Raw genomic sequence first — 104,163 nt, forward strand, 5'->3', positions numbered from 1 at the left:
GAACATTTCTTGCTCAATGCAATTCATAACTTTACATTTAGGCATGCATACTCACACACTCACAATATAAATGTGTAAAAACATGCGCGCAGCACTGGAGCCTCAGACATTACACACACACACACCTACACACAAAACCAAGAGGAGCCTATTAATTGTCTATTAATCATTTTCCAAACAAAGTAATTTGGCAAGCTCCCATGCTGAGTCCTTTGCAGACTGACAGTCTTCATAACAACGTGCTCCTTTTATTATTAATTTCTCAACTCCTCTTTTATTAATTTCTCAACTCCTCCTTTTAATTATTGAGTTCATCCATCTATTCTGCCTTTTGTCAGGTTGAAAATTCAGATGTAAGAACGGAGCAATCGAAACTAGATCAAACCCACATCGTTAACTTAAACAAACGCGTGCGTCTAACCCCAAGGTTTTCCAGAAGACTGTGATCATGCTTAGTTTTTCAACTGAAATCGAAGGTTGATGTAATATACGTAATAGATTGATGGGATTACAGTAAACTTTGGAAAGAAGAGGATTAATTGTGGTGATCTGTGGGATGATTTCTGAAACTAACGCAGAGAACATGGGAATAATAGGTCATAAGAGGAATTCTTGAAGCGTTGCATCTTCTGTCATGATGATTTGTGATGAAATTTGGAGGAAATAGTGTCCCAAATGGAGCCAAACTGTTTCCTGAACTAACAGATTCATCTGTCTGATGCTAAGGCTGCTGTCAGAGTGAAAATCGTTTTCCTTCAAGACTCAACTTTTCTTCTTTAGCATTCCTCAAAAACTGGCTCAGCATCATCAGTTAGGTCACCAGCTCATTTAAATGGGTTATAATGTTATGCTGGAGATATTGGTGTCAGACAACTTTATTTTTAACGTCCTTTTTATAAACAGCCTTGTCAGCATTTTTTTTGCACAGAACAAAGGATTATAAATGCAGGTTTGCGTGAGGAGACAAGATAGATAGTACAAGAAATAGAACAAAACCTGTACAAAAAAGAGATGGCAGGCTTTTGTTGGCAGGTTTTAGTTTGCATCGTGATAAAGTAAGTGTTTGTTTTCGTATTCTTTCCAATTCCATAAAAGTACATTGCACAGAATCAGCTTGGGGAAGTAATTATAGGCAACAGCCAATAAATGCTCGTGAATTTGACTGCGGTTGTCAAGCTTTGTCTACTTCTTCTATACCTACATCAGCCATGGAGGTTGTCTTAACGCACAAAATGAGTTTGGCTGCTAGAATAATGGAGGTGACTGATGAACTTTGGGATGCACAAACCACTGTGTGAAAAATCCCAAAGAGGATTTGTATTCTGCCTGGAACACATTTGAGTAGGGAGTTCATGCCGTTGCATATAAATAGACACAGCATATATACATGTACAGTAGTTTAGTCACCACAGGGAAAAAGTTTGAATGGTGTTTCTAACCTTGAAAACTAAGTGTTGATTCACACAATCTAATGCAGAAGTATATCACATATAAGGAAATATATACTTTAAAAAAATATTATTACATAGTACTACTGTTTTGTTAAATATGAAGCTATACCTAGCAGCTGGTTAGCTTAGCTTAGCATCAAGCTAAGACAGGCAACCTTGCAGTAACAACAAGATCACAAGACAACATTATTTTGCTCAAATCAACTGGTAGGAGGAGGATTATTTTTACATCTGGAAAGAGCTAGTAGGTCTCCTCTGTTTACAGTCTTCATGATACGCTAAGCAAACTGGCTTCTGGCTGTGTTTTCATATTCACCTGACAAAGATGAGAGCGCTATCAATCTTCTCATCAAACTCTCGCCAAGAAATCAAACATGTGTATTTCTCCAAATGCCAAACCATTTTATTTGTACTCTCTCTAGTGAAATAAATCAATTATGTTGAAATGAAATACATTCAAGAGTCACCTTGCAATAATGAGAACAAATGCTCCATGTTGATCTGATGCAGGAATTAGGAAAAATAGAATCTGCCCAGCGTCTTATTTTCAGACCCAGCCGTGAGTCAGTGCATTGAATTGTGCTTACTTTTTTCTGAGGTCAGAAACGGACTTGACTGAGCTGATTAACATTGAAAATACATTTTAAACAGTGAATTGTGTTTCAAGTGAAACGTGTACTTTGAATCACAGCCAAATGTATATCTATGTACTGTACCTGATGTTGCAGAACTCAATGGAATAACATCAGTGTTGGTACACATGACACACTGAGCTTAATCTTGGGCTCTTCTTGTTTCCTTGACAGGAGTTTGGATACAAAAAAAGTAAGCCACACATCACAGTCATTTACTGTAAAACACAGTGGTGTACTCTTATTGTACTATGATTTATTGTGGCCTCATTCTTGGCAGCTTTTTTTTTTCTCCCCTAAAACGATACATGCTTGTGTTTTGTAGCTGTCAGAGAGGCAGCACCAGAGGGTTTGAAGTGACGGGACACGTACCCTGTAAGAGAAAATGAACACTGAGCTCTTACATCAAGGCTCTGATTCGGTGTGCCACGAGTTCCCCAGATGCTTCAATGAAACCCCCTGATGCCAAACGACTGCCCTGTCCCAGTTAAGTCCTCCTTATTTCGGCAGAAACTGGTCTTTGTTGTTCAGTGCCCGTAGTGTATGCTTTACATATCATTGTGTAATATTTGGATACCGTCATGCCTTCTTCCCACAGGGCTGCCAGCTTTTTGACCTTGGTATTTTTTGTGAATTGGCACTCTCATCAGGCATCTTGCATCTTAACATTTTGTATCATTCTATAGGTGAAATGTTACTTAGATCAAATAAGCATTAAAGCTCTGGCTAATTTCTTAATCGGCTTATTTCATGAATCTCATCTCTTGCTTGGCTTGTTCATTTGGCCCCAACTGGATAATATTTATTTTTAATTTATTCCATCACTTGATGCACAAGAGGTTGACTGTATTGAATATCATGATATACCAGGAAATTGCTGCGTTGAATAGAAGCCACTCATACTTAGAAAGGCAATGCATTCACTTGTGTGTGTGTGTGTGTGTGTAGAAGATGGTTTTGAGTGCAGCGTTTCATTTTGCAGAACATTTCTAGAGTTTTGACAAAAATTGGTTTTAGTTTTGTGTTATGAGTATTGAGTAATTGAGATATAGTTTCAGTAAACCTGTGGGAAAAAATGTAAACCTGTACTTTGGAAGTGCTTAATACATCTCAAAGTTTCTTATTTTCAGGGGATTGGACACAAAAGGAAACATGCTCATTAATATTATATTCAATGCCAATAGATCACCCGAACTGCACGGTGCTCCTTGAAGAGCATGTCAAGGATGATGAAGTAATTACATTTTCCATTTGACTGTTGTCTCTTGTTTGTCCTTGAGAGTTGAGGTCAAAATTGTTTTTAGAAACGTACAGGGCAGGTAAGGAAAGTGTGACTGTCTTATTGTTTCTGTTATTCCTTGGCAGGAAGTGATTAAGCCAGAGAATGAGACAGAGGGAGATGTATAAAAGAGAGGAAAGGTAAGATGAAGGTTATCCATGGTTGTAGATATAATGGACCTTATTGTAAAGTCAATGTTTCGATCTCCTTCAACAGCCATATTCTCCAAGAGTTATCGCCCTTGTCCTTGAACAAGACACTGCATCCTGCTTGCTCGCTGTCGCAGTCATCACCATAATCCCAGTTACATGTCTTCAACCTAAGATGGACAAAGATGGACATAAATGACAAGTTGCCAATATAACAAGCTGGCCTGCTTCACCATTAAAAAGTTAGATGTATTCAACAACAAAGAGAAAGTATTCAGCTTGGAGCTCAAGGGAAATGCGCAAACTGTCCAGTCCGCTCATCATGACCGGAAACATGGCCAAATAATATCAACAAACAAGGTCCTGCAGTTGCATGATTTCGGAGGGAGGATCCTCCAATCAGGACAAAAGCAAGCTTTTAATTTTCCAAGTTGTTGGCAACATCAAAGGCTTCTTGGACTCTGTGATGAAAGGATTTTGATCAGAACCCAGAAAGCCAGGCCTACGCTAATCCCACAGTCAGGAAAGAGACTGGTGCTGCCTTCTCCAATTCAACCAAAGAATTAGACTCGCAGCTCTGTTTGTATGGCTTATTTTGAAAAAGTTTTTCAACTTTCCAGGAGTTGATCCGACAGGTTTGTTTGTTTGACATGTTACAACCTGAAATTCGTTGTTGTCAAAACAACAAAAAGTACAACGGTTGTATCATTTATCAATTTAAGTCGGTGTGTTCATGTGAAAATCCCCATAGTTGGTTGTATCCGCACCCTTGGGGGGAGCCAGTTAGCTCAGCCTCAGGCCACAGTGTTTTTTTGGGAGACATCCCATCAAGGTGAGTGACAGGTGTGTGGGAGGAAGTGGATTGGAGACTTCCTGAACTGAAATGAGACTGTTTAACTGTTTCCACGACCTATTCGACAAATAAGAACACCGATATTTCAGGAGGCTAAATTACATTTAGCTATGCTACTTTTAAACATTCAATGCTAACATGTTTACTGGTTGGTGTACAAAAACAATTAAAGACAAAGAATCACTACAAAAAATAACCTAATAATGTAAAACTTTAATGAAGGACTTGGAAAAACACCCAATGCCATCGGATTTTTGTTTTAAAGATGCGATAATCAAATACTTAAACTCAAATGAGGTTAAAGGATAAAAAAGGTACTCACAATGGTTTTTATCTGACACAGCATCATGGTCAAGGTTTCCTCCATGAAGCTTTGCGTTTTACCAAAAACATGAACTGCACACACTTTGCTGCAGAGATGAATTTCTTGGACGGCTGGCTCTTGTTTTTAGGTTAGTCTGCAAAATGCATCATTTTCAACTCTTAACTAAAATGGTCCCATTATACCTGAAACTCTATTTTTGACATCACCTGCAAGGAGATGAGGCGAGAGAGTATGAGCGCTTGGTGCATTTTCACAACCTTTTGGGATGCTTGTTCGTCGTCAATATATCTGAAATCAATATATGTGGAAATGTGCGACAATATTATCGTAATGTAATAATGACAACTTGGTCGAAGTAACTTTTGAATGAAGAAACAGTCCATTTTTCCACATGCAAACAGATATTTTAAATCATAGGCTATACAGTGCACCCTTTCTTTATTCAATGTGCTCAGCTTGACTCAGCTTTTGGTAGCTAATGTTTGCAAACTTTAGGTTTTAATGAGCATTACTCAGTCTTCTGGCTTCAGGACTCTTCTCTGCTTGTGCTATATTACATCAGGTTTTGTGCTTTATCTTTATCCACTTAAAGTGACAATAAAAGAAAAAATTACAGGAATAAAGAGCGAAACAAAGAGGAATAAAAAACTAAGATGAAAGAAACAAACTAACATATACAAATAGGAGCTTGCCAGTTACTATTCATACAAAAAAAAGGTTTCATGGCCTAATCATTCCTATGGACCTATTAGAAATATTCACTATATATATGGAGATCGTGACATTATTTGACAGTCTCGGCTGTCAAGAAGAATCGAGTTGAGTTAAATGCATAAGCGAGAGAGAATGAGACACGGACGAGACAACAGGCTGAAAGATAAATCTGAGACACAGTGAGTCAGAGAAACTGAAAGACAAGAGTCAGCAGAGAGAAAGAGAGATGCAGAGATTGTTTCTCATTCATCCAATCCCGCAAACAACAGAATTACAGACACCAAGACAGACGAGGGAGACGGGGAAAGAAGAAGAGAAAGCGAGGCAAAGCGAGTAGGATCTTGTTCGGCAGAGAGATCACAGCAATACAGATCTATTTACAGATTGGTAATGGTTCTGACTGTGTGTGTGTGTGTGTGTGTGTGTGTGTGTAGGTGTATGTGTGTGTGTGTGTATGGTGGGGAAGGAATCAACAGAACACAGTCACACTCACAATTACACACACACGCACACACACCTTTGCCTGGTTATCCTTACATCCACTTTGAGATTTGTCCCGGATTGGCTTTAATAATGGTCTACTTCATTATTGCAGGCTTTTTTTGCACCATCTATAGGTCTATGTCTGAACATATGGCATTTATTTTTATTTTAAGCGTTTGACGGATTACGCTGCATACATTCATTGCAATCACAGAATCATCTAAAACAAGTAAATTGAAAAAATGCAATGCATGAATGTTTTGTGGTGGTAAGTAAAGGAAATGATATCCCATGAACCAATGAGTAACATTCTGTCTGAATGTCTCCTCTGCCTCTTCTCAATCTGCTCCTTACATCGGGCATTTAAAGGCCTCTTTAAACTCAAGAATAAGGGAATCGTTGTGCACCAGCCAACTTGGAGCACAAATAAATTCCAAAAAGCAATACAGGATCTTGAGTGATTCGGTCTAGAATATGAAGTTATAGCTGACTTAGAGGGTTTTTAACAAGGTGTAGCTACCATCAAAGGAAACATCTGAGAATGCAATTAGAAAAAGCAGAGGGAACGTGATGGCTCCTTCATGTAACGTATTCAGCCAGGAGCTTGCCCAGCTCATCCTTTTGTTCATAATGTCCTCTCTTCTTAGGGATGCGGGTGTTTTCAATATCCCAAAATGCTGGCGCTTGATCCATGATGTGCATAGAATAATGTTGTGCCATCACATGCTCATAATTCTTGGTATAAATAACAGTCATAAGAGCTGCAAGATGATGTCACCAAACACATGCTGGAGTTGAACACTTCCATCTATTATGATGTTTGATTAAGAATTGCATTCACTCAACAATATGGATTTTTAGTTTGTATTTGTCTCAGGCAAAGGACTCCAAACTCTGTGCTGGCAGTCGTGCAGCAGTGAAATGATGAAGAAAGTTCAAATAGACACATATAACATGTATATCACGAGTGATTATATTGACATATATGCATTTCAGCAATCTGCTGTCCTCGTTTGGAACGTGACAGTAATCACCACGGGTGAGCTAAAATCATTATTGTATCCAAAATGAATTCCCTACTTTCACAACAAAATGGATAAGTAATTTGTCCACGTGATAACACAATAAAAGTGAGTGAATCTTTTAGTGTCTCGGGAGGGCTCAGCTATGAGATTACATTTTAATGATCTTTGGGCTGGAGGGTGGGGGTATTGGGTATTTTTAAGAAGAAAAAGCCCGGATAAGAGACAAAGATGCAGTAAAACAAAACAAAAATAATGCTAAATATAGAGTTAGACAAAAAGGGGTATTTGAGGCTGCATCATCTCACCAGAGTCGTGTTGTGTGTTGTTCAGATGGGACTTTCATTTAGCCTTCATCCTCTGCCTTGCTGCCTCCAGGGTGTGCAGCTGAGCCGGTCCCAGTTTGGTCGTCCTTCCTGCATCTCAAGACGTGGTGCTTCCTCTCTATCACAGTAAAGAAAAGTTGAAACACCTCAAGAGGAACAAGCTCAGCCCTTCTTTGTTGTCAATATGCACGCTATGAGCTTTCCCAAGTCCTTATACTGCACAACTTCCACTCCTTCACCCTAAATGGTGACAGGTGTTTTCAGCCGACTTCCCTATATTTGCATTTCAGTGGCAAGATAAGTGGAACCATGAAGTAGCGACAGAAATAGCTTCGGGCTGCACTTTATAAATGAAAGAAAATCTGTTCTACATGTAAATCACAGTTTAAAACACTTAGATCAAAGGAGATTGGGGAATTTATAGCACAAATGGGTTTACAGATGTATAATACGCAAAGGGCTCAGTACTGATGAGGATGTTGTGAGGCTCGTAAAGGCCCTCTGGGAAAATTTGTGATTTCTTATATTGGGCTATGTAAATTGAACAAAAAGACCCTTTTCTGCCGTCACCTGTAAAATGTAGACAACCGCTCTCACACTGATGAAGGACATGCTCCGAAACTCAACTTTGCTTCAACTACAAGTTAATGTATGATCCTGATTTCGTCTTCTTATTCTGCCTCATAGAGCTGAGCTACGTTTATTTTTCTAAGATACCTGGATATATATATATAGATATGTATTATTAAAAGGCATTTATCACGCCCGATCTCAGAAGCTGGGCAGAGTTGGAACCGGTCAAAACGTGGAAGGGAGACCAACTCGGAAGACCAGCTGCTGTAAGATTTTTTTTTTTCCTCCATTACAAAAAGTGTGGGCATATTTCCACCATTTCAAGGGTGTCGCCAAGTGAATATTAAGTATGTGGTCTGGGATATTTAGCATGAGGACAATGTGTACACTGTAAACCCTTCGATAGTAGATGTAAGATATTGCCTCACAAAAAAGTTTTTTCTCTTCTAAAATTGCACCTGCAAAATGAGCCAGTATGACAAGAAAGCTAATTGAGTGACATTTTTTCTGAAAAGGCATTGAATGAAACCCCTTATATAATTTCTACTTGAATGTATAGCTTTGTCGATGCAATGTGTATAACAATAAAAAAAATAACCTGTGGTCAAATTGTTGAGTCAGTGTAAACATACTGTGCATTATACTGAACACAGCCGAAGATTATCAAGTCTACAAGAGATAAAAAGTTCTCGACCAAGTGCTGACTTTTAGGTCGAAGACTATATGGGAACTCTGCAATTAGAAAACTTCAACCAATTAAATCTGCAGCCAGGATCAAGCTGCTATAAGCTTTAATCTGCCGCAGTGCTCTATCCAGCAGCTGTCTGACATATGAAGACCGTGAGAAGTTTATTTAATTGTTAGTATTGTTATCTATCAACTGGGTGGGAGTAGGGTTGGGTGACTGAAGCGGTCACTCTCCTCCCATCGCTGCTCGGCAAGATAAGCGCAGAAAAACCACAAATGTGTTAGAAAACACCCAATTCACCCTCAGCTTCAAGGTCTCACACTTCTTCACGATGACGGATTCAGACGTGTTGTAAGTACGACAGTATTTTCTGTTTCTTTAGTTAGTGAAATACCTTCTTACAATATTCAAGAACGTCAGTGCGTGAACATGTCTTTTAGTGATAAGAAGCTGACGGAGGACAAGAGCATAAAAAGGAGCAAAAAGAGGCAGAAGAAGGAAGATGCCTGGAAACCAGAAGGACCCAGGGATCCATTTGCTATGGTTGGTGTGTTCCTCAGAGTGTGAGTGTGTATACGTGCAGATAAATCATATGATAGGATAGTCTGTGTTTGTTGCAATGTGAATGCTCATAAACTTGCCCGTGGATGTTCTTTAGGCCTCTCACACATGAAACAGGTGAATGTAGCTGTTAAAATTATAGATTTGGGCTGATCAAGTTGAGTTATGCTGCTGTGTGACGGTCAAACATCAATCTTCTTGGGAGAGATAGTAACTTGTCCTTGTCCTGCCCAAGCTGGACGCTCTTTCAGAGATGAAGCAGCAGGAGATCCAGAGAACCCTCCACCTCTTCTCCTTGGGCCCAAGTCTGCCAAAGACCCTGCAGCAGGCCATAACACACACTTACCATTTCTGGGATACACAGCCTGTCCCCAGACTAGGTAAGATACTTTAAAAACCAATTTGCTGAAACGTATACCAAAGCAAATCTTTTTGACATTTTTAGGAGTTACCCTCTTTGCTTTCAACAGGAAAATAGATGAGACGAGCGATACCATTCGTCTGTTAAATATCAGGCCATGGTCAGCAGATGGTTAGCTTAGCGTAGCATGAAGACTGGAAACGGGACAAACCGCTGACGTGGCTCATTCCAGCGGTAAAGAAAAATGTCCACCAGCATCTTTAAATCTTATTAATGAACACAATATGTCTGGTTTGTTTAATTAGTACAAACACTGCAGTGTACTCGTCAAATACGCTTGGTTATTGTCAGTCAAGTTGACATCAACCACACTCCTTTCCTAAGCCCAGCTAACTGGTGCGCTAGTCTCCGATGCCGAGGCGAATGCACTATTTGAGGAGTTGAGAGTAAAAATATGTTGATTTTGTTGTAATAGGATATAATGTACAGGATTATTTTATAGCCACGAGCAGTTTTCAGCCGCAGAGACTTCAGGAAGTTACTGGTGTCAAAAACACATAGTAGTAGTAGTTACCCCCTGTAAATAGACAAATTGACATTTTTACACTTTGGTTTTCTCCAAGTTATGACACATTATTCAGTGATCTTTAGAGTTGGATTGCGTAACCTTGGACAGGCTCGCTGCTTGAGAGTGGTACGAGTCTTCCCATCTAACTCTCCTGCAGAAAGTCTGTATGCTTATATACCAAAATAATAAAATATTCCTTTGAATATAAAAAATATGTGCTACTCACTGAGCAGGAAGTCTGGACAATTGCAAATCCTTCCTTTGATCATTTTGAAATCTTTATTGTTTACATCAACATTCAAACCACTTCTATCATTTTATTGGCACACTCCGACGTTTTACAGCACATTCATGGCAAGATCTGTGGGCAGACGTGTGATCACATTCCCCCTGGTTGTGCATGCGTGTATGACACCTGAGGGTATACGCTGGCAGAGAACTTGACACAAAAAATAGATGCTCATCAAAACGTTGCTCTGGATACCTTTAACTCCACCTGTGATTACAGCCTATATACACCTAATTTCATTGATTTTAACTAAATATAGATGGACTATAGATATCTAATTCCCATTTAATCCATGCTTATGAATGGTAAGAAGAATAAAAAGCTCTAAACTATAATTACAACATTGTGAATGAAGTGTCTTTATATTTGTGTCCTCAGGTGACAGTTGTGTGACTCATGGCCCAATAACAGAGGGTGAAGCTAGTCTCCGTAAGGAGCCCTACTCCCTACCTTCAGGTTTCTCCTGGGACACTCTGGACCTGAGCAGCCCTTCTGTGGTGAGTCACTTACTGTAAGTTACACTAGTTAGAAGCTGCATCTCTTTCGGAGGTAAGGAACGGTACTTTTATTTGTGTGAATCTAAAGATAAGTTGACTCACATCCAGGCAAATTCACCACGTTTCCATCTTATTGCAGTTGAGAGAGCTTTGCACTCTGCTCAACGAGAACTACATGGAAGAGGATGACAACACTATGAGAAGGGAGTTCTCGCCGGAGTATCTGCAATGGTAAGCTTCAAGCATGCGCATTTAGTCAATTTGTTTTCTTGATTTTTGAATCAGTAAAATGTATTGAAGAACATGTTCACCTCCGTCTGGATCATCTTAAGACTGCTCTGTATACCTGCAACGAATTCAAGCCTCTGAGTTGCACTGTAGGAATGATGGCGTTGAGAGTCTAAAAAGCGTGACATCACTTTTTCCTGTCAACTTTCCAGCCTGACCCTCTGACAAACTGTTAATCAGTTACAAGCTGGATACTCTAATCACCTCACTTCACTTTGCTGCCTTTTTGCTTTGTGATCTGCATAAACAAGATACTTCAGGGAGTAAAACCTTTAAAAAATGTACTTAGATATGAATAATTAACATTTGCATTCATGGAACCGACACAGATCTTTGGCCTTGAGGTTAACGAAAGCTGCTGTATTTATTCAGCTATGTCATCTCATGCTCAATACTTTCATCAAAAATTGTCCTTAATCAGAGTTCATTGAACTACCCCTTCATGTATTCACAGACCAATATTGCAGACAATGTCCCTCTCTTCCTCTTAAGGGCTTTACAACCTCCTAACTGTCTGTCTCAGTGGAACTGTGGCGTGCGAGTACACACCAATAACAAGTTAGTCGGCTTCATCGCCGCTCTTCCTGCAGATGTCCGCGTGTATGAGACGTGAGTAGCTCATAAATGTATCCAAGGATGTGTGTTTGTATGATGGCTGATGAGCTATATTAACATTCAAAGCACTTGCCGACAAAACTGTAGCAATTTTACTTTCAAGTGTCTCAAAGCAAATGCTCAAAACGTGCTCTCCTGCAGGGAGAGGCGGATGTCGCAGGTCAAATTCCTGTGTGTTCATAAGAAGCTGCGCCTCAAGCGGGTGACTCCAGTTCTGATCCGAGAGCTCACCAGACGGGTCAACCAGCAAGGTCTCCACCAGGCTGTCTACACTGCTGGCATCGTGCTGCCCACCCCATTAAGCTCCTGCAGGTATAGTAGATAGGGTTGATTCACATGTGATTTCACAAAGTGAAGACACAATTAGTCCTTTTAATGCCTGTGAAAAATCTCAATACGCTTCTTTTCGTTTAATGAGAGAAGGGTTTTGACTTGAGGATAAAATGTTCTGCCAGAGTCACAGGAATTTTGGTCATTTGACATGGCAGATTTCTGTTTTTGCCTTTGCTTTGTTTAACCGTTTGAAAAGTCAGATTTCATTTGGAGGAAGGTGAGAAAAGTAGCAGGTCCAAGTGAATCAAATCTGATCAAACCAAAGACCTACCAGTCCCGGTGAAGCAGATTATCAGAGTTTTTCAGAGTGAAACACAACATCTGATTTGGTATTGATGGCTAATTTAGTGTAGAATGTGTCATGTCATGGAAAAATACATTTTCAGGGTCTTTAACACATTAAGATTGAAATTAAACATGAAACTTCTTTATCTGGTTACGGGTGTCACTGTCGTTCCTCTAGCAAACAGGCAGTGTTTGTTTTCAGTACTGTTCTTATGCTATTTCTTTAATGCATGTATGTTAGAAAGGGGACTACATCTTGCCTTTGGTATTTCTCTTGTGAAGCAACATTCCACCTTCAGTGTCCCTACCAAATAAACAAACTAAATATTTTAGGAACTGGATTCGGCCTCTGAATCCCCGGAAGCTGACGGAGGTGAGCTACCCGGGTCTGAGACAGAACATGAACCTGCAGAGAGCGCTCAAGTTCTACCGTCTGCCTGAGGTTAGTTTGTGCTGCCACCTAGAGGCTAAAACCAATTTGTGCCATTACAGCCTGACATTGACCTGACACACACACAGAGTTGTCAACTTACTGACCAAAAGGTTGCACACAAAATGTTTAAAGATGCAGGAAACTCCGTAGCTTACTGAAAGTGTGTTTTCCTGCAGGTGACCAAGACTCCAGGTCTGCGCCCTCTGACTAAAGAAGATGTGGTGGGGGTCCACGCACTGCTGCAGGAAAACCTCCGCAGGTTTCACCTCAGCTCCGTGTTGTCTTTGCAGGAAGTAGAGCACTGGCTGTTACCCAGAGAGAGTGTGATTGACACCTATGTAGTAGAGGTGTGGCGCTTTACGATTTGTTGATGTTAATTCAAATTCAAAATGTTGTATGTCCAGTTTAAGCTTATTTTACTGCAGTAGTTAAGAGTTTATGCCCCTCCTCACACAGGGGGATGCTGGCATACTGACAGACGTGGTGAGTTTCTACAGCGTCTCCTCCAGGGTGCTGAATCACCCAGTTCACACCGGCCTGAGAGCAGCTCATCTCCTTTATGTTGCCGGTACCACGGACCCAGTTGACCTGATGGAGGACACTTTGGTCCTAGCTAAATCTGTGAGTGCGTCTTTTTAAAAAACTTTGTTTTTAAATATTTTAAAAAGCGCACAAGGCTTTTGACTACACTACACGCAGAAACATTAAGGTGCCATCCCACTATTTTCTCGACATAATTTTTTCTACATGCACAGAAATTCGGGCAAATTCATACATGTACATGCAGATAAATAATCAATGTACTCAAAATTAGTGTGATAAAGTGTTGTGTTATATGTATATGTTTCATTAATAGATTTGATAACAAAATAAATGCTCCCTTTCCTTCCTGATAGAAAGGGTTTGACGTCTTCTCTGCTCTCGACGTGATGGATAACAAGAGTTTCCTGGAAACCCTCAAGTTCAGCATCATGGACAAGAGTCTACATTACTATCTGTACAACTGGCTGTGTCCTAATATGAGCCCAGACAAGGTACAGAATACTGGAATATCTTCTCCTGCCAAGACATGTCACTTGTTATTTTATGATTTCAAAGCCCAAAGTCCTCCACAGCATCTGAAGTTCATCTTATAAAAGTAAAATGAAACTTGATTATTAATATGTCTCCTTGTACAGTTACCTTTATCATTACAGCATTTATACTATACTATACATTGGAGAATTCTAATAACACATTGAATCATTGGTCATTCAAGCAGTTAATTTAAGTGCAACAAAGGGGTAAACTAAATCACATTTTCTAGCATGACCTTGTCACAAGCTAAACAAATCTTTGAAAAGGGCTTTTATGTGCCCAGATTTATGATTTACATTTCCGTTTATTGCCAAACAACAGAGCTGGTGGAAAGGATGTCATTATAGCAGAAAAAACACTCTGACATTAGCAGCAAATTGTAAACTTCACTAAAACAGTAACACTTTGGATAAAATGCAGAAATACAACGTGCAGCAGTGCTGAATACAGTTATGTTCTTAATGTCACACAAGTACCACGTACCGGTGCAGTAGAGATGATTGATGTGTTTGACAGCTGCCAGCAGTAACGGCTGTATGTCTTACAGGTCGGCCTGGTGTTCCCCAACTAACCTAAAAAGTGGTGGGTGGTGGAGATGGAAAGACTATAGTGGTTGGCAGCACATTGGGCATCAAATGTCATAACCACCGGCATGCATTGAGATTCAAAAAAGACAGTCTGTATTCTGGCTCACTCACAAATCAAGGAAAATAATAAAGACATAATTCCATTTGTAAATACATTCATCATCTGGATGTCAGTTATTTCATTCAGCGTTTCTGTGACAGGAAATTATTGTTTCTGACATGATGGAGAACTGAACAACAGTGTGCGTGAGTGTATGTGTAAGTGTATGTGTGTTGGCCTTTGGGTATTTCAACAGGCAATTTTACATAACCTCTGGTGACATTAGATGGATTATCTAGTTTTCACAGGGGCAACTTGCTTTTGACTCAGAAATTTATTCAAGCATTATACATTCAATTCAAGCCAAAACATCTAAGAGATTGGGATTTAGAAACCTTGGCACTTAAAGGTTAATCAATCAGATGAAGACAAGAGTCTAAAAGGCCCACTTGCAGCTGTGAGGCTGTAAGGAGACACCGTGGTGCGTTGAGCTGTATGCTCACATCAGCAATGTTCAACTATGACATAATATGGATTATTGTCACCATCTTAGCTACTAGCGCATTCAACAAAACGTACAGCTGAAGTTGCTTAATTCTGCCACATAGAGGACTTGTGAGTAAAGATGGTGAATAGTTTATATAAATCCCGGTATTGGCAGACACAACTCACAAGATCTAATGTCCACCCCGAACCCTGAAACCTCAGAGACTTTACGCCATGATCAACATAAACGTAGCGGGAGTCGGAGGATCCCCCCCAACCTAAACCCCCAATGTCCTTAAATTGTAAAAACGCCACTGTTTTGGACCGCACAAATCCCATGATAACTTGCTAGACAACAAGGAGGTTCATACAATATCTAAATATAAACAGCAGGGGGCGCTGCAACATTAACATTACAAAGAGCATTTTATTGCGAGCATTCAATTTGGGAGCGCGGATGCAGACGTCATCTGCTTTGCATTGTATTGTTGAATGAGTAAGAAAAACATAAATCAAATGTGCGCTTGCGTGGACAGTATCAGACCCAAGGACAAAGAAAAGCAGATCGAGAGATTGATGAGATGCTTTGAAACTCAGCTATGTGACGCATTCACGTCCTGTTGAAGCAATAACACGTATACAGAAAAGTTAGAGGGATATTACAATGGGAAACCCCACTACAAGTAACAGTCTAAATAGGTGAACACAAGTAATAGGTAATTGGAAGAACGTCCTGTTTCGGTCTGTTAAAGTGTTGTCAATGTAGATTGTAGATTGTCAATGTTTTATGTAGCTGAAGCTACTCATGTTGGGTATTGTTACTCTTCCATATATCACAATACTAATTCAAGGTGTCAACATATGATTATATTATAAACAGCAAAGACAGATACAAAATTAATTAGGGAATGTGCTCTCACCCATTCATTTTGTGTGAGAAATATTGGGGATTTTTTCTGTTTGGGGCCATGAAAAAACTGTCACAAACCAATTGGTTTTGGAACCACCAGCATATTTTCCAACAAATCATACAGAAAAGCACATTTGTTTTAGGTTCAAAATAGCTGAAACAATAAATACGTCGGTAAGTAGACGAAGCTAAAAACGTACTGTTGTAAAAATGTGTCTTGAGTGACTTCTCCGTTGTCACCTTCAGCTTCTTTTGTATTTTGCACGTACAAACGCTGCAAACGAGTCATATTCTGGAGATGGCTTTTACCAGATGTACATGAACGCATCACCGTGCTGCGTTTGAGCCAATCAGAGGCGAGAAGGCATTTTAAGTTTGAAGTAAGTGACTGGACCTGACAGCACCCTTCACTGCCGCCTCTGCACCCTGCCCGGGCAGGACAGAGCCGTGTCTCCCGTTAGCTTCGGCGGAGGATGAGTAGAGGAAGCCAAACTCTTTTATAAAGACGTAAAAAAAAAAAAAGCGTCGAATTTTCTCTATTTTAATTGCATTTCAGTCGAGGAGCCGGTCCTGTTGACTGAGTGTCTAGACGTGCTGCGGTCAACGTTTGGAAAACATAAAGCTAATTCGCTAACGTGCACTACTGTGGTATTTAGTTTGAACATCTGTCTTTCAAAGAGTCCCACGGCAACATATCCGTGGATGCCGTGTTTGCGGACGCTCGGGCAGACCTCCATAAAGGATCGCAGGTACGTTATGCGCAAAAATGAAGCGGCGCAGTGTATGTTGTAACTTTGTAACGACTGTGTTGTTGCAGTGTAACTTACTACAGAGGCGTCGCCACAGCTTCCTCTCGTCTACACGATGTTAAGTCATGTATTGGCTGTTTCAGGAAATGCACATCAGTGTCAGTCATATCTCACGGTGCAAAATGTTACATTCAAGGGTGTGAGGCGTAGTTGTATGTTGCCCCACTCCCAACAGCTGATATCGCATTGGTGAGTAGTTTCCTTCCTTGTGCAATAGCCTAGTTCTCACAATAAACAATAGAGGACCTCGTTTTTTTTAATGTATTCATCGCTCTTTAATATTGCACGTTGGACCTTTGTGCCTTTGCATACTTGATCAGAGAGAACAACACTTCTGAGAAGTTCATTGAATGCAGCCTTTCTTAAACGTTTAATCGATGACCACATGTCCAAGCCTGCTGTTTTTGTATCCTGTCACCCACTGTCTCACTTTGGACTTGGCAAGTTGGTCAACAGAGACTCACTCAGTCGAGACAGTCCCTCTCCAAACAGTGCCAGATAGGGCTGAGCATTTAAGGCTGAGTTCTGCAAAAAAAAAAAAAAAAAAAAAACACCTGTGAAAACGACGTGATAAGAAAGTGTGAGAACTGAAATGTCTGCCACTCTTTTGTGCACTTTTCTGTGGGGAACAGGCTTACATTAATGCCACTACGAACTAGATTATGTCACTTGGCACGACGTTGTTTGGAATCAAAGTCATGTTTATCTGTGTCAAACTGCGATGGCTGTGCAAATACCTGCAGGCTGCCTGGGTAATGTCAGTGTAGTTTGAGATGGATGAGACCTGTTTGATTTCCTTGGCGATCTGGCGACTGTACCCTTTGTGGGGTGCAGGCTTTGTTTATTCAGCGTGCATTTCAAACAGCAGTCTCTTTAACTGGGCCTGCCTCGTATTGCTTGTCATCGGGCTGAGAGTTCAGAGGTTTACGATCTAAAATAATGTAATTCAAGTGAGAGAAATTAGATCGCCTGATGACAAAGTGCTTTCAATCAGTGGAAGAGTACAGATATATAGGGTTTTCCTTAAATGGGGAATAGAAGGAAACCAATTGAAGCTTTATATCCGACGGCTACGGTATTTAAAGCTTGCCAGGTTGTAATTTTTCCTCTGTATGGCATCTCAGGGGCCTGTGTCACAACAGGTTTACCAAGACCTTGCTCAGCCTGCCGGTGTTGAGCAAGACACCAAAAAAACATGTATGCATAAGAGATACTGTGTTTGTGTGTCAGGCGCTAAGCAAGACTGCACATGTGTGTGGTACTTTTTTTATAACCTATTAATAACAGAGCATGCCACTTAGTGTTACTGATGTTGAGAAATAGCAGAAAGTTGATAACCAGCCTGTGCATACATTAGCGCCTGGAGCAAAACTTGTCCGAGCAGGGAGTGGCTCCTGTCATGCTCGCATCATTCTGCTGCTCTTTACCTGCCTCTTCGGTGGACCGTGTAAAGACCCCAAACAAAGAGACAAAGAGACTCTATTGTTGTCAACCAGGCGTGTGTGTTATGTGCTTGTGGTAAGTTTTTACATTGACCTGAACGCCTCGTGTCAGTCTGGGGGCGGCGTTGCTCAGAGATCTGGTTTTGAAACAATGGACTCGAAGGCTTTTGGAGGGTGGAGGAGCGCGATGTGGACGAGGGCTCCTGCTGCAGAGACTTGTCTTGTTCTGCACTGTAACATCAACTTGTTATGCTTTTGAACAAGTCTTCAAGAGTGAAACTATTCACTTTCAATTTCTCAATTGCTAATAATACAAGAACGCTATAGTAGGGAATCCAGTGGTTTGAGTGATAGTGTTGTTGTGTGTTGGCTTCTGGATGGATTTCCCCTCCTCTTGAAGCTTCAGATCAGTTAATGATCTCTCACATTGCTTTTATTTTGTAGGTTTTGCTGCTGTTTTGCCAACCTTCTGTCATGTAGGCGTAGGTTCGAGCTTTGGTCTGGTGCACTGAGTGAGCGAACCTCCCACAGAGTGTTGTTTAGCTGAAAAGTAATTGAAGGGATGTAAACAACCCTCTTGTTAAATTAGGATTGTAAATTAGATTTAAATCGGTAATTACGTTTTTTTTAACAAGGGTTAAAGAGGAAAAGACATAACATAGCACATGTTTTGCTAAATTGCCTCCGTTTAGTTTAAAATGAGCACGGCTTTACATTTATATCTATTTTGGATCGACTTTTACATAAAAGAATGTGCCTTTTGTCAGTTTATTGAAACGTCTCATATCATGCAGTTCTGTACTTACAACTATTGCTACAGGACTATGTGCGGTACGTCAAAACAACCAGACAGGAGAACAGTTTATTCCCACTGGCCGTCAATCTGATAAACACTTTACATTAGTCATTGGATTGTATGAAGACATTTAGTTTTATTTATATGCTTATATACCACTAATATTTACAGAATTATATTCACAACTTGTTGAAATAAAAGTCTTTACCTATGATCTCTCCACTATTGTTTAGTTTTAGTTTAGTTTAGCTGTTCATTCTATTTCTGTAGTATAGTACATGAAGTATTGAAAGAGATGCAACAAAAACAGTCAAATTCCTTGCGTGTGCAAGCAATACTCAGTCAATAAAGCTGGTTCTGTTTTTGATTCAAACAGAGCAAAGAGGCACAAGGCTCTCAGTGTCTTAATTGCATTCATATTCGTGGCCGTAAGTTTGCGATGGTAATAAAACCACTCAGGAACAGTGGCCCTCATTCAAACGCTCTCCACAAACTATGAAGATGTCTTGCACAAGTAAGTGAAGCGTGCATTTGTTAAAGTATTGGTCAGTACGATTGTATTTAAACTGAGCACTTTTAGTCTAAAGCTCCACCTACATGTGTTACTTAACAGTTAAATAACAGGCTGCAGATGAACTGTGAAACTTGGCTGCATAAGGTCCAGCACAAGATCCACCCACTCAAGCCCTTCTCTCTCCAGTCTGACCCATGTGCTCTCCTCAGCGCTCAGAAGGGTTTGATGTCGGCTACACAGCCAAGAAGTTCTGCTGTGCAAATATTTATAGAAAGCAGAAAGGGTTGTGACAAAGTGAGCAATAGGAACTCAGGCAAGCGTGCTTGAGGGTTACCCTAAGGCTAATCTCCCCGAAGACATATTTATAAACCTAGCTAGCAGTTAGGCTGGACCGCTTCCAGCTTTGTCACCAAGACACTAACTGTTTTTGGTCAGCGACTGCACAGCCAAGGCCCACTTCAATGACGTCTTCAACCGGGGTAATATTTGCATGGCAAATAAACATATGGTAATGCTTCAGACTTCCATTTGATTTGCGCTCACATAATAGTTTCCATGTGTAGGGGCAGCAGCATGCGTCTCTCCGTACTACTTTTCACTTTGTTTTAGCTCAGTGCCAGAGCAGAATTTCATCTGACACTAGCGTCAACTGAAAATAAAGCCTTTGAAAAAAAATGACCAGAGAGTGTTTCAAATCTATATTCAAAACAAGTGAGCTCATGGGCAACCTTTCCTGTACCTGTCAACCAGGGTTGTGTTGCCTTGGTGTGGCAGATGTGGCCGCGTAACGTTCATTAATGAAACATACACAATATATCTTTGTAAAGCAGGGACATAGTCGAAGCATTTTGTTTAAACACAGCAGCCCTTTAATGCAATCCAGAAAAAGGGGTTGCAAAGTTAGACTTGAATCTATCTCTAAGGGACACTTTTGCAATGAGTATTTCAATACTGTTATATTTTAGGTTTCCAACTCTAATAGTTTAATACTTTAAAATGTGATATTTTCAGTGTAACACTGCTAGTAGCGAATGATTTTGGCCTCCGATGGCAACCTTTTCACTTAAAAGGGGTTTAGTTGGCATTACATGGTTTACACCACGACTATTTAATACTCTATCTCCGAGCCAGAGAGACCCATCCCCCTGCAAGGACCCCTTTAACCCATCCACCCCCTGCTCAGTGGCATTCCAGCTGGCCAGATGGTGTCTGCTCTGCACAGTGGACACCAGAGAGCAAGGAGGGAGAGAGAGAGAGAGAGAGAGAGAGAGAGAGAGAGAGAGAGAGAGAGAGAGAGAGAGAGAGAATCCCCACCAGCAGGATTCACCGGATGAGACATTCCACCCCACTGACCCCCCCCCCCCCCTCACCTCCCCACCCTGCCTCACCCCGCCCTAATGTCGCCATCACTGCTCAGTCTTGTCTGTATCCTACAGGCGGCCACTCTGAGGATGAAGTCCACGTTGATAAGTTGTCGACAAGCGGGAAAATGGTATTAGATGGTTTCTCTGGAGGGACAGGTCTGTAATTTCACTGTCATGAACTGTGCGTAAGAGCGACAGAAAAAGTCCCTCATGTCTGTGTTTAGGACAGGGTGGTTTTAGAAATAGCTGCATGGCGTCAAACCACCATCACAGCATTACACATAGTAAAACATGTAAATTAGATGCACGTTATCATTAGTGGAATAATTGTTGTCAGGCTTGTTTTCATTCAGGAACTAATCTAAAGCATGCTGGAAGTACACACAGAAGAGGAAAAATGCATTTGATCAAGACATCAGTTCTACTCAAAGTAACTGACCTTGTTTAAGTTTTAAAATAGTTGAAACGACTTTGATTGAGTGTCCTGATGAATGTCTCCGTCAGTTTGCACATTTTTCACACTTTTCAGTGAAAGATTGGCAAATGAAATGCCCTTGGAGTGTTGCCTGAGTGAGGCAACGCTTTCTGTACGTGAGAGCGCAACAAAGGGTAGCAATCGGTGTGAGGGTAGGTGCTTTAACTCCAGCTACTATAGTACATCTGTCCCATAAAACAACTGTGTGGCTGTTAGTTTCTTCTGGTCCTCATTAACTCCTGAATGGAATCCAACGTAGCACACTGTGTTGTGCGAGTATACATGCATATGATCCCAGAGCGAGATAAAGGCCCATAAACCCCACCCTTCCCTCTCCACACTCCAGCTTCCATGATTGCAGCCTTGTTGTGTGTGTGTGTGTATTCCTGTCGGCCTGTTATTGTGATTCTCCACTTGCGTGTCGGTGTGCACCGCGGTGTGTGTTTTCTGTGTGCGTTTGCTTGTTTTGCCTTCCCATACGTCACATTTAATGGCTCCTTTGAATGTGGCAAACAGCAAGCCGGAAGGCTCGGACAAAGAGCCAGCCTGTAAAAACTAAAGAAATAGAGGAAAACACAGATGCTCCTCTGTGTAAAATGCCATTGCTTTATGGAGTTTGAAAGACATGTGCTGTTGTCCTCCCCTTGACAAAGACCTCAAGGAGGGAAAGCTGCACACTTTCTTTGCCTGGTGACAATGGTAGCTCCGCCTCCAGCAGGTCAGTACAGTTTTTACAGTGTCAGTTACTTAGGCAAAGCAGAGTGCAGGCATGAGTACCCAGGGGGTTGTTATGTCAACTGCCTCTCGGGTGACTGGCTCCAGTCAGCAGGACTTCTGGTAAAAGGGATTTAAGGGAGTTTGTGTCTGTGTGAGAAAGAGAGGGGAGGGGAGGGAGAGGGGGAGATGGATTAGTCTCGGGCCCAGGCATTTGCCCCATCCTCCTCCTCCTCAGCAGATCTTGTCCTCCCTCCACCCCCGCACCACCAGACGGGGGCCCCTTGGCACCCCGGAGACACATGCCCCACAAAGCGATCACATCCACCCCCACAAAATCCCATTCTCTCTTCCATCCTTTCCATCTTCTTTCCTCTTTTCCCTGTCCTCTGATCTCGGCAATTCTCTTTGTTGGACCCACCCTTCTGTTTCCTTCCTATTTTGTCCTGCATCCTCTTTTCCAAAAACATTTTCTGGAGACCCGTTTAAAAAAAAAAAAAAGACAAACCATTGCGACACATACATCCGTATCCTGAGAAGAGCAAATTTGTCCACATACATACATATTCTTGACCATTTTTACTGCCATTTGTGCATCACCTTAGATTATCTTGAAGAGGCAAATCTGACATTTTGAACAGATATATGAAATCAAAACTTAGTATTGTTTATGTGCTATTGAAAATATACACGTTACATACTTGATGAATTAGACCAAATAAATGCATTTAGGCGGAGCTAACAGACTCTTTTTTTTTTTTTTACTATTATCAGTAAAAAAAAAAAAGACAACGTAAACTAGCCTTTCATATTTGATTCAATGTATGAAGGCTACAATTATCAGAAAAATGCAAACATTCAGGCTCCCTCAAGTGGCTCAGAGATGTACTGCATCAATAAAGCTTCACTAAAAACAATGGAAGAAATTCTGGAAGTTTTTTTGACGACTCTAATAAAATATTCTGCGCCCCACGTGTGTGTCCCGACCAAGCCTTTGGGGAGGATTACTGTGTCGCTAAATCCCCTTTTCCCCACTTTCCTATTTCCTTACAGTTCAAAGTCAGGGGAGTTGAGTCATGTGAATGAAGGGCTTTCGCCATGTTAGACAAACACACTCCTCCTGTCAGAATCACTCTTTGAAGCTCTCTGTTAGTGAAGGCCTGTTTTAACCGGATCAAGAGCTTCTACAATCGCAATTAAAACTTCACTCTGCCGATGGTTTCAGGCAAAGTACTTAAACCGCCTTGTGCTGAATGATTGCTTTTTAATGAGAAACACTGGCCACTCAGTATGTGGTTGATTGTTATATGAGGCTGCCTTAAAAACGTGTGACACACCCTGGACACGCCCCTCTCCAGCCGGTTTCTGATGCATTTGTTTGGTCGGATAAGTCGGTAAGAAGCCAATGCGTAATTTACAAGATGGAGTTATTGAATTAGGGACTGATGACACGTACTCAGGCCTATCAGCTGTCAATGAATGGTCACATGATCTGGTTCCAGTCATACACAGCCATGCACACAAACATGCAACTGTACAGATCATAGGACACATGCCTTTTTATGCTTCCTGGCATAAAACGTTTGATTTGTAACTTTTCTGCAGGCATACACCTTAAATAACATGTGTATAGTGGCTTTATTGACGCTCCCACATTAGTACTAATATTTGTGATAGTGAAACATATTACGTGACCAAACCTCAAAGCGAGGAAACAATACTTTTGAAAGTCCCTCGGATTACCTCTTCCTTGAAGATACTTCCATCTTTTGTTTCGCTCCTTTATGGTCCCTGACCTTGGCTGAAAATTCCCTCGAGCTGCGTCAGTCGACAAACTTTTCTTAAAAATGGGCCGCAAGTCTGTTTCTGCCCGTCAACTTGTCAATCCATGCACTGGCACCTGGTTTCCTCAGTGGAGCAAAGTTTCTGCCCTCCACCCTCTTCCCTTCGAATGAAGGTGCCGGCTGGGTCTTTAACTGCCTCCTCTCTTTTTGTACAGTCTGGCTGATGTTTGCAGTGACTTTATGTGGATTCCTGAAGGTTTACAGTGGCAACATGTCCTTAAACAAAGCGTTGCTGCTGAACCTTGTGTAGTGTGAGTGCAACTTTACACGGGCGTACATTTTAAGAATAACTGTCCAGGTGCAAGCAGTTGCAGGTGTAAATCTCCTTGCGCAGAGTTTCGATAAAGAAAAGATGAAGACAATAGAAACGTTGGGTAATCAAACTGACACACTATTTAAATATGGAGAATGTAAGCTTGCAAGCGCATTCCTTTGGCTTGGGCGAAGGAGGTGACCAGATCGCTTTGTCTATTCAAGCCTCTCTTGAAGAGTGAGTACGTTTTTTATTCAGGCCAAATCTCCTACTTTCAATGCAAATCCGCTGTTTATGTGTCGGGTGCAGCCCGCATTCCTGCTCTGTCCTCTTGTGTGGACATGAATGCTAAAGAGATACACGGGTCAGCGTTGGCCTCTGAGGCTTTCTGTCTAACTCTGGTCTTGGAGTGAACCACCACTTGTACTCAATTCAATTTAACATATAAAAGGTTAATGTACCTAATTTAAAAACGATCCTCCTCACTTCGCTTCTGCGACTTCTGCCTCGGCATTCGTCAGTCGGCCGAGAACGGGCCTATTATGTAATCTACAGTAACCGCTCATGATCACTGGTGGTCTTTGCAGAGAAGTAAATATTTAAATATGAGGCCATCATGGAGCACTTAGACCTATTAGAGGAAATGATGACACTAAATCTGATACTGTTTTGAAAGCGTATGGGATGTTGAGCCCATTCAAAGCTTTCTCCCTGCCCTCGCCGGTCCCGTCCCTCAAAGTTTTTGGACATTTGCCAGGTTCACGAGTAACATTTCCGGATTAATCGAGTATTCATGAAGGAGGATGTGGGTCAGGAAGTGACACATGTGTCCTTTGTTGAGACAGATCTTCCTTTCGTCGCCAGGAACAACTCCCAATGGGCAAAAAAAGGTCAAAGAAAACTTCCGGGATTGGAAACGGAGGACTCTGTTTGTTTACATGCCCTAGAGGAGCAGAAATCACGCTGCCCGTATAAATTAGCACAAAGGACCGGTATAACTACATACTGAGCAAGACAGGCGCACTCTCGCCAGAACAAAAGCCTGTGCTTCGATTTCTTTTTCCATTCTGTTTGGCAACAACCCCTCAATTGTGACACTGAGTGCAGTAAGTGGTTTTTTTCCTCCTCCACCTTCATTCTTACTCTCTGAATCAATACAAGCACATTGGAGCATATTCAGAGGCGTCTGGCTGTGCTTTGGTCCTCCTGCCCGTCTCTGCTGGCTCCACCATAGAAAGAACCATAAATAGGTAAAGACACCTTGGGGTGTTTTGGACGTGTCAAACACCTCCCAAAAACAAATTCCCGGGTGAGTTCACATTTTCTGATAGGGATGGTAATTGTTCTTGTATGACTAACAACTGTGATTTCAGTCCCCCTTGTTGGTTAAAATAACACGGGCAGCTTCCAAGAAAAGCAGCCTCGATGTTCTGGGTCTCCACGGACAAGCTTTAGCGTACTGTTTAGCACTCCTTTTATAGGTAGTGACCTAGGTGAATTATGTAAGCGAGTGCACAGGATGAAATCAACATCCTAAGTCAGGATCGTTTTGCCTTCATAAGGAAATTCACAGACTTTGGAGTGACATTCAGATTAAACCCCAAAACAAGTCAAGTTAAAAATATCTGCATTAGGTTTTGATGAGGAAATCTGCTGCTTCCCTCCATTTGAGATATGTTATATGTGTCTACCATTATATTACAAGCCTATCATGAAATGCTAAGCTTTAGAACCCATGAGCAGTAATGTAATACAATAAAATTATTTTCTTATTGGGCTGCAGAGCTCTTAAAGGCTTGAGGCTGGCTCCAAGTGGATTTATCGCCCCCAATTGATTATGCCTGCATATTTGATAGGCCATTTGTTTTCCATATTACACAATAACTTCCTTTTTAAAAGCTTTAGCATCTGATCCTGGTTTCATTCCTAAAATATGTTCTCGTATGTGTGTTCTGGCTCAATTTAATTGGCCATGGGTACTTGTCAGTGCACGACCTGGAATAGTAAGTGCTTGGTGCTCATTTGCTAATTTAACAAACAGATGGTGAATTTATTTCTACCCAGCGCAAACATTTCCCAGAGTGAAGGTGTCTCGGACATCTCCGGACTCGAACATAGAAGACGGCATGTAATCGTCCTGCAGAGTTACATTTTATGGTTCGACTAAATTTAAATCTACACAAGGGAGGCACCGTTTAGCCAAGCACTATTATGTTAGGTGGAGGAGGCACAGTAAAGGGTCAAGGTAAAGACTGACACACATGCACACACACACACACACACACACACACACACACACACACACACACACACATACTCACATCCACCAACATATACACATATTTCCTGTGTAATATTTCAAAGCCATATTTTTGTAAAGGGAGAAAGAGTCCTGATTATGGGTTGGTTTTATGGCCCAGCAGGTGGTCGGGGCCGGGGTCAGAGGGGGTGCACTTGAGATTGGTTCAAGTTTGTCATCATTACAGAGAAGGCAGCTCATTTATTTCACCTTATGACCAGAATCACTTTTCTATTCCCTCTTGTCTTGACTCATTCTTCACCTTCACTATTCCATCTCTCATCGCTAACATTGTCCAGACGCAGCGCTTTTTCATTTGTATTTTTTTTTCCTACCCCTGTTCCTGGTCATAAATGTGAGAACCAAGGTGCTGAATGCCCTGTAATTTGAGGGATGCCAGGGGCGACTCCAACCTCTGCCGCTCTCTAATATAAATATGCCTCCTTTTATCATCCCTCTTCTCCTTGGCCGTCCTCGGACAGGAGGCCCAAAGCATCATCATAAGTGCACTTGCGCTGTGAAAAATGTCTGTGGAAAAGCCCCTGTGTTTGGTTTGGTGCAATCAGAAACACATATTTTATTATTGCCGTTGTCAGCTGGTGATGCATTCATGTGAGTGCAGTTTTCAAACCTCTGCATCCGAGCCATATGTGTGGTTTTCTGCTCCGTGTGAATACTTAAGAGAACCATATGAGCTCAACTTCCTGATTTTTGTTTTTTTACCTCCTAAATTTCATTTGAAAAGTTGTTTCAAAGTTAACTACATGGCTATATGTGGACAGGGACGCTGAAAAGACTGGTGTACTCGTACACTCGGGGGCAATTTAAAAGTTCTTGTACTTTTGTTTGTAGTAAATACAGAACCATTATGAGGCGGGATAATGTTGAAGAGGTGATTGGCCTTGGCGCAAAGCCTCTACTAAGTATGGAATTAAATGGGATGAAGATGTCATTTGATGTGTGTTTTTCACTTTTTCTCCTCCCTCTTTCCAACGGACTCCAAGTGAGTCGATGGAACAGAGGTTATATGAGAGTCTCGCTGCGGTGGTCGGCTGTCTTTGAGCAGAGCTGGCTGACATCATTCTCACAGTGGGGGTGTGTGTGTGTGTGTGTGTGGTGGGAGGGGGGGTGTTAGCTGGGGCAGGGCAGGGCTTGGCTTGCAGCTCTACAGCTGAGCCAGTTTCCTATGCAAGCTGGAAGAGTATAAGCATTGCTGTAGTGTGCCTGTCATCTGAAATTGTACTCTAAGTTCATGACGCATTAATGATCTTCCTCTCTGCTTCTATTGTTTGCAGCACTGGGATGATTTTAATGGAGTAAGACACTGCTGTCAAGGGAGATCGACAAGAAAGGCGATCTACATATCTGTTTGAGGACACCTGAAGTAGCGACGTGAAAACTTCTCACCTGCGTTCAAACCCCTGAACTGAAGTGAACTTCCAAATGGATGGAATAGGCACCTTGCAGAGTTCGGCCCCAGAGACCAAGGCTGAGCGAATTGCTCGGTACAAGGCCGAAAGGAGGAGGGAGCTGGCTGAGCGCTATGGCAACACAGACGAAATTACCTCCAAATATGTCCGGAGGGAGAGGAAAATTGGAGATGCATCCGAAACGGTGTCTTCAGAAACCAAGGAGAAGGACAAAAATGAGGATAACGAATCAGAGCAAACGTACACCAGGAGGGGCTTCAGGAGCAAGGTGGCAGAAGCTGCGGATGAGCAGGCTCACAATGAGGCCGCTCTTTTCAAAACAGACACCGTTTCATCAGTTAAATCAGAAGCTGTCTCCTTCATGAAGGAGTCCTCTCATTTGAGGTAAGTTTATCCACATTGTCACAACATAAAGACGCACACACTTCTGTTGTTTTGGGAAAGACCATGAGCCACAGGGTGGGACGTAAACTTGAGCCGTGAACCACAAAGCTGTCTCAGAAGGCCGGTAGAAGTAGAACCCAGGTTAGATTGCAATAGATCATTTATTTTATTAGATATTCTTGCATGCATCTCAGTTTTGACTCCATTAATAGTACATGACTTGCATGTACACCAGCATCCGTTGGTTTAGAGAACATTTTCAGAAGAGCTAGTGAAGATGACTTTTAGATTAAGTTAGTTAAAAGGCCGGCTGGCTCCTAATGAGCGAAGTGGCGGCAACAGGTCGGCACATTTGGAGAACACTTTAAACATAGCCGTTAACATTTCCAAAATTGGCCATGTGTGCAGAGCAGAGGACTGCCTCATTTATTTTGCCATGTTCTGCTGGGATGACACACAAGCTGCTTGTTTTGGTTCACTTAGCAGTCAATTCGAGGACCTCGCTTGTTTAGCCCGTCTGAGATGACAAGCCGATGTTGTCAGGGTGACCTGAAAGACGTTTTGAGTTTTCTCTTTGGTTGCCAGGAATGTTCTTCTCAGATTTTTGTGCGTAGATGGACTAAAACATGCTGCACACAGCCATACATGTCTGTTCTTGAAAAACAGCCTTGGGGATTGATAATTAGAGGGAGGAACTGAGATGGACAAAGTGCTGAGATAATGTCACAGATTTGGACTTGCGTTGGGCTTCATGCCCTGCGCTTAATGAAGCAAGACATCTAGAAAGCTGTGAGTGATGGCTTGTTAGATATTATGGAGCAATTATTTTAGAAGATTGAGAAATCCATGTGTTGCAATTGCATGTTTCAGCAAATCTCAGCTGTCAATAGCTCTACTTGATCATCTCCTGATGGCAAGGCTTTGTATGTGCATGTTGTTTTTTAATGTCCCTGCTTATGTGAAACATGCGTTAAAGTATTGAGTATACAATATGTTAAAGAAGTTTTGTCTCAATGACGATATATAGGATGTTTTGTTGGCTTTTTACACATTATGCAATGTGAAAGGAATTGTTTTTGGCTGAGAAGAAAGAAGATTTTGCAAAATGCAGTCACACACAAAGTTATGGACAGCATGTTTAATGACAGAGAACATGAAAGCGGGTTGACGTGTTTGTCTCGCAGGCCTGTCACGTTAGCTGCTATTCTTGTCAGCTTTGTTTTGACGTTCGCTGCATGTCACCATCCAGCTGCGCCGTCTTGCACGTCTGCATTCTTATGCCACACGCAGAGCTCAACAAAGAAGCCTGTATTTATCCTGTTGTTATTATCTAATAACTTGTCATACCCAGATATTAGTGGTGTTTTCAATTATAATTGGAGGAGCTTGTGTCTCATTACGCATCCTTACAGATAATCATGAATTGTATATTACAATATATATATATATGATTCCTGGTTGACTTGTATGTGCGTCACACATATTCATGAACTTCGTAGGCATAAACAAGTCGGCGTGTGTCTGTTCCAGGAATAGCACAAAGGAAACTGTAACTCAGCTGTTCCAGCGATAATGAAAACTGTCATTCAAATGAATTATTTGCCACAGACAAGAATTCTCTCCTTGTGAAGACGTTCCAAAACATTTACAATTAGCTGTTACTGAAAAATCACCCTTCTTAATTTTAGGAAGACGTACTGAAGGTTGTTCGCTCCACCTTGGAGTGTAAAAAGCCCTAACTCTACAATATGCCTTCACACTATAAAGTTATCTCTCAGCTGAATAACTCTGCATTGAGACATGAAAACTGCATCACAGCGTTCAATGATGTTTGCTATAATATGTGATGTCCTGTAGTGTTTTCAAAATTGTGTATTCATCCTCCATAATCCATATCTCACTTGGTCACAACGCTGCGTGTTTGCAATTTAATGAGGAACAGTAAAAGGTCATACGGATCAGAAATGGATCCGACTGCATTGAGCCAAAACAGAGCCTTTAAATACGCTTGATTCATTGGTCCTAATTAGGTTTAAGCCGGTCACATTTCTTAAAGCAGTTACTGGTAGATATCGAGCTGCTCCTGAGTGGAACATAATGAGACACAGGCAGCCCATAAATGAGAGTGTAGCGCCAGAATGGACAATAATGACAAGTGGCAGTTCAGCCGGTTTGCATAAAATCTAATTGGTTTCAGCTTCTACACCGGACCGAACCGGTACAAATGGAAATGGACCAAACTCTAGTCTGAACCAGCGCATTAGCTTGGGGCAGCTCCCCTTATTCAGTGACCTCTGACCCCTCCCAGATGTCCACCGGGAGTCTCTATTGTGTTAAGAGCAGTCCTTTCCCCTCCTCCTGTTACATCATCGCCGCTACCCCACAGGCAGCTGCTGTCCCCATCCATATTTAACGCCCATTACTCAGAGATGGATGGCCATCTTTGGAGGCTGCACAAGCATCGCTGTTATATCATTGGCAACATGGGACTGGAAGAGCGACATGAGTAATTGTTGTAAGGTGCATATCGTAGGCAGAACATTTAGGGGCTGTCTGCGGCTCTGTTGATAGTTTGGTTTGTATTCCACCTTTTTATGTGGCTTGAGAGTACATTTTTGGATTATAGTTCTGTCAGTAAAACTCGTTTTTCTGTCTAATTTTTCCAACTTCAATTTTACCAAGCACATCATTTTTGTCATCACATCAGTGTGTTGAGTGACCTCATTTGTCTCTCTCTCCTCCTCCCCCCCAGTCTGCTGGAAACCGATGACACAGAGGAGCCAAAGGGTAAGACAACTCTTCACTTGCACTGCACTCAGATCCTCTTTCCTTCCACAGACTGCTTTATCCCCGAACTCATTCAAGTTCTCTGTTACTCAGCGTTAAAGGAATACTGAGCTCATTGCTGATGTCAGATCACCTACATGGTTTATAGAGGCTGGCCGTTTAGTACTCTGCCACTGAGGAAACTGAGTAAAAGAAAAAATGATCTACTGATGTCTCTCTGTTATGTTCACTTTCTAATATGAAGCGAATGTTTGGCCCTAAGTGATGGTTTTCTGTTTCCCCCCAAAAAAGGGAGATAATGTTCGGCACGTGTCTGCCGAGTTTGATTCAAAGGCCGAGACTTAGTGGGTGTGCGCTTACACTCTTTCTGTGCAAATGTTAGATCATATGCAGGTGTTTCAGCCGGCCACAAGAGAAAGTGGTTAATTATACCCACAGCCCACTGGCTGCTTTCACTAACTCATCCAGCCACCTGAGCCCAGTCAGTCTGTCTGTCGCCTGTGTTTCTGTCAGTGGCCTCGTGCTTTCTAGCCTAATTGATTTGCCTGCCTGTCTGTCCGTGTGCGTTTCTGTGCGTATGAATGTGCGTGTGAACGCTCGACTGCACGAGAGACATAAAGAAAGGGACAGAGCGAGGTGATAGGAAGGTCCCAGGTTTCAGTATCTCAGGGTGTGTCATGCAGTGTTGTGAAGGCAATGTAAACATGACCTACTAAGTGAATCAAGTCTAAGTGATTCTCACATTTCATCAAAACATTGTATTTAATCACGCAGAGGGACAAGGAAGTCAAACCAAGGAGAAGCAGATCTGCTGTTCGGGCTATTTGCTAGTTTTTTAATCCAATGCTGCATTTTAATTGGAGGCTTTCTCCATGTATATGTGCACAGTAAACTTTAATAGTAGACGCCAGAGCTCTGGCTCAGGTCGTGCCTTTTTTGTTATTGTAGCAGCACATGTTCTACCCTTTTCTCAGCAAACTGGGACTGATGAGAGAATATGAAATATAAAATACAAGATGAAGTCAGTGGCTACAAATGATCTGCTCACTGCTGCATTTTCCTCAATAGCCTTTCTGTTCTGACGATATATTTCATAAAGTGTTTAAAATGACAGTAAAAAGTTTAACCCCATTTAACCCCATTAAGTTTAATGGTTTTATTTGGGGGAATATAATGTTCTCAAGTAGAAGATAAGTAATGACTTGACTTATTTTGAAACATAACACAGATTACTGAGGATCTCTTTTGCTTTGAATGATTGAATACCTCTCAACATGGCCGGTGTGTTTCTCTGCTTGGAAGATAAGATAAAAGATTGCACTAGAAGGAACCAAAGAAGCCGAAAGATGAACAAAGACCAGTCAGTGTTCGTCTGTAGTTGAGATATGTGCGTGTCTGTGAAAGCAAGGGAGTGCGAGAGCATTGGCGGTGCATTCACACGGCGGAGGAGCTTCCTGTCCAAGCTGGCAGAGCATTTAGTGCTCTCAGCCAGAACGCCTCTTGTGGCGACATCAAGGGTCTCCCCGATGAGTCAGCTCTTCCAGCCAGCGATACAAAAATACAAATATGCAGCAGGTTTAAAGCACACGTATTGTAGGAGCCTTCAGTTAGACGTGTGTGTTGTCACAGTCTAGTGCATTCAGGAGGAGTTCAGCTCACATTGACTTGAAAACTCTGTGAGATTTTCACTGCGGTGAGGAGAAAGTTAATTTGGCTGTGAAACATTTTGCAGATTTCATGAACATCTCAGAGTCTATTGGCTAATATTCACTTTGTGCAGTCTCTATTGGCCATTACAAGGTCAAATGCCCATTCAATAAGCGTTGGATTTTTGAGGGATGCTGATAGAAAAAACATTGGACTGGATTCAAAACTAAGAGAATGCAGTCTGAGGGGACTCACCGGTCTGCAATGTGCAATGTGTCATCATCTGAACTAAATCATGTTACATTCTGGACAGGAGAAGGAGCTTGGGAACAACAAGCTTGAGTTTTAAGGCTCAACAGAGCAGCTTTTTTTTCTCCTGGAAATGGGGAGTTTGCCAGGGACACTTTTCAGATTTGTTTGTTCATTTGTTTTCTTTGGAGGTGGAACGATTTTACATAGAAATGTCTCATTGTCGAAGCAATAAAAAGCGATTTGGAGTGGGAGAATGGATTTGAGTGCGCTGACTTAAGAATTGTGTGTTGTTTTGGAATATCATTAAATTTAATGGTTTCCTTTTGTGCGGATTAGAAGATTATATTCTCAGGCCTGTTTTTGATTTGACCTCTCACATAAAAAGATATTTATTTCTTGCATTTTATGCACCACATGGTAATTGGGTTTTCTTATATCTAAAAAAAAGTTTAACTCGTGACTGATTGAGTGCACTCATCGTGAGGCGAGGGCTAAATCATGAATGCATTTGTTATATATTTATATATATATATATATATATATATATATATATATATATATATATATATATATATATATATATATATATATATATAAATATATATATATGATCATATGATGCTACACTGGCATGAAGCAATTTCGCTAAATTGTCATTTAACCATATATGTGATTGTGTGTTTGTGTGTGTGTTCTTTCCAGTTGAGGAGAAGTCTGTGGACTCAGCCAAGAGGACTTACAAGATGTCTCTTTTTAAGGTACGGTATTTCTTCTCATTCCCTTCATCCAAATGTTTCGTATCGTTGATTGATTTTGTGTGCCTGCGTGTGTAATAAACCTATAAAGATTTTTTTTTTCTGCAGTCTAATGTAAAATCTTTTTAGTTTCCCCACTGATTTACTCCCAGCCCTTTCCACCACAGCTGGTGTTCCCTTTAACCCCCCCCCTGGATCTTTGCTTCATTAATAACCAATTGAGCTGTTTCATACAGCACTGAGCTGCCCCGCACCTGGAAGCACACTTGGCCAAAGTCATGACTTCACACACATAGTTTGTGGAGGTCTTAAAGCGACAGTTGGAAGAAGAAGTCTAGAGATCCAAAAGATCCGATCAGGAACAACGGCTTGATAAAGCCCCAATCTTGTGGGAGATATTCACGTGTGCTTTAATTTAAATCTGTCTTTCCCAGGCTGCTTAAGTTTCAGACGTGGTTAGGTTTCATCATATTTAATGTAAATAGCTGTTCTGACTTGGCCTTCTCAGGCCAGCAGCAGTGCCAAGGTTGGCCAAGTGAACCCAGATGGCAGCAAAACCTGCTGGGAAAACAAGTTCCCACAAAGAGGCTATCTCACAACCACACTCCTTTTTGTTTTCTCCTTTTTTTTCCGGGGGCTCTCCATCCATTGTTTTGACCTAGTTCTTTGTTATTTTTACGTGTCTCCCTTGAAAGTCATCGGCGGTGACGGATAGCACTGCGCTGTCTTCACTTTTCCCTTATCACTCATTTCTCCACCACGATGCCTGTTGAGAGCCAGTGAGTCAGTGTCTCCAGGAGGAGAGACAGCACAGGATAGAGGTTACAGTATGTCTGCTCTCCAGCACCGATGAAGGCAATAAAAAGTGTAAATGTTGACTTCTGGAGAAAGATACAGCTCATTTATGTCTTGAATTTCCCGGGGATATAAAACATGTTTTTTCAGAAGGCAGAGTATTTCTGCTGGGTGGGAAAAAAAAGTTCCCTCTTTACAATCAGAGAGCGTCAGTCTGTTTGAAAGAGGCCTCTAATATATAATATTGCTTAGCTAACGGCTGCAGATCCACTTACCTTCAGGTCACACCAGGTTCTCGGCTAAGTGTTTCACACAGCTGGATAGTTTTCAATGGACATGTTTGAAAATGTGCAGTATGCAGCCTACACAAGTGTCAGGGTGAAAGCATCCAGTACACATATGCTGAGAATGGACTTTTCAATGAAGTAGGACACGTTTAGACTTTTGAAAGGATACACATGGGCATGTCCATGCATATTGGATGTTTTAAAAAGGGAGGGGGAGATAAAATTTCAAGAATGTTTAACCAGGTAAATTGGAGCTTTTTTGTTGTTAAACTATATCAGACACACATTGTTATGTCTGGAAGTGAACCCTTTGAAGATGGTGAAAATAATGTCTCCATTGGCGAGACTTTAGTTCAATGTAGAAAACTCTGTTTCAGTTTATACTTATGTACTCTGTCTGGGTGGGTCGTTTTACTTCACAATCTCTCACAAACTACAGCATTGGCATGAGCAACTCAGCTGAGCATTTGAAGGGTTAACTTCTTAGCTTAGGTGTGTGGGTGGAGCCTCATTCATTCATTCACTCCCCTTATTAAAGTGTGTTTTTTACAGCTAGTGTAGGACGTAGGCGGAATTTCTTGCAAACACAATCCCAACCTTTAGGCTACGGTCGTCCTTCCTTCTGCCTGTAGGACCAGCAGGGGTCAGAGGATGGAAGCAGTGGCCGGCGCACCGACAACCGGGTGAAGCTGCTCAGCGGCGACGAAGAGGAATCCTCCACCAGGTAGCGATTGAACTTTGAATGGGCACTTCTTCTTTTTTTTACAAATTGGAGCAATAAACGCTGTGGTCTACAATACATATGCCACAACACTAGCAGATACAACAAACAGATGAAAATGAACTTACACTCTCACACACAGACCGAGCGGAGCACAGAGGTAATTACACACCGATTGGCTGGATGTCAAATGATGGGAACAGCTGCAGAGATAAACCAGATAAACCTGCGGAGCTTGCCTTTAATAGCACTCACTCTCTCGCATGCACACACACACACACACACACACACACACACACACACACACACACATGCATGAACACACAGAAGGGCTGTGATGTCGCCATGGTGATGCAAACCCAACCAGACTGAAGTTAATAGCTGCAGCAGTGAGCGCAAAACTGTACTTAGCCCTGTAACCGCTGGAGACTGGACTGAGCTAGTGTGTGTGTGTGTGTGTGTGTGTGTGTGTGTGTGTGTCATTTAAGTACCATAAATTCATTGCTTTCCCATAAACTGCTTCCAGTTTCCTCCTGAGTCAGAGGGGACGTCAGTATATTTGCACTATTTGCAACTGAACCTTTTGGGTGTAGAGGTGTCGATGATCTTTTCAGCAAAGCTCCAACAAAACAAACATTATCACATTGATAGTTAAGCCTGTGCGAAAAAGAAAACGATTGCATAAAAAAGACATCGCTCAGGAAGTGACGAGCCGGCTCAAAGCAAAAGTGAATGTGTCCGAGCGTCGCTGCCTTTCAAGGGTCAAAAGCACTCGCATCAGATTAGATGATGACAGTGGCAAACTCTGAGTTCAGTGTCTTTACCGTTGGGCTGGTTCAGTTATTTAGTGTATCGCCTCATAAATACAAATAGTGCTCGATCATAACAGAAAGAAGCTGTTGTGGTGGCACAGCAGACGAATGACTAAAGTGTGGTTTGAATCCACCTTGCAGCTCTTTCCTGCGATTCCATTCTGTAACGGCTGAATATTTTATTTATATTTTCACATCAAATATATATTTCCTCTTTCTCTCGGTTTCCATCATCTTCATCTTTTTTTCCGCCCATATTTTAGCCTTCCCAAAGCTGAAAGCAAATTAATGGATGAGAAAGAAGCCGCAGATGAAGCTTCAGCGAAGGAGCTGCATGGAAATGCTTCCACCGTCGAAGAAAAGGTCAGTATTTTTGTTTCCATTTTATTCATTAGGTTTTTTTGGGCACATGGTTTCCATAACTCACCAGGCTGAAATATAAAAGTCATCTCTCTGGATTGTATTTTGGAAAGATCATATTTTTATGCACTGCTTTTGCGCCGCATGCGAGCCAATTCCAAAACGCTTACTCACCTTAACGTTGGCTTTCTTACCGTTGGGTCTGCTTTAGATTTTCAAAAAATATATATTTTTACTAGTTGACTTTTATTTATGTCACTAATGTACAGTCGCAACACAAACACACACACACACACACAAACTCTTTTTGACTTTTTAAGTATGTATACATACTTTAAACCACACATTGCACACACAACGCCTCCTCCATGTATTATGCACTCCGATGTTTTTAATTTAAGAAGACCACCTGGTTGCGTTGCACTTTCACACTCAGCTGGCTAACAAACTGCTTCTTCCATCATCTGCTCCTAAATCAACACTCCTTCGTAACCTTTGACCTGTTGTCAGTAGGACGTCTGCTGTTGCTTCAGCTGCTGTTGCATCTACAAAGCAGCATATTACACTCACAAAAGGGTGTGTTTAGATGTGTCATTGTATGTTCCTGTTTGCTATATGTGTCTTTATTGCATTTTGAAACCTTTACTCTTTAAAATGGTTAACGGTACTTCATGCTTTTTATGCTTTTTTAGTCCTTAAAACTTTGAATAGGTTAGACTACAAAAAGCTTGTGTCTCAAAATCACAACTTTACATGACACATAATGTATTTCTTGTAAACTTTTTTTCTTTTCCGAGAAAAAACAGGAGCGACATCTCAAACAAGTCTTGCAGATTTATTGACAAGGACAAAGTGTTCACTTTATCCCTTTTTCTAATCACAATGGTGTCATTTTCTCACACTCTCTAGTCCAGGCAGGAGTGTGTGTCTGTGTATGTCAAAACAAGTTTGTGTGGAAACCGCAGAGGAGCTGACATTGGAAAAAGTTGGTCTGGTCAGAGAGAGTTAAACGCCATAATCAAGGAGCATAGAATACACTTTAATCCGCTTTTCCAGCCCTTGTAAATATTATGGCTGGTAGTAAAACAAGCTTTCTTTCTCTTTCTCTACATCAGCCTTCCAGTCTCCTCTCGGACAGAGCGCTCCCCTTCAGCAGGAACAGAGACGCCTCCCCACCTCCCTCTCCTCCCTGCCAGCTTGCCTCGCTGCAGCGCCAAGACTCTGGGTCTCGGGGCATCAAGGGAATCCTAAAGAAAAGCCGCTCCACCAGCATGGAGTCGGACCACAGCGAGGGCTCCGCGCCGGACTGCACGCCAGCCCGACAAACCGGTGTCACCCTCAGCCACCCTGAGAGCGAGGAGGAGATGGAGGAGGAGGAGCAGGAGGAGGACGTGGAGGAGGAGGAGGAGGAAGAGGAGGAGGAGGAGGAGGAGGAGGAGGATGAGGAGGAGGAGGAGGAGGTGGAGGAAGAGGAGGAGGGGGAGGAAGAGATCAATGGGGAACATTACAGAGAGGATGAGTCATTAACTGATGATATCCCAGACGGAGGGTGCTACAGCATCGACAGACAACAGAGCGAGGGAAGCGGCGGCAGCAGTGGAGGGAGCTTTGAGGAGATGCGGAGCTCCTCGCCCGATGAGAGCCTGGAGAAGACGTCCACAGTGTCGGAGGATGTGGAGGAACTGGAAAGCAGTTTGGATGGCAGCCAGGGCTCCTCACTCAAACAGAGGTCATTGGATGTACACAAACACAGCAGCCATTATGATGAATTATGAGGCCAAAATGTGCATATTAGTTTCTAAGCAAAGAAAAAACTATATTCAATGGACTTTGCATATGCAAAACAAATGTATTCAATATCCAGACTTAAGGCTCCATTTAGGTCTTTCTGAAATGCATCGTACAAGTGGGTTGGAAAGTTTATTTCAATAGGGGGAGAACTAATATGTCTTTTGCCTTTTTCAGACTGGCAGAGTTCACTAGTGAAGAGGAGAAGAAGGATAGACCGAAGAAGCTCAAAACATCCGAGATGAGCAACACACCGCTGGCCGATCGCTTCGGCAAGCTCCAAGATGCTGAAAATGCCTGGATGAAAAAGGTAGGCTTTTGTTATTTGAGCAGACTCTTTCCTTTTGTTGTGGGGTTTAGTAGATCGTTGGAGTTGTTCAGTTAGTATAAATAACAGGTATACAAGGCTGGAGCTGGAGTGCATAGAGTTTTTACTGCCACAGGTTGAGGTTTCCCCTCGGCTTTGTGTGCAGGGAAAGAAGGATTTGGCTGCGGACACATTTCTTCCTCTGCTGAATCAGCTTATTTCCCTGACTTGTTGCCATAAGGATGTGAGGTTAGGAGGGCTTTGGGGTGCAGCAGATTTGGGAGTGGTGACGCCAAATCCCAGAGATCCAGGGCTTAGCTGGTCTCCCAAAGAGAAAGGGAGACACGCCCCTTCCCCTTGTGAAAATAAAATCCTACACCGTGACCTAACACCTGCAAACCTTCCAATATAATGCTGGTTCTTTTTGTTAGTTTCTGGCCTCTCCTCTCTTAACCTGCCTGCAAAGTACAAAAAACAAACAATTCCCTCCATAAGCAAGCTTTTTGTTCTTTATAGACTTCCATGACTCACAAATGTATATAAACATCCGCGTCAACCAGTTTTACACGGGTCAGCATCGAGGGGTTTAATGTTTAACACATGCTAAGATAACTGATGTATTTTTGAAGTGGTGACAGAAGTGCATGCAGGTTTCTACATGCTATTCTCCTGTTCAAACAAGACCACCCTTGCTGAGTTTTAAAGTGGAAACACAACATTAAAACCATTCCATGGATAGTGCAAGTAAAGGATTGGTGGAAAACCCCAATGAGTGCCACATAGATATCCCCAAAACGGTCAATATTGGACCCCCCCCAAGTGATGTCATGTTTATTCATACGGAGCATCTGTTGGTTTGATGTCTGTCCAGATCAATGATCCTCTCGGGGGGTTTCTGCTTTTGGGCTCATCCTTCATCCAAAAGGATGAGATAACCTTTGAATAAATGTACTCTTAGTCTGGAAAAAGCCGTTTAATAAGTAAGTACAGACAGCCAGCAACTTGAACAAATACCCCGTCAATTAAATACTGAAAACTGATGTCATTTTATGTTTGAGTGGTCTTCATTATAACAAGTCCAAACTGCATCCTCAACACTCGCAGGCATGAAAGACGTCCAAACTGGTGTCCAAAATGTCTGCGGATTTCTTCCTTGAATTCAATTTGAGGTTTTTGTCTGTGAATTGATCTGAAACCCGCGGTGCGTGTTGGCTGTCGCCGTAGAACTCTATGAAACCAACTCACCTCAGAGATGTAGATAATACATGGTTTGGATAAATGATTGGCATTGATGTAATGTCAAAATTAGCCATGGGGCATTCCCTCATGTGTCTATTCTTGTTACATTTCTCTCTCTGGATCGAGGAAAGGCCGTTGGTTTGTCATTCTATCTCATACACGGCCAATCTGGACCAGATGTTGTTGCTGTTTGGTTGATATGTGGGAGACCAGGGAATGTAACATGCATGGTACACACCATGGTCATATCCAACCAGCGCCAGATGTTTCCTGTTAAGCTGCGTTCTACATCGCAGCTGTGTTGTAAAGTGAGGCCTCGTTGTAAATTTTAAAGAGTGGCTGTCTTGTCATAAACTAATGATTGTTAATCATAATAATCATCAATAAATTTCCCAATAACTGCTGCTTTGTTAATCTAAATTCAGATAATCCACTTAAAATGAGTGTATTATCTTCAATGCAATAGGATTTGAAGAGTGTATTCAAAATAGGTAATTTAAAAACATGTGCTATCACGTTGTAAGAAATCACACTTTTTGTGTTAAATCCACCAACAAAGTGAGACATTTTCACCTGATCAGAACTAAACCATAGGGTGAGTTTCATATCACTATTTCCCTTTTCCTTTCTCTTCCATTCTTCCAAACTTTGGGCCAGGCTTTAAATGAACCACATCTCATCTCTAGTCTTCCACGCTGAAATCTGCTCCAACTGTTGCAGTCTAACGTTGCCCTGAGATGCTCTTTCTCCTCCCTTCTTCGCTGATAATTTTTCCTTATCTCCTTTTACTACTCCTCCTCCTCCTTTAACCTTTCTTCCCAGTTTTCCTCTGTCCTCACCTGTGGACTCTACCCCTTTCTTTGACTTTGCCACCCACTTGTCAACCTTTCCCAGCCCCCTTTCAGGTGAGTGTGTGTCTGTGCCTTCGTACTGCACGTTCCTCTTTGCATGGGCGTAATCTCAATGTCATGGTGGCCCCTATGTCTCTACCTGTGCTCTGGACAACTTCTCACACACTCTCTGGGAATTACCACTGATAACTCAGAGCTGTCAACACACTTGCTCTTGGTACATGAATGTGGTTTGCCAGCCCTCAGTTGGTCGATATCTGTGTCAGAGCTTTGGCTGAGGTGCTGCCTGCACTGTACAGTAAGACAGGGCTGAGAAAAATGGTTTCCTGTGGGGGTTTGAGGCCCAGGCCCATTCGCCTCCACCCCTTCTCTCGAGGGTCCTGTCGGGCCAAGGTATTTCCCCTCTCCGATTGCCTCCAGAGATGAGCTGCTAGCTGGAGAGGCTGTGTCAGTCTGGAAGTGTGTGAGAATGCTTCAGGCCTGAGTGAGGTGACAGATATTATAGTTTGCAAGCACTATCTTTATTATACTAATAAAGTATAATAAAGGGCTGATGTGATTAGCATTTTTTGAGTCCTGAAAGAGGAGTTCCAGCTTGTCTTATTCGGTTAACACGTGCGCAGAAAGGGATGTATCATATTCTCATGTTATGAAATCTGCAAGGGTTCACTTTGATGTTCAGACCCAGTGTGTCGGCTCTGTGTGCATGCCAGTGTGATTAAAAGCATTTCTTTGAACTCATGTCTCACGTCAGGCTAATATTTGACCACTGTGTGCAACATGTTTAGCATTAAAGTACAAACAAATTGGGCAGTGAGGGGGAGATGGAGAGAGAGAAAGAGACAGAGAGAAGGGAGGGGTTAGAAGGAGGGGGGGGGTTCCGTGTTATGATATGAGTGGAAGATGGTTTGAGGGGAACTGGTGTTTTTATGTTTTGTTACTACACTGCTGTGTATTGTAGCATGTCTCATGTGAATTCAGGACAAACAGCACATAGGAGTCCTCTGGTTTGTTATTCTCTTTCTTTGGGGGATTTTTGTTACATGCCAGGACAGGTGTCCTCAAACCTTTTGTAACATAAGGCCCTCTTATGATTGTTAAATCCCAATGACCGCCATGCCAGTTAAATGAGAAATACACATAGCAATACAATAAAGGATACAAAATAAAGTGGGCCATAAATATGCATGATGTTATTGTTAGTTGCAAAGACTGAAATAGATACTCTGATTGCCCTCACACATCACTGCCTGTCATTATGAATCTAAAAATAAAAGTCCAATTGCATCTCCTCACAGTACATAACACAATATGTAATATATTGATTGATGATTGAATGGTTCATAAGAAATAATATTTACTGAGAAACAACCATGCGTCAGTAGTAAATGTGCAAATTGTACTTCCTCGTTTGACGTAATGTGCCAAAACATGTGCAGTACTTTACTTGAAGAGGAATTCAATTCTGTTTGACTAACTGTACAGAGATTTAAACTTATTGTTTGGAAGAAATCATTCTTATTCAAGAATTGAGCTAAGCGAAAAAAAGTAAAAGTGTAATATGATGTAGACCGGCCTAGAGGCTCATTTACAGAAGATAAAGTTTTCTTCATGCTGTTATCTGCTCTGAATTGTTCTGCTGTGCCGTCACACAGTGGACTGCAGATAGGTCTTTCTTTGCGAGACTATCCTGTGTGCAGCTCACGGTACATTACACACAGTGAAGTGCTCATTATTAGTGAAGGAATAGGTGGTGGCAGCCAGTAAAAGCTCTGGCAGGGCCGTAAAACGCTTCGAATATTTAGGAGTGGAATATCATTAATTACTTTAAAACAGCTCCTGGGGTCCATTGGGACCAGGGGGGCAGTAAACTTCTGCTAATTCATTTTTAATGGTGGAGTTCAGGTGCAAACATGGCAGCAGGAGTAAATCACGTCAGGAAAGCTCTAATGAATAGCCGGTGATAGATGACCCCAGCACAGTTTAGGTTTTTTATTGTTTAGGACTCCACATTCTTCATGTTTTTGTTGTAACTAGGAACCTGTGGAGGTTGTTGTTTTTTAAAGGAGCCCCGGGGCGATCCCCCAGAAATAATAACAAAACAATGATATCATTCAAAATTCCATTTTAAAGGAACTTCTCATTGCTTTACCATCCTCCATCACCATCACCCCTTGTCTCTCCTGTTCTCGCAGAACCCTTCTTGCTCACCCGTTATCTCTTCACCGTGTCCATAAAATAGATAGGCAGTAGACTGCATGACCACCTTCCTTTTTTCATAAAAGTCCTCATGTTCCAACAGAAATCCAACGTAGATGTGGGGCCCAAGATGTCCCTGGCAGACAGGATGAAGGTCCTCAAAGACAAGGAGGAGCAATGGAAGAGCAAAGGCAAAGGAGCCGCCAACGACTCTGTCCAGTTCACTGTGGCTGGACGCATGGCCAAGAAAGGTGAGCCTGCAGCGCGCTAACTCAGTGCGGCTGGACACAAGTTGCTCTGCTTCTGTCTTCAGACTCTGTGCTGCTGCCTGACAAACACTTCTTTCAGGTTGTTTGATGGGACCTAAAACAATTCCCTTTTGAGCTGCATTGATTAGTCAGTTAATTGTCCAAATTTGACTCTCTGACAGTTATTTTTCTGGCAAAATGCCTTTTTATGTAATGTGAGAATTGGATGCTTGAAAGTAAACCGAACATTTTTGACAAAAAAAATACTTTTTTGTATGTTTTATGTTAGTTGCCCCTCTAAATCTTCCCTTGTCTTCCTCCAGGTCTTGTGACAGACGTCGTAAAGGAAGAGTCGACTCCCGTCTCCCTCAAGAAGTCTAACGCCACGCCTGTAAAGCCACTTGAAGGTAGGAAACATTTCCCTTCAACTTGCAATCAGTGTGTGGCAGATTTAAATCAAGTCTTTCCGGTATTTTAAAGACATTTGTTACCTTTTTAAAACAATAGTACTGCCAATGTTTTGTAATGTGACACTATGTATTCTTAGCTATGATTAATCCTCTGTTTCTTATTGCTGGACAGAAATCTCCAGTAGAACTGACGTCAAGGTGGAAGGAGATAAAAGACTCGACAAGCTCGAGTCTTTCCTCGACAAGCTCCACAATAAAGGTACCGTACCCCCGTTATTGACAAATAGACATAGTTAAACATTACAGATGAGCATTTTATAGACGAGCCTCTGCACGGGAGGCCCGTAAGCTCACAGTACAGGATATCCAAAACATTGTGCACATATCTGAGTCACCTTCTCACCTTCCTGCTTCCTCTCCATGGTGGGGGTTTCAGGCGTGAGCAAAGGCAAGACTTCCACCGTCGAGGTGACGGCAGAGACGGAGAAAGAGGTGATGACCCTGGATGATGATGAGACGTTCGGCAACTTCTACAAATCGGTGTCAGCGTCGGCCCCCCATGACTCCAGTGTGGTTTTGACAGAGGAGGATTTCAGCCAGATTCAGGCCAATTCACCAAAGTGAGTTTATAGAAGGCATAACAATAATGAATGACATTATTTAAACGTCATTGGTTGCTTGGATGGAAAATGACCACTGCGTTGTGTCTGTGCAACTTTAGACTGACCTCAGCTGTAACAGAGCACAAACGAGCAGTACGACCGAACCGAAGGAACCAGGGCTCCAGGAATCCTCTGCGGGCTCTGGCTGCCCGCAACGACATCCGCCAGGTCTACACTGAGCAGAGGCTTAACGTGGCCTCATTAGAGACCAAGAGGATCCAAGTGGAGAGGAGTAAGGCTGCTCATACCGACTCTGGCACTATGAATGTTCTCACCATCACGCAGGGTTACGACTGTTTGGCTCAGCAGCTTTCAAGCATCACCAAAAGTTGAATCCAAACCAAACTTTGCTATTTAACGACTATACCGAGGTGTGTCGTGTTGTTTCGGATAAACCTAAAACAATCCAGTGGTTTTCGTTGCTTGTTCTGAAACTTCAACAACAACATGAAGGCGAAAACAACAGTAAAAGTACGAGATTACCATTTAGTTGCAGTGGTGGAACATTTGTCAGGAACTAACATGACTTCTATGTTCACATACATGTTGTCTCCTGTCCCATTTCTAAAACACAGCTTAAGTTGTTTATTATCAGTAAACTCATTGCATAAAAGTACAAGTTAAAGCCGGATGCCAATTAGCCGTACTATTGTGTGCTGCAGTACTGCAAAGGTTAGAGTTCAGACAACCACTGGAGTCTGTGTGATCCAGAGCCATATATATATATATATATATATATATATATATATATATATATATATATATATATATATATATATATATATATATATAAACCATTTTCAGTTTAGTTTGCTTGTGTATTTCCTATATTTAGTTCCTCTCCGTAAACACTCTTCACAGACTCGTCTAGTCACAGTGACCTTTTCACAGGTTACCTGCTAAAGAAGAGGAAGCTGTCTCGTACTGCTCACATGAAAGAAGTATCAAGAAAAGATGTTCCGTCTCTTGTGATCTGTCTGTTTTTTATTTGTCATAATTAGCGAGATGGCAGATTAGATCAAGGGATAGTTCTGATGCGTGTGTTCCTTCCTTAACCTCACCGCTTCTTTTCTTTCCTTTTCTCTTCCTTGAAGTGGCGAAACACTCCAAAACAAACCTGGCGGACGTGGCCTTGGCGGGCCTCGCGAGCAAGGAGAATTTCCGCAAGGTCAACCTGCGCAGCGTGAAATCCACCGATGTTGTGACTAACAACAGCACTCTGCCTTTCAACAAGCTCATGCTCATTCGCATCAAAGGTCAGCAACACATGCAAATGAACTGCGTGTTTGTTTGTTTGTTTTGAATGGAGGTATGATGAATGGTGCTCTATCACCCATAAGCTGCTCAAACCGATGAAATAAGGAAAAGCAAATGAAACACTTCAAAATGCTGTTCGGGAGAAACTCTGAGCTGCGCTTCCTGTGTTCGTCCTTCAGATTCGTTAATAAACCTGAAACAGATCAATTACAGATCTATAGCAGTGATTTATATGTATGTGATTCAGGCTACTGAAGTCTGGAAGTATCAGCTGCTGCGTCTTTGTCTTTAGGTCGGAGGCACATCCAGGTGCGCCTGGTGGAGCCGACAGCCCACTCGTTAAACAGCGGCGACTGCTTCCTTCTCATAACACCGAAGCAGTGCTACATGTGGAGTGGAGAGTTCGCCAACGTGATTGAGAAAGCTAAGGTGAAGAACCTCTCATGCAGAAACCAGAAGCAGTTGTTGGGTTTGAATGTTCAGAGAGGCGATGACACAGAATGACACATTCTCCACCTGAAGACAGATGTGACACGTACAATGTGCTTTGTGTGGCCAGGCATCGGAGATGGCGGCGTTTGTTCAGGCCAAGAGGGACCTCGGCTGTAAGGCCTCCCAGGTGACGACGCTGGAGGAGGGCATCAACACCGACACCAGATGGGCCAAAGAGTTCTGGAGCCTGCTGGGTGGACAAACCGAATACAGAGGTTCATACTCGTACATCACGGCTGTCTCATAATATAATGCCTTTTTTTCTTTGTTTTACTTAAGCATATGCTGATTCAGCTTCTTGCTCTTTGTGTGTCATAGGGGCAGGGGAGCCAGAGGAGGACGAGCTGTATGAGAGTGGGGTGTTGGACTCGAATGGGGTGTACAGACTCCACGGAGAGAAACTGGTGCCTCACGAAGAGGCGTGGGCCTCCATTCCAAGTGTCTCCTTGCTCGACTCCAAAGAGGTAACCCCCCTACTGAGAGTAATGGCTTCACGTGTCTGGGTTTTACACCTGCAAAAGTCTGGGGGACCTGCTTAGAAAGTGTGAAAAGAGATGGCAGAAATATTCACAAAGCACCCATGATAGTCCAGACAGACATTGTATCTGTTATTTTTAAATAAAGTAATAACTGCTCTTCATCTCCTCTCCCTCTTCCTCCCCACATCAGGTCTTAGTGTTTGATTTTGGCAGCGAAGTGTATGTCTGGCACGGAAAAGACGTGCCCCTGGGTGACAGAAAAGTTGCTGTGAAACTGGGCAAACAGCTTCACAGCGGCAGCTATGACTACAGCAGCTGCAGAGTCAACCCTCTAGATGCCTCCTGCACGGATTCAGATGTACCTCAGTGAGTATCACATGTTGATACTTTTATAGAAGTTAACAGCCTGTGTTATCTTTATCCATCCATCTAGCTTTTATTCTTAATAAATAATGAATATCTGATATGAAGTGAGCACTATTGGAGAGCAAAGTTAGTTACATTATTGGTTGTGTTATTGTAGCCCCTAGTGGTTTTATCTTGCCGGTACAGCTGCAATGAGGAGACCTTCTTTGTGTGATTTCCAGGAAAGGGGAGGGTCGTCCGAGCTGGACTCTGTTTGGCCGGTTGTCAGAGCACAATGAGACGGCCCTGTTCAGAGAAAAGTTCCTGGACTGGGCCGAGAGGAAGAAGGAGGAAGCTGCTCAAAATGATGACATCAAGGTAGAAGAGATTAGACTACGGTTGTTTGGATTTTTGATTTCACAGTGACTTTGCATTCATGTAGTACATGAATCAGTGACAGCTTTCATGAATCTGCATGTCTCATTTTCTCTGCATGTAACTGACAATCTGTTTTAAAGGCATTAAGAAGAAACACTGCGTCTGTAGCTGTTAAATGAAGTAATTTCCTCACTGATGCAACTCATTGAAACTAACTAAGAGTGTTCCCGCTCTGCTCAGAGCCCGGTCCACCGCATTGAACGGCCCTCACTGGACTTGGAACTGCAGCCATGTGACGCCAAGGCCCTGCTGGACAACGAGCCGGAGCCGGTGAAGACGGTCCTGGAGGGGGTGAACGTCCAGCGGGGCCACGGCCTGGTGAGGGCGGATGACGGACGACAAGCCGAGTTGGCGACGGTCGCTGTGGACGCCTGGCACATCAAGGAGCACGGGGAGGAGGAACTGCCTCAGGAGAGCCTGGGCCAGCTGCATGAGTGCGACGCCTACATCATCCGCTGGAAGTACTCTATCACCACACTCGGTGAGTCGTGTGTTTGGCACAGAGGCCGCCGAAAGAGCAAATGTTGAATAGGAGATGTTAATATGGTGACAAAGTAGTAAGACCTGGGAGAAGATGACATAGATCAGCCTGACTTCACATTTGAGTCGTAATGGAGCGCAACTGAAGAACAGCCTTTGTGCTTAAAGTGGAAAAGCACATTTAAGTGTGGTTATTTAGCGTTCCTTTTTAGTCCAGGCGTGGAAGAAGAAATCCTGATTTGATCCGCTGGGTTTACTCCCGTTTTGTGCTGTCAGTGGGTAAGCGGCAGAAACCCGGGGAGCTGAGTGTCGGGGCTCCAGGCAGAGAGAGGACCGCTTGTTTTTTCTGGCAAGGCAGCCAGTCCAGCGTCAGTGAGAAAGGAACATCTGCTCTGATGACAGTGGAGCTGGGCAGCCACAGGGGGTCACAAGTGGGTATCAGTTCATCACAGCCACACACAATCAATTAAACGGCATTTGTTTATGGAAAAGTCACTCCGATCATCTCTTCGTTTTAAATGAGCAGATAAATGGCTGTGTGTTTAAGGCTGATTGAATCTAAGTGTGCCTGTTGTCATCTGTTGTATCCGGGTGGCTATCCAGGTGTTGGTGAGTGAGGGAAAAGAGTCTCCGTGCTTCCTGCATCTCTTCCAGGGAGGTTTGATCATCCACAAGGGCAGCAGAGACGATAATGCCAACAACACAGGTAAACAACATATTGTTCCTTCTTTTCGGTGATGCGCTGTACTGGAGAGACTTTGGCTCATTTTATAAAATACTATATCAAACAGATGAACACTTATTAATTCAAAATGTCAAATAAACCCTAAATGCTTACCTCTCCAGTTGGCTGGCGGTTGTTCTGTGTCCGGGGCGAGGCAGAGGTGGAGGCCTCGCTGGTGGAGGTAGATTGCCAGCATGCCAGTCTGCGCTCTCGTGCGAGCCTGGTGCTTCTTAATGCTCAGAAAGAACTTCTCTTCTTGTGGCACGGCTGTAAAACACATGCCAGCGCCAGGCAGGTGGCCAAAAAAGCTGCAGACAAACTAACCCAGAGGTCAGGGAAAAGCAGATGGCTAAATAGATGACATGTGGATGGACACCACGTTGTGGACCCACAGTATGTCTGTGTTTGGGTCCTCTAGGTGTCCATCGGAGTTGGGTCTGAGCAGCACCAGCAGCGTGGACGTTGAGGAGGTGGAGGAAGGATCTGAACCCGCGGAGTTCAAGAAGGCTCTGGGCCCGCAGGACAAGAAGGCCTACGACTGCATGCTGCAAGGTGCGCCCTTCACGTTCACATACCATTCCTAGTTGTTGGCAATACATCAAGAGAGAGAGATCTTTATAGGCTGCTTGTGTTCGGTGTGTTATCTGATGTGTGACGACGTGTGTGTGCCTGTGTCGTCTCCAGATCCAGGGAAGTACAACTTCACACCGCGGCTGTTCCAGCTGAGCGCCAGCTCCGGGTCTTTCGAAGGGGACGAGTGTCTGTATCCAGCCCGGTCGGCCGAGGGAGTCATGGCCATGCCCTTCCTGCAGGAGAACCTGTACTCCGCACAACAGCCAGGTACCACACACACACACACACGCACTCAAACACACACCTGCAGCAATGTTACATTTCACTGAATTATATGTTTGTTATTTGTCCGATACATTCTATTAAACTGTAAATTATTCTTTCTGGAATAAAACTGCTTCTGAGATTAAATAGCCAGTTGGAGTCAATACTCAAAACGAAACGTTTCTGGAAAAAGTTTTTCTCTTTGCCTGACAAAGAAGACATAATAAATATAATTTATTTACCAGCAACTTTATTTATTCACTGATGAAAACTTCTCTTTGTCATGTTACCGGTAGTTGTCCGTGACTGTGCTGTAAATAACATAGTTTGAGGTTTTGCCCGCCTGTGATTCATTTATCATGAAGAATACAGTGTTTGTTCTGTTTTTTTTTCGTCACCCTTATTGTGAATTTGAGATATTTTGTCAAAGAAAAAGAGCCTTGTTAGGTTTCTCATCAAGGTCGCAAACAAAGAAGCACAACAAAGAAATTACTAAAACCACATTGTTTGTTTGGACCTTGGACTGATGGAAACTAAACAACAAGGAGCTTTTGTGTTCATGAAAACACTCTTTCACAGGCTTCTCTGTTGGTGGATATGTTTTATTGTCACTGTCTGCCGAGCATTACCTGGGGCTTTATTACCTCTCAGTTTTGCTGGATGTACATGTAAGTGCTCCTCCGTCTAATTTCTACAGCCCTGTTCCTACTTGACAACCGCATGGAGGTGTACCTGTGGCAGGGCTGGCAGCCTGACGACACACAGTGCACCGGCTCTGCCAAGATGCGCTGGAACAGCGAGAGGAAGTGTGCCATGGAGACTGTGCTGCAGTACTGCAAAGGTCAGAGTTCAGACAGCCACTGGAGCTAAAATCACTGTGTGTACAATAATTGATCTGGAGCCAAACACTGACCCACCTAGTTTTAAAAATGACTGCTATTGCTTTTGTTCTGATAACATCAGCATTTTGAACACACATTACTCGTCCCCACACGGTGGGTATCTGAATATGTGACTTTACTGTGGTGTGATTTATAGAGAAGAACCCTCGGCGCGCCCCTCCGGCATATCTGATCCTGGCAGGCTGTGAACCTCTCACCTTCACCAACATCTTCCCGTACTGGGAGAAGGACACCAGTATCACAAAGGTGGGAGACTTCTTTTTTATTAGTATTATTATTATTGTGGCGTCCCAGTTGGGGTTCGGAGAGCTGTCCCCGTGTATCGCAAGTAAGACAGGAGACTGTTGTTCTCTATGTTGACGCGAGAAAGAATCCAAATCATCTCACTCAACCAGATCTGTTCAGATAAAGTGTCATGGCCCAGATGTGTCGATTTAAAGCTGGCATGCAGAATCATGTTCAGTGTGAAGTCAGTGAAGAAAATAAAAAGTATGGAGTATGAATTCTACAGAGGACAGTAAACAGAGCACAACAATGCTCTTAAATGAAATGAAACCAGTGTCATTTCAGCCTCAGTAAAACCCAGAGCGCTGTATTATTCCCTGGAGAAATTATCCACTTCCCCATTTTTCTATGCAATTCAAATCTGTTATGTGCCATGCATAATTATGTTTTCCACAAATAAAGGCATTGAAACTACAATACTTCTGTTTTACATTTGTTTCCATGTAAATGCCATGTGTACACAGACGGAAGGCTCCAAGAACAAAGTGATGTTGGTAAAGGAGGCGCTGTCTCAGCTCAGTAAGCTGCAGTACTCCATCGAGGAGCTGACCAGCAAACCGCTGCCGGAGGGAGTGGACCCTCTCCGGCTGGAGGACTACCTGTCTGACCAGGACTTCAAGGTAGGGAACCTGGCTGCTCTCACACAGGATTCAAGGCGTGAAAATGATGTATTGTTAGGTCCATTATTTCATTGCAGTTAATTATTTAAAGTGTGTGAGGGTGGATCAAAACACTCACACACACTTAAATGAAGTCACGTTTAAAGCTGCAGTCACACTTGTTTGTATTGGTTCAGCAAATATACATGCACACATTTCAAAGTGCTAAACATTTCATGGAGGCTGAAAGACATTGAAAACATATTATTATAGATAGCATTGGTTATCCCTTACTTTAATGTTTTTCAGACACTTCTTGAGATGAGTCGAGTTGACTTCAACGCTCTGCCAAACTGGAAGCAAAAGAATCTGAAGAAAAGCAAGGGCTTGTTTTAAAGACATCTTTTTGTACACAACTTTGCTCTGCCCTGTTGTTTTTATGTTTTCAGGAGCTTTTCTGACATTTGAGAGAATAAAATGTGCTGATTGTGTCATGTATAAGAACAACAAATGTACAATTTTGTTGAAACGTTGATATATTTTGAATAACTTTCATTTTGTTACGTTTCCCCGTACCACTGAAATATTTTAGCCAATCATTATGTGCAATTGTTAATCTTTTTGATGGCAAGATGTTTTCCTTGTATGTAAGAATAGTTACCCTCACATTATAAATATGTAATATACTATGAATGAATGTGTTGTTATGTCTGACACCAGGCATACTGTGTCAATTTCCATGTGAGATTGTGTTTGTATGAGAATTGCCTGCGGTGTTAAAACTGAGGAAGTTATTCATGGGATTTTATATTTCATGGAGGGAAAAAACATCTCTGTGTAATGGGATTAAATCTGTTTCGCAAAGATATTGATGAATTACAGAAGTCAAACAAGTCAAAGTTCAGAGAGCAATTCCTACAATTTGTGGACGTTTGAAAAAAACCTGGTGATCTTAAACCAAGAATGTACCCGAGACGTCTGACTCGTACAGTTATAACAGCCAATATATTACGTTTTTATTTTAATTGTAGAGGTATTTGTATGTGAGTATGAAACATTGAACTCTGAAATTCCAAAGAAACCTCAATTCTAAAAAGTTGACTGGGACTTTGCAACCATCACATTGGTGAGACCGACTGTCGTCGCCATCGCTGAAACTGGCCCGTTACTCTTTTCATTCAGGGTTGGTACTGAATACTTCCTGGTTCTCATGAATAACTGGCTGTGCGCCAGTGATAGCAGCCTCTGATCAACTGGTTGTTAGGGACCAAATCAAATCGTTTTGTCTTGTCATGTTTTTGTGTATCCGTGTGTGTGAGAGTGTATATGTGCAACTTTTTAAAGTATTAAGTGTGTGTGGGTATGTAAGAGAGAGTAACTATGGAGTATAAACTGCCTTTATAGCTGGAGCTCATACCACAAGTGCGTACTACAAATGTGATGCACTGGTATGTTATGCATAAACTATACTGTTAATATGACAGCCTGTGATGTCCGAATTAGTACATTCTCTGCGTGATGTTCACAAAAATATTTTGCTTAACAACTTTGTGACACGTAAAATCGGCATTGCGTGTGGAGGCAACTTCCAGGCCAGCTTGTATTTCATGGCACATTACGGTAAGCATTGGTGGTAGGGAAACGAGATATTAACGCTCAAAAATTCCCTTTTAAATAAAGTATTTAAAAACATGTTTGGTTCTGATCGTCTTTTTAACAACACATTATCAAAGGATTGCACTCAGAAAAAGATCTTTAACTTAAGTCCTTCTTCAAAGTAACACCTGGGGTTCTCTGATTATGGCGGGTATTACAACGCTTTCAGCATAAAAGCTTAATTAGTTAATATTAGAACAGCCAAGCAGTGCTAGAAGTTATTGCAGTAGACATACAACATGATACTTCTTTATTATGACTACACATATTAATTAAGTTGATTGGTTTGTGTTTTTTCTGCTGTACTCCTCCAGTGAAACAGTAAAACATAATATTACAGAGACACTACTTCTCTAAACACCTTTCTAAGGTGTTTTCATGGCGGGTATGTGTGACAATAATTTATCACACACCTGAAAAAGCAGAGGTGTTTTGTAACAATGGCTCCCTGTCATTTCTCTCACAGAAAGCTGTGCCAGTGAGCACAACACCAGAGCTCTGGAACTAGTTCACCTGAACTGGACACTGTCAGTATTTATGTGATCAGTAACGTGACAGACAAGTCAAAATGTGTCTTTGTTGCAACAAATGCAACACACTCTGATTGTGCTGCTGTGTAATGAGAGCAGCATTTATCTGAGGACCTGCTGAAGCAGTGAAGCTTCTTTGCGAGCAAATCCTGACAGCGGTGTTGATATCTTACCACCAGGGGGCGATGGCGGTCCGACCTCTACATTCTGCACCGCTCGCCGAGCCTTATGGGCCATAGATAATCAATAAGTGATGAGAAGAAAATCAAAATTATAAAACAAACACACACAGCGTCACTGACATACTGTAATAAACAGAGATATGTGTGTATTAAATGTGTATTATTAATAAATAAAACACATACCCAAACACATCAGTGGCATCAAACACGCAGCAGCAGAGTTATTTCCAGGACAGATGGCAGGAGGCAGCCGCGGCTTCCTCCAAACAGCAAATGGGCGGCTCGTTTGTTTATTTATTATCTACTCTCTGTCCTGGGAGTATTAATCACCTGCATCGCTTTGCCTTCTGGTTCAGGTGCCACAGAGGCCCACAATGCAACTGAAATGCAGGCAAACAATGTAGCTGCCAATATAAGGCAGATTAGCTGGTGCAATAACTCTGAGACGATGGAGCCGAACGAGCAGCCCTGCAAGAGAAAAATAGATCAAGATCCAAATGTTGACTGAGCATGAGCCTGAAGATGTCATCGACTCAGCCTGAATACATGCCTAAGTCATATTTTAAAAAGTAAAACCAATTAAAGAAAAACAAGATTTTCTCTTTCTTCATTCTAGAAAACTAGAAGCTGCATTTTCCACATGAAGTGACTCATGTGCATCGTTGTCAAGTTCACTAAAGTTAAACCAGCCGTTGCTGTTAACCGACAGATTAACGGATTGATCTGACATTTTGAGAAGAAGGTTTATATGACTTTATGTAACTGAGCAAATAAGCCTAATTCTCTTGTTTTTTTAATGACGATTTAGGGACTTCATGTGTTTACTGGAGATGTTCTGTTGTTTCTTGCATTTTACTAAAGCTGTTCTACTTTTTCCAAAACTGTCATAGTCAACCGATAGCAAAACTTTAAAATGTACAAAAATAGATCATTAATATCAAATATGTGTTGTTGTGTGCGTTTGCTTTTAATGCAGAAAGATGTGACGTGGTCATAATTGTTGAGTAGAAAACATCAACAAAACAGCAAGATAACAAAAGACAAGTATATCATAATCCAATAGAGATATATTAGGATAATTATAGGAGCTCAGAGAGAGCCAAACAATTCTTCTTCTTTATGAGTTTTTTTCACTGCAAGATGTGTATTAGCTGGAGCAGCAGATATAACGGGGCTTTGAGGAAGATAAGTGAGTCCTTCAGATTCTCAAATCTCACAAAGTAATAACTCCTGGCTTACTTGGAGAGGGAAAAAAACGTGTTTTTATGTGGGAAACCTCAGGCAGCCAATATTAAACCGAAACAAACCTGCAATAACCTTGATCCATCTGTGTGTGTGTGTGTGTGTGTGTGTGTGTGTGTGTGTGTGTGTGTGTGTGTGTGTGTGTGTGTGTGTGTGTGTGTGTGTGCACTGAATTGGTAGAAACAATGGTCATAATGTTTCTCCCAGCAGCACTCGGGCTCTGGTTTTCTGCTGCTGAGATGAACTCGCCAACATCCCAGAATGCCGCTTGCTGCAGGACGAGAAACTTTCACATCAGTTGGCCTTCTGATAGTTTGTGACAAGCCAAATAATGTTGGTTTTTTTGTTTTTTTTAATCTTCTTCTTTTGTTGCTTTTAACTCAAAATAGACAGAACACTTATACTTGGAACTTTATATCTGACTCTTTTCTAGTGTGTACACTCTACACACTCTAAACCTAATGTTTAATTATGATGTCATGGTCATGTGACTGAAGCTGGCTCAGGTGCTCTGGTGTCAGGTGACACGACTGTGTCACTCAATAAGAAATATCTTTGACCGTGAGAAGCGGTTTAAAGCTCTGACACAGCTCATATGTGGAACTTTAAGTTTCACTCCTGCTGGTCTCAGTTCAGCAGTCTGCCATGTTTATTTTTTCATAAGTGGTTCAGTGTTTTTCTTCTTAAATGCAACAGGTGACAACCTAATCCTAACCCCAATGGACAAAATGTAAATTAAAGGTTTTGACAGCAGACATTTTGACTTGTCGTAGTAACTACTAACATTAACTATGGCGCTGTTGTATTCATGTGTTAATCGTGGCAATACAATACTCCAACTAGTCAGGGTGACATATCAAAAATAGTAAGTAAAAAATAAACAAATTAAATACAAACTCTCATGGTGTTCTTTTTTCCACTTTAATTTATTCTTAAGGGTCTTTTGGGAGCTGATCTTGTTCTTATAAAATGAGATGAAACAAGCAAATACTAGCATGGCACACATGTTTTATATTAAGAAAGCAGCTCCCACTGCGCAAACTGCTGAATTGACAATTTATAGCGTCTGATGTGTAATGTCAGCGGGTGTTTCCAGGCAGCAGATGGTGACAGTTTGCCCACTTAACTTCAGCGCGACACATTCGAACGCACGCATACGCTTCCACACCTCGACCACGACAACAAACAAACCACAACTAACAAATTCATAACCTTCCAATTCCTACACCACCCTCTGAGAAAAGCAGGCACCTTACACCACATGCATGCATAAACACACACACAAAAGCCAGCTTGTATCGACCATGACATCAGTCCTGTTTCCTGCTGATGAGAGGGGAACTACGGATGACAAATTGATTGAAAGATCTTCCTCCCTCATGCATCTATCACTTCAGCCTGGTTATCATCTTCTTGCTGTTCAATCCATCTGCTGGAAAGAGAGAGGGAGGGAGGGAGAGAGAGAGAGAGAGAGAGAGAGAGAGAGAGAGAGAGAGAGAGAGAGAGAGAGAGAGAGAGAGAGAGCTCCATTTAGACCAGCCCTGACCATCAAGTCACCCAGAGGGCTTTTAGACAAAATATTGCTGTGGCTCTGGCATAACTACTCACAGAGGACAAGCGCTCCACTATTTGTTTGGCTTGAATTAATACAAAGTGACATTTACTTGACTGTGGCTTCCTGAATAGGTAGCAGACGTCCATTATGGTAGCAGTTGGGCTAATTGATGGCCAAATGTTCTGTATTTGAGTCAGTTTAATAAAAGCCCAACATTCCTTCTCAATTATAAGATGATGGAGGCGGAAGTTTAGATTTAGATTTTCGAAACCATTTGTTTTTCTTTCTCGCCTCTCACCGTGCCTCTCAATGTAGTGTGTTTTGTTCCCACAGTCCAAAGACGTGCAGGTTCGGTTAATCGTTGACTCTAACTGGTCTGTAGGTGTGAACGTGAGGGTGATTGGTTGTCAGTCTCTGTGTGTCCTCCTCCTGCCTCTGCTCCAATCCCCCCTGAGAGGCACACAGTGAACAATCTGCTCTGCACATATGTAAAGATGAAGGGTTTATTTTTACTTGTCTCTGGACATGGTGATGTCAGGGGAAACGGCAAAAAGTCCCTACGTGATGTGTGCTGCACAGTGATTACAATAGATGTCTCATATATGTTATATAATATAGTATGTAGAATATACAATCCTTTGTGACAGTGCATGTTGTGTGTGTGCTGACACATGCTGGGCCATGGGCCCGTTGAGGAAGGTTAGCTGGTCAGTTTGCACAGAGGCTTGTGTTTCTATCGGTGTTACTCACGCTGACACACACCATTCATCACAATTACACAGTCGCCATCGCTCTTAATATCGCTGCTGTGCTTTTATCCAGAATGCAAAAGAAGCCTGCAATTATATTGTGATACTTTTCATGTTTATGGCAGGTGGCATTACAAATGTGTTTCACAAATGGGAAAAGCCTGTTAAGGGAAATCATTTGAGACAATTAGAGAAAAAGATCGTTTTTCAAACAAATAAATCAAATTCCTCTGATTAATTTGCAGTTTAATGGGGAAACCAATCAATGTCGCATTACATTATTGTAAGCGGAGGTCTATACAACAGCACCTCTGACTCAAATTGCAGATGCCGGCGTTGGCAAACATCTGGAAAAAAGCCTTTCCGTTGGCGCTGATTGTTGCAGATTTAAAAGAGATGTGAAGAGGAGCAGAACGCAGAGGAGGGAGGGTGAGGACCAGAGGTGGACCACGAGTGAACTAACCCCGACCGTTAGAAAGAACCGCCAAGACTTTCAGCAAATGTCTTTTTGTCGTATTCACAGTACAATAAATTCATCTTGCAACTCAATGGAAACTGACATCATTCAGTGTGTAACATTAGCGTGACAACATGTGTCTGTTTTGTTGTGTCTGTAGGTGTCATCGGCGTTTACCACCGCCACTTCCGAAGCACGGAAGAAACTTTAACCAGAAAAACTGTCCTCTGTGTGGGACTCATTTTCACCGGGTGATCCGGTTTCCTCCCACAAACACACGTGGTGTGCTTATAAATCTGAATTTTAAAAAAAAAATAAAGATTTGAGACTCAATTTGAAAAATTGCTCTATGTATTTTATTCAACAATAAATGGTCATTTTGAAATGTTGCATCAGCTAAACTGTTCTTTATCTCTCATGAGTATTAACGAGGATTTGTAGACTAAACTTTGAGGTAGTGTTTGATTTTTAGCTACAGCTGGTCAACACTTTGGGCAGTTAAAGCTCATGGGCTCATCCTCCTGCTCCTTGTTGGTTATCATACCAGACTGTTTTCACTTGATGTGTATTCAGTACCAATGGGCCGAGCGAAGAGCACATTTTCAAACCAGTCTCCCTGGCAGATTCAACAGCCAACCTTTCCAACATGCTCGGATCAATATTAAACATCTGAATCAGGCTTACAACATTGTCAAGATAATGCATATGATGTGATATCAAGTATTGTCATGCAAGGTAAGTTTCCAGCATTGTTGCTCACACTCCTATGACAGGAGTGAAAAAAACCTTTATATAAATATATATATATATATATATATATATATATATATATATATATATATATATATATGGCAACAGCAGACAGAAAAGTCTTCTGCCTTTAGGGACCTTGTTTTAGATTTATGGAGCAGAAAAGCTGAAAGCTGCTTCTCCGTGTTTAGTTCTGACTCTTGGAACAGAAAGTAGACCAGAGACTTGCGGGATCGGGATGGTTCATGAGGTAGCAGCAGATCACAAATCTATCTAGGCCCTAAATCATTCAGTGATTTAGAAACCAGCAGCTGGATTTGAAAGTAATTTATTTGTTGGACAAAGGAAAAGAAATATGATCAAAAACAAAAGCAAACAACTGTGATGATGACAGATCTTTGGTCCCACGCCTTTTTTTTTTTTTTTACTGCCAGATGATTAAAGGAGAATTGTAACAAAACTGACTTTCAGGTGAACAAAAAAGTTGTGACAATTGAGACTGAATAATAAAACTCTTTTGCGTCCCAGTTTACTGAAGACAGTCAGACACACAAGGTTAGATTTGCTTTAATTGCAGAATTATTGTTGTATTATTGTATTAGTTTATATTATTATTACCTTACCACCTACCATTTTTTTTTATTCTTATCGCTTTGTGTGACTTTTTAACCCTGCATTCACCTAAAGTGCCGCACTGTAAAGCACCTGCAGTGACACTCAAAGCCATCTACAAAGAGACTAATTGATAAAAACATATGTATATTAATGTGTGTTTGAGTGAGTGTGTGTTTGTTTGTTTGTTTATTAAGGATCCCTATTAGTCTACACCGCAGTGGAGACTATTCTTCCTGGGGTCCAGGCAACAGCATCATAATACAAATCATAAAATGCAATACAGCCTGATCAATGTTAGTGAGACTTAGAAACAAGAATAGAAATAGAAAAAAGTAAAATAATAGACAATTCCGAAGTACCTAAAGTAATAACCTAATCTACTCAAATTTCCTTTCTGATTATTGCTGCCTTAAGTTTCCTTTTGAAAACACATTTATTTCTTGTTAGAGTCAAATATGAGGGGAGCACATTCCAGTATGCAATATTTCTGTACATTACTGTTTTCTTAAGTGTTTTCTTAAGGGTAGAGGAAGAGTAAAGTGACCACTGAGTGCCTGTCGAGTATTATAACCATGTCTAACATCTGCAAGTGATAGCTGTAAAGACAAACTGACAGGTTTCTGTGAGGAATACACATTATTTAAAAACAGAACGAGAATAAGTTTGTGTGTGTGTGTGTGTGTGTGTGTGTGTGTGTGTGTGTGGGTGTGTGTGTGGGTGTGTGTGCGTGCGTGCGTGCGTGCGTGCGTGCGTGCGTGCGTGTCCTGGAAGCATTACAGGCAACGGTAAACACACCTATAAAAGCAATTTCACAGCATCTGCATCGGAGAATGAGTTTGTATAAAACATGAGGCGCACATAGCTGAGATACATTATTTTTGAAGATTGCAGTGAAAGGGATCCTATTAGTGTGAAATTGTCCTAATTAGCATATGCACCCTTGAGTTATGACCAAAAATGTGCTTTGTGAGGTTACTGTGACCTTTGACCAACAAATTCTAATCACTTAACCCTCCTGTTACCTTTTTTTCACTGTGTTAAACGTATAAGAAATATCAACATTTTACACACATTGGTTATTGTTGTTTTGGATGATGTTAAGGTTCCTATAACATGCAATTGTATAATCTTCAGAAAGTTTAAGGGGCCTTACCTTACATAATTGAATACATGTGAAAGTTTGTGCACATTTTTATCGGACATTTGAAGTAAGGTGTCCCCAATATATTGTGTTTACAAGAATGGGACAGACATTAGGTCACAGTGCCCTTAAGCTTTGATCTTTAATCAAGAAAAAATGAAATCAGTTCAAACGTAGCCCATTAAGCCCTAACCCGTAATCCTATTTATTGTTTGAGTTGTGTTTAGAGGTTGTACATGGGGATTACGTAATGTTGTAGCCCTGATTGTTATGTTCAATTTGATACCTCACATTTTTATTTTTGGGGGATTTATACCATGTTTTTTTCTTGACCTTATGACCTGATATAAAATGACATTTCCTTAAGACGTTCCTGAGATACCTTGTTCATGATTATTGGATAGGACATACGCACAACACAAAAACACAATGCCTTTAGTCGCAGCTATAGCCGCTGTCGAGGCATAAAAATAGAACCTGGCCAGATACGCTGGGGGAAATACCTGATCTAGGGAAATATAGCACAGCTTTGAAGTACAACACAGATGACTGAAGGCCAATGCCCCAACCTCACTCGAACAAGCACACACCACTCAGTATCCTCTTTCCACACTCTGTGTTACTGTGTGTCACTGACCTTGATGAAAACTCGGTCCAGTATGAGCCCATTGTCAAACCCTCAGCTGCAGATTGGCTTTTAGAGAGGTCTAGAGGAATTGGATTTGAAGGGTTTCTATTCAAATGAGATGTGTTCTCCTTGTGTTTTCTGTGAGAAAGTGTTGAAAATGTCTGTACGATAAATAGACATGGACACTAGATTGCTTGGTGGTGGTAATAACTATGGTCAAGTATTTATCCCAAATATTGTGGTACATTAAACAATAGTAACTCAAAGTATTTTGATGAGATACACTGATTTACTTTCTTGCTGAAAGTTAATCGATTGATGTCATGTTTGTACACTAAATAGAAGTTACAGCCAGCAGACATTTTGCTTAGTTTAGTTCAGCACAAAGACTGGAAACAGGAAATGATTAACTTAGCACTGTCCAAAGGTAAACAAAACCCCCAATCAGCACATCTAAACAGCATATGTAACCAAAAATATATACCCAGGGCTTTTTTTCCCCCTGATTTCATAGAAATGAGGAAGTGAGTTAAAAAAAGAAGAAAAAAAAATGCTTCAAGATCATCATCCACAGGTCCAATTATAAAAATTGAAACGGCTTAAGTACTCTAAACCTTTGTTAGAAGAGAAACGATGGAGTACATTTTAAAAAAAGATCGTCATATTTAAATAATTTCATAATTCCGGAAGCTCCTCAACATTACAACAATTATAACGTTTCACGTTTTAACTAATTTAGTATCCCTAGTAGGACGGATTTTGCTCAAAGTACCATGGTTGTAACCGTAGAGACCGTGTGAATCCACCAGTACCGGTGGGATTACACTGTGATATATATTGGAGTCACAATCTGCAAAGTTCGACCGGTTGTTTGTTTCATTGTTTCTCTTCCACGTTTCGAGGTCCTGTGATCTCATTGGCCCTCAGACTCATCTGAAAAGCGCGTCAGATGACAGATGCGAAAAGAGACGGTCAGTTACATGGGTTGGTTGTCATGGTGGGACCAAGGAAAAGGTCAAAGTACTGGCAGGTCATTATTCTATTTCTGAACCGAAAAACAAGATCAGTGCTTGTGTTTATTGTGATTATTATTGCAGATGTGGATGCTTTAGGACTTAATCTTTCTAAAGAGGTGCTGTGGCATGATGGGAACACACCAAACATACAATTTTAAAAACTTGGGGAGCGATCGAGGAGTCATTTTTTGTAAATCTCCTTTGAGTAAAATCACAACCTAAAAATATGTCATTTAAAATGACGAGAAGTAATTGTTTTTTAAGTAAAATGCTGCATATGTGTGCGTGTAAGAAAACTCTCTCTCTCTCTCTCTCTCTCTCTCTCTCGCTCTCTCTCTCTCTGTCTCACACTCACTCTCTCACACACACACGTCTCTTGTTGACAATGTAATATGTAAAGTGAATTGCACTGAAACCTATAATTTTTTTTGTCATTTACAAACAACTCAAAAGATTGAATTGCAACATTTCTTGCAGACGTTGGATATAATCCATTAGTGCAACCATGAAGACGGAATCATTTGAGTCGGAAATTGAGATAAAAGAGACAAAATAGGCAGACGAGGAAGGGCAAGTAAATGCTAAAGCACAAAGAACTTCCGTATGAAATTGCCACAATTTTCTAAATTTGAGACATTTAACATCCCCTACAGTTTGCTCAGATTCTTGCTTATCGGTCAATCAGACAATGGTGGAAGTGCCAATTTGGAGCAAATCTGTGTAAGCGGGAGAGGAGGTATTATATGGAGATTGGAGCTGAGTAAGAAAGGAGTGTAACAATTGCAGAACAGAGACCATGTCCTTGCAGACCTGATTCTGTTTCCCTTGCGACAAAAAAGGTCACTCCATATCAAACAGGGGACAAACCAATTTAGCTGGTGCCAAAGAACCCAATGGGCTTAGCAGGGATTAGACGAAAAGCAGAAAAAAAAAGTTCACTGGCTGTAATAAGTACCGGCAGAACAGAGTCCCATCATCATACTGAAAGTATAACATTATATAATTGCAAAGCTTTCTCCTCCTGCTAAAATCTCCGAGACACACATAGCAAAAAACAGGTTTCAAAGCTCAGAGACGTTAACTATGACTACGTTCTCTGAAAGACCCACGACTGACCTACAGCACCATAACTGAGGCTGTAGATTCTGGTCATAGAGATTTAAAGAATACGTTTTATGATTACTTTATTGTATGTCACAACGGGGGAGTTCAGAGTGCAAGTCCGTTCAGAACTGACTGATTGGCCGAGAGGACGTGGACGTTCAGAGCCGTTGTTTGGCCACCAGAAGTGCTGCTTACAGAAATTTGGAGAGCAACTCACTGCTCGCTGAAAGAGGAGTTTGAGTAACGTTCGTACGTAACGTTAGTATATGAAGCAGTAAAAGTGAACTGAGGTCAATTGGCTGCGGCCTGTAAATGTCCACTGCAGACGATGCGGTAACCAGGTGTACCAGGTTGTCAGGTAATGCCCCGGTTATAATGTGGATTCGAACACAAGTCTGTAAAACCCTCTTGGTTTTCACCACAATGAAAATATAATAATATTTATAATTATTATTATGTATTTGATTTTAGCGCTAATATGTTTATTAGGGTGTGTGTGGCTCAGTGTTGAGCAGAGTCGTCCGCCAATCAGAGGATTGGCTCTTCGATCCCCGGCTCCACTAGTGCATATCGATGTGTCCTTGGGCAAAACACTTAACCCCAAGTTGCTGCAGCTGTGCCTGCGGTGTGTGAATGTGGTCTGAATGTTGATTAGCCCTCATGTGTCGGTGGCACCTTGCATGACCCCTGGCATCGGTGTATGAATAGGTGAAAAATGACGTGTTAAAGAATTGTCACCATCCCCATCATCAAGGACAACAACAACAACACTCACACAAAAGTGGATTAACTATGTTGTGATTGTGTATGTCGGAGAGAAAATGAAAAGCCTGAAACCTCATCTCTGAAAAGTTTTTACTCTTCTTTCTATATACTCTTTTAATCAATTTTCCGTCTCATCTGTTTTCTCTCCACTTTAATCTACTGTCAACCAAACCTTGAGTTCTATATTCAACGGTCTGCTTTTAGAAAGGACTCATGTTTCTTTTTTTTAAAATGTTTTTTCCAAAGCATGAAATACTTTGTTGCAGACTTGTACAAAACAAGTGATATTTTCTGTAGGAGGCCACATTGACATGGATTTCTTAACAACCAGTGCACATTGCTAATGCTTGAAATCTTTTCCGCAGTGTTTTTTGTTTCATACACATTTTGCTCTAAGCTTTAACTGAACTTTCTTTATCAAGGCTTTCCCTGACTGACACTCCTTTGTCCTTATCCTCAAGGATGAAGGGACATGCATTTACATCTGCTGTCGGAGTGCTCTGCAGCCTTGGCCTTGGCATTTCTTTCAAACGGGTGTCTGTATTGGCGCTCTTGAGCTCTTGCTTTGTTTTGCTGTTGTTCTCATTAAGAGTTTCTCTGCATACATACCATCGACATTCAACAATTTTCAGCTCACTTTGCAGATATCCAGGGCTTGTGGGATCAACGGTTTAGTGAGTTTCAGTATTTCCCATTGACTAAAAATTATGGCGGCCCGCAAAAGTCTATTTTCTACCGCTACAGTTTTCATAGAAAAACAACACTACACTCAACCTGTCTGGTTCTCTGTGACTGGCTATAGTTTAGCGAAAGTGGCTCAGGCTTTGTCAGCTTCACAGCATCCGTCGCCAAGACCTTGCCTCTTCCTGGGTCACTTCGCTCGCTTCCTGTGCAGAGTTAAGAGGCCCAATGGGTGGACCATTCTCACTGCGCGACCAGCAATCCACCCAAATTGTTTTGAAACGTGCTAAAATCTTGTCTACCGTGCTTTGTGAGCAAGACTTTTTTGTTGTTTCATCACCATCCATATGGTGTTTGGTAGACTGCAAAAACAGAGCAGACATACTAAAAGAAACAAATACACAACAATATGTGAATAAATAATATGTATGTTTGCCAGCAGGCATAAATACCTCCCACAGATACATGCAAACTTGGCAAACTTCATGCATCTGCTGCTAGTAATGAGGGAATTAAATGAACACCTGCCACCGCAAAATAAGGGTAAATGTTGGGTGTGGCAGGTAAGAAATTTCAGGTCACCCTTTAAAAAAAAATAATTCCTAAGTCAAAAACAGTCAAGGTTTTAAGTGTTTTCACAGCCACAGACAACACAAAGTTTAATTTCATGACATCAAAGAGCCGTCTCTTCCTCTCAGTCCCAAGCCGTCTATTTCCTCCACTGAACTTCAATTTTCTTCCGGAACGTAATTGTCTGTGAGCAGCACCATGCCTTGCCTTTCATGTCTGAGCTAATATTGTTTGTAAACCCAGCCTGTGTGTTTAAGTAGAAAATGTGACAATGAAATGTCCAGAAGATGATTTAGATTTTTCATTATTCATTTTCGGCGCAATATCTACAAATGTTCAGCAATATTTGTTTTGACAGGATCCTGTTTTTTTCTTTAAGACCAATGATGTACTAAATCTAAAACAACATCAGCTTTTTTCTCTGTGGTGCTGGCTATAGCTGCAATTTTTTCCTTTTTTTCTTTTTTTTTTACATCTCACCTTACTGCAGTCCATTATGAGCATTTGGTATCAAGAGAGTTTATTATAGCGAAAATAATCCCCTTGATGCCTCCATATCCACCCACTAGGATGTGTTACCCATAATAGCACCCATGTGCTATTTTCCTGCAACCTTTTTCTGCTGTTTTATAGGCTTCCCGATGATGGCTGGGTGCATTCGCTGTGTTCCCCCGATACGTCTCAGCATGACCCCAAGGCAAGGGCGTAGGTTTAGTCTCAGCATTAGTAGGGACCCCTGCCATACAAAAAAAACCTAGTTGATATTATGTCGAACAGGCAAAAATATTAATATAAAAATATATTAACATTTGTGTAACCTGGAACTGATTTAAACTAATACTAATAATGAATTGTTAAATAAATGAATTAAAAACATTCTGCTAAAATTCCAATATACAGTGACAGTATATGGTATATCCAAAATATATCTAAAAAACTTTTCCCAGTTGTGGAGTGAAAAAAGACATAAGATAAATTAAAAGTGCGGCAACTACGACAAATACGGGCAGCTGGACAGCTGGACAGCTGTTCAGCGGGAGGGCGTGACTTAAGACCGACGTGAGTGGCAGTCACCCTTAATGCCAGACACTTAAGAACCCTGATACCTTTGTCTCTCGGCTCCCCCTGAGTTTTTCCCGCGGCATTGTCTTCTGTTGCAGACTTCGGGACTCTTTGGGGTAAATAAGACGTCTATGCAGCAAATAGGTTTACTGATGTGCTCCTTACCGCCACAGAGTTGCCAACTTTGGGAGGGGGGGGGGGGTGTCACACGGCGAAACCGTGAGAGTTGGTAGCTTTTTTTTTTAAATTTTCTTACCTTGGAAGCACAAAAGGGTCAACAATATCAATGCTGAGACCAAACAAAATACTGATATGAGACTTTATTATTTCCTGGCATATTTTAGTAGCTTACCGTGTCAGACTACTGTCAGCTCTCATTCTGCATTTACGACTCACGTAACTTAGTGGCTTTCTGACTCGCCACTTTCTCAGTCGCTGTCTCGGGGCGCATTGGAAACATTGACAGTGAAAAATCCGTTTAAAAGTTTCTATACTATTACAGACGAGTGAGTATGCAAATATTTTGTCCAAACTTTGGCCGTGACTAGACCCTATGCCCTACGCCGACCCATCCCAGACAGCACGACAAGGCTCGGAGCTGGGCCGGTCGTTTGATTTGGGCCCCGAGACTTGAATTGTTGTGCCTTTTAAAATATGACTTCCTGGAACAGAAGCTGTAAATAGGACAGATCAGAGGGTGGTTAGCCACTTTTGGATGAAGAACACACCTTGGACTTTCCTTAATTTTATACACCTTCTTGTTTTTCTACAGTTTTACAGCCACGTTGAGGCAAAGTGCTCGCCTTTGCGAAAGTGGCTATTACTTGGCAGTAATTTCCTATAGGGATACCCTAAGGAGGATAAGATTTTACGAACAGGAGTGATCTGTGCAGCAAGTTCAACGATCAAAGGAGGACAAGATTTTACTAATAGGAGTAATCTATGCAGCAAGTTCAACAAACAATGGCAAAGCGGTATTAACACCAAGCCAACAATTTCTGATATGGATACCTTAATGAGGAAAGACTTTCTGAATAGGAGTGGTCTCTGCAGCCAGTATAACAAACACTGACAATGCGGTGTAAACACAAAGTTTTGCCGCAGATCGCAAACAATTTCCTATAGGGATATATATATTTTTTTTTTTAAATCTTTTTTTTTCCAATTACACTGTTGGATGAACAGTTCTCATGTGCCTGTGCAGGTTGTTTGTGGATCCAGCTCGAAATGAGGTTTTAGTGTTGCAGACTCCATTCCACTACATTCTGCCTTAGTTTAGTTAATGTAAATGAAATGTGTCCAGATTTTGCTGTGTTTTCTGTTGACACTCATTTTCTCAACTCATTTTCATGCCTGATAAGCAGTAGAACGGACATAAAAGTTTAAGTTAAGCAGTAGACTGGACATAAAGGTCGAAGTTACACAAAAAAAGGTTGGGTACTACAGGGTTTACACTCTACAGGGTCCGTAGCTAGTTGGAGCACCTTTTGCCACTCTCACTGTCTCTGGTTGGCCCCAGTAGTCCCTCCCACTTAGCATGAACTAGGGCAGGTGTTCAGCAAGCAGCATGCCCAAACACTGCCGCCACATAGACGGTATGACTGCGCTTTAACCTGGTCCCAGTTTTAAAACTATTTAAAATTATCATCCATACAAAAATCCTTTAAAAATATGTATCTATTAAATATTCATTAAAACATAAGTGGAAGTTCATGAACTGAGTTTTATATTAAGTCTGTTATTTAATTTAAGTATCCTAAAAACCCGGCGTCTTCCCCATATCAGGAGGATTGTTTGACCCAACCTGGAACACGCTACCTGTCATTACCCGTCTGTCTATCACTGCTGCCTCAAAACTCAAACTGTGAAGCCGTGGTTGTAGCGTAGCAGCAATGCTGCTGAAAACACGGAGGGACAAGCCAAAGAAGGCCAAACCAGAGCCGACAACATGTCATATTTTCCATCTGCTTAAACTGAGCCGATCTATTAAATGTCACCTGCTCATGCATAAAATGCAGTCATGCTGGATTTCACTGACAGCTCTCATGGACACCTCATCCCCTGTGGTTTGCCACTGATCCAGCCATGGGAGGTTCAGTCCTCCCACAACACACGTAACACTACGAAATACACAAAACACACTTCACTGAACACTTCACCTCCTGTGTGATTCTCCGCTGAGACTTCTTCTATCCTCTCTATGCTGAGATGCACACAAACAGTCAATGAACAATACATTGATGCAACTGGACACATACTGTACCCACAACACACACATACACACACAAACAAAACATACATGTACAGCACTTGAATAGAGAAAAAGGCATGCACGCTCTACACATCAGTGACTCTGCAGGTACATAGCACCGTGGGTTCCGGAGGTGTGGGGGGTGGTTGGAGATTGAAAGAAATACACCACGTTTTAAAAGTATTGGCCCATTTCTTTAGCTTACTGAGAGAGAGAAGACAAGCAGTCATGCATGTGTCCCCTGGCTTTTAGGCATGCTAGCAGCTCTATGGTTGGCTATGTTGGTTGGTTGGTTGGTCACTTTGGTGCAGCTTGAAATATCACAGCAACAGTTGAATGGATTGTAATAACGTTTGATAAAGACATCCATGGTCCCCAGGAATGAAACCTACTGAGTTTGTTGATTCCCTGACTTTTGCACCATCATCAAGTCAAAATTGTAATTTGTCAAATAAAACTAATGATGTCACATCAGCCTTCGCTGTTAACTACTTTGTGTGTGACACTGTCCATGCCGTCTGTTTAGTCCTTGAATTGCTGAATTGTTTCTCCACCACAGACTTCCACATGGACCTGCAGGTGGCTCATACAGGCTAGTTAGAGCTTAGGTGACAGATAACCACTCAGCTGGCATTTGTCAGAATATTAGAAGTTTAAAATTGTATCAGATATAATGTATTTATTGTTTAATCAGTCTCCTATCCAATGTTATTAAGAATTTAGTTCTAGATTTGCTTGATTTTTAAAAATTTTCTGACATGACATGGAGCAGTGCAATCATCATTTCACAAAATCATCTCAATGAGGGGTACACTCATGTCCTTTTTTCTGAGCTGCATGTAAGGAACTTCTTCAAGGAAGAAAAGACTAAATGCATTCAGGGATATTTGGTTGTCCCAAGTACAGACAAGCAACCTCCGCTGCATCCCTGAGGCGGAGCAAGTTACATCCGCGCATTTGGACTGTGCTTGGCTAGATTCAGACTTTTTAATTGGAACAGTACTTTGGCTGCAAGAACACCAGTACATACAAGAACACATATTGAGAAAGACCTTGCGTGCTAAAGTGGAACAAGCATAACAAAAAGCTGTATTATTTTAGCAAGTGCCATTTCTAACTAGTAGCTTGCTAACACATTGCTAATATTAGCTTACTAACTTGTCAATGCATCAACATCATAGTTTCCAACTGCATGATATCTAATGTTTTTAGCTAGTTACAGGCATTTTGTTACAGTTTAAGCCCTTGTGTAGCTTTTTGTTTATTTATAAGCTTTGCGCTAACTGTCATGTCAAAAATCATATTAATCCAGCTCTGTATGTTGGCGTTTTTTTTTTTGTTTTTTTTTAAAGTGAAATAGACTGAAAGGGATTTATCTCCTCAAAAACTTGATTTACTTCTTTAAATTGATCCAAACAGGCAATATCTTCATGTGGTACATTATCAGTGTGTGTGTGTGTGTGTGAGTGTGTTTATATGAGCAGTAACATGGGCAGAATGTCAGAGCCATATGGTGGCAGTGAAGGACATGGTTAATAGCTCGGATGTGTGAAATGGAGGAGCAGTTTTTTTTTCTGAACTACTGACTCAGTGAGAGAGCATGCGGCGTACGTGTTGGTCTGTGTGTCCGTGTGGATTCTGAATGGCAGTATGTGTCCGTTGACATGAATGTGTGTGTCATGTGTCTACCAGATGGAGCTCTTGACAGTGAACTATACCGGGGGGAGGGAGGGCGACATTGAAATGATGTCACTCACTCCTCTTCCTGTCTTCCCCTAATGAAATAAGCTATCTCTCCCTGTCTCCCTCTCCCTCACTCTCTCACTCTATCTCACTATAATTCCATCAGGTCCAGATCCCCTTGCGTACATTGCAGGGGCAGGTGGCTCGTGTGTGTGTGTGTGTGTGTGTGTGTGTGTGTGTGTGTGTGTGTGTGTGTGTGTGTGTTAGGAGTGCAAGGGGTTAAACATGCGGATAAGATAGCGGCTGCTGTAAATTCATGGCCTTTACAGTTTGACAAACGACTCTGTCACCCTTTCGAAGGGTAGCGGCCCTCCATCGACCCTCAAGGTGCCCTTGCACTCAGTCAAGAGTGACTGGGAGGATCAGAACTATAAGTGCAATGAACTTAATGAACAAATACACAGCTGGTGCCTGTGAGGAGCACACTTAATGCATTTCATTGTGTACCGCAGTGCAGTGCCTCCATCTTCGTCATGGTTGACTGCAGACAGAATCCAAACTATAAAGGGTTTCAGTTTATGCTGACTTCTCCAAAGCGAGAGCACTGAGTAGGCAGAAGCGGCTGTTGCAGAGATAAAACTTGTGACCACCCAGAATTAATAACAAATATTTTATTCCTCTCTTAGACGCAACGTGCACTTGTTGCTGGGTTCTGTGACTTAAACTTTGGGCGCCTGCGCTGTGCTCGCCGCAGAGAAAAGCCGCCATTGCGTGTTGCACGCTGGGGGAAATGTGTTTCAGAGAGCAGCGGTGCCTTTGTGGCATTGTGACTGAAAGGCCTTTACTATGAAGCTTTGTGGGTGACTTGTGCCAGATGCAATCTTCAGTGATTACTGACAATGCAGTTTAAGATGAGACAATCAAAGTTTTTTTTACTTAGTCCATTTTTGAGCAGATGGCTGTCTTTGATCTTGTTTCACTGCAGATAGTGCACATGTTGTTGGATGTTTTGAACTACTGAAGTCACAGCCTTTTTCTTGTTTTCCTATAAAACTATTGACACTGTCCTTCTCCTGGACTGCTCAGTAAAATGAATCTCTTTCATTTCCTAAACATTATTGAATAATTTGTTTTCACTAATCTCATTTGAAAATTAGAATCTAATCCAAATAATCAAAACGCTAAACTCTCTAGTATTGACTTGTTACATCCTTCACCGAAAAAGAGATTGAATTGGATTTTCAAAGCAAAATGTAGCTGTTCCATAACAGTATGTGGTTCAGGTGAGTGAGAGGAAGGGAGGCTGGCTTCCATTAGACACTGTGTGACAGCTGGGGAAATGAGAGTTGGTTTTGAGTAGGCGGTCAGGACATGACTCCCTGTGTTGGAGAGGGATGAGGAGCGCCATTTGATAGAGTTTGGTCAAAGTGGGCCGGTAGAGTTGAGCTTCACGGTTATGAAAGCAGCACCGAAATGGAAGCGCGTGGGTGCCGAGGGCCTTGTCAAACACTCGCGTATCTAATTGCATGGCGAGTAAGGGCAGATAAGAGAAAATTAGCTAAGTGCATAGTGTGTGTGTGTGTGTGTGTAAGTCCCATGCCTATTCTAATACCATCATATGAAATCCATATGATTGCCTGTGTGTTTTCTGGTTTACAGTGCCAGCTTGTGCATATGTTGTCGCTTGCTTTGAGAATGTAATTAGGCAGTTTATGTGTGTAGTTTCAGTACTTTTGCACTGTGTGTGTGTGTGTGTGTGTGTGTGTGTGTGTGTGTGTGTGTGTGTGTGTGTGTGTGTGTGTGTGTGTGTGCTCCAGCTGAAACTGTATTTTCATGTGGATAAGCTCCCTCTTTCTATTCATAAGTGTAACTAACTAGGATTGGAGGCCTCAATAATTGCTGTGGGGATTCAACACAACAACTCCCCCATGGAGGGTCCCAGGTGAGACTTGAGTTTCACGCAGCATTGAAAAGACATTGCTCAGCTTTCATTGTAAGACTAAATAAAAGTAAAACGCATCCAAAACACTGCAGTTTTTAATAATAAATATTACCTATCACAAAACCTAAATTAAACAATATTTTCTTTAACTTTTTAATCTGTAACCTCTAACGCATTTGTCCTTCCTCCTTTCTGTTTTCTAATCAAAATGTAAATAAGTATAAAACATTTTTTAACAAAAAATGATTTTGGCATATTATCATTTATTTTCCTCCAGCTAGTTTTATATCTTGGAGAGGCATGCAGGGGACCTGAAAATGAAAGTGCAGAATATGTAAAACTATCCAACAAATCAACAGCAACGGATTCAAGGATTAGGCCTTTGACATATTCTGTGAAGATTAATGCTAAACAGTTGTGACGGGCATTAAAAGGAAAGATATAGGAACCATTGGCTGACAGGTTGAAGAGTATTCACATGTGTTCTGTTTCAGTGCGTGTACTTTTGTATTTCTATCTTTGAATTTTAAGAGAATGAGGACAATTTGGGACTTTTTCAGCGGCTGTCGATGGGTTCAGAGGTGGGGTTAGGATTAGGTTTTATGTGAAGGTTAGGCTGAGGTTTGGGGTCATGGACTTAATGTCTTTTGTCAATGTTGAGTGTAAATATCCCAACACGTGTGAAGGGGGCTCATCTGTAGTATATTCACACCGACGTACAGTATGCGGTGTCCTCTGCTGTGAACAGCATGTGTGGCACAGTGTGCACCTGCTACATTATTAACAAGCAAAATGCATATGTGTGTGCAAGCATGCATAAGTATGCAGCACATGAAGCAGACAAAAGTTTAGATCCATGTCCCGCTATCGCCCCCCTCCTCTTTCCTCTGCTTCCAAACTTCAGTAATTAAGATGCCAAAGTCAGCTTGAGTCCTGTGTCTTTACCTCTATTTGGCTGTTTACCTCAGATCCAGCAAGTCTATACACTTTTTTTTTTTTTTACAATTGCTTAAGCACCATTTTTTCAAAATTAAACACTTCAGGAAAAACTATACAATAATATATGAAAACCAAATGGTGTCGCCTTACGGCACCCACGTGGTTCAAACAATCTAATTATCTTTGGACCGGCTACACACTGCTGTGCTCAATCACTTAACGTTACTACCTTTCTAATGATTTACTCTAGGTTGTTCAGTGATATTGATGGAAGACATGAATATCTTTACCAAACACAACACACAAGAGTCAGTATTTCTCTCTGTGTCGTTAAATCAGTCAATACAATAATGCATTTCCAAAGGAAGCATTTTGCAAAAAATCGAAAGCATTAATTGTGTTGTTTTTTAATTGCAAGTATACCTATTTGAAAACATATTGGCTTCTGTTATTGTGGACAGGGACTCATCTGTGGTCTTTTTATAATGCTTAAATTGTAACTGATGAGTCGACAGTTTTAGACAAAATAAACGATGTGCTGGGACACTGAAGCCTTCATGTTTCATTTATTATAACCAGGAGCGAACAGAAGGAGCATGAGATCAGGTGTTCACGTATGTGCTCTGCATGTGTTTGAAGTTGAAGTTTATGCATCTGCTTTGTGCCTCGGAGAAAACCGTGTTTTATATGCGCATGAATGAACAGTGGTCGACAGGAGCTAAACCCCGGGGAGGAACGCTTGTGTGCATGTATGTGTTTTGCGTGAGTGCACATGTGTGTGTGTGTGTGGATGCTGTTTGTTTAGCATGTAAGAAACACACACACGCAAGCATGTTGTCTTAAGGCGTGTGTTGTTTGAGTAGTACTGCTAAGCCCTCAGATCATTCATCTCATGGAAGACGCAAGCCTTGATTTCTTTTTTAATTAACCACTGAAGGATTGATCTAGGACAAATCTCCAACTGTCACTTCTTCATGAATTCCTCAGAGCAAATCTACAGTATATTATTTAAAGTGATACCCATATTCTGTTTTTTAAGCCTAAAATACTCATACTACTTTGTATAATTAGGTTTCGCTGTAGTGAAGAGTCTTTGGAAACTGGTAGTGTAAAAAAAAATCCAATTCTACTTTAGTTCAGGACATTTAACTGGATTTTTATGCTTTACCTCCTTAGTGTTCCTACTAGTTAATATCATTGAAGAGGAATATTTGCATCGGTTGACAGCTTTTTGCACTTAATTTGTGTCTGTGTTGCATGAGTAACAGGGGATGTCAACACAGGAAAAGCTCATTATAACCATGAAACCTCACACTTTGGACTCATCTCTTGTCGTTGAATATTTACAGTAACTAATATAGCTCCATAATTCAAGTAAACTGCTTGAAGCATGCATGGTGAATGGTGAGTGTGCCTCCGGGCCATTGACTGTATCTGCAGCTGACAGTGAGACAGTGAAACTCAAACGTCGTACTGCTGAAGTATAGCCTTAATGTGTGTGTTGTGTTCAAATGGGCTGTGTGATCGTCTCCTGACTTCTTTGATCATTCCTATTCATTATGTCCAATGATGCAAGTAATTGAGCTTAAAGGGTCAGTTCATCCAAAAGAATCCATTCACCAACATCCCAAAGAAATATCCGACCTCATACCTTGTAGCTTACCTTTTTCAACAAGAATTAGAAAAAGTAAATTACATGTATATGTTTGGATCAGGCAGGAGCATTAGCAAGTAGAAAAAATATATATATAAAAAATTATATCAATAAAAGTGTTGATATCAATAGGATTATTCACATATATTAAAAAAATAACAGGGCATTAGCCTGGAATCAGTGACCAATAACCAAAGTCTCAAAATGGGTGTTCACTCAAAATGTGAATAGTCAGAGTACTATTCCACATTCAGAGTGAGCAGTGAAGGTTTTTGAGCACCGACTATCACGTCCAGCTATTACAACACATATACAAGATATATATATATATATATATATATATATATATATATATATATATATATATATATATATAAGATAATCACAGAAACTGCTGTTCAAAATAAAATATAACAGTTGAGTTACTTCACACAATTGATTAAAACCAACAATATAAATCAACAAACATCTACAAGTATACTACCACAGGCAGGTATACAGAGTGGTGTGTGTGTGTGTGTAATGACTACGCTGCGCAAAACTCTCACTTGCGAGACTACGCCACGGTGAAGGAGAAAGAAAATGAAGAGGTTATCCCCATTGGTTAGCCGAGAGATTGTTTTTCCAATGTCCTTCTTAAGGAAGGCCGCTGAGCAACGTAAAGGTCCTGAAAAAGACATACATGTATATATCTTTTTTTCATGTTCTTTCTGTGTAGTACTGCACATTCATAGGAAAGTACAGAAACATTATTTTCTAAGTTTGTTTCATATATAAGAGAGAGAGATGAGAGAGAAAGAAACATGACATGCTACAAATAAAAGGATCTTCCAGTTCTACGCTGCCATTCCACAGGGGCACCGTGAAAAATTGGCCTCATCAACAGCACTGTGTCTTTTTTATAACAGTGTCCCAGTTACTCTGGATAATCCACACTGACTTCCGCTGGCATTATCATACAGTTCAGAAAACTGTTGACAGAGTGTGTTGTGGATTATGCAAAGTACATTGTTTCTTGAAAAAAGATGTGGCAGTTGAATTTTATGAAGTGTAATGTAAACTTGTATTTCCGAGAGAGAAAGAGATAAATAGATCAAAACCTAAGCAAATAAAACCAAAATGATCGGCATGGCTGGAAAACAAAAGGCAAGAGAGAAGCAAAGTGAGTTTTTTTGTGCTCTTGTTACACTTAGACTAATATGTGTTTAATATCACTTAACATCTGTCGCTCTGATGGTGATATAACACAACATAGTGGTTGTTCTGTAATACTCCTGTCACCTTCACCTGGAGGAGATATAAAGTAAAGTAATCTGTCTTCCAGTTGAGCTGATCCTCTTTAGTGGCGGTTTGAAAGAAGTGGGTGAGGGAAAATGCGATGACACCCCAGCTACTTCTGATGAAAACCTTGACACAGCGTCAATAAATCTGACAGCTACAGACAATAGCTTGGAATATCGCAATATGGGGCACAATCTACTGTTTATCAGACCACAAATAAGACAAGAATTACACCCCGCAGTCCCTCCGCTTCACTCCCCGCCACTGTGGGACTGCTTTGCCGGGAGGAGAGTGGGCGTCGTTTTCAGAGACAGACTGTCGCGGCAAGAGAGACTCGTATCCAGCCAGTGTAACGTCAAGTTATCCCCGTACAACAGATTGTATGATATCTTATCAGAAGTTACACTTCATTTTTTATGCATTTTCCAATGACAGCAGCACGTGTCAATTTCCGCTCACTGCATACATACAGTCTTTGTAAAATATACTTCCGTCTTCACAAGAATGGACTGGCAACAGAACTTAGTTAGGTTTAGGAAAAGATCGTTATTTGGGTTAAAATAATAACGGACGCTACATAAAAAAATTAATCAAGATTAACTTATTGTTTTACGTGAGGAAGCAGATCATTGGTTGTAGGAGGTTAGTATTATTGGCGTTATACGGCGTGTTGTGTTTTGCAAGTAAAGTCTGGTTATGTACGCAAGAAAACATGGTGGGAATAGCAAGCTAGCATTAGCTAAATAACTAGCCAGCTGCTAAATGTTTGAACTGATGAAAACAGCGTAGGAGAGCACATTGCTAACATTAACACTGATTCTCCAGATTTTGTGATGTGCTGAAAACTTTCTTTCCAGTCCACCAAAAAGAAAAAACAAGGTTGTGATTGTAATAGCGGTTACTGAAAAAGAATTGGCGCTGTGGGGAGATACGGCGTGGGGAGTCTGATTAGAGAGCGTTCATTTTCTTTTTTAAGACGTAGATCAGTCACAGACAGTTGATTCTATCTCAAAATTGTTTTTTTCAAGATTAGGTGCTGATTTAAAACGGTTTACGGCATTTCAGCCATTTTCAACCATGGACTGCAGATTTGTATGAATTTGGTAAGAAATTATTATTATTATGTCCATATTATTTACCCGAGCATTAATGTGTTTCATCACGGTGCAATCCTTGTCCTTAGTATACAGCGTTGTCCCCTCTCATTGGCCCTGATTACAGTGACATATCTGCCCTGTTTCACTTTACCACCTGACAGAAACCCAGCCGTCGGCTTACAAATAGATTTTCTTGATAGAATGAGACAAAACCAGTGTCAGCTGAAATTCTGCTGAAGCCGATGATTCGCTTGAGCAATCATCTATTATCTCCAACAGAGCTAGAGCAGCACAAAACATTTTTGTATTCTCAAGGCAGAAGGGTACAAAAGAACATGTTTTACTTTAATGGCTTATGCATTTTTAAACAACATCTCTTGTGCTAAGTGCAAGAGTGTCCGTATGCATGTTTTTTTTTTTCATATCTCAAGTCTCATCTCTGTGACCTGCAGTCCACTTGAGCGATTTCAAATCGAGTGGAGGGGAGAAGAGAAACACACCATTGAGTGGTGTGTGTATTTTTTTATATGCTCACATGTAAATCGGCTGTGCTTGTGTTGTCTTCTTTTATTGACGCAGTCATGTCTTTCTTCTTCGTAGTGTTCCTTGGTTCAGGACCTTCAGTTAATCACTTCAGGTTAGTACTCAATTATTCAACTAATCAATGTGCACAGTCAATCAGACCAGTATCTTGATTTTATCAAAGGCTTTACAAAAGTGAAATAACCTCATTTCTTGCAGTGTAGTGGAGTCAGATGGCAATACATCCTCCACTCTCAGAAACTATTGCATGGATCTTTATGCAATTCTAGACACACAATCATGGTGCCTGGATAATGAATTCTACCAACTCTAATGATTCCTTGATTTTTTTCTTAGGCGTCAGCATGAAGTTTACATTTTGGACTTTGATTGAAATACATTTACTCTCAGACATACAGACATTCTCCTTCAGGAGGAATTGTTATAACTTGTTACCCTCTGACGTATAGTCTCATCTTCAGGTTAAAGTTTTCTTTTGTCCGATACTTTGATATATCATGGTAAAACCCGCCAACATTCATAATGACATTACCATCTGCCTTAACTGAACTATATGCTTATTAGTACATGTTAGCATGCTGATGTTAGCATTTAGCTCAAATGTTCTGCTATGAAAGCCTCATGTAGCCTCATTTGAGTCTTGTTTACCTGTGACACACTCAAGCAGAAGTGAAATGACATTTTTAAACCAATGCTATATTTCCTTCCTTGCTGTATGTAAATGGGTGAATGAATTGTTTTTGTTTTTAATATAATTCACCTACCGCTGGCTCGTCGAAATGTAATAAAGTATTTTCAATGATTCTCTGTCTTTCTCCTTCAGCCTCTTGTATCGTGCCCAGTCACCGTCCTGTCTTTGCAAGCAGCTCTTCTCAAGGAAGTCACAAGATCTGTACACTCACCGGTGTAGCGATTAAGATATTAGCATGCTACAGCATACTGGAGTAAGGCTCGGGAAATAAATAGTGGACAGAAGTCACCAACTGCCATTAGGCCTTGAGGGATGAATGATGCCCTTTCTCTCGTTTAGCTGACCCAGGGGATTTTTACCTTGAAATGATAACAAATGTGCTATGTGAGCACCTCCGGAAGGTCAGCTGAGGCACACATTTGCTGCAGGCAAAATTCAGAAAATTTCCTCAGACGATCGGCACACTGTCATTTCAGTTAGAAAAGGTTGTTTCTGAAATGAGACAGCAAGGACACCTAGGGAAATAAAATGAGGATACGGAGGAGGTGACTGAGGTCAGTCAATGTCTGTGCATGATAGAAATACAAAGAAGACATTACGCAGGTTAATAAATGTTATATAACAAAATATGTGATGCTGCATATCTTGCAGACAGGAAAAAAATACAGATGAAGCCAGACTAAATGCTGCCCATACAAGCAAGGATTCAATTCTTCAATTCAGGACTTACAAAAGCCTTTGACTTTGCGGCTACATGAGACATTTACGTAATTGTTCGACCCTGTTTGACTTTGAAGATACGTACATAAAATGAGGCAGTGAAGCAGTTTGGCTTGCATTTTTGTGGGGAAATATTTACCTTCATTGTGAAAAGTGGTGTCAGAGTCTGACCTCAAGAGTCTGACCTCATAATACTTATTCAACGTGTTCTTACTGCGTCTGCTCCGTTCTTCTTCACGTGGTTCTGTCCGATCAACATGTTCGTGAAAGAAAGTTGGTCTTTAAATACTCATAGTTATTTTATTGTGTTTGTCTTATAGCCGTTTTCTTAAATTTCCTGCATACATTTTTATCAATACAGCTTTTTTTGCTTTCTGTTAACAATGACTTGAATGAATCTAATTACATCGTTGTTATGAATTAACTTAAATTCAGATTGTGGTTTAAAAGGGATTAGTTACGACACAAGCATTGATTATAAGGTATTTACAACAGATTTACCACATCATGACTTTTACTGTCTTTTTAAAGGCTTTTTAACAGGAAGTAATGAACTAATTAGCTTTCAGTAAAGTTAGTTCAGCTTGAGGTTGTGCTGTGAATTCGAACATGTACTTTACATCTCTACGGATTATATTTTTATGACCAGTTCATCATTTATTCATCAAGTTTTGCATACAAAATGCCCTTTGACTGCAAATACTCCTGGTAAATACTGAAAGACGGCTTTCCAATACTTGCAGAATGACAATGAGTCTTAGAACTAAGCGATTTTATACTTTTAATTCACTGGAGAGATATTTGTGACCTGTGTTTCCATTATAGTGGGTCTGAACTCTTGTGCACTGTGTCTTCACTCTGTACATGTGTTCCCTGCTATACTCTGATCTTTCTGTCAAAAGAAATCCTGATCTCAGTAAGACTACCTATACATACTTTTTTTAATCTGTCGTTTGACATAAACCACAAGCTGTTAACTACATATAAACTTACACTTGCCTCCAAAAATAGAATTATGATATTTTCAAGTCCTTTAAATTGAATACAATGCATGATGGGATGCTCGCTGACCAACAACATCCTTCAACCTCTTCACATTAAACAAGGGATACACACACAAATATACTGGACATCAACAGCGGTTACTTGTGATTAGAAGTTTAGTTTTAGGATTAGAGCAGACAGAAAACAATTGCCTTTCAAGGAAAATGTACTTCACAATCCCTTTAAAAGAAAAATTAAATTATCTTGCTCATAAAAACCTCATTCAAGATTTGCTGCTGCTTTTCAGTTATTTTTTTTCTCGAAGCATTTTATTATTTAAGTTCCTCTGATATATATTTGATGATTTGATTCTTAGTTGAATTAATTATTAAACTAAAGTTGCAAATGTAATTTTAAGATTCAATATGAATTAGAAACATGTAACAGTCATACATAATAGATAGAATTACATGAACATGGAGACTGCAGACCTTTATATGTAGTCAAGGAGACCCTCGGCAAGCTAAAAAGTGTGCTAGTTCCTTTGTGGTTACTCTGTTGACTACATCAGCGAGTAATCAAATCAATCAACTAATCAAATCTAAGAATTCCCCCTATTCATGGAGCACAAGGTTGCATAAGAAACCACAGAACACAATCAGATTAAGCCCCGCCCAAACACAATTTGTCTGCTGTTAATGAAAATGAATGTTACCTGCCTCCACACACTGTTTCAACAGCATGAAGGCAAGGATGCACGTCACCATAGTTTCTCCAATCACGTTTACTTCAAGGGTAACACATATTTCTGCTGTCAGCACAGCGTTTGAGTGTTCATATTGCCTTATTTATATGTTTGTAGTTTGGACTTGAGGCTCTTTAGAGCAGCATACTAAAACAGACACAGGGAGGCGGCCATGCTCAGGATTATCTGATCACTGATCCTAAAAATAAAAGAAGCATGTTGATGTGGGGATATATGTTGGATTCCGTTTGTAGGACTATACCTTTAGCCACCCAGTTACCTTAAAGACCACGTCATGGCTCGGACAGCTGAACCAGACAGTTACATGTTGTTCATCAAGGGCAATAATGTGTCCACAACTGTAAAGAATTTCATCCTAAAAAGGGAAATGCAGCTGCATATTTTCTAGCCAAAACAAGACATGTTTGTGTGTTTGTTTCTCTGTGCGTGAGGGAGTGAGTCACTGACTTGTATCTGACTTACTAGTCATAATGCTGCGACACACTTTTCAATCAATCACAGGTAATGACGCCACAGAAAGAAGTCAGTCAGCAAACATCCAGGTCACAGCTTTTACAGACTCTCTGCTTAGCTCTGAAGGACCCGTTGATGTGAGGAATTACCTCTCTGAGTTGTGAACGATGCCCTCAAACATAAGGCGAGGAGGACACAGGCCGATAATTCTCACTTTATATTCACAGTCCAAAGAATACAAAATCTGTTCTTCCACCTGCTGTCATTGTACAGCAGCGCTTTATACAACTCACTGTGAAACAACATTTACATTTACTTATCAGAATGGAAAAGGTGCTGAGCTGCAGGCTTATTTTATGCATTTGTGTTAACACAGTTCTGTGTTCGTCTCTACCAAGGATAAGCCTGGTAAGGATTCTCATAAAAAAAAGTGCAGTGACTCTAGTATACATTTTTATTTATTGGAGCAGTTGCTTGTGTACATGTCACACACAGCACACATGCAGTTCATACAGATATGTAGATCCATGTAGTAGCCTGAAGTGAAAATGTAAACGGTAAATGGACATGTATTTGTGCAGTGCTTTTCTAGTCTTTCGACCACTGAAAGCGCTTTCACACTACATGATATTATTCAACCATTCACACAATGATGGGAGGAGCCGCCATGCAAGGGGCCACCTGGTCGTTAGGACTCTAACTAACATTCACACACATTCACACACCGTAAAGGCACAGATACATGTCAATTATTGTGTTTCTAGCTTTGAAAGGGCTAAAAAACCCTCTCTAAAAGTATTCAAATGGAAAGTTTTGCACATCACTCGAAGCTTGACAGTCCTATCAGGCCCAGTTATGGCTGCCAAGCCATGATTGGGAAATATGTGTTAAGGGACGCGACAGTCATGCATGATACCATGGCCCTGGCCAACCTAAATTGAGCATAATTAATGTTATTGATCACACCTGTGTTAGGCCTGCAGTAGGCTTGTTCGTTAGAGCTGCGCCTCGCCTGGAATCCAGACGAGAGCAGGCGGCCGCTGCGGGAGGCGTTGACGAAAAACTGCGATCAAGTCGGACAGTTTTCAGCTGTCTTCAAAGTATTAACAGGAAGTAACGGAATAAAATATTTCCTGTTAGTTCCGATATGTAGTCTACTTCTAGTTTTAAGTTCACGTTTGAATTTATTCATATGTGATTATGAATATATATTCATGTAGAAAAGTGAGTGTCGCTGCATCCTTTGTTGTTTTTATGTCTGCCTGTGAAATACATTACTGCTGGTTTTGATGTGTTATACAAATACGATTTTGTATTATAAACCAGACAAAATATGTTTATAGATTAAACCTGAGACTAATAGTCAACAATCGAGCGTTAAGTATTACAACGACACATAAAATAAGGATTTTCTGCAACACGTGGTGTTTGCTGTCAGATCTAAGAGCCAATCAGCTCTCTGATGTGGTGAGAGCCAGGCGTTTCCCATCATGCACTGGGCCAGCCAGGCGGGGGAGAGCTGCTGCAGCGAATGCCTCTGAAATCGACAGCCGCCTTGCTTTCGTGAGAGTACCGTTGATCGCGTATGCATGACGTCAGAGTAAGGCGGGAGCAAGTCGAACACAAATCTAATCTAACAAATCATGCATTGCGCGTCGATCGCCGCCGATCGACTCTGCGCAGAACTAGCTCATCTCAAACGAGCCTAATGTCTTGTCAAAATGGCTTCTATGAACAGGGCTGATTGGTTGCTTGTTTTATATGTGCAGACTGAACCTTTCTCTTATAAGTGTGTGATCGCTTTCACCAAATAGGTTTTAAAACTACCGCTTTATGCTAACAGTAGTTCAAAAGGTCACCCTTGGATGGAAAAAAAATCAAACAACCAACTTTAGTGGAATATTGATTTGTCATGGGAATGATATTCAGAGGAGCAATTTTATCCGCCTGTTTCGCCTCTGTGGTAAATTCGAGCGTAGCAAGTCTTATCAAGTGCATTTCAGGGCATGAGACTCATTGTGAATACCAATAAGAGAGAGAGAGCGAGAGAGAGAGAGAGAGAGAGAGAGAGAGAGAGAGAGAGAGAGAGAGAGAGAGAGAGAGAGAGAGAGAGAGAGAGAGAGACCGACCAATGTAGGAAACAATTCTTATAATCACTTCTTTCTCCGTCTCATCTGTATTCATGCCAACGACACAAAGTTTCTCATCAGTTATTAGAATATTTCTGAATACATGCATGTGGTGGCTCAACCAGAATGTATTATATAATAATGCATTGTTCTAATCTGCTATTTGCATCTGTAAAAATGTTCAATAACCAGAGATGCATATTTGCATACCATGCATTTATGCTCTCACACTTGGCTGTAAAAGTGCAAATGTATGAGCTATACAGACATCTGCAAATCAGTAAACGCTAATTCCAGCCCATTAGCAGCGTTTTACATAATACACTAAAATGTATGACTAAAGTGGAGTTACACTCTAATGTAAATCAAGCAGTAACCTTGAGTAAAACCACTATTTATTAAGCAGCACAACATTACACTCAAGTTTACTTTCACGCCTCAAAGATAATGGAAGTGGTTATGAAAGACAGCTGATTTGATTTTCAGAATTGCAATGTGATTTATAAGCTGTCCCTCGCATCTGTGCTGTAGGCCGTGGTTACACAATTCAAGTTTCGCAAACATCTAAATTGTACAAACCTGCTTCTGTCGGACAATTACCGTACAGTTCAATAGAGCCAGATGGCGAAGAACCACTCTCAGGAAAAGTATTTAGCATGAGAAAGACATTTTTTACCTTAACGACATCTCAGCTGACATATTGTCTTGTTATAAACTCTGGTGAGCATACGGTGCTTGCAGCATTTTTTTTCTTCCCTCAGAGGCATTTAACGTATAAGCCACTCGCCTCTTAGTAATTACCATGACACACTGTGCTGAAGTAACATTGACACAAGTCTCAGGATTGGAAAAAAATATCAGCAAATCCTGGTGTGAGCAGATCAGCCGATCCACTTTACTGCCACTAGATATTAGCCATTGTAACAAAAGGTCTCTGAAGCTCCCTGAGGACATATTTTAATGCTCTTTTAACTTTCATTAAGTCCCCTGCAATAATAGACTTCACCTCAGCAGCATATATAGGGTGAACAGGAGGGCACACGTTGTAGCTACCACACCCATATTTTATGCTTTTATAGCTGTTATTTGCTGTGGGGCTTTGGGATTCAGGAGCTTAAGTATATTTACCAATAACTCCATTAGTGTTGGGCATTAAAACGTCACTTTTAAGAAGTCACTTTGCTCTGCTTTGGTTTTTATAAGAATACAAATTGATCAATGTAATCAGTTAAAAGTAAAATAATGCTGGATTTTGTGCTCATGAGTAATTTTATCACAATTATTTCTCATCGCCTGAGGACAGGACACATTAAGATTTGCTTTCTAATCACAGATGGCCATCTCTCTCACCAACTGGGGACTAATGGTATTCCCTTGAGTACAAGTCTTGTCACTGCATTAGTTGCTTTTGCATGGCCCCCCTCGTCACGGCTGGCAGTGTAGTCACAGATGGCCAGTGCAAGTGTACAGCAGGATTATGTGAACAACACGTAGCAGAGAACAGTCTACGAATAAGAAATTACATTTCCTTGTAAAAAGTCAAAATAGCTTTTTACAAAATGTGTCACTTTTAAATGCAATGTCCTGTGTACACAAGAAGAATTTGTATTTATTTAAGCCTATTCTTAAATTTACTCTATTTTAGGGTTGAAAGTCCTTCAATTTGGCAGACTGGTTAACAAATAATAAATTATATCCGCCAACCGGGAATCATGTCATAGTATTAGCTATTTGTTTTTCCTACCAGAGTGCCAGGCAGTGGACGATAGATACAGTAATTTCTGTTGTCTGTGTGAATCCCATAGGGACTTGCTAGCTTGGTAAATAATGCAGAACAAATTGATTGGAGTTACTCCCAGTTGATTAAGATACTGGAGCCAATCTAATGAAATAGAGACGTCACTGACATTGCTGAAAGACATGAGGTTCGGGCTCAAAATGAGTGCAGATTCTTTAATGCATTTTTCCTGCAGTACAATAAAACATAAATTGTTTAAGCTTAAAGTTCCTTTTTTCACACCTGCCTAATCATATCTAACCCATCATAACCATTTTAGCTAACCCATAGCTAACCATCTAACCCATCATAACCCACCATAGCTAACCCATAGCTAACCATTTAACCTTTCATAACCCATCATAGCTAACCGATAGCTGACTCATCATAGCTAACCCGTAGCTAACCCATCATAGCTAACCGATGGCTAACCCATCATAGCTAACCTGTAGCTAACCCATAATAGCTAACCCCATCACAGCTAACCCTCTCACCAAGCTGCTGGACAAACAAATAAAACAGGCTGGTTTCACAGTGTCACTGCTGTTCTTGCAACTATTACCCTGATAAGCGAATAATTTGTCTTGTCAAGTAAGACTAGGAAGGAAAGGTCAGTACCCATAGTACAAATGACTCACTTTCCTGCCATACCAATTGGTCCCTAAGCCATGCAGTGATTAACCTCACCCGGAGGCTGTCAATCCGCCTGGCAGGAGTTGGATAAGAAAGAAGGTTCAAGACACAGATGCAGCTTCTGCACAACTTATGTGCTGGCTATCGCTGCATCATTTCCCTAGAAGACAGACGGGCAGTGTGGCCAGTCTGGGACATGTGCACTCACCATTTGTTTGTTTGCCAGATTGGAGAGCGTGTTTGCTCAGCTGCTGTTTTTTCTTGAAACTGGCGAATGTGCAAGACAGCGTTTTATTGGTGATTATTATGCTGCACTGCTGGCAAATCTGTTCAGCGTTTTCAGTTTGAGTCAAACGCTTGTAGTCACGTCAAGTGTTGTGTACAACAATTGTCCCAACAACTTTTTGACCTGAATACTACTTTGTTGGTTGTTTTCTCTCCTTTCATGCGCCGTCAGATATGAACTACAACCTGCATCATTGATTCTCAAATAGGAGTAGCCTACTTGTAACACAGGGCGTGATTAATTCTGCAGTTTTGCCAGGGGGTACGTGGAAAGAAGGAGTAGACCAACTAATTTCATGAAATAAAATGTACTATTTGAAAATATATGTTTAAATATTTAGTCTTTTATTCAAATTATGAGTCATATCCAAAAATCTACCATAAGATGAACAACGTTAGTGAAAAAAAGTTAGTAATGAGCAGAGGAGTTGAAAGTTAATGCATAAATGAGTAGCTAAAAGTAGAAACAAATGAAATGGTTTGCTAAAGAAATAGATAAACAATTGTAATAGTAGAATAGACAGCTGAGATATAGCTCAAAGTAATGGAGAGAGGTTGAAAATTGGATAAAAGTAACATTTTTAGATAATTAAGATAATAAGCTAAGAGTAATGGATAAATGGTTGGAAGGTCCACCTTCTGCCACTTCAAGTTAAGTAGCAGCTTCCTTGCATCTGGGAATAAAAAAAGTTTGAATTATTTATTAAATTTAGTTTATACTCAGGTAATCTGATTTATTTGTGTTGGAAACAATTTAATTTGATAGGATACACCTGAACAAAGCTCGGAAACACTGATCACTTGAACATATTAAAACCAATTTAAATTTTCAACTGTGGCTTGATACATCTGAGGGAAACTGGAAGTTGTAAAACAACCAGCAGTATTTATTGTACCAGTATTTTAATGCTTCTCATTTGCAGATGTTTGTGCGCATCTTAGAATTGTTGAATATTATTGCACTTTTAGTGGATAAAACAATCACGAACTGACTCTCATGTGTCACAGACAAAAACATCCTAGCTCAAAAGTTTAGACTTAGAGAATGATGGAAATCAAGAAGAGGAGCTGAGACATCTTCACGTCCCAGAAAATATGTAAATGATCTGCAAATATGTAAATTTTCTGGGCCATGAACAAGTCTTCCTTCTCGAGCCTCTCTTTGAAGATTACTAAATTATCCCACATAGTATTTACCAAATGTGTTACTTAGAGAGGGAAAGATCCAGAGAGGGAAAGATGAATTATTATGGTGAAGACTGCGAAGTGTATGAGTAATGAAAGGCCTTTTGGGAGATCAAATGTTTTAGTCACTCACCAAAGGTCTCACCTGAATGAGGGCTTGAAGCAGGGAGAGTGACATACAAAAAGATGAATTTATGATAAATAACACAAGTTTACAACTTTGCAAAGACTCAATAGAAAACAGAATAACCATCTTCTTAAGTTTGTCACAGGGAGAAAACAAAATCTTGACACCACAAAGCTCTCTCGCATTGCACCTAACCTAAAATATTCAGGTAATCTTTTTTATCTAGTGGTAGACAGATGAGGTCACACATTACAGAATGCCTTCCCCAAGCAGTGCTTTTCTCTTATTAAAAGATCAATCAAATATTTATTAGACAAGCAGGCATTTTCACAAGAGAGACTAACGTACTCATACATTTTCAGTTGTGTAGCAGTTTGATTCAGACGGACCGTAAATGATTCTGTCTGCTTCACTAACTCTTCACTAAAATCACGAAAGAAAGGAATCCTTGCGTTTAAAGAAGAAAAAAAACACTCAAAGCAGCAGCCTGCCACTCCTAAGGTGCATATCTGCTAATGTGATGAGTGATTTTGTTGTCACAGTGGTAGGATTGTAATTCAGAAGGTTTTGAAAATGTCTTGGTGGGAAAACCCAATTAGGATGGCAAGAGGGGGCATGTAATAAGATTCTGTCCCTGTAATGGAGTGACAGGGCTCGTAATAAGGCAGGCATGTTGAGCTCTCTCTCCGAGCAGATTTCAATCAGGGTCGTCCTGGGAAGCATGACCTGCTTTAAAAAGAGGATACAACACCCTCCCCTGCTGGCTAGATTATTGTGAAAAGGTGCACAGTATCTTTTGAAGACAACTGATTCATTGCACAGTTTCTGCAGTTCACAAAAAAATGGATAATAATTAGGGCTGAGAAAAGTTGAAAAGATTTAACTGATAAATCATGATTTTTCTGCAATTGATCACATTATGCGCCAAATTGAATAATAAAGTAAAAACTAGTGTATCGCAAGAACTCTGGTGGAACAGGAAGTTAACATACACACATATATAGTATATAAATCTTTTTTTTTTTTCTGAACAGGTACCAGAAGAAACATTTGGATTTTATCAGGGAACAACACAAACAGTGTGTTTAATCGTAAGGGTCCCTGTTAAAGACAAGCCACTCCTTCTTTTGTCCGTGTTCAGTTTGTGGCTTACTTTAAAGATGTATGTTAAGACCAGCAATTTATTAACTTTGTACAAGGTGCTTTTGATGTTTTCTAGTTCAAGTAATTTTTTTAAACTTAGTGAGAGTAGTCCAATCCGTGTTAGCTTGAACAATTGCGCTGGACATCTTCTAAGATCCAGAAGTGATAGTGACTGAAAGTGCTCTGCCATAGTGTATCAGACTGTGGGGTCAGGAGCTCATTTTCAATCTGGATGTGGAGACTGCAGCACGATGCTCCTGTGAGACTGACCGCCTGTGAGAGCTTTGGGAGGCAGAGCGGCTCGTGGCAGCACCCGCTGCTCGCTGAGAACAGAAACTACATAACAATACATACTTTGCGTCAGGTCCAACTCGGCAAGTTGCCAACACTGTGGCCCAATCCCAATCTCCCCACTAAACCTTTACGCGGGTAGGACTGGGAGAGCCGTAAGACGCCCAGATCTGAACTACGCGGCCTGGGGGAGATTTAAAGTGCAGCATCTGTGTGCGGCAGTTATAGGACGATCCCAATGCAAGAAAAACTAAAAAATGCAATGTCACGCATGATCAAATTAAAGGATTGCTGCGTTAAGGCGTTAACTTGCCCAGCCCTAATAATAATTAGCAAAAATATCCCAAATATTCATATTATATTGATTGATCAATCTCATGCTGCAATGATTAGTTTATCAATTAGTCAGTAATCCAAAATAAATCAAGGAAAAAATGAATACATAAATTACTAATTTCTGTTTTGACAGTCCATTAAAAATTTAGGTTTTGAGTGCTAAACGCTGAGCAAATAAAACATGAGTAGCGCTTATGATTTCTTCCCCTGCTTGAACTCCAAGTTTGATTGTTATTTATTTGATCATAAATATTCAAACCTGCATTAAGGGATTATTTAGCAGTGGACACCAACACTGACATATTATCCCTTTATAAAGTTCATGTGGCGAACTTGTCAGCAAACCATCTCCTTCTCACATGCAGCAGAAACAAAGCAACATTAGCATTCATTTGGAGTCTCATTCCTGGCGATCTGCAGAATAATATTTACTCTACTTTTAGCTCTGTTTTTGGTCTCCTCCAATTCCTGAGAGATATATCTTGCTCTTTAGCTGCTAACATCATCACATCACCAGCTAGTTGCGAACTGTGTCTGAGTTTGTGTGCTGTGCATGTTGTGTACGGTTGTTTTTCATAAGATTTGTCACTGAAACAACCCTGTGAAAGACACATAAAGTCATTGCCCCCAAAATCTAGCTGAACTCTAATGCTACGTAGAGGGGAATGGCTTTGGAACTATGAGTGACCTCTTTCAATTTACACGCAGTGATTTAATCCAGCTAAAGACTTTTCTCTTTATATTTATTATTAATTTTCAAGTTTTTTAGGTTATAATACTGCCGAAAATGTACAGTAAGTGATTGGTGGAAAAAGACCTCTGAGATTGCGCCGCTTTCGTGTATGTGGTAAACACTTTTCCAGTTAAAAATGCTTTCTTTTTATGAAAACTCATTTTTACATCTCTCAGTCTGAAAGAAAATCATAGAAATAAAGAGCACTTGAATTGATATATGGTGACTCACAGAGAAAGCAAGGAAAGGAAAGCAATTGGAGAGCTGAGCACTATTTACCTCGGCTGCCCAGAGCGAGCCTATGGGCAAAACACAGCTGATACCACATGTAAATAAGGCTGGCTCTCTCATAGGGATCAAAATGAAACCTAAAAAATCTGTTTGGTTCTCTCATGACCATTGGGACACATGCTAAATAAAATAGCGTGTGGACATTTTTTTTTTCTATTTCAAAGATTAAAGTTTTATCCCCGACTTATTTATGTCTGTTTTGAAGACACATTTTTTTTCATATTCGGGAACAAAAATCTGCTGTGCATTATGTCCAGGGAAACACCCACTCCAGCTTGTTCAGTGGTTGGAGCAAACTTGCTTTACTTTTTCAAAGTGATATTAGCTCATACAGATTTATTTATAGCTGCTGGTACCTGTCAGTGACTGTATCCATGTCAAGAGGTCAAAACACAACAAAGCTGAATCCACAAACCAGATTATCTCTTAATTTCCATGAAAAACCCGGCTCACCAAGCTAAAGGCGCCGTACTATAGAGAAGCGACAGTTTTCTGTGCTCATTGACTATGGATGAGCATCTGGTCAATATAGATGTGTGATCTGATTGCTGCGCTCGCTCGCTGTGTTTCCCTATGCACACAGATAAACATGCAGGCATACACAGCCCACAGAGTCACGCTATGCACTCACATCTGCATCTCTGGTGGCATACAAATGTAACTTTAGGTTATACATGACAATGATTCAAACTCTTGCCGACATGAAGGAGCCTAACTGGAGTTGTAAACAAAGGGCACATTGATAATTAATGGGTTTGGACGGTAAAGGTTTGTGAATAAGTGTCTTTAAAAGGTAGAAAAATGACCATCTGCCAATTTTGCTACACACTTCTTTTTAATATTGATTACACTCAACATGTTTTCCTTGAGTGAATGGTAGCTTTTTAATAGTCTTGAGTGTTTGCATGTGTGTGTGTTTGTGACGTCGTTAGCGGTCGCCTAATGTGTAACGCAGAGTGATCCAATTCCCTAATTAGTGAACTTGTTCGTTCCTCCATTATTTTCGGCAGTGTGTTAAGCAAATATTTTGCACGCTTGCTTTAGATAAGTGCCCAACAGCGTGTGCAAATGATGTCAGTGAGTATAGGTGATATGATATTGGAGCACATTCTGGATGAATCAGAAACAGCACAGTGCGCTTAGTCAGAGGAGAGAGCTCACGGCTCAGTGTTTTCTGTTAGTTTCGGTTCTCCACCTCTGATCAAGCTCTGAAGGGGATAATACTACATTATCAGCAGAGCAATGACGTAATACACAGCAGACTACAGGGCAGATCATTTTTTTCTCTGAATATTGCAACTTCTTAGGGAACATACTGTATATACGTGTGGAAAATGTTTTTGATTTGCAGGAAGTGTTGAGCATGAACCAAAATCTTTCTGAAACACATGTAAGTTATGTAAGTTCAGGTGTTAAAACATTAATTCATGTATCATTAAGGTGAACAGGTGCCATATGCTAATTTAAATAGGTTACTTCCTCAAACAAAAGACAGGATGGAAGACCCAATCATGACTACATGTGTGTTGACTCAGCAGAGATAACATTAAACGAGAAGCACCCATTGTTTGATTTACGGATAATAAACATTTTAAAACAAAAGCTGCAGAGCCTTACAGCATGATATTATATTATATTGTTTTACCTGACGCCTGAACTTAGTTTTTTTTCCTTCACAAAAACAATATGTGGATTAGTTTATGTGAAACATAGTAGCATACAGTACTGATACATTGTTTTTTAATGGATATAACTTTATTAAGGTGCTCCAAGTAATAAACATAACAATAACATAACAACACTCCAGTTCATCCATTTCAGAACATTCAGCATGGCCTGATTGATATGTGAAAATAGTCCAGGCTCACAAACATGTTTTTTTCTTCTTATTCTACACATGTAATGACCTTTATTCCACCAAGGAAGTACAATTGAAGTGAAAATTAGATTAACCCATCTCTCAAGCACAATGTAATGATAGAGGCCTGAGCTAAACAGATTTGTATCAACAGCTAAATCCATAATTATACAGTATTATGTCTGTGTGAAGAATGGTCTGTGATTTATTCTTTCCCCCCTCATTTATCTGAGTTAATTGTATCTTAAGCCCGACAGAGGTCATTTTGCAATGTCAACGTGTTACACAATTACAACAAAATATTCAGTTTCATGTTATTCTTTGCAGTTTGACTAATTAGCTCTGGATATCCTCTTCTTGAGAACCATTATCAAGATAAAACTAACCACTGACCCCAAACCAGTGCCACTGGCCAGGCCGGTGAACACATTTCTTCTGTCAGCAACAGGAAAACGAAAATGATTAGCTGGAGCTGCAGTCAGAGGAAGGTTCAGGGCTTTGGTTTCAAGTGAACTTACCAGCCACTGTTTGAATACCACAAGAGAATTTGATCTGGAGTTTCCTCTCTAAACTCTTACCCTCCTGAAATGTGCTTCAAAATAGACTTGCAATCACATTTAATGCATCTATAATTAATGAACGTTGGTTTAACCATCGCAGCAGGTGACAAGCTGCTGGTGCATTTTGCAGGCTGAAATGCCACAGGATGTTGAAATGCTGGACCCTATCCAACAGAAAAGATAAACATTTCTATATGGAAAAAGAATATACTCACAGACACACTTCTGATTTCAAACCATTTATTATTCAGCACTTGCAGTGTGAAGTTTTATCTTGACTTTATAGTACCATTAATACATGTGTGCCCTGATGTCAACCCTGCATTTCCAAATATTTATTTTTCCATTTTAATTAATCAGTTCTCGATGAAAAAGTCCCAAATTGATCTGTCTTACATTTTGTCACATGAATATCGGCCAATGCAAACACTGCAGCCACAAGTAAAAATAGTTAAAATTGTAAAGTAGTAAACATACAAATCAAATGAGCAAATATTCAGTACAATTGATAAATTCTGATTTATTTTACCCATTTCAGGTTTACTGACCGTTAGCTAAGCCCAGTCTATCTTAGTGTCTGTTGATACGCCTGTCAAACTCACATGGCGCATACGCAGTTTACCACTCAAAAGTGTTTGTATTATTTCTCACAGTGGTAAGAAAGGAAGATTTCTAATTTTCTAGTCAGCAACCATTGAGTTTGCCAGCTGTTCTTTAGCTGGCAAACTCAATGGTACTTACAGTTGCTAGCTAGCTAGCTAATTAACAAGTTTGCTTTAAACTGATTTGAAATATTTTCTGCTGCCTCTTTCTAAAATGATATAAAAGGGGTCATAAATATACACTTAATGGCTACATATATGATATTGTGCTAAAATACAGAGGCTAAAGCTAATATGTCTGCATAAAATGTCATCATCCTCACCAGTTAGCCTTCTGAAGTTAGCCTACACTCAAATCATCTTCCACATGTTGTGGAAATACAACACAGTTGCTGTGCTAGTTGTTAGGGGTCCTTTTTTATATGGCCTGTAACCCCACAAACTACTGTAGATAATCAGTTATTATAATGCTCATTGGTTTTGGAGGTAATGATAGTGAACATGTTGTAACTTTTGCTGCTTACTTTAGAGGATATAAACACTGTTTTATCTATTCCTCACACTTTTGCTCTTGTGAAAGGTTAAAAGAAAGACACCACCATCAACCATGTTTAAATGCAGAGGGATCTCTCCTACGGAGAAGATCCACTGAGTGACCAAGCAAATTTTCAAACCTTGCATTTTTTTGCATCGCTGATTAGTCCTGCATCAGCAATAAACCCACAACTCTCTAGTGAATCAATTTGCTCGTGTCCCATAGAAAATTATTAAGGACAAACTTTGCGCCACTCTGCTTTTAATGAGTCTCAAGTCTTACTAAAGCCCCACATATGCTGCTCGAGGCATGTGGAGGAATCCTACGCTGGACCGACCTGTCAGAGCTTACAGTTGCTAAGCTATGATAGGACAAGAGGTCTAGCAAATGGTCAATTAAGGTCAGCCTTAGTTCGGACTGCCACTTTGGTGCTTGATAAAAAAAAAAGTAAGTGATAAAAAGTTGATTGACATAATAAAGTCTTTGATGAAACTCTATGAACACAAGTGAAAGAAACAAGCACAAGGGCAGAAGTGTTAGATGTCAGTGGGGGGGCACAGATGGTGATCTATCAAAAATGACTCACAGTATGAGCGGATGGATGGCTTATTGGCGTTGTCCTTATTTTTGTGGCAATAGACAACTTAGTAGAGAGCCCGTAAGTAAAGATAAAATACTGGCCAAAATCAGCAGAAAAAGATTTAACTTATATCACAGTAGTCTTTATTTGAATGCAATGCCCATGAAGCCCGATTCAATTTTCAAAAGTCTTAAAGGTGGTCTGCAGAAGTCAGCGGTCAGCATTCATTCTGCGCAATTTGGCTGGCAGGTTGTCTTCTGGCCGACTCCCTACCAAGGGGATCTGAATCTGGGTTGGGGTTGAAGCAGTGATGGTGCTAATGGCAACTGGCCGCCTGTGTTTCTCCAGCTCATCCTCCTGGGCATGTCCATCCAAGGACAGCAGCTGGACCTGCTCATCCAGTTGTCCTGGCCTCACAACCGGGATGGAGCTTGACCTCAGCCTCTGAATACTAAGTGGAAGGTCTCCTGTGCTGAAGGCCTTCCCCCCAGGCAAGGCTGGCCCTGTCTTCAATCCCCTCCAGTGGAGCTCCTCCTTGGTGGAGCTCATGCGCTGGAGTTTGCTAGGCAATCTGCAGGGTTGGTCCTCTGCGTGGTCTGCATAGTCAGCCGACAGTAGTCTTTCCCTGCGGCCTCCGCGGCTACCGTTACCCAACTGAGGGGAGGAAGGGGTGGCTGCGACCGAGAGAGAGTTGGGGGAAGTCAACGAGGACTTCTCTTCCTGCTCTTTAACGCTGTAAGGAGGCGTATTCACCTCAAAGTGGTTGTGGAACTGGGAGTAGTCGACTCTGAAAAAGCCCTCCTCCAGCGACATGACAGGGAGGAAACGATGGCCCCACAAAACTTCGTCTTCAGTGTAAGATGTCCTCGCTTGGCATGTCATACCTGTGAGAACAGAGACATATATGCTGAAAAATATTTTTAAAAAACAGACAAGAAAAAAGAGAAAACACTGACATTTGGAGGAAAATTTTGGAAAAAAATGAAAATGGAAAGACAATCAAGAACAGAGATGAAAAGTGGAGAATGGGAAAAAGACAGGAAAAGACAGAAAGCGATATAAAAAGATAATTATGACAGAGACAGAAAAGAGCTTGTGCTATTGAATAATTAAAGAACATGAAATTAAATATTGTATTAGATATTACTGAGAAATGCTCTATGCCACAGGCTTAGTGATGATGACATACATGATTTGGAAAAGGAAGTTTATTAAGGTAAGATAATATAAAATAATCCATCATTATTTCTGCAGTGGGGAAATTTGAGGATTACAGCAGCAAGGGACACATAGTAAAATAAAATAAAAAAACAAGTAACATAAATCAACAGTAAAACAGTAATAATACAGTAAAGAATCCACAATAGCAGTATTATATATACATACATAATAACAATGTATTTGTATTGCATTCAAAGTTATTAGGAGAAAATATATATAAAAATCATAGTTTGCTCTAACCAGTGGTTTCCACGATGCCCTCTAGAATGACAACAATCTCAAACTGCTCGTTCACGAGTGAGCGCTGCGACAGATCAAAGAACGGGCTCTTGGTGTTGATCTCATGGCAGATGGTTAGAGGCGACACCAAGAAGAGCTGGTCCGCCCCTGTCCCAAAACCCACGTCCAGCTCACACTGGTCCAGGGGCAGGAACTCGCCCTCTGGGGTCTGCCGAGACTGGAAACACAAAGGATCAGGACATAAATTATGTTTCCATTCATGTTAATTAGGATCATTAAAGATATATACTTAAATAGATAACTTAAATAGCTAAATGTCATTGTTTTCCAATTTTTGTTAAATAAATTTAACTTGTTGTTGTTTCTTTTTTTTTATGATTCATGGCATTGTAACTGTGTTATACTGCACAAAAGACATGCTTGAGTTCTCTCTACTTCTAGCCATGGTTGTGCTGTTTCCATAGAGGTGCAGGACTTACATATTGCAGTGCAAATCAAGGCCACGGAGAGAAAAATATGACAGGAGCAAATTCCCCCCTAAACTGCTTGGGGTTTAGAGGGTTAAAAGACAGGCAGGTGTTGTGGCTTTTTACAGCTTTTGTTTTCGACATTTCATATTATTTCCCCTGGCGTCTGTTCACCAAATCTGCCTCTCTGGCTTTTGGTAGACATGCGACATAGGCTTCCTGTATTCATATTGAGGGGGCACCCGTCGCGATCATGATCCAGCATGATGGGGGGCATATTCCCTCACCAAGCCAGGGATATGTGGGCACAGACATCTTCTTGTGAAATGTCACACCCTTCTTTCCTCAACCTCTCTGTGAATACAAATGACAGTTTGTTTGCCATCTGTGGGCCGAGTGGCTCTTCACTCAATGGGCCAGGGAGACTACTCTGCATACAAGTTACCATGAGGCGGCAGGAGCACTATTTGAATTAAAACATGTGCATTTATTTTGAACTTGTCTTGATAGTAGACTTATAAGGAGTTGGAGCTGGGCTTTTATTTTTGGACCTCAGGGTGAAACAAACACATTTTTGAACAAACACATCCTTTGTAAATCATTCACTCCTTACCTGTCCACTGCAGTAAGAGGCTTGCAATTGACAGGAAAAGTAGTTCTTAAAGCTCATTGAGTTTAGGCTTTTCCCTAATTCCATGTTTTAATTTAACAGCTAAAAGAGTACTTTATTTGATTGAGCTTAGTTTCCCAAGAGCGAGCACGAGTGTCTTCTCCATAATCTAATGACACTTGCCTTAGAGGCTATAGGCTAGGGTTTTAAAGTGCTATAATGTACTGGCAATGAGAGGAAAAGATTAGTGTTCCAAAGTATAAATGTTATTAATGCTATTGTTTTTACACCCTCAATATCACCTTTACCCTGCAAGTCTAACAGCAAGTGTACCAAGAAGAACATCAAGGTCCTAGGAGCACCTTTTAGTCTTTCTCCTGGGTGAATGTTCTGCCAAGTATCATGTCAAGAAAATGTCAAAATATTGATTTCTTTGTAGTTTTACCGAAAAATCCATCCACGCCTGTGCAAGATCTTTTTGTTGACTAACCCGAGTCTCAGAGGCAAATAAATATTCCATCCTGTTAAATGCCATAATAGATTTTTGGGGAAATTCAGCCGACCCTTACCATTTTACAAAACACGCAGGTCAGGCAAACTAGCACTAGAGCAGCTGGCCGGAGATGTGCGTTAGGCACCATCATTTTGCAGCAGTATCTCTGTGAAGCCAGAGGCATAAGACACAGACACACCCTCTTCTTCCTTCCCCTGCTTGTTTGAATGACGCAAGCAATCCTGAACAATTACAATGACTTTCGGATTGAAAGCTTTCTCTGCCTGCTTTTGTGCTCTTAAATTAACTCACTCTTCACTTTAACTCCAATCCCAAGATCCTATTTTATGTGGATCTATGTCTAATTACAGAGGACAATTGCCCTCTTAAAGCTGTTTCATGATACCCTTCTCACAGCTTCAGATACATTCCCATCAGGGTAACACCTGCAACAAATACATCCACCCATTAACTGTCCTGGCTGGCCTCGTGGACTTCACACCAGTCATCCTCAGGGTCAGAAGACCACTGAAGCCACATGAATACAACTTTGCAAAACAAAGAGACGCGCCTTGAGCAGAGTGCTTCACAGAAAGAAGCACAATAAGGACACTGCCCTTCGCTTTCTTACCAAAAGTTTGGTGGATTTTCTCCTCCGACTTCAGTAAATAAGCATATTTCCCGAAAATGAAAACTGTTCCTTTAAATGCACATTTAAATCTGTATTTCTTTCAGCAGAATGTTGTTTTGTATTCTATTTTTATATTTGATTATTATTTATATTTTTTGTGCAGTTAATTACCCATCCCCCTGTTGCATCTCTTCGACAGGCAAACGTGACAGTTTAATAAAAGTGTAATAATTTTGCTGTGTATTTTTTTCGTATTGCCATTAATCTCCGCTTTTGGTAAAAGCTTCCGCCGTTTCCTACAAATGGAAGGAACACATGAAATCATTCTTAAAAGCCTATTGTAATTATATATTTATTTCCATCAATCATTCAAAAATGTAAATTGTCATTGAGATACTGCAGGCAGGTGTTCCATTTGTCAGCAATGCTAATACAAGTTAATGAGATTGGAAACCAATTTCCTGGGAAGTCATTTTTAAGACCGCTCTCGTCATGACAGTGAAGCGGTTATTCTTCCCATACCGTTCAAGGCTCCATTGCAACAAAATTATACCTCTGCCAAGGAAGGAGAATCCTGCTTGACACTGAATGGTTTAAACAAGGTGAAGGTTTGGTGTGTTCTCTCACTGCCGCTAAACAGGCAGTGCCACAAGGAGAAAATGAATGGCCTTTGGAAGAAGTCCTGATATAAAGGGAGTGCTTCATTTACCAAGCCACCTGAGATTCAGGTCGAGTGAAAGCAGGCCTTCTCCCAAGGGTCTCCTCAGTGACAGCGAGTGTGTGTGTGTGTGTGTGTGTGTGTGTGTGTGCGTGTGTTTGTGTGTGTGAGAGAGAGAGAGAGCGATGCAAAGAACCACACAAACAGTTAGAATGATGTTGAAAGTTAGAAAGCAGTGTCCCCGTACACACATTGGTCCCTGTGTCTTTATTGCAGCTGTGTATTTGTGTGTGCATATATATGTCCATGTGTGTCCAGCCTGAACTTTTGAGCTGGACATCAAACGTAACGCTCACACAGATGTCACATCTGAGCTGTTGATCCCAATCTCTCGACAGCACCATTCAAGCTCATTTAACTGTCGTTCTCTTCTTCTCTCTTTCTGCCTGTCCTACCGAGTTAAACAGTAGCCGAGGAGGCGAGTCGTGCTCACATGTCTGCCTGCCCATCGAGCTACATGCCTGCATCCATGGATGTATATCCGCTACAACTAGTCCTTGTCACTTATTTCCTGCTGTGGACCAAACTACTGAGACGAGCATCTGTTGACATTGATGAGCACAAGCCATCTGTCCCTCTCTTGCGCGCAGTTTTTTTTTTTTGGGGCATTTTTTTATTTGCCAATTAGAACAAGTATGTTTCCTCCCACATACCACATGTAAACATGCTCCTTTATCTCACAACCACATTTGCCAGTGCTGCAGGGGTCAGTGCACCACTGCATTCTATTGATTTATTAATGAAGGCTGCATAATAATTAATTCATATTCAAGGACAGTTATCTTTTTAAGTGGATATGCATTATTAATGTAGAATAATCCAAAGAATAATCTTTCCGTTGATAATTGCAGATGTTATGCAAGTCACATATTGAAGTGTTGGCTCTACTAACTCAGGGACATTTTTCTCAAACTGCAATAAAAAAACATCACATGAACAGCCTGGGTCCTCCGTGTTCTTTTGAGGCTGGGTACATACAGTACATCTATATACATTGTGTGATTTTAATTAGTTTTTCACAAAACATGTCCTCTTGTACTCCAAAAAGTCTTATTGACAAGCTGTATGTGATCATAAACCCATCACTTGAGATTATAATCACGAGCCTACTCATTTTATAGAGTTGCAAAGTGAAAGAAGTTGCTTTGGGCGACCCTGGAAGTTGAAGTCCTTACAAAATAAGTTGAAGGCTTGAGCCGAAAAGAGAACATTGACAACACACAAGGTCCGTGTTCTGACTCACTGTTGGATTCATTCAACAACTAAGGAATTATGTTTTGTTAAAACTGAGTTTGCGTCTCAGAAATGATGTTGAAATCATTCAATCTATTCGCCATAACATACACTTGTGTGGTTGCTACATCATTTTTGAGAGTCCTGTGTTTCCATATTAAATAACATTCGAGGATATCGTGTGAAGATTTGAAACATGTCGGCAAGTCAGCCCAGACGTCATATGTACGAAAACATGCCACCAATCAGAGGCCACCAGCAGCACCACGAATGCTAATGAATTGAGTAGGCAGTGTGCAGGATGTTTTGGTTTTTACAAAATATTTCGTAAATATTTAGCTATATCAGGGCTAACACTGATCTTAATAGCAAATGGAAAGATACTGCAATGTGAGTTTTTCGAAAACAGTGCTCACCAATTCCTCAATCATTATGAAAAAGTGGGAACAAAATAAAGTTGAAAAGAGTTAGAATACTGCACCAAAATATGCTTAACTATAATGTTCTTACTGTATGTGAGGATCTCATATACACACCATCTAAGCAAGTTTCCTGAAAGGTTTCCTGTTTTAATAAATGAAGTTAAAGACGCAGTCCTGCATAAAAAATTATTTAGCAATTTACATTCAGTGCTGATCAAGAATGTGACCAACTTCATCCAGGTATCCAGGTCCCATGAGAATTTACAACCCATGCCTTTCCTGGAAAATAGATTGCAGTTACCATGTCAGAGTGCGTTTACACAGCTCCATCATTAGGATTTACTGCAGCATGTCTCACCTCTCCAGTCAGCTTTGTGGGCAACCCAGCTGACATTGACCTTGAGCAGTACATTACCTGAACACAAGCCAAAGCAATGATTCTACGGTGTATAGTCCTACGTGGTGATATATAGTCAATCTACTCTACAATAGCCCACTGTAGTCTGACGCCACAAAGCTGTATTATTATGAGCTCGAACACATATACTTAAAAAGACACAATAGCAGACAGCATCTATTCAGCAGCAAGGTCTCCTGCACACTGTAGCCTTCTTAACAACACATTCAAAGAAATAGGGGTTTGATCTTTAAATAAAGTAGCATATATTTAGAATATGGTCCCACTGTCCAATAAACATATGAAGCTACACTGAAAAAGTGAAATTGGAACACACACTTTGACTGTTTACTGGTTGTCCTCGGGGAAGGATTGACGGCACATGAATGTGATGCTTTTTAGCAGATAGTTAGCAAAGTCCTGGATGTCTGACCGTCCCCCAACACATGAATAACTGCTTAAAGGTGATTTAATGAAAGATCATCACCTACTGGCAGAAATCCCAGATAAGGACCATGAAAGAGAGCCAAGGCCTGAAAAACAGATGGGTGAGAAGAACCCTTCAAACAGCACACGTTCTCCTCTCCAGTGATTGTATTGTTCTCAGGCAGGTTAATTTACTTCTTAAAAAAGACCTCGGAGGTAAAGATGGAGTGAGGTGCAGTGGAGCCAAAGTACTAGTTATGCATCAACTCCGCAACAGTGCTGCTGCAGCTTGTTCAGCTTTCATGTTATAACTCACACTACAAGTTGTCTTCCTTTTTACTTGAAACGAAGACCATAATCTAAACTATCCCAATAATTCTTCTTTAATAACAAATGTGTTGTGGCTCCATGTGCTAAAAAGAGGCTATTGGTTTTGAAAAAGAGTTTGGATAATTGTGTGCCTGTTTTATGTGTTGTTTTGTATATCGAGGTCACCCTGTTACTTTGTCTTTATATGTATAAATATGTCTTTATTTTATATTCTGTTATCTTCTGTTGTATGCAGATAACACAAGAGTCATGGCGATATCTGTAATATTGGCACACAGACAATTTTGACCAAGGTCAAACATGACAGCCTTCCCTATAGGAAAATACTACCGCTTTCATTCTGTTTTTAATCACTGGTTGAAAGCATCAAAGACGACTATTAGAGAATATTAATCTCTATGTAACTATTGGCTGAAACTAAAGCTGAAACATAAAATAATAATAAGATAAGATAATAAGTCCTTGAGTTGTGGCTTTTAACTAAGCGACTTCTTTCTCTCATACTTTTACACTAATCAGATGATAAAGGACTGAACAGAATGCATTTAAAATATGCCTGAATGAACTCTGAGAACAACACAAAGCATTATATAGCCATATTAATAATAACAGACAGGGAGTTGTAGCGGATAGACATCCATGGATGCTTTCTGGTGGTTCTCCCTCCAGGTTCAGAGAGTGAACTGTCACTAGAGATCATCTTGCTACTCCGCAGAGACGACAAAAGCACCACTAACTCTGTCACAACAAAGTACTGCTGGCCTTCAGATAGCCACTGAATGTTTAGACTGGAGAGAAGTAGATGGCATGTTCCAGACCTTCCTGCTGCAGGGAAAATGTGTTGCTGGCACATAAAATACTCAACTGTCAAAAAAAAATCTGCTTTCGATTGAACTATAGGTGACTTAAACGTGGAAGATATCATAAGTGCTGTCCAGCTTATCGGCCACGAAGTCTACAGAGAACATAATAAAACGTTGTTAAGACTTCAGAAACACATTTGCTGAATAAACAACCAGGTGTGATTCGACAGTGCAGTTTCAGTCTCTTTTAGTTGTGAAGTTGACACAAAATGTTCTCTCTTATCTTAGCAGCTGCCTCCGCTGCTTTCATCCTGAGGATTCCTCCAGCTCTGAAACCAACAGACATTTCATACAGAGGTACATCAACGCCCGCTCTCAGAGCTTCTGATTTGTGGCATTGTGTCATCAGCCTCAAGGAAAAAGTATGTTCCACTCAATAAAAGGGATCGGGGCAATTGAGCTTTTCGTCAATAAGCGTAGTTTCCCACATACTGTGTCCCCTGGGGGCCAATTCATCTCGTGTGTACAGTTAGAGGTAGGTACCAGGCAACACACTCAGCAGAAACAATGTGTCCAGGACAAATCCAGGTTGTGCTGCAGGGGGCGGATGTAAATGTTAACTCATTAAAAGAGCCCATCTTATGTTGGAGCCTCATGTAAAACCAGAGCCCCAGCAAATCACAGAGGCCCTCAGGGAATGCGATCAATTCAGGAGATGAATGGAAATTCAACGCATGACTTGAAGAGCACTCATAAAACACAATGAGCAATTCCAAAACAAATTAGGTGACTGGCAATTAGTCTCAGCCTTGAACGTGGCATTCAAGGAGTCAAACGCTCACTCTGGCCAAAGCGCGGCTCTACTTTTATAGTGATTTTCCATACATTGCGCACCGTGACTGTGTTAACGTACCTTGATGAGTTTGCACCTGATCTGCGCAGACACCATGTGACTGTTCCGCAGGTTCCCCACTCGGAACATGAGGCACAACTTCCCGTCCCGCTGCGAAATGACCGCGTCCTGGCTGAACATCAGCGTCTCCGCGCGCTTCTTCGGCTGCGACATCTTGATGAACATGCAGCCGATGAGAAAGGCGTCCACGATCGACCCCATCAGCGACTGGAAGAGGAAGAGGATGATACCCTCCGGGCACTTCTCTGTGATGTAGCGGTAGCCGTACCCGATGGTCGCCTCCGTCTCGATGAAAAACAGGAACGCGGAGGGAAAGTTGTACACGTGTGCGACGCACGGGGTGTAGGTGTCGTTTTGGCCGCCTTGGCTCAGGTTGGCGTGGTCGCCGTGGCTCAAGTCGCCGCGGATGAAGGCGATCACCCACCACATTGAAGCCATGACCAGCCATGCGACTGTGTATGTGAGGATGAAGATGAGTAGGTTCCAGCGCCACTTGAGATCCACCAGCGTGGTGAAGAGATCGGAGATGTATCGGCTGGTCTCCCCGCCAAGGTTACCGTGCTGGACATTGCAGCGGCCGTTCTTCTCCACAAACCGCTGCCTCTTTTTCTTCACCGGTGCGGAAAAAGTAATGTCCCGGTTGGTGTTTACCACCTGGTAGTCCTCGCCAAATTTCCTCCGTATGACTGACATAGTGTCAATCACCTCGCGCCAGGCAGTCAATACTTGAGAAGAATCAGGCTCTTTGTGCAAGTTTGGTACCCCCTGCCCAAACCATGCAGTAACATTCAGAGCGCGACTGGCATACTGTAGGTGGAGATGCGCTCCTCTCCTGTAAATGAATCCTAAGTGAGCAGAGATTCTGCGCAATGCATGATTCAAACTCGTTCCTTTACGCGAAGGGGTCTGCTGCACGTGCCAACTTTTTGTTCAGCTGTTATCAATGGAGGGAAATAAAACTCCGTTCACCTTACATTTACAAAAGAAAAGCTGCATTCAGACTCGATTCAATGGCTGTGTCCTTGGTAAGTCCAGGAGCTGCTTCAATGGACCTGGGTGCGTGAATAGCAGGGCACTTCTGCTCAAGGGAAGCGCTCTGGCAGGAGTGACTCAAATTAAAGACTGGAGACGAATTTCAGCAAGGGTGGATGATCCTGCTTTGACGGTGGGTGGGGGGCTGAGAGAGGGAAATGTTTTATTATAATTTTGTTGGCATGTGGCCCATAAGGTAGAATCATCAGAGCGAGTAAACAATGATGTTAACGTGGACTCAACCTTGGGCATCCTTTTATCCTTTTTTCTCTTTTTCATTTTACTTTTTTTTTCTTGTTGACTTATTATCTCAATTTTGAGGAAAACGCAATACTGTACAATTCCTTA

General features: G+C 41.1%; 3 protein-coding genes across 4 annotated transcripts; 2 read left to right on the top strand and 1 right to left on the bottom strand.

Annotated features, from left to right (window-relative positions):
- Positions 1 to 8,795: 8,795 nt before the first annotated feature.
- Positions 8,796 to 14,432, top strand: LOC137789794 (glycylpeptide N-tetradecanoyltransferase 2-like). Its single transcript, XM_068583582.1, has 12 exons — positions 8,796 to 8,846; positions 8,936 to 9,038; positions 9,292 to 9,436; positions 10,653 to 10,771; positions 10,911 to 11,002; positions 11,552 to 11,668; positions 11,816 to 11,986; positions 12,626 to 12,734; positions 12,902 to 13,072; positions 13,182 to 13,346; positions 13,622 to 13,759; positions 14,350 to 14,432. The coding sequence occupies exons 1-12, from the start codon at positions 8,827 to 8,829 to the stop codon at positions 14,371 to 14,373; spliced, it is 1,374 nt and encodes a 457-aa protein (XP_068439683.1). The 5' UTR covers positions 8,796 to 8,826; the 3' UTR covers positions 14,374 to 14,432.
- Positions 14,433 to 16,387: 1,955 nt separating this feature from the next.
- Positions 16,388 to 51,523, top strand: svild (supervillin d). Its single transcript, XM_068583179.1, has 30 exons — positions 16,388 to 16,574; positions 27,631 to 28,149; positions 30,902 to 30,936; positions 33,538 to 33,593; positions 35,305 to 35,396; positions 36,469 to 36,568; positions 37,681 to 37,956; positions 38,017 to 38,294; positions 38,531 to 38,663; positions 43,053 to 43,200; positions 43,521 to 43,604; positions 43,780 to 43,866; positions 44,044 to 44,227; positions 44,329 to 44,501; positions 45,364 to 45,525; positions 45,819 to 45,955; positions 46,086 to 46,233; positions 46,337 to 46,482; positions 46,688 to 46,863; positions 47,085 to 47,220; positions 47,461 to 47,761; positions 48,037 to 48,191; positions 48,364 to 48,466; positions 48,607 to 48,814; positions 48,903 to 49,036; positions 49,169 to 49,324; positions 50,019 to 50,162; positions 50,360 to 50,469; positions 50,973 to 51,128; positions 51,417 to 51,523. The coding sequence occupies exons 2-30, from the start codon at positions 27,779 to 27,781 to the stop codon at positions 51,501 to 51,503; spliced, it is 4,476 nt and encodes a 1,491-aa protein (XP_068439280.1). The 5' UTR covers positions 16,388 to 16,574; positions 27,631 to 27,778; the 3' UTR covers positions 51,504 to 51,523.
- A 4,548-nt stretch (positions 51,524 to 56,071) lies between these two features.
- Positions 56,072 to 103,690, bottom strand: LOC137789343 (G protein-activated inward rectifier potassium channel 1-like). 2 transcript variants are annotated; one of them, XM_068582808.1, is made up of 4 exons: positions 102,784 to 103,569; positions 95,341 to 95,557; positions 94,633 to 94,763; positions 56,072 to 56,149 (listed from the first exon to the last, which is right to left on the bottom strand). In XM_068582808.1, the coding sequence occupies exons 1-4, from the start codon at positions 103,474 to 103,476 to the stop codon at positions 56,138 to 56,140; spliced, it is 1,053 nt and encodes a 350-aa protein (XP_068438909.1). In that variant the 5' UTR covers positions 103,477 to 103,569; the 3' UTR covers positions 56,072 to 56,137. The 2 variants fall into 2 exon arrangements, with proteins under 2 accessions (XP_068438909.1, XP_068438908.1); XM_068582807.1 differs by lacking the exon at positions 56,072 to 56,149 and having other exon boundaries at positions 92,442 to 94,763; positions 102,784 to 103,690.
- Positions 103,691 to 104,163: the final 473 nt, after the last annotated feature.

Source organism: Clinocottus analis, unplaced genomic scaffold, assembly GCF_023055335.1.
Source record: "Clinocottus analis isolate CAN_PGR_092001 unplaced genomic scaffold, fCliAna1.0.p SCAF_19, whole genome shotgun sequence".
Taxonomy (NCBI): domain Eukaryota; kingdom Metazoa; phylum Chordata; class Actinopteri; order Perciformes; family Cottidae; genus Clinocottus; species Clinocottus analis.

Bases quoted from the DNA above. Each gene is read 5' to 3' on its own strand.
- LOC137789794 (XM_068583582.1), top strand. From the start codon at position 8,827: ATGACGGATTCAGACGTGTT. The intron at 11,669-11,815 runs GTGAGTAGCTCA...GCTCTCCTGCAG, and splicing joins GATGTCCGCGTGTATGAGAC to GGAGAGGCGGATGTCGCAGG. The intron at 12,735-12,901 runs GTTAGTTTGTGC...GTTTTCCTGCAG, and splicing joins AGTTCTACCGTCTGCCTGAG to GTGACCAAGACTCCAGGTCT.
- svild (XM_068583179.1), top strand. From the start codon at position 27,779: ATGGATGGAATAGGCACCTTGCAGAGTTCGGCCCCAGAGACCAAGGCT. The intron at 30,937-33,537 runs GTAAGACAACTC...TGTTCTTTCCAG, and splicing joins TGACACAGAGGAGCCAAAGG to TTGAGGAGAAGTCTGTGGAC. The intron at 50,163-50,359 runs GTCAGAGTTCAG...TGTGATTTATAG, and splicing joins TGTGCTGCAGTACTGCAAAG to AGAAGAACCCTCGGCGCGCC.
- LOC137789343 (XM_068582807.1), bottom strand. From the start codon at position 103,476: ATGTCAGTCATACGGAGGAAATTTGGCGAGGACTACCAGGTGGTAAAC. The intron at 95,558-102,783 runs GTACGTTAACAC...TTGTGTTTCCAG, and splicing joins TCAGGTGCAAACTCATCAAG to TCTCGGCAGACCCCAGAGGG. The intron at 94,764-95,340 runs GTTAGAGCAAAC...CTGTTCTCACAG, and splicing joins GGGCATCGTGGAAACCACTG to GTATGACATGCCAAGCGAGG.